Source organism: Halichoeres trimaculatus, unplaced genomic scaffold (genome assembly GCF_033239565.1).
Source record: "Halichoeres trimaculatus isolate MK-OKI-2021-1 unplaced genomic scaffold, fHalTri1.1 fHalTri1_scaffold_2, whole genome shotgun sequence".
Taxonomy (NCBI): Eukaryota; Metazoa; Chordata; class Actinopteri; order Labriformes; family Labridae; genus Halichoeres; species Halichoeres trimaculatus.
This window is the reverse complement of record NW_027437180.1, coordinates 15342251-15485108: the sequence shown is the minus strand read 5'-3', so window position 1 is coordinate 15485108 and position 142858 is coordinate 15342251. Positions and strand designations below refer to the sequence as shown.

At 41.9% G+C, this 142858-nt stretch overlaps 45 non-coding genes across 45 annotated transcripts; all 45 read right to left on the bottom strand.

Moving 5' to 3' along the window:
- Positions 1-73882: 73882 nt before the first annotated feature.
- Positions 73883-73956, bottom strand: trnai-aau (transfer RNA isoleucine (anticodon AAU)). Its single transcript has one exon. It is a non-coding gene; the product is annotated as a tRNA-Ile (tRNA).
- A 345-nt stretch (positions 73957-74301) lies between these two features.
- Positions 74302-74375, bottom strand: trnai-aau (transfer RNA isoleucine (anticodon AAU)). Its single transcript has one exon. It is a non-coding gene; the product is annotated as a tRNA-Ile (tRNA).
- A 353-nt stretch (positions 74376-74728) lies between these two features.
- Positions 74729-74802, bottom strand: trnai-aau (transfer RNA isoleucine (anticodon AAU)). Its single transcript has one exon. It is a non-coding gene; the product is annotated as a tRNA-Ile (tRNA).
- A 1191-nt stretch (positions 74803-75993) lies between these two features.
- On the bottom strand, positions 75994-76067 carry trnai-aau (transfer RNA isoleucine (anticodon AAU)). Its single transcript has one exon. It is a non-coding gene; the product is annotated as a tRNA-Ile (tRNA).
- Positions 76068-76419: 352 nt separating this feature from the next.
- On the bottom strand, positions 76420-76493 carry trnai-aau (transfer RNA isoleucine (anticodon AAU)). The gene has a single exon. It is a non-coding gene; the product is annotated as a tRNA-Ile (tRNA).
- A 773-nt stretch (positions 76494-77266) lies between these two features.
- Positions 77267-77340, bottom strand: trnai-aau (transfer RNA isoleucine (anticodon AAU)). The gene has a single exon. It is a non-coding gene; the product is annotated as a tRNA-Ile (tRNA).
- Positions 77341-77685: 345 nt separating this feature from the next.
- On the bottom strand, positions 77686-77759 carry trnai-aau (transfer RNA isoleucine (anticodon AAU)). Its single transcript has one exon. It is a non-coding gene; the product is annotated as a tRNA-Ile (tRNA).
- A 353-nt stretch (positions 77760-78112) lies between these two features.
- trnai-aau (transfer RNA isoleucine (anticodon AAU)) lies at positions 78113-78186 on the bottom strand. Its single transcript has one exon. It is a non-coding gene; the product is annotated as a tRNA-Ile (tRNA).
- Positions 78187-79377: 1191 nt separating this feature from the next.
- trnai-aau (transfer RNA isoleucine (anticodon AAU)) lies at positions 79378-79451 on the bottom strand. The gene has a single exon. It is a non-coding gene; the product is annotated as a tRNA-Ile (tRNA).
- A 352-nt stretch (positions 79452-79803) lies between these two features.
- Positions 79804-79877, bottom strand: trnai-aau (transfer RNA isoleucine (anticodon AAU)). Its single transcript has one exon. It is a non-coding gene; the product is annotated as a tRNA-Ile (tRNA).
- Positions 79878-81070: 1193 nt separating this feature from the next.
- Positions 81071-81144, bottom strand: trnai-aau (transfer RNA isoleucine (anticodon AAU)). Its single transcript has one exon. It is a non-coding gene; the product is annotated as a tRNA-Ile (tRNA).
- Positions 81145-82345: 1201 nt separating this feature from the next.
- On the bottom strand, positions 82346-82419 carry trnai-aau (transfer RNA isoleucine (anticodon AAU)). Its single transcript has one exon. It is a non-coding gene; the product is annotated as a tRNA-Ile (tRNA).
- Positions 82420-82774: 355 nt separating this feature from the next.
- trnai-aau (transfer RNA isoleucine (anticodon AAU)) lies at positions 82775-82848 on the bottom strand. Its single transcript has one exon. It is a non-coding gene; the product is annotated as a tRNA-Ile (tRNA).
- A 1200-nt stretch (positions 82849-84048) lies between these two features.
- Positions 84049-84122, bottom strand: trnai-aau (transfer RNA isoleucine (anticodon AAU)). Its single transcript has one exon. It is a non-coding gene; the product is annotated as a tRNA-Ile (tRNA).
- Positions 84123-85321: 1199 nt separating this feature from the next.
- Positions 85322-85395, bottom strand: trnai-aau (transfer RNA isoleucine (anticodon AAU)). Its single transcript has one exon. It is a non-coding gene; the product is annotated as a tRNA-Ile (tRNA).
- Positions 85396-86171: 776 nt separating this feature from the next.
- On the bottom strand, positions 86172-86245 carry trnai-aau (transfer RNA isoleucine (anticodon AAU)). Its single transcript has one exon. It is a non-coding gene; the product is annotated as a tRNA-Ile (tRNA).
- Positions 86246-91305: 5060 nt separating this feature from the next.
- trnai-aau (transfer RNA isoleucine (anticodon AAU)) lies at positions 91306-91379 on the bottom strand. The gene has a single exon. It is a non-coding gene; the product is annotated as a tRNA-Ile (tRNA).
- Positions 91380-93443: 2064 nt separating this feature from the next.
- Positions 93444-93517, bottom strand: trnai-aau (transfer RNA isoleucine (anticodon AAU)). Its single transcript has one exon. It is a non-coding gene; the product is annotated as a tRNA-Ile (tRNA).
- A 777-nt stretch (positions 93518-94294) lies between these two features.
- Positions 94295-94368, bottom strand: trnai-aau (transfer RNA isoleucine (anticodon AAU)). The gene has a single exon. It is a non-coding gene; the product is annotated as a tRNA-Ile (tRNA).
- A 353-nt stretch (positions 94369-94721) lies between these two features.
- Positions 94722-94795, bottom strand: trnai-aau (transfer RNA isoleucine (anticodon AAU)). The gene has a single exon. It is a non-coding gene; the product is annotated as a tRNA-Ile (tRNA).
- A 1649-nt stretch (positions 94796-96444) lies between these two features.
- trnai-aau (transfer RNA isoleucine (anticodon AAU)) lies at positions 96445-96518 on the bottom strand. Its single transcript has one exon. It is a non-coding gene; the product is annotated as a tRNA-Ile (tRNA).
- Positions 96519-97718: 1200 nt separating this feature from the next.
- Positions 97719-97792, bottom strand: trnai-aau (transfer RNA isoleucine (anticodon AAU)). The gene has a single exon. It is a non-coding gene; the product is annotated as a tRNA-Ile (tRNA).
- Positions 97793-100264: 2472 nt separating this feature from the next.
- On the bottom strand, positions 100265-100338 carry trnai-aau (transfer RNA isoleucine (anticodon AAU)). The gene has a single exon. It is a non-coding gene; the product is annotated as a tRNA-Ile (tRNA).
- Positions 100339-101107: 769 nt separating this feature from the next.
- On the bottom strand, positions 101108-101181 carry trnai-aau (transfer RNA isoleucine (anticodon AAU)). The gene has a single exon. It is a non-coding gene; the product is annotated as a tRNA-Ile (tRNA).
- A 4171-nt stretch (positions 101182-105352) lies between these two features.
- On the bottom strand, positions 105353-105426 carry trnai-aau (transfer RNA isoleucine (anticodon AAU)). Its single transcript has one exon. It is a non-coding gene; the product is annotated as a tRNA-Ile (tRNA).
- Positions 105427-106195: 769 nt separating this feature from the next.
- Positions 106196-106269, bottom strand: trnai-aau (transfer RNA isoleucine (anticodon AAU)). Its single transcript has one exon. It is a non-coding gene; the product is annotated as a tRNA-Ile (tRNA).
- Positions 106270-107045: 776 nt separating this feature from the next.
- Positions 107046-107119, bottom strand: trnai-aau (transfer RNA isoleucine (anticodon AAU)). The gene has a single exon. It is a non-coding gene; the product is annotated as a tRNA-Ile (tRNA).
- Positions 107120-107893: 774 nt separating this feature from the next.
- On the bottom strand, positions 107894-107967 carry trnai-aau (transfer RNA isoleucine (anticodon AAU)). The gene has a single exon. It is a non-coding gene; the product is annotated as a tRNA-Ile (tRNA).
- Positions 107968-109169: 1202 nt separating this feature from the next.
- Positions 109170-109243, bottom strand: trnai-aau (transfer RNA isoleucine (anticodon AAU)). Its single transcript has one exon. It is a non-coding gene; the product is annotated as a tRNA-Ile (tRNA).
- Positions 109244-109591: 348 nt separating this feature from the next.
- trnai-aau (transfer RNA isoleucine (anticodon AAU)) lies at positions 109592-109665 on the bottom strand. Its single transcript has one exon. It is a non-coding gene; the product is annotated as a tRNA-Ile (tRNA).
- A 1201-nt stretch (positions 109666-110866) lies between these two features.
- Positions 110867-110940, bottom strand: trnai-aau (transfer RNA isoleucine (anticodon AAU)). Its single transcript has one exon. It is a non-coding gene; the product is annotated as a tRNA-Ile (tRNA).
- A 776-nt stretch (positions 110941-111716) lies between these two features.
- trnai-gau (transfer RNA isoleucine (anticodon GAU)) lies at positions 111717-111790 on the bottom strand. The gene has a single exon. It is a non-coding gene; the product is annotated as a tRNA-Ile (tRNA).
- Positions 111791-113999: 2209 nt separating this feature from the next.
- Positions 114000-114073, bottom strand: trnai-aau (transfer RNA isoleucine (anticodon AAU)). Its single transcript has one exon. It is a non-coding gene; the product is annotated as a tRNA-Ile (tRNA).
- Positions 114074-114416: 343 nt separating this feature from the next.
- Positions 114417-114490, bottom strand: trnai-aau (transfer RNA isoleucine (anticodon AAU)). The gene has a single exon. It is a non-coding gene; the product is annotated as a tRNA-Ile (tRNA).
- A 797-nt stretch (positions 114491-115287) lies between these two features.
- On the bottom strand, positions 115288-115361 carry trnai-aau (transfer RNA isoleucine (anticodon AAU)). Its single transcript has one exon. It is a non-coding gene; the product is annotated as a tRNA-Ile (tRNA).
- A 349-nt stretch (positions 115362-115710) lies between these two features.
- On the bottom strand, positions 115711-115784 carry trnai-aau (transfer RNA isoleucine (anticodon AAU)). The gene has a single exon. It is a non-coding gene; the product is annotated as a tRNA-Ile (tRNA).
- Positions 115785-116127: 343 nt separating this feature from the next.
- On the bottom strand, positions 116128-116201 carry trnai-aau (transfer RNA isoleucine (anticodon AAU)). Its single transcript has one exon. It is a non-coding gene; the product is annotated as a tRNA-Ile (tRNA).
- Positions 116202-116998: 797 nt separating this feature from the next.
- On the bottom strand, positions 116999-117072 carry trnai-aau (transfer RNA isoleucine (anticodon AAU)). Its single transcript has one exon. It is a non-coding gene; the product is annotated as a tRNA-Ile (tRNA).
- A 349-nt stretch (positions 117073-117421) lies between these two features.
- Positions 117422-117495, bottom strand: trnai-aau (transfer RNA isoleucine (anticodon AAU)). Its single transcript has one exon. It is a non-coding gene; the product is annotated as a tRNA-Ile (tRNA).
- A 2486-nt stretch (positions 117496-119981) lies between these two features.
- trnai-aau (transfer RNA isoleucine (anticodon AAU)) lies at positions 119982-120055 on the bottom strand. The gene has a single exon. It is a non-coding gene; the product is annotated as a tRNA-Ile (tRNA).
- Positions 120056-122110: 2055 nt separating this feature from the next.
- Positions 122111-122184, bottom strand: trnai-aau (transfer RNA isoleucine (anticodon AAU)). The gene has a single exon. It is a non-coding gene; the product is annotated as a tRNA-Ile (tRNA).
- Positions 122185-122958: 774 nt separating this feature from the next.
- On the bottom strand, positions 122959-123032 carry trnai-aau (transfer RNA isoleucine (anticodon AAU)). Its single transcript has one exon. It is a non-coding gene; the product is annotated as a tRNA-Ile (tRNA).
- A 5509-nt stretch (positions 123033-128541) lies between these two features.
- Positions 128542-128615, bottom strand: trnai-aau (transfer RNA isoleucine (anticodon AAU)). Its single transcript has one exon. It is a non-coding gene; the product is annotated as a tRNA-Ile (tRNA).
- Positions 128616-140040: 11425 nt separating this feature from the next.
- Positions 140041-140114, bottom strand: trnat-agu (transfer RNA threonine (anticodon AGU)). The gene has a single exon. It is a non-coding gene; the product is annotated as a tRNA-Thr (tRNA).
- Positions 140115-140463: 349 nt separating this feature from the next.
- trnai-aau (transfer RNA isoleucine (anticodon AAU)) lies at positions 140464-140537 on the bottom strand. Its single transcript has one exon. It is a non-coding gene; the product is annotated as a tRNA-Ile (tRNA).
- Positions 140538-142858: the final 2321 nt, after the last annotated feature.

Genomic DNA, 142858 nt, shown 5'->3' with positions numbered 1-142858 from the left:
AAGGCTGCAGTAGCAAGCCCCTGAGAATCAAAGGTTGATTAATGCATCAAGCCACAATTTATTAGCAGCTGTTCAGGTGGCTTTTGATAGTGAGTGCGTGCGTGCATGGGCGTGTGTGTTAGCGAGAGAAAGAAGGAAAGCGAGAAACAGAGAGAGGGGGAGAATACAACTGAGACTCCGAATGTAAAGACCAGTGAGACAAAGTTTCCATACGTTTGTGAGGTTTGTGAATTCTCTTATCAAGATTACTTGAACTTGGTTTCTTAGACACGAGCATGGATGTGCATTGCCTTCTAAAATCATGAATTATTCACAATGCCATTTACAGTCCATATTTTATTGTAAAAAGATCGGCAAAAGTACAGAACCCTGCAAATAGTTAACATTTGATCTATTTTCCACATTTCTTTGCAGTCATGACTAAGCCAGGATGACAGTGCTATCAGTCAGTATGTTTACATGCATGCAGTGGTCCCACTAAGGTCATAGCTTGATCGTGAAGCCACAGCAGAGGCTCAAGTCTTGTCTGCATGCATGTGCAGCAAAGAGAATTGGACTTCTGGCTGAGAACATCTCACGTCGCTTTGATAGGCGGCGCTGTGTCCTGTTTTGATAAGTGAAGCTGCATGCTTATCAAACTACTTTGGGTTTACCCAAAGAAAAATTAACATTCTAACAACAATGGCTGAGATGAATACAGCTGCAGCTCTCCATATGTTTATGTAAGTATGTGCCATGGTGTTTTTTTGTTGCGTTGGAGCCTCACACTGTTTGAGTGCAGTTACCTTTTTATCACAGCCATCTACTTCCTCCTCTTGCTGAATGCCGAGGCATATTGACACCTGCCGAATACTGCCAAATCCAACCTTTATCTGACATCAACCACATCATCTATGTGAGTCAATCAAGCAATGCTTTGTCTGGTTTCAGTCCGACAGAGCTGTTTACATGCATTTCAATAGTCTTATCTTGAGCTGACTAGGGCCCATTTACACGACAACGCTTCATCTGAAAACTCTTAAGCACAGTGAAAACGCTGTGGAAAAAATCTACGTTTACACAGAAATGCAGAGGGACTAAAAACGCTGCAGTAAGCATGCCAGGCCTGTAGTTGGCGCTATAACTGTCATGTTCAGAAGCGGCTTTTGGCAGATCTCCACTGGAGTAGAGCTGAGCCAGTCATCTGGTGTATTGAGAAATGCTAAGAGCAAAAGTGGAGCAACAGGTGCAATTTTTTTTTTAAAAGACAGACAGCAGATTCAGCAGATTGAGCTGCACAAGCACAGCATGTTAGTTCGCGACGATCATAACAACGGTACTGTTGTTCTGTTAGATGCTCTCATGCAAAGCGGAGTGCAATGTCAGTGTTTCCACTGAAAACGCTTACTGTTCACATGGCAACGGTGTGGGCAGCATTTCTGAAAAATCCCACCCTGGAAGCTATTTTTCAAAAATGTGCGTTTTGGGTTGGCTGAAACGTTGTTTCCGTGTAAACCAAAGGCTGAAACACAACAAAACTTTTGTGTTTCACCCTAAAACCGTTGTCGTTTAAACGGCCCCTAAGCTCATAGTCTGATTCATGAAGCTGCATGTAAATGAATTGAGTGGCAGCGGATTCAGGGAACCTTTTATGTGCACAGAGATAGTCCAGTTTTCTACCCTTTAGCTAAAGCGTCTTGGGTGTTTTTTTTTTCTTCTCCTTTTTTGTCTCTTCTGGATAGCTATTACTGTATTCACATAGCAGAAGGTCGCTGGTGTCCACTATCTTTATTGGGTCATCACAATTTGCAATTTACAATTTCACTTAGCAAATGCTTTTGGACTGAGCAACTGCTGCCCCCTTTCCTTGTGCTGAAAAGTTTAAGAAGAGATGCCCCAAACCATTGCAGACTGTGTAAACGTCACACAGATACATGGATACCTGCGTAGTTGTGTCCTGGCGAGGCTCTTCTAATATTTCTGGATATGTATGTAGACATAGCAGTTGCTGTGCTTTTTTTATTTATTTATTTATTTTGCCTGTGGAACTGCCAGATTTCAGCTCAGGGGTTGCCAACCTGTGGCTTGCGAGCCACACGAGGCTCTTTGCCTTTCAGTGTGCGGCTCTTCGATCCATTCGTAAAAATATATATAAACCACTTGTAATGAGTAGTGGTGTGCCAGTCAATCTAAAATCAGTCTAAAATCTAAAAACATTGAGCGTGCATTGGGCAATGAGATTGATACTATCTATCTATCTATCTATCTATCTATCTATCTATCTATCTATCTATCTATCTATCTATCTATCTATCTATCTATCTATCTATTCTAGATGGATAGAAAATTGGAAATATATATATATATATATATATATATATATATATATATATATATATATATATATATATATATATATATATATATATATATATATATATATATATATATATATATATATATATTCATTTTATGTCATTACAAGACAGCATGTGTGTGAAGTGGCTCTTTGAAGTACCAATGTAATTTTTGTGGCTCTTGGTCTCTGGCTGGTTGGCCACCCCTGCTTTAGCTGCTGCATGTACTGCAGTCTCACAGTCATCATCAATGCTAAAACTCAATGCTCGTTTTAGAACTCCATTCCTCTGTCCAACACCAACAGTCCCAGCAGGTGTCTTTTTAACACGAGTCTTGTTTTGTCCAGGGTTTCTGCCTGTTAAGAGGAAGTTTTTTCCTTGTCACTGTAACATGCTAAATACTACAAAGGAATCTACTAATAGTGAGCTAAAATGATGTTTCTTGTTTTAGTGTTGGGACTTTGGTAATAATAAAACATTAGCAGGTCCAGACCTGCTGTTCTTGCATCAAATCTGGAGATCACCTTTGTTATTTGGCGTACAAAAATGAAGATTGATCGTTTAGTATTCTAATATTTTAAGGTCTGTTATATTTCTTTTCAAACTTCAGGACATGATTGTTGAAAAAAAAAATAGGAAGTAGTTTGGGAGATTTTGTTTTGAAAATATAATGAGTCTAAAGTAATTTATGGTGTCACTTTCTTGAATGACTGATGGGCAATATTAAACTTTTGCCCAGACGTTCTAAATAGATGAGATGCACCTCTCATATGAGAGTTCACTGATTGCAATTTTGCACACAAGCCTTTAGGGAAAATAAAAGCATTAATTTAAACTGACAAGACAGCACTGAAAAAAAAGAAAAAGAAAAAAGGCCTCAGGAAATGTTGAGTCTACCTATAACAAGACGAACCAGAACAACATGAATATGACACAACTGCCTTTATTTGAGTTTACTGGGAATCAGAGGGTCTGCAGAGATCAGACCAGAAACTCTGACTCTTCTTTCCTTGTTTCAGCACTTTGGAAACAAAGCTAATGAAGTTAAGGTAAAATAAAGTAAAGTAATGGGCTAGTGTTCAATCTATGTGTCTGCTTAATCTGATATGATCCTGTAGCATTCACACAGTTGTGTCATCAAATAACTGATGTAGTCTTGCCATATTTTCTTTGCTAAGACAGATCTTTGAGCTGAAATTATTGATCTAAATGCTTATATCTAAATGGATTTAAAATGCTATGTTACATTACGATAAAATTCACTGAAGCTGGAATGTCTTACTAAACTACATCTGGACTTTGCCTGGGCAGTCTAGCTTTATAAAAAGCTAAAGTCCAGTACATTCAGCAAAAACTCAAGAATTTGTTCAGCTGATGTGTCTAAACAAATTTGTTTATCATGATTTATAAATGTGCTTCATAAACATCCAGAGTTGAGAAAAAAACAAACAAAAAAAACAAACAAATTGTGCCCTTTCTTTTCAGGAGAAAAGAAACACACACACACACACACACACACACACACACACACACACACACACACACATATATATATATATATATATATATATATATATATATATATAAATAAGAGGCATTAAAACTATTAGGCTAAAATGTTGTTTGCTACAATCCTGATAAAATCCTGATCCTGGTCCTGCCATTAAGAACTCAGAACATTTTTCTTCAGAAGAAGCAGCGTTTGCTTATGTATATGCAGCAAGTAACACTGCAGAAAACTGACCATGGGAGAGGTGAGCGTTGATTTCATAAGTCTGTCTTGATGGCACGAGTATGTTTGATCTCACATGGTGACTGTTTTTACAGAAACCACCAAAACACATTGCAAACAAACAACTCATACATAATAAGTCAATTTAGAAATATTTGAGAAGCAAGAGCTGCTTATGGAGTGGTTCACTTTAGGATTTTAAGGGCATGGTCACACTTTCCCCCCCAAACTGCGCCGTGCTCAAGCACAATATCCCCCCCGCAGCGCTGTTTCCCCGCTGGAGCGTCCTGCCAGTGGTCACACTACTGCAATAGAAACCAGACGTTAGCGGGTATCACACATGCATTGCCTGCCTACGTCATTGTGAAGCATCTGTTTACATAAAGCGTGATCTCATCAGAGTCAGCACAATGAGACGCAGAGAGCACTGCTACTACTTTAGAAACTTCTTGACTTATGGTTAGTCATTTTGACACAGCCCTCTAACACCCCTGCTTTGTTTAAAATGATTGTCAAGAGGTGTGCTCATGGCAACCATGCATCGTGGATCACATGCGCTGTCTGCGTGCTTGTGCTAGTGCATGAAGTAAACTGTGCTGAAGCCCACCTGTCCGAAGCGTGCCAAAGCAGAGAAGAATACGTGCTCAAGCACGCTTGCGGTTGCGGTCACACTGGCTATTCAAAATGTAGGGCTGAAGCATGCTTAGGCATGGTACGGTTTGCCAGCAAAACCGTGTCCTAAGGGTTGTAATACGGAGAAATTGCAGGAGCAGGACAACAACTCAACAGCACCTTTTGTGGAAATCTTTTACATTTGAATATCTCTCTTCCCTCCCCATAGTGCTCTCACATTTTGCATCCCGCCTTTTCTTCCTTCCTTACCTAGACCCCCTATGAAGGTTTGCCTATCAAAGATTTCCAAATAATCTTCCCTAAACCAATAACAGTGAAGAGGTCAAATTCAAAATACAAACATTTATTCCAATTAAATAAAAAATTCAGTGCCAGATTGCATCTTTTTTAAGGTGATGAAAGAACGACAACATTTTAATGAGAATTAAAAAATTAAAAGCGAAGGATGGTGATTTCTTTTTACCGTTACAATTTTTCACAAACATGGTTGTGTATTGTAATAAATAAATTTGTGTTTTCATAAACTGGCTTGCACTTAGACAAAAAAAAGGAAATTTGTATTGAATGTAAACCATTTTTCAACCATATGATTTTCCTAAAATGTAGATAATGTAAAAAATAACAACAACAACAACGACAACGACAACAAAAAACATTGTAGTAATTACAGGGGATGTTAATTTCGCTGGCATAAATTGACATTCCGTTCATGTTCAGGCCATTGACAGTGGAGAATTTTTCAAACCTGAGCCTGACAAATGAAATTATTTTTTATAGTGTTATAGTGGCAGGGGAGATGCTGGGGCTGTTGGGCTGAACCATCTATCACACAATCTTTGACACAGAGGGTACATCAATCAAAACAATGACCCAGGGAGAAACAGTGTGCAGGTTGCACAGATTTACCTTCCTGCCAAATTTTAAACAACCTAGAAGTGTGAACATCCTGCATCGTGCAGAGAAAATGTGTACGTTCACCTGACGACTTAGACATGGAGAAAGAAGCATATAGTGACAGGGAAATAGAGGAGGGTACAGAGTGCAAAGGAAGAGAGGTGGGAGAGGAGGAGGGTGAAATGGAAACGTTGCCAAGGCACAATGGAACTATATAAATCTAAGCGAGTGCATTTGATCATAGGCTCCTGACAGAAACGAGGAAGCCAGAATACGGCTGAGGGAGTGGATGTGGAGGAGAAGTGTGACACCATAATGCGACTAGCCTCTGACGTTTTGTGATTTTGTGCACGTCCAGAACACTGCCACTTTGTCATGCCAAAGTACAGTGGTGGCAAGGGTAGAGCGCTGTGATATTTCCAGCCCGCTGCAGTAACACATGTAGTAGCTTCAGGCCATGCAGGTTTTGTTAGAGTCTGACTCATGGTCATGATGTAGTGTCTAATACTGTGATAGCTTTGAGACGTATGAGCTGGTACTTCCACTGCCAGACATGGGCTGCTTTCCCCCCGGCTGGATTAAAAACCATTCCTTGGGGAGGAATCTGGATTGATTGTGTTTTTAGGTTTGAGAGCTGCTCTGAACTACTGCCATCACACCAATTCTTCACATGCTCTGTGACAAAAACTCAGACTGGTAGAACATAGAGAATGAATCGCTGCCTTTATTGAGGGAGCTCTACCCTGGCTGTGAACTGTCAGGGTCAGAAATACAGCTAAAGCTGTGCTCAGACATGCTCTCTGGAAATGTTTTAGAAGATTTCAGGGGCCTAAAAAGGAGCTGAGTTGACTGTACACCCAAGTCCTTCACAGTGTGAAATCCTCCATGTCTGAAGAGGGATGGATGTCAGAAAGCTAAACATTATGTCATATGCTATATACGCTGCAGAAGTCATGGTGTAACTTTTTATAATTTTTCCATTAAACTGAACAACTGATCCCAAACTTTCACTTTTCCACATTTTATTTTCCTCTGTATTTCCTATAATATGTCAGTGTTTTGCTTTCATATTCTTCCAATATGACATTGGCATACTTGTTAGTCTGTGTAAAAAAAAAAAAAAAATGAAATTGAAAAAGAGACAAATAAAATAAAGCAGAGCCAGAATCCTTGGCTGTTGTCACCACCGCCGAGCATGTATATTTTGGAGGAAGGAGCCACTATTGTATTTCATTTTCTTAAGTTTAACAGATGCTCATGAATGACTGTATATACATTACATCAGTAAATACTGATGGTCTGTTAAAATACCCTCTACCATCAGTAAATTAATGTAGTGTGAATGGAGAAATGTGAGGAGTAGTCGAAAACAGCGCTGGGTATTTGTAGAGAGTAGAAAAACACTGGATAAGAAATGACATGATGCCTTGTGAGCTGCAGCTCGCTGTCCAAGGCCACACGTTTGTATTAAGTGCTGCTGTAGAAGCATGTATGGGTTGTGTTAATGACATTCACCCCATTGAAGTCAGTGCTTATATCTAGAGGCTCTATGATGCCTTTCAGTGGGTACTTCACCTTTATGACCAGGGACTTTGACTGATAGTAATGCTTACCCTGACTCCTCATCAGGCTTGTGTGGAAAAGTTTCCATGCACTCATGCCAACCTCTAGAGGCATCAACCTCGACAGGGTTAAGGCACAGCATTACAGAAAAACAAGTTATGCAACAATGGGAAAGTGATGTGATAAGCAGTGGGGTAAAAATGTTGCAGGAATCATGCAAAAATAAAAATAGGATGAGTTGTATAAACTTACCCTGTCACTGTTAGTTAAATCATTTTTTATTTGGTTACCTAATGTTTGAACCTCCTATGGTTTTTCAAACCTATCCATTCCTGATCTAAATCACACAGAAAGCACCTTAAGATCTTAGTTTGACGCATTTCACCCCTTATGATAAGAAATTAAACTGTTACTATATACCTATACACAAACACACACACACACACATACACACACACACACACACACACACACACACACACACACACACACACACACACACACACACGCACACACACACACACACACACACACACACACACACACACACACACACACACACACATTTGAAGTGATGCATGTCATAGACTGAAAAATCACTACATGAGCCCCTCTTTCTCATTATCAAAGGTCAAAGGTCACCATTATGCAAGGTCAAAAGCAACCATCACAGGTCGCCCTAAACTTTTTAAAAAAATGAATGTAACACAATGCAGATATGTATTGTTATCAATGTCAGCAGCAATAAACGTCTGTTGCCAGTTATTCCGTTATTTTGTCTTATATATAGAGCATACTTAATCTGTCTGTACTTTTTCCTGTTACTGTATTGGATCTGATGATTTCAATTGATCTTATTGTGCTAAATTACACTGGCTCTGCTCTGTTGTGTTTTTGCTACGTCTCACATCCAACAGGTTAGAGCTCCCCAAAATACAAAACTTTTGCTGGTTGCTGGAGCAACAACACGAAGGGCAAACTATATACGCGTTTCCACCAAGCATTCCGGGTCGGTTCAGTACAGTTTGGGACGGTTTGGTACAGTTAAGCCTGATCCCGTTTGCGTTTCCACAGCAAACCGTGCCCTCTTGTGGTAGGCCGTGTGTAAGCTGGATGCCGCAGAAAGCTGCAGCTGTTAAACAATAGCTCGAGGCTGTAGCAGCTTACCCCGCTATTAAATCCAACAAAGGAGAAAAACATGACACTGTAAACAAAGAGCACAGATAGAAGACATGCAGCATTTCGTCCTCTCTGTGATTGGCATGTAGCTCTTTGATACAAAGTGCAATCAAGTTTTGTTTCAGATAAGTCTGTGTGCCGCCAGGAGAAATGCAGCCACTGTGGGGGTAAGTGACGATTCTTAGAACGTAGACCGATCAACAGTCTGCAGTGTGTTGCTGCACCTTCCAAGAGTGGATCGGATCAGTCTGGCACCCATACAGCAGGGTCCCAAAAAGTAGACCGACTGGTCTCGGTTTTTGGGGATCTGTCCCGGGTTAAGTCAGTGGAAATACAAAATGCACGCCGTACTGAGATGAACCGAATCGGTCTGCTTGGTGGAAACGAGGGTGGGTCACAGGTGGCTGGAGCCCATCTGAGCTGTCATTGGGCAAGAAGGCGGGGTACACCCTTGACTGGTTGCCACAGGGCTATATATATATATATATATATATATATATATATATATATATATATATATATATATATATATATATATATATATATATATATATATTTAAGTGAAGGGTCCACCAGCTATGGGCTCAAGTCAAAAATTTAGATGGATATATTTGTGAAATAGGTCCAGTGTGACTTTTGATGGTTACCTTTGGCCTTGCATAATGGTGACCTTTGACCTTTGATAATATGAAAGAGTGGCTAATGAAGTGATTTTTTAGTCTATGACAAGCATCACTTCAAATGTGTGTGATCTGATGATCTGATGCCTACCATATGATGCGTAATGTTTCACACTCTGGCCATGAGTGAGGATGAGCTGCTGCCAAGCACAGGCCATAAGCCACTCACTTCAAGTGAAGGGTCCACCAGCCTACGGGCTCAAGTCAGAAATTCAGATAGGACACAATTAGCTGAATCTGTCAAGTTTCAGGTTCTGGAAACATGGACGTTCTGACTACAAAGCTCTGTTCAAGTAGCACTAGCTCCAGGTATGCAAGAGCAGCTGGAAATACTTCCTGTCCAGGTCCTCTGAGATGAGGAGAAATGTTCCCTCATCACTCTTCTACTATTCCCTTCATATCCTCATCATAAGTGCTGTCAGAGTCCACGTTAAACTCTCACTAACTTTACCGCCTAAACGACAAGTTAATTGTCTGGTCTTCTCTCCCCTATACCTTCTAGACGGAAACTGAATCATTGGCAGAACGACACCATTAAGTGGATGGTGTAGATGCAATATGACAAGGAATTATTGATTAAATTGGAAGAAGGATTCTGAATTTGACGCTGAACTCCTCACTGTAGTTGGTTTGCAGAAGCTCATTAGGAAAGCTGTAAGTCACAGCTCTCTGCCGTAGCTCTCAGGCACAATGAAGCCCTGCTGTAAGGCCCTATAGGTATAGAAGGCGAGCAAGGAATGGACAGAGATAGAAGTGCGCTGTAAAATATGAATTTAAGATGTCTTCTACACCAACAAGTGTGGAAAATGCATGAAGCTCAGTAAAAACTCTTTGTGAAGGACTCAGACAGCAAGAAAAAGAAAGATATTTTGAAAAATTACGCTGCAGACCCATACAAGGAGTTAGCATCCTTGTCCTCATCTACCCAAAGGTATGAACACATAGATATTAGTACTGTTATTTTCATGGAAAAGGGGATTCACAGAATAAATTATGTTCTTTTGGGAGAGGCTCATTTAAAAAAAAAAAAAAAAAAAAAAAAAAAAACTGTGTCAGAAACATGGGGGACATCACAGAGTATATGTCTACATATTACACAGTCAATGGTTAGCACACATACCTGGCAGGCTAACAAGTCATAAATTGAGTTTTGTGACCGATGCTAGTTCCTGAACATGATTTTAAAGGCTCTGTACAGCTGTTTGAGTTTGTTTCACAAGGGTGGCTTGCCCCAGACACAGCTAATGTTATCATGTTTGCACATAAGAGACACCACAGATCACTTTGACAGGTTAGGGTCTGTCTAATAAACATGAATAATAGGCCAAGATAACAAACATTTAAAGCCATAATTGGTGTCATAAACAAGCTAAAAAGGTGCTGCTCATTGAGTCACAGACAGGTCACTTGTCATTCCATCCCACATGACGACAGCAGCGACCTGTCAAAGATGAGCAGCAGGGAGCGGTGTAATAGACTGAAAGCTAATTGCACTTGCACTGACTGAAAGTGTGAAAGGTCAACATCCTTAGCATGAGGGACAGATTTAGGAATAGTAAACTGAAAATACATACTTTTGTAAAAAAAAAAAAAAAAAAAAAAAAAAAAAAAGAATCTTCCAACTGTTTTTTTCTGCTGTGATTTGTTCTTTTTTCAGTTTTCTTGACTTCCTGCTAATTTGCCAAGCTTTTCTGAACTTAATGAATGTTGGTACCTTGAAGGAATTGAAATGAAATGCAGCTCAGCTTATACCTCATGCTATATACACAGCATCAAGGGTAGCGTATGCATTCGAATAAGCATTCCTCGCAGACAAAGACCTCTTATCCTCGCAACGAATCATTCCTGGCTCCCTTTTGAGTCTTTGTGCTCTGGGACAGCTTGTAATGGGTGTTTAGGAAATCCTTTTCTGCTCTTAATTACCTTTTTCATTTCGTTGCATTCATTCCGACGATGCTTGAAGGACTGAGGGTGGAAAACAAAGAGGGAGCGAGAAAAAGAAGGGGGAAGGATGTCACTTTCTCAGGGAAGAACAGGTGGTGAAAACAAGGTGTGATGCTGGCATGGCTGTCTGACTAGAAGCTTGTCTGAAATTACCTTGTTTAAGTGCAACAAACAAAGACACATGCTTGTAGGCATTTAAAACACACACACACACACACATACACACACACGCACACACACACACACACACACACACACACCTTCGTGCATGCCAATTCAGATATAATGCACGGATGTCCTCTACGTTTCATCATCAAAGCCTTATCAGGCTGCGCAGGGTCTGAAGGGGAGAATATGAACCGGATAAAACAAATCGTTTGATGTGTGAAAGACAGACACTCCAGCTCCAAAGTACTTAAGCTTCTCCTCCCAATGGACTGACAAGGGATGAGGGTAGGAGCAAGGAATGAGTGCTCCTCTCTTTTATTCCCCTCCCTTTCTTTGCTCATCACGAGGAGTTTCCAAAGAGTTGCATCATTGTTTATGCAAGGTCCCGATGTCAGCATAAGCAATGTCAATTAAATAAATAAAGTCAATATTGACCGACATTTCAAAGGCGTGGTGGAGCAGTCAGAGACAGAGACAGGAGCAAAAGATAATGAGTCACTGAGAAAGGCAGCGAACATGAAACCTGATGAGTGTATGTTTGAATTTCTGTACGTGTGTTTTTGGGTCCATGTGTTGAACAGTGATAGAATAAGGAGCTAATCCTGCATGATAATTTTTCATGTCTGTCACTTCTTTGATATCAGCTCAAATTCACAAAATGCTTCCTTTTTTTTGTCTTTTTCATGTTACTTTTGCAAATCTGATGATACACTCAGCCATATTATCTGCGATGAAAATCACTCATTGGAACCAAAATCTTCCTCTTGTTGAAATATGGATTTTCATGGCCATTATTCACTATCTTGTAAAGTGAAACAGATGGCAGATCCAACTTCTTTGTAGATGATAAAATATTCACCAAGCTGCCATTAATTCTTTGATTGTCTGGCTTGACAAAGGCCTTTTAACTCTGGTTAATTTCCCTTCAAAGGAGTGGGAGCATCTCAATGAGTTATGGGCGTGATTATGGCTCTTTCTCTGACTCTTTAGAGATGAAAGGTACCCTTTGCTCCCATGTCAAACACCCAGCACACCTGACCCTTTTAAATAACAGAAAGGCCTTTCAATGTTGAATAAGTTCTGCAGAATGATAGTGGTTCAAAGCTGTAAAAGGCCACAAACGTTTTATTTGATGATTGCATAAATGTAAAAAATCTGATGAATTTTGTAATGCAAAGTAGCTGTAAGGATTTAAATGACTTGCTCCATGAAGAGTTTCTGCTTCCCATCTGCATAAAGTTGCACAGAAATTTGATTGTACACCATCAAAAATTCACATTCAAAATCACTCTATCTGCAAACACTCTCTAATGAAGAGCATAGGACTGGAAAGATAAAGCGATGAGATGAGCTTTGTTGGGGGTTATGAGCAAGTTGACCAGATGCCAAGCCACCTGCTACAAGCAGCAAGACTTCAGCGAGAAAACAACACAGAGCACACAACAACGGCAACAGACAGGAGGAAAAAATGCCAGAGCCTGCTCTCCTGAAGACAAACAGAAAACCGTATCAGATTCAACAAGAATCCAACCGTTTGAGAAGATTCTCTTATATTCTACCCACATTTTATGCATTTAATTTCAGCGGCGGAATTCCTGCTTCATGAATGTCTTATAGGAACTGGTAGGTGGATGAAAGATGGCGCCTTCTGAAGACATTTAAATGGGATTCAGGTGCTTAGTCTCTTCATAATTATAACCCACAAGATGCGTTATTGGTTTCCACATGAACAAAACACTACTCTATCTCTCATTCCCTATTTTTTTTGTCGACTTGCTGTGAATCAGTGAAAAAAGTAGGATGTCAGTTTTTGAGGAATGGCTGGGGCGCAGTGCCAACAATCAGTAAGTCAACCCTCAAAAACACGCAGTCACAGGGTGCCTACACTGTCTCTTTATTCTAACCATAGGCGCCGATTTATGTTTGCGCTGGTGGGCGCTCAAAATTTACATGACAGCCACTTTAATAAAGCTGAAAAATGAGTGTCAAAGCACAGACTAGCAGGCAGACAATACAACGGCAACCAGCATTAATGCACACATGCACACAGTTAAGTTCTCCCGCAAACTTCACACACAACACCAATATATCCATCTCTAGTGGACAGAGAGAATACAGTTTAGGCTATAAGAAATCTAAAAACCGCCCTCCCAGAGACTACATATCCAAACAATGCGCTGCACTTAAAGCCATGAAGAACGGAGTTGTCTGCAGTTCTTAAAGTTGATGCCATAACTCAAGACATGCCAATCTGCTAGTTATCAGCGTCTGCAACGGTTTACATGATCAATCAGTTCTGCTCTTACTGCTCATAATGGAGCTTTCAGGAGACAGATTATGAGAAAAGTTTACAGCGTCACACTCTAAAAAAGCAATGACTGCTGCATTTACACAATTGACACATGTTGGTGCTCAACACTCTCCATGGGTGCTCAGGCCCAGAAGCACCCACGGAATCAGCGCCTATGTTTCTAACCCCTTGCTGGCTCTCTGTGTGTGTGTGTGCGTGTGTGTGTGTGTGTGTGTGTGTGTGTGTGTGTGTGTGTGTGTGTGTGTGTGTGTGTGTGTGTGTGTGTCTGTCTGTCTGTCTGTCTGTCTGTCTGCAGTGTTGTAATGTAACAAAGTGCAAATACTTCGTTACTGTATGTTAAGTACATTTTTTACACATTTGTACTTCACTTCCTTATTTATTTGTCATACAACTTTTACTGTTACTCCACTACATTTCCTTAATAAAATGTGTACTTTTACTCAGATACATTTCCTCTGGTCATTTTCGTTACTTGTTACTACAAAATAAAATTAGAAGAAATTTGAGATAGTGACGTAATGCCTGTTTTTCATGTCGACCAAACTGCCAAGCCTGAAGAAGAAGTTCAGGCTGTCCGGGCATGTCACATTATTGATGCTATCATGGAAGCACCTGCGACAGGCACTGATGCTAACAGTGGAAAACTGTGAACTCTGTGGTGCTGCTGAAGATAACATCGCACACCTGTGGCCGTATTTGCATGACATGGTTTCTTACGTTGGGGTGAAAGTTTCTTCCTACCAGATAAAAAGCCCAGAGTCAGTGAAACAGCACTGTGCAAGCTTTTGTTGAAGAAGTTCAAGCCTTTTTCTCCTGTGCCTGGATATTGTCCTTTTACTGTAAGGAAGCCACAATACATTTTTAAACCAAAATTCTAACTGCTTACTTTTCAAAAATAGTTTTAAACTTTTAATACTTAAGTACATTTTATATCAGGAAATTACTTTTGATACTTAAGTACAATAAAAATCAGGTACTTCAAGACTTTTACTGAAGTAATATTCTAAAAGGTGTCTTCTACCAAAGTAGTTTTCTGGTAGGTTCAATTTTATCGTCATTACAAGAGTACAAGGTCATAACATGCAAATTGCTTCCAACCAGACTGCATAAGCAAGAAATGAGTAATTAGTTAACAGATATAGAATAAGAATCTCGTTTCCCCCAGCCAAACAAAGATGGTCAGATGTCTACTTGCAAGTTATTTAAGTTCTAACTTTGTATACTTTTGAAGATTGCAAACTTTGAATTACAAAGTCAGATGAACGCTACAACTCGTGAGCAGATGAAATTTTCAAGTCCACACCAGAGCAGGTGAACAATCACTACAAATGCACAAATATGTACGCTCTCTTCTGGTATGAAGGTAACACATACAAACAAGATTTCTATGGTCATCATCTGAATATCCCTGACATACTCATTACCCTGAAACACTGGAAGGACTAAAAGTACGCACACCATTGAAGAGTATAAGGCATGAATTTACAGTACATATGTCGAGTGCAAAAATGCACCGTTTGAATGTGGCCTCTTCATGGGAAGGAGGGTAAACAGTTTGTGTGCAGGGTGGCAGAGCAGTTACTACACCCCATACTGGACTGAACTCAAAAAAGAAGAAATCATGCAGATGTACAGTGCTTAACAAATTTATTACACCACCTGCCATCGATTTAGAAACCAACCAGCATCATTAAGGACTTTGACTCTTCAGTCTTTTTTTTTTTTTAGAGATTTTCTTTTGCTTCACAATTTTGATCAGGAGTGATCTTTCAAACTAATTTTATGTTGTTATCCCCATATTTAAACCCAAAAACTGAGAAGCCAGGAATTTATCAAAAATAACATACAACTACTGGAAACACAGTTTTCTGTCCAGGGAAATCAGCAAATAATTGTTTGCCAATCAATTGGCAAACTGTTCATATATGGCAGTAGTGGCAAAACAACACTGGATTCTGGTCTAATGAATTTGTTTATCCCTGTATATGTGCAAATGTGCAGAAATATATTTGTTTAAAAATTGTAATTTTCAAACACATCCAGGGACATATGAATTCAAAAAATGTAGAAATATCAATGTCAAGGCGTTCAGTGTTTGTGTCAGTGTGCATAAGTTAACTGTCATAGCTCCACATTGTGCTGTGTGGATAAAGTGCTTTAGTTTGACCTAAGGAGAGCAGAGTTTACAGTCCTGACAGCATGAGGGAAAAAGCTCTTTCAGACTCTCTCTGTGCTTGCCTTGATGTTCGGTAGGTGTCGACCAGAGGGTAGCCTCTCAAACAGTCTGTTTCTGGGGTGATGGGGATCATTTATGACCCTGTTAGCCCTGGCTGCGCTCCGTCTTGCGAAGATGTCCTGGAGGGGCTGAGCAGGGGTGAGCAGTGGGCTAAAGACCTGAGCTTGTTTCGAATGCCACCTCGTGCTCATGTCCTCTGTGCTTTTTCCTCCTCCGTGTTCGTGTCCTGTGGTGTGTCACGTCAGATCTCAGCAAGCAATTTCAACAATGAAATAAGCGGGAAACGTCTTTCTATGATTCAAAGTGAGCCGCAGTGAGAGGTCATGCTTGCTGGGAGAACTGATGTGAAAGAGTCCACAAAACAACATGACAAAACTAAACAACAACGACGAACATAAAGAGAAATAAATCCGGAATCATTTTGTGATATATATATATATATATATATATATATATATATATATATATATATATATATATATATATATATATGTACACACACACACACACACATAGGGAAGTTATGTCCAAATCCCCCTTATTTCTCCTGTTGCTTGTCACTTTGCTTTCTACAAAACAAAGAGATACGTGGATATTACAATGTGGTTTGATGGTATCAGAGCCTAAACCTTTACGTAATACATCTAAAATAACCTCCGCAGATGATCCAGAATGCAGCAACATGTCTGGTCTTTAACCAGCCTAAGACAGCACACGTCACCCAGCTGTTAATCTAGCTTCACTGGCTTCTAGTAGCAGCTCAAATCAAATTCAAAACTCTTCTTCTGGCTTACAAAACATTGAGAAGAATGGCTCCTGCTTACTTGGGGTCCCTCATCCAGGTCTACACTCCTTCTCGCCCACTACGCTCTACTTGTGAAAGACGCCTGGTGCTCCCAGCCCAGTGCGGCTCCAAATCACTAGCCAGACTCTTCTCCTCTGTTGTGCCAAAATAGTGGAATGAATTACCTAACTCTATATGATCCGCAGAGTCCCTTTCTACTTTTAAGAGGTGTCTGGAAACTCATCTGTTCAGAGAACACTTGTGCACTTATTCTAACCCTTCTCCTTTTTGTCCTCAGGGGTAGAATGAGTCAGTAGATCTCAGACTCAGCTCTTGTGATTTTTTAGCACTACTACTGAATGTTTTTGAAGTTTGAAGTGTACTGTTGCAGCAATTAATTTGATTATTGTATCCCCCCTTAATGGCAGCACCTGTAGCCGAATAACTTGTAGCACTGTTGTCGTTCTAACTAGGTTTCCCTTCTATCTAAATTCTTGCTTGTGTTATATGTCGCTTTGGACAAAAGTGACTGTTAAATGAAACTGTAGAACTGTAGAACTGTAAAATAAAACCACTGGTTGAGGTGTATTTCTGCCAATATCTTTTTAAAAATAAATCCTACATTGATCTAGTGATACCCTTCAGCTCTGACATATTTATTTTACTTAACCTCATAACTCTGAGCTCTGACCCATTTTGTTCGAGAATCTTTTTTCTATTTATTTATTTATTTTTGGCTGAGTTCTCTCAGATTTCCACATTAACCCATTTATGCCCAATTTCCTCTAGAGTTGTGAGTTGTCTACTAGCATATAAGTGGAAAAAGTTGCATTGATACCGTTGATATTTTTTATTGTGAGTAGAAAATGACAGTGATACACTTCGGCAACATTTGTTGATAGTGGGGCAAAAAGGAGGAGGAGGAAATTGACAAACTGTGAGACACAGGGGAGTGATAAAGTATATATCACTGTCAGTTGTCCTCAGAGGACGAAACAATCTCATTGAACATGTAATGCTGCAGAACACAAAGACCTGCTGCGGATCCTCTGCTGGTTTCTATTAGACATTTGTGGCACCAGAAAGTCTGGGATCTCCAGTTTTTCTCAGTCTAAAGCATGCTGATGGGTTAAAAAGATCAAAGAGTATCAAACATCTTAGCTGTACGCACAGTTACCTTAACAGCATGGTTTCCCAGTGACAGTGTTGAGGCCCCCCTTAAACTTGGTATGTATTTTTATAGGACAGTGGTGACAAACATGGCCTGCACAGTTTTAATGTACCCTAAAACAACCATTTTCCTTTACCCAGAATGATAGATCTTAAAAATCTGTTTTTGAATCCCAGGTCAATTTCGATCCAAAACAGTATGTAAGGGTTAAGCACAGTGGCAATTTTTTGTCCCTTTCGGTCTTTGCTGGTCGAATATGTTTTCACCTAATTTCTGGTTCAACAAGACACAATTCTGTATGTGTGTACTTTGAGGTTATACAGATTAGTCCAGATAAAACTTAATTACTGTGGATTAAACGTGCAATTTGTGCTCTTTTGTTGAAATTAGTTGTTGTCATTAATGATGCTCAAAATTTTGACCCAATTGTTGTTTTGCCTGTACATATGCTTATCTCGTCATTTGGAAGTCTTTTTTTTTTCATGTTTTCATGTTACTAATGGGCTTCATTAGGTACACCTGTTCATCAGCTCATTAACACAAACATCTAATCAAGCGATCACTAAATGGACTGAACAACATGAAAACGTGGATCCATGCCTTGTATCAACATCTCAGGGTGCTGCTGATGCTGGTGTGATGATGTAGAGGAGATTTTATGGCTCACTTTGGGCCCCTTAGTACCAACTGAGCATGGTTTAAAGTCCACAGCCTACCTGAGTACTGTTGCTGACTGTGTCCTTCCCTTTATGAGCACAGTGTACCCATCTTCTGATGGCTACTTCCAGCAGGATAACGCTCCATGTCATAAAGCTGGAATCATCTCAGACTGGTTTCTTGAACATGACAATTAGTTCACTGTAGTCAAATGGCCTCCACAGTCACCAGATCTCAATTCAATAGAGCTCCTTTGGGATGTGGTGGAACGGGAGATGTGGAGCAACTGTGTGATGCTGTCATGTCGATATGGACCAAAATCTCTGAGGAATGTTTCCAGCATCTGAATTGTTGGGAGTTTATGAGGCAAAAAGGGGTTCAACCCAGTTCTAGTCAGGTGAACCCATTGAAGTGCATTAAATTCAAGTATGATGGACTATAAAACTTTGTAATGCAAGTTACAGAAAAAATCAGAAGGCGGTGATTTGAGTTGTTTGGAATTAATCTTTATATTAAACATGTTTCGATATGAAACCTGCAGGTATTTTCAGATCCTCTGGTGGATTCCTCAGCACCCTCCTGAGGGACTGTTTTTTTTAAACAATGTAAACACTTTAATGAGATCATACTCACCTCTAAGTTTGCACCACCATGCTTAATTGGCTGTGTGCAATAATACAGGGAGAATTCCCTGGACAGTAGATACCCCCTTTCTACTCCATGGTGGGTAAATTGTAAATTTTACACTGTGGACCTACGAGACATCAAGTGACATCCTCTCCCGTAAATGCATTAGTCAGACTCTCTTAGTTTTCTTCCCCTGATTTTGTCTTCATGTGTTTCTGCTGGGGTCAAGAAGAGCTACTTCGGGGAAGACACCATCTGTTTGAACACTGTGAAACAATCACAAAACATATGTTTAAGCTGAATGATTCTCCAGTTTATCAAAGAAAGGACGGATGTACTCTTACAAAGACTTGCTCGATCTTTTGACTTGACAGTATTGAACTGCCCCTTTTAATTTAGCCTGTAGCTTTAGTTGATTACATTTGTCTGTTAGGGATTTTAGCCAATTTGAAAGATGTATTTATTAAAATTAAGAAGGCAGCGCTTGGTGGACTTGTTGATGTTCTTTCCTTTGCTCTTTCTATAATTCTATAATTCTATTATACTTTGTCTTAAGCGCACATGTTTGGATACTTAGCTTCTGAATGTTTACCTGTGCAAAATAAAGTACTTCATCTCCTCAAGTACAAGTAGTCATGCATATTTTAGTCATTTGGGTCCTGTTACCTTGTTCAGGCTATCACTCAGCATTTGAAGTGTAAATAAACAGTTGAGAGAACGGTTAAGTGTACTGAACAAGTCTGTTCTGCCACTTCACAAGAGAATCAAAAGGAGTATAATTGTTGTTGTTTTCAGCATCAGGGAGCATTGTCATAAAAATGAACCCTACTCAACTCAAAATGCTGTCAGTCTCAGGTCTTTGGTCCTTTTGTGCCTCTCAAAGATTCAAAAGAACGAGAGCAGGTAACACCTTGTTAAGGTCAGCAGGGGATATGAAGCGTTCACTCTCGTCTTTAGCATTTCAGCAGTTGAGTTCAACCTCCTGAAAAACACGTGTGGTGAATTCATCAATGTTATTTCCATGGCTTTCACTATTATTTGATGTATTCAGATTCTTTTTTTTCTCATGGCCAAGGCTTCTGGTGCCCTCAGTTGAGTCAATCAGGGTGAGCAGCTTTTATATCTCTTTGACACTCTGTATTGTATACACGGAGTGTCAGGAACCTTTTTATGGAAAAAAAAGAACGGAAAAAGTTGCCCTGTGTATTTCTTTATATCTGATTCTTTCACTTAGTTCCCCATGCCTCCTCATGAGGATACACAGAGTGAACTTCTCCTCCATTTGCTGATGACCCAGGTTAGCTCATTTATCCTATTCAGGAAGCAAGAGATTGATCGTGCCTGTGCCATCGCTGTAATTATACTGTCATCACTTAATCAACCTTATTGGATTCCTCAAGCGGTCGCAGTCCCTGAGGCTGGCGCGAGCAGAAAGATTGACTTTTTTGGACAGCAAGAGAATAAGAGAGAGAGTGAGAAAGAGAAGGATTGAGAGAAAGCCAAAGAAGAGGGGAGAGACCAAATTAAGCATGGACTCATTTGAGAGGCAAAGTAATGGGGTAATGAGTACAGGGAGACATCAAACAAGTGAACAAAGGTGGCAAAGAAGTGCTACAGCTGCAAGAGGGTGTCAGAGAGGAGTGTATGGGAGCTGGGAGTGGACACAAGAGAAACATTTAGGAATGATAGGAAATCATGTGGGAGGGTGCCGGCGTAGACTCTGAGTGATTGTTTCCTCAAGTCTGTGTCTGCCCCACCAGGGAGGAGGTAACAAATGGCTAGGGTGTCACCTGCAAAAGCAGTTTAATAATTCATTTGTCTAAGGGGCTGGGTAGGAAGAGCTGCTTTGAAGAGTGAGGCACAGATGGTCATCAGAGTGAAAGAGAGATGCACACACCTATACCCAAGCACCCCACATATGCCCACAAGAAAGACCTGTACTTCAGGCTGGCTTGTCACCTGGGTGCACACCATATGCCACTGTGGCTGACAACCTGCTCTCTAGGCCCATGCTAAGAAGTGCACACAAACACATATGCCTCTGCACACAAGTCTCTGCTATTTTATAACTGCTCGACTTTCCCACCGCAAACACTTTCTTGCATACTGATGTGACATGTGTTTATGTGGGCTGTGAAGATAGGAATTTACCAGCTGATAGAAATACCTGATGGAGTGTCTTCACCTACACACTGAGCCACATCAGCGCGCACATACCTAAAGTCAAATACAGGAAACAGTCACAGCAAGGTACCCACACACACTAGAGAGGGTGTGATGTGGAACATAAACTGTCAATCCATCATTGTGTGAAATTACCCATCATAACGACAGCATTCCCTCTTTTGCCATTTCACATCTGACTAAGCCCAGTCCAAACGGTGAATCAGCCCTTAAAATGTAATGATGCAACACCGACTGTAACAACCAAAAAAAGCCCTGCTTCCTGCCGTCTTTAAGGACACATACCTGCCCCCCAAGCCACTAAAACAGCAGCCTACCTTTCATTCAATTACTGTACTGACTTTAATGGTTATGAGTTCTCTTTTTGCGCCTGGCATGCTTTCTTCTTCTCTGTGTGTGGCTTGCAGGTGATTACTTCAAGGCAGTAAAGGTTTCGTGGGGGGCTCTGCAGTTTTCAAGCACTGACTACAGCAGGAGTCTTTGTTTGATAAGAACTAAAGGGATTTCAGCATTTCTGCTAAAAGAAGAGAGCACAAGGGATATCTTAAAGAAGATGTTTCACATTTATATGCTACATTTACAGCCATTTATTGTGGGTACATTAGTTATGGTATCAACTAGAAATAATCATTCTTATAAGGGGGGTGGAACAAACACCTTGCCTGAGCCCAAATCCCTGGGATGCCTAATCAAATGAGGTATCATTATTGGCCAGACATAGCATTAAGGTGAGCTTTACCGTAACATTTTCTCTCTATGGATCAATGTCTAATGTCCGATTTCCACAGGAAGCGTGGAAATTAGACTGGGGAATCTGATCTGTGCTCATCAATGCTTGTGTTTCCACTGGGAGTGCCACTGAGTGTCTCAGCTCTGTCTTGTAAGAGTCTCTTTGCCTGCTTGCTAAAAATATGTGCTGGGCAGTTGTGTGTACAGGCTTTTTGAAAGGCAAGGGCAAAGAGAAAAAAAAAAAGGGGGGGGGGGGGGCAGGTTTTTGCCACCCAAGAGGGCACTTTGATTGGCTCTCGTTGCTAGGCGCTGCCCAAGTAGCTGCCTGCTGCAACAGCTCTCTCGTCTTTGTCTGTTTCTTGTAATTTTTTTGATCTCTTTTTCGGAATCTTTGTTTTTGGAGTGGATCATCACTTTGTATGGTTCATTGTCGGTCATGGACACCAAACTTTTTGTGGCTTCGGCAATATTTTTACTACTTTTCACCTGTGTTTGTCTGGAGATCCTACATGTAACCATGGCTGCATTGTTTACATGTGAACTCAGCTGTTAGCAGCCTGTAGCATGTCAATGCTAACTAGTGTAGGGCTTGATGATTTCCCTCGAGCTGAGGAGGAGGAGGTGAGGATGATGTGCTGGTTCTCGGGTGTGAGCTGGGAGGTGACGACGTGGACCTGTCCTTCCATCCATCGTTAATGGGAACGTGGGATCTATCTCTGGTGGGATGGACGAGCTAGCCGTGCTTACCCAGCGGCATCGTGCTGTTCACAGACGTGGCTGATGGAGCTGACATCGGATGCCGGCCCCACATTGGAGGAGCTTCGCCTGCTGTGAGCAGACAGGATCCAGGAGACTGAACAGACTGCTGAAGAAGCTCAGTCCTGGACCCTGTGGAGGTGGAGACTGGCTGGGCTGGAGAGTGGTGGACGAGTGGTGGACGTGATGTCGTCATCTTATTTCTTATGGACCTTTTTGCACTTTCTATACTCTTTCTTACTTTTGTTTTCTTAAATGCTGCAGTGACTCCTGAATTTCCCCTCGGGGATAAAAAAAGTATTTTCTGTTCTATTCTATTCTATTCTATAGTACATTTTTTTAACAACCGACCATTTTTCAACACCGCCCCCACTTTGTGCACACTGTATGAAAAAGTTAAAAAGTTCACCCTCTGATTGATATATTGGGTCACAGTGCATTTGATATGACCCTTGGTATGTGTAGAAAATCATCTCAGCTGCAAATTAGACCTGACTTGGATCAAGGGGTTAAATCACTTTGAACATTGTCACAGACTTTGCCGGACAGCTTTAGTGAGACAGTATGTGAAACCAAGTGTCTGAACGTCAGGACATACGGTGGATAATGGAGATGACATAAATCTGTGTCCACCTTCTTCTCAGAACTTTAGGGTGCTCCCTTTCTTTGGGGTTATGTGTCCGTTCTTTTAAAGTTCAGAGATAGAGGTGCAGCCTCTCCTCTGCTCTAGTTCTGGGATGTTTTGATTGTGTTGAACGCCTTGTAAAATGACCATAGTGCATAAATGTATTCACATTTGGCTTTTGGACTGTTTTTACTTTCTAGGTCAATATAACTGTATATAACGATATACTTCCAAACTACTAGCATTTAAGCCATGGAGTTAAGCTAAGCTAACAGACTGTTCAGTCTGGTTGTGCTGGTTGTGCTCATGTGTGTTGTACTAAAGAGTGTGGCCGCTGTTTCAAATCAATGTATCACACCTTATTGTATTATTTTCTCATCAAGTTTATGAGGTTGAGTGAACCCACAGCGCTCAGTTATACTAACACATTAGTGTTCAGTGGCAAATTGTGCTCAATTACAGCTGAGTGATTGGATAAGAAATTGGCTAAAAAGCTGATCATCGATCCATTAGAAAATACCAAGTTTGGCCCTATCTGATGCTTGAGATGGGGATTTGGACATCCCTAGTGAAAGACATTTAAAGCTGGAGGGGGGAAATAAAGTGGGTGTTTCCCTGCCTCCTTATAAGGTTGAAATTCAAACTATAAGACCTCATTTTGTAGTTTTATAGCACCACATTAAGTTTGGCGTAGTCCTATTATTTATCCTCATAATACTATGAAAGACACAGCTGACTTAAAGGGACTGTGAGGACCTTCTCAGTGATCTTGAAAAAGTCTCCCTTATACGCCTCAATTTAGGATAAGATTTTCAGCCCCAAAATAGAATATTTTTTAGTTTCCCAATTGGGTTGGATAAGACCAGAGTGATTTTCAGCACATCAAAGTCTCTTTTACAACACCATAATGGCTGTCGAAGTTTTGTAGTGGAAAGAGAAATCTGTTTTTTTTCTTTGCTGAAAACAATTTCTAGAATTAATTTTGTTGTAATGGTGAACACTGGAGCTGGACTGGCAAACAGAAATAGGACAGAAGAGCGATAAATGACAGACTGATAGAGCACAATCTAATTGCTAAAAGGGCTAAGCTGTTTGTGATAATGTTCATTCCCACTCGCATGCAGCAGTTATTCTGCAGTGATCTGTTCAGACTTGAGAGTCTATCAATAAAGTGACGTTATGTTTGTTCTGCATAGTAGATGAGAACTGGTAGGACATACTGTTGATAAACACTTTACATTTCCGTGCTGTAGCCAGGAAAAAGTTGTCTTGAACAAAGAGATGCAGTATCAAAAAGAAGACACATCTTATCAAGAGTCATGTCATCATGACAGTGTGGATGCGTTTCCAGCCAAAGGTGTCGCTGCAGACCGATGGAAATGAACAGTCCTCTCTGCCTCTTTGCCTTGCAAGCTTTCTTTGCCATTTATGTCCAGATGTCAGTGGAAATAATGTAACATGTGTTCTTGGTACGACTGGACTAAATCTTTATTTGCATTTTTTTTAAGTTGCTATGACTGGAAATAGCAACTAAAAACTTTTAAAGAAAGGACTTATCATGACTTTTGTTCAACACCACTAACTTACAGTTTTAAGTCTTTTTAGACCTCACTTGACAATATGGAAACATTTCTTACATGGAATTGGAATTAAAAATTCAATGCCCCATTTCATTCCTAATTCATTCATTATTATTATTTTTTTGCATGTTTTTGTCATGGGGAGGAAACCTAACATGACAAACAGAGTGCCACTATACATGGTCATGGTGTTAATTAAACTTTTTTTTAGCAGCAGATACTTTGGGTTGGTGTTCAATGTCAGCCCAGAATATGGGAAAGCCGTGAAAAAGGTCTGGGGAGAGGGACAGGGATTTAGGAAGGTGGGGAGGGCAGGAGAGGAAAGGCCCTCCACCTCTGCGGCTGTTCTACCCGCAGGATGTCATTTGAGTTCTGTAAGAGGGACATTTGCCTCTGGTGAGCTGATTTATAAATCTCCATTTCTAGTTGGATTGTGTTGATCTTCTTCCTCTCCTCTAAAATGGCAGCTTTGAAATGCTCCTCACTGGTGCTGGTCCTGGCTTTAAGCTCCTCATAGTCTTTTTTTACTTTGTGCTGGGCCTTGAGCTAAGTATTTACCTTCTCCTTCTCTTGTGACAACATCTGCTCTCTGTGGGCCAACAACTGCTTCAGGGTGGACATTTCCTGGGTCGTCTTCTGGTAGGACGCACACTAAATTTGTTGAAAGTTGAAGGTTTTAATGGTTGATTTTAAATTTACATCCAGGCACAAAGTTCAAAATGGGCGATGATATTTCAAGATTTATGGACTTGTGTCCATAAATCTTGCTCTGCATATTGGAAACTGGTAAATAAGATCCACAAAATGAGACTAAAGACCTCTACTGGGATACTTCTACGGTTTATCTATGTTTGACTGATAAATCCAGGAACTCCACCAGTACCAAAGGGATTAAACTGCTTAGTAAAGGAATATTTTTATATTTGTAAATGTATTGCATGAAGAGATGAAATTGTATATCAATTCATTTGTGTGAAAAGACGTTCATTTCAAATAATGACACAGGAGCACAGGTAGCAAATTATGTGTTGGTTGATGTAGACATTTCCACATTATCACTTTCAATCACATTTGGAACTTAATATAAATCCCTGTGAGTTAAAAGCCAATGGAGATTACTTTTTTTTTTCATAAAGAATATATTATGATTAAAACAAAAAAATGCAGGTCTTTGGATAAGAGAGGAATCAGAGTAGAACAGGAAGCCAGGCTGACCAACTGGCCCAGATGGAGGGGCCGTATATTGATGGTACATATTCTAGTCGACAAGCACCATTACCCCGTGGATCGTAGCAGCTTAAGAGAGGGGGCAGAGGAGCAGCGAGGAGTGGAGGGGTTAGGATGAAGCTCTGAGAGTGAGAATGTGTTAAATTTAAGACCAACTGGGAAAGGAAGTGGCAGATATCACATTTGACTCATTGGAGCAAATTTTTTTTTAGCAAAGTAAAAATGTGTTTTTTAATGCAGAAAAAATGATTTTAAAGAAAGAACTGAAATGCTGATGCTACTTATTATCTTCTTAACAATGATTGTCATGGAAAAAAAAGAGTGTGTAGATGATTTCATGAGAGCAGCCATGAGAGAAGAGCCAAAATGAATTTAAATTAAAGTTAAACAAACACAAATTTAAATTAACAGGTTTTTGGAGGAACTATCATGTTAATGAGATTGAGCCTTTGAAATATATCTATCAATTAATGAGGTTTGGCGATATATAGGGTTAAAGACTAATATCAAACCAGTGGTATTGAGCACACCAAGGTAGCACTATCATGTTTAAGCTAAGCTAAGGACAATTTTGACTCAGTGACTGCCAGCCCTGATCAGAACTGAGAACCTCATACTACTTACTACTAGTTTGCAAGCCTGATATTGATGGACAAGCTCCACCAGACCTTCTCTCAGCGCCACCTTGTTGAAAAAACATTATTGACGTCTAAGGATGTCAATAACAGTCAAAGACTTCAGCATTACGCAAAAAAAAAAAATACTGGGGAGAAAAAGAAACTCTTTTGTTTTATGTCTATAACATGCTTGAAGTCTTGTCCACGTTCTGCTGCTACCCTCAAACTTGACTTGAATGTGGGACTAAAGAATTGACATAATCTTGCAAGAAGTGACTTGTGTCCATCTCTTCTTTTTGGCAGTTGTTCAGTGTATTTTTCACTCTATAATTTATTTTGTAGTGTTTGTTAAAATATGTGTTTACAATAATTTATAACTAAATGTCAGCACAGACAAACTCAAGCGCCTCAGCAGTCATGACACTATCAATCAATTGATTAATTTGTAAAAAAGAAAAAAAAGGAAAAAAAAAAAGAGATGCGACTTTTAGACCTAATGCAGTTCATTTGTTAGAGTTGAAAAAACGTATGAAATTAAATTTCATTATGTAAATGTTTTTATGATGCTTTTGGAGATGAAATAGTGAGTTCTAGCTGAGTCACTGTTCTCAGATTAAAGTAGAAACAACAGCTGGGATTCTGAAATGCCAAAAACAACTCCCACGTCAAGATCTCCCTCTCTTATTAAGTTACTTTAAAACAGATGGACAAGGCACTTATTCTCCCAAACTATCCTGTTTGGACAGGACTTGAACATGTGTTATAAAAGTGAATAGTTAACATGTAGTTAAAAGACTATGCTTCTCTGACTTGGGTCTATTGTGTCTTTCTCTTGCTCAAAGGCTGTGACATAAATTATCGTAAAAAATCACTTCCTCCAATGCTTAACTGCACTACCTGTTGCATGACTTGCACAGGAAGACAGGCTCTCCATGGCAACAAAGTAAAATTATAGGTGCTGGGACGGTGAGAGGAGAGCTGGGAGAAGAGTTTTACAATCAACGTTGACAAGCAATCACTTGGGGGTTTTATAAAAGCAGACCCTGAGTGTAGAGGAGACAAGACAGGGGAGTAATAGATGACTTGGCCGAAGTAAGGAGGATAAAGAGGATGCATTGATGACATGATTACAGAAAGATGCAGCAATGGACCTGATGAGTCTTAATGGGATAAAATACAATGGCAGGAGGAGAGGATGTGTTTGAACAGGACTGAAGAGGAGGCTGAGTGTGTGATAAACCAAAACAGAAGACGGCAGCTGGTGGTTAGAAGCAGACAGAGGGCTAGGTGAGTGTACAAGATTGATTGGTGATTGCTCTTGGATTTTGTGACACAGAGTGTAAAAGCAATAAAGAGAGAGGGGGAGAATTGTAAAGAAGAGGGAATATAAACTCCCAGATGCAGGGTATTTTTCCTACACGGAGGCGAGCTGACAGGAGTCTAATGAGTTCCCTCATAGCAGCACAGGTTCCATCGTATGAATCACACAAACTGTCCTAAGTACACACACACACACACACACACACACACACACACACACACACACACACACACACACACACACACACACACACACACACACACACACACACACACACACAGGAAAGCTCACAGAGTTGTAATGAGTTACAGAGCTCTCAGTCTAAAACCTTGGCCTCATACCTCATCACATGATTCTCGCATAGATCATGTTGCTTCAGGGATCGATCCCTCCTCTGCCATTTGACACAAATACACATGGAATCAAAGGCTACATGACATATTCCATCACCTGCTGTACCCTTGAATCCCTACCAACATCCTCCAGAGAATCATTCACACAATGGGCATCAATATATTGACGCAGTGCAAGCAAACCGTGAAGGTCTGCTCTGTCTTCTGAAATACAAATTTTGGTTTGAGAAATGAGATAAAGTCGTATTTTAACTAAATTATAGTATGAGTGTATTTTTCTTTTCCACTGCCTTCATTTGGTTTTGTGATTTGTGAACACTTGAAGGCTCCCAGAGTGGTGCTGAGAAGAGCTCAAGATTGCCTGCTGGATTATTTGTCTAAAGGAAGAAGCACCACACTATTGGTCACAAACACACTTAAACCTCTCTAATGAAAAAGAAAAAAAAAATCAGAATGCTCAAACACAGTCTCTGGCATGCAACGAGTACATAATCCATTCTTTTAGTTTAGCTTGCACATAAAATCAATACTAATGAGCAACAGCTCTGTAATTTGCAATTATAATCTAACCAACAAATGAGATGGTTGATGACTAAAACTTTAACCTCCTCAACCTGATTATCATCATGCAATTATGCTTGAGATCATAATTCCTGAGGTTTTAATCAGTTTTTTAAAACAACCAATCAGTCGGTCCCAGAAAAGATGTAACTTAAAAAATGAAGTTTGACAATTAATGTTGAAAAGTACACAAGCAAATCACTTCAGAGCCTGTACTCTCAAAATGGACTCAGGTGTCATTAATGGGAACAAGTTAGTAGAGCGTTTTGTGTTTGTTTGTTTTTTTAAGGGAAACAATGATTGCTCATTACAGAGTAAGAACATCAAGAAATTCTCATGGACACTGGGGGAGGTCATACATATGCACACACAAGGCTTAGTGTGTCATGAATTAAATGAAGACAATGGTTAAAACTGCGAGATAGGATGTATCTGTCTAAGTTTTTGAGAAACAGAGTCAGCAAAAAGCAGTTAAATGTAGTCATTTTACAGGGGGGTAGCAGTGGTGCTGGAGCCTACACCAGCAAGGTGGGGTTCTTCTTTAACAGGTTATCTGCCTGCTAGGTGAAATTGTAAGCTGAAAAGATGTGGTCAGCTCTGGAGCCTTCATGCTTTAAACAACAGCACTAGCCACTGCACTGGTGTGCAGCCCTCATTTTGGATATCTCAATGATATGTATGTTTTTAAATGTTAATGCTCACCTGACATTGGTATGCATGCATGCATGTTACATATTTACTACTCGAGAAATGACTCTTGGGCTCACAACACCCAACACCTTCATGACACCACCACTGCCTGTCCTAGCCTCGTTCCCTGTTTTTGACCTGCGGAGTAGCTAATTTCAGATCCACACAAAACCTGGTCATCCTGGGCAAGACTGACAAACAAGGCTTTTACAGTAAATTGTATTGTAAACTGTAAATCTCCATTGGATTTCTGTATTTGAGGAAACTCCTAATAATACATAGAAACGGACTGAGAGAGTGCAGACCTCTGCCAAGCATATTGTGATTGTCACACAACACTTTGGTCCTACTTTAATGTTATACTCCCTTTCAGCAGACTGTCTGCTACAATTTGGTGTTAGTTACAGGTTTGTAGGATAATTTGTTACCTGACAGTGTTGAAAATTATAATGACCCAGTACACATTTCTTTTTCCAGAACTTAGTATCCAGAATATTTCCAGGATCTAGACCATACTTTTACACCTGTCAGTAATCATAGTGACTTTGTCTTGTATTGTTTTTCAAAGCAATCCAACCATTTATCGTGGAGTTATATACACATATGGTGAAAACGGCCCTATCTCACGATGATAAAGAATCCTTCAAAACAGTCCTGGATCCTGACAGTGATCCAGATCACCCCCAAAATTTAATCACTTCTTCTTATCCCATTTTGAACATTTCCTCGAAATTTGGATAAGATTTGTTCGTTAATTTTTGAGTAATGTTGTTCACACACAAACTCTCTCAACAACATAACCTCCTTAGCGGAGGTAACAATTTTGATTTTTTGATGTCAGATCTCTTGGCTGAAGCCCCACCTTCAGAGAATTCCTTCCAGATTTTTAGGTTGTACCTTAGAACACTGGCATGCTTTTTGCTGAGTACACTAAATTTCAGGCACCAAAAACCCACACCTACTTATGGTCAGGAGGAGGGCCTCCTTACTTGTTGTGCCTCCCATAGCACTTTGCAGCTCCACATCCAGGCACTGTGGCACAGACTGTAAGACGATGCTTACATTTTCCTGTGATTCCTTGTGATTGTGTAATAGGCAACATACTCTATGAACGTCACACAATATATTTTTCACATAATGTGTTTGTTACGTGACTGGTAAATATTCACTTTATATGATTTTAGACACCCATAACACATAAATACTATAAAATCCATAGCACACAATATATGGCTTTTACTGTTGAAGCCAAAACTTAATGAGTTTCCTGTAATTTATAAATCTATGCTGAGTGATTACTGTGCTGGCAAAACGCTACACCTTCTAAATGAGTGAGCAAACATTCAACAGGGAATTCAAGCTCTCACCAGAATCAGAAAGATCACATTTTATGGTCAGTTGTTAGAATTTAGTTTCTAACGTTGGTTAGCCTTGAGTTCTGCAGAATCCCACCAGGCTTACAAATGTTGTGCAACTGTCCTCACAAGTTTCTATCATGACCACAGATAATGTAGCCACAAGCACAGAGTGAGTTCATGCTCTGATATTTCCTCCAGTGTACATGTTGGGTTTATTCAGCATATCTGTTTGTGTATCTGGCCTCTGAACATTTTTGCTGATGTGTCCCTTATCCACTCACTAATCTCACACAGATCTGGAAGTTGTTTCATATTCGTCAGAGTTGATTTGTTTAGGTAGCATTTGCCATCTTTGGTGGTTAATCCTCACTGCAAAGCTTGAAAAGCTATTGTGCAGTATCGCAATCCCATCACAGCAGTGTGTGCACATCAATGTTGGCATTGTTTACAAACAGTGAAGAGGTATATAGAATGCATAAATCTGTGAAAATGTGAGAGATTTGTGTGAAAAACAGCAGCAGGCTTGGATATCAACTAGCAGATGAAACTATTGATTTCACAGAAATTTGAGGCAGGGCTGGAGTCAGTGGTAATCCACTGAAAAGTGTTTGAAATGAAGAATGATTACGGAGAAGAAGAAACTTGATGCCAGGTGCAAAGTGATGTTCCTAGTTTCTGTCAATATGGACTCTCAGGAAGTGTCACAGAATTTAGAACTGAAAAAAAAAAAAAAAACGGTATACACAAAAGACCTCGACTATACCTGAACTTGCACACATTTATTAAATTCCCACGTAGACTGTGTGAAATGAAAACTTCCATTTCCAAGGTAACAGAGGAGTTAAGTGTCGCAGTGAAGAGGATAAAAGGCTGCATTGAAGACAGTCGCTGCAGGCACTTAAGTCACCCAGCGCTGTTCGAGACTTAGAGAATGTCTTTCTAAGTGAGAGTTACTTACATTATCTCCTTCAACCTTAACTAGTTCTTTACAATGTGGTTAGCTGCATTCTAAAAACATCTGTTGAAATGATGTAAGTGTAAACATGCAGTTACTTAAAGGGGCTGTGGAGTTTCTAAGTGACCTTGAAAAAGTCTTCCTTTCTAGATATATGCCTGATCATAATCCACACTTCAAAATGAGATTATCAGAGCCATTATTGCTGGTTACAGGTTTTTTTAAATTGCTACTTCTTAGCTTCCCAATCCCGAGGACTGTATCGATTTACAGCACGTCTAGGTCTCTATGACAACACCACTCCGGCTGACGAAGTTTAGTAGAGAGAAAAGATGAAACACAGGGATATGTGTTTTTCTTAGGTAAAAATGATTTATATGACTTATTTTGAAATGATAGTGGACACAGGAGCCTAACTGTTAGACAGAAAAAGGACAAAAAGCAGCAGAAAGCTAGACGGGAGAGTGAAACAGCCCGAGCTAAAGGCTAAATAGCCTTTAGCTTGGTCTGTATCACTCTATATCACTAGGGTTTAACTGTTTGTGATAATGTCCATTCCAACCCACAGTCAGCAGTTATTCTGCAGTGGTCTGTTCAAACTTGAGAGTCTATCAATAGAATGAAGAGTGAGGTGCGCTAAATAAAACGGCCACTAAACCACTTAAAAACTGACAGTGTTTACTTGTTGTCACGTTAGCCTACAGACACGTCAGAGCACCGGGACTGATGATGCCACTATAGCCAGCTGCTATGTCTGCTCGATGTCAAGTTTCAAACCTTAGCACTACTTAACTTAACTGATAAATACCTTACCTTAGCGCATTGTATCCAGGAAAAAGTTGTCCTGAACAAAGAACATTTGTTTCAATCCAATCTTTATTTAATTCCAAAATGAACACACGCCTCAATAAAAGTAATTTACAACTGTGTGCAGAGACTTCAGGCCACATGTTGGTGAGGGAGTGCAATTAAAACAGATCCTCTTCACATCATCTTTAACAATGTACAATGTTTTCCTCTGTGAGCTTACACTGCAAAAAACTGAAATCTTATCAAGTGTTTTTGTCTCATTTACAGTAGGAAATGGCTTTTTAGACTTAATTTGAGCCACAGTCTTCTTATCAGTTCAGACAAATATCTTATTTCAAGTTATTTAAAGACAAAAATGAGATCTGAATTGCTTGTAACAAGTAAAGAAAAAGTCTGCTGTTGGAACAAGAGAAAGGTCACTTGTATTAAGATATTATTTGAGTTTCAAGAAAATTTTCCTGCAAATTTATCTTATTCCATCTGCATTTTTTTAACTGGTTACGAGCAATTCAGACCTCATTTTTTTCTTTGAATAACTTGAAAAAAGACATTTTTCTTGACTGACCAGTTAAATGTGGCTCGTATCAAGTGTAATAAGATACTTATTGCTGAAAAAAAAGAGAAAAGTACTTGATAAGATTTCAGTTTTTTGCAGTGTGTGTGTGGGGGGGGGGTCACTTCCAGTTTTTCTTAGCCCCATCTGTCTTAAAGGTTATCAAAACATCATTAGCACACAATCAAGAGCTGACACCATTTATCTAGCAGCAGTTGATAGCAATCCTTGCTCTTAAACCAAACCTTTTCCAACCACAAGTGCCAATTATCATTAAGACCCTGTCTGCAGCTCTCGGTTGTTGTCAAACACATGCATCACAGTACTTAGCAGACATTAAGCTTACCTCTGTTAATTAGTACATTGACAACAGACTGAGTAATTATAGAATGAGAAAAAGGAACAGCTAATATTAAGACATCCCATGAAAGACTCTTTTAAAAACCCAGTGGCACACGTGCTGCCTGCATGGTTGAGCTGTAGATATACAGTCAGAACTGTAAATGCTGCCTGTGTAGTTTTACTTCTGCCTTTAGGCTGTTTATGTGCGCAATACTGTCCCACCTCCTTGTCACTTCATCAGATTGACCGTGGCCTACTAATAAAATAAAGAGAGATGCCTCTTCAGTGATGCGAGCTCTAAATCAATGTGGGCCCTCGCACCATGCTGACAACCACAGCCTCCTCTCTCTTTACTATGACACCACGAATATTAAATTATGTCACCGCAGGGGCCACAAGCACACAGCGAGACAGAGAGGCGGACAAGGGACCTGAATTGGAGTCTGTATCTTAGACTGGTCTGTAAGGAAATGGAACTGCAGTTTGTTCAGCTGAAAGAAGAAAGAAAAAAAATCTTACATAGGGAAGAAGGTCCAAGAAAGGAGGGCACAAAAAGCATGATCAGTAATGTGTAGCCGGAGGGGAAAGATCAAGTGAAAATGGTGCTTATGGGATCAGGTGAAATGGTCAGTATGAAGGAGAGATTAACAGATCGGCAGAGCACAGCTAGATCTGATTAACATAAAAGAGGGAAAGGGGAAAAAGGGAGAAAAAAAAGAAAACAAAAAGGATTGAAGCTTCAAATGTGGAGAGACAGCTGACAAGGAGGAAATGGCCAGTGATGAATGTATGGCAGGTGTGAGGTAGAATAGAGAGTGCTCAGAGTTATGACAGGCTGGTGACCTTCAGTCAGAGATCACACACACTCCCTCTTACACCTGAATTACAGATATTTGTCTTTTGAAGAGAATGTCTGTGGCATGTCTTTCGTTATCTCTATTCATGGAGACATGCTGTGATATGGCTTGGTTACAGGAAGCAAAGGAGATCCTATATATCAGAGTACTCTGATGGCACATGTGTACACTTACATTGAGAACATCTATCTCTGTGAACACTTTCACATGGATGACAGTTATCAAAATGGTCCTGCAAAATAGACCCTGATATGATTTGATAAAAGATACAAGGAATGGTATTTCAAATGCTAAGCTAAGCTTAGCTTAGCCACAACCTTTCAAAGACTGTGCATTGTTCCTATATAAAATCTGTTTACAGGGGTCTGCAATTTGCCTCAGCTTACCTGGATTAAAGTCAGTCAAGAGCCACAAAAACTGTTTTGTCTTCACAATAAAGACAAAAACATATAAAATACTAACCATAGTTAAAATCTAGTAAATTATCTTAATAAGAAGTTTTTTTGTTTTTATAAAATTGAACATGTGATGTCTCAGTTTCTTTCTTTTTTTTTAAGTATTTGCAAACATTAAAAAGTGAAACATTTGTATTGTCACATATTTCTTGAATTTACAATTTAAATTTCATTAAGTTGTGAAATTATCAGGCAGATATATAAATGATAAAAATGTTGATATTTCAAAATGAAAATTTAAATGACAAAGATTCAAATATTTTTTAAATGTTAAAAAATGCCAAAATTTCATAAATTTTCAAAAAAAAAAAAAAAAGTTATTCCAGAAATTGGCTTAATTTTCAAAAAATTTCAATTCTTTTTGAAAAAAAAAAAGAATTTCAATAACTTCCAAAAATTTGCAGAAATTCAAAAGTATACCCTTTGTAAGAACAATAACAATCATTTATATCAATAATATTTTTTATAAGCAGCAAGGAGCCTCTGCAAAGGAGTCAAAGAGCCACATGAGGCTCCAGAGCTGCAGGTTGCGGGCCCTTGATCTGGAAGAACTAAATCTGCACCTGTGGCCCTGGGTTCTGGAAAAAGACAATACAATACAATTTATAGGCTTTATCAGCCAAAGCTAAGGCCTCACCACCACTCTACTCTGTCATTTACCTGTATTCTATCTGCACTTGACTACAGTTTTTCTGCTAAACAGCATGGTCAGCACAGGCTGGCACTTTAACCTCCCTGCTCTTTCTGCTTCCCCTGCAAACGGCTTTACAGTCAACCTCGACTCCAGCACCTTGTTTCATGCTAAGACTGATTTCACCAGTGTCGTTTATACTATCACTGGTGCTCACTCTGTTCTTTTCTGTATCCAGAGTCTTTGCCATTGCAGTTTTTCCATGTATGTGCATGCTGTGCTCTCCAATCATTGGTGTTTCACATCAGCATGTTGAAGGGCAGGGAGCTTAGAGAACAGAGCCAAATATAACTTAGTGCATTCAGAAATGTAATCCTTTTGACAAGAGTTGGCCCGACTGAAATATAAATCAATTATTAAATAGTGAAGATAATGAGTTTTAGTCAATATGAAAAAAGCTCAGACTGTTCTGCAGCATGTGGAGTTAATAAGTGTTACTGTTCAAGATGTATTGCCTTTCTTAAGTTATTCAAAACAACAGACATTTTTGTAAACAATGCTACCTGGGAACCTCCTGTCTACTGCTTTTCAGCTGAATGTAAGACCTTTATCTGGACTACAAGACGGTGTTGAGATCAGTGACAGGGAGGAAAGCTTTGTGACTGTCAGAGGGAGAGATGAATCCTGATATATCCTTTGTTGATGGTTAGCACTGTTAGTGAGCTAATGCTACAGCTACATAGGTCTGTGCTACTACAAGGAATTTTAATCCTGTGAATGTCCTGGGACAAATGAACTTCTGCCTTCAAAATAAGAGACTGTCCCATTTTTTTTCCTCTTATGTTGTTTTCTGTACTTTTTTTTTAAAGTAAGAATATAATTTATGATATTTTTTCTAATAAACATGGCGACTTGAGTTAAGGAAAGTAGGCTCTTAAAACTGACCCTTAGTGGTTTATTAGGGTTTAAATACAACTCCATACAGGTATACAGATGACAAGAATCAAACTTTTGTATAACTACCGGCTTTATATTTGGTGTTTCCATGCAAACAGAAGCATTTAGATGACTCTTTATTAAACTGATAGATTATGCAATGTTCCTCACCTTCTGTTCTTGTATTTTATTTTTAACTAGTTCTGTGACAGTCCTGATGTAGCTTTTAGCTACCTGTTGCTCACTTTGAACCAAATGAAAGAATGACTTTTGTTTCAGCTTGTACTGTGTAGAAATAAGAAAAACTTTGCAGTTTGCTTTGTTATGATTAGTCAAGAACTCTGATATTGAGCTGTCTCTATCCAAACTGTAATTTCCTGTTTTTTTAAAGATTCTTTATCAGATTCAGTGTGTTTCTTTGCATCACTCTTAGCTTTGCAACACATCCAAGGAGACAGAAACTTGTTCGGAAATAACCAGTGACTCCAAAACAAACATCTGTCTGCAGCCGTCTCCTGTGTTTTTTTCTAGTGTACCATCATAACCAATCAGTTTGCACTCTGCCACCTCTGAATCACTCTTCGCATCTGTCAGTCACACACTTGAACTGTGCACACCAGCAGCAGCATTTTGGAACCAATTAGTAAAGCCACCGGCATCATGGAAAAGTGCTGCGATGCAATTAAACTACATAGAAACTTTAAAACTTAAAAAAAATAATAGTGTGCTGTCTCACCTTTAACTGACGGATACTTTGGGCATTTTTCCTGACCTTTATTTTTTTTGACCACAATATCATAATTCTCCACAAGTTCTGCCAAGTCTATCTATGTCACACACAAACGCTGAAAACTGCTGCTTTCCTAGAAAGGTTCAGTGAACTTAGGAGTAGCAGCTGTGGGTTAATTAGCTTGGTTTTGATGGAGGAGCTGTCAGAGTAACTAGAGACTCTAAATTACTCTACTTTTATGGCATCAAAAAATTAAAGTTATCATAACTATGATAAAACTTATGTTGCTTCTATGCTCCAGTATAATAAGTTGAACATAATGCTGTCTCATTGGTTGAATTAAGAAGCCCCACCCTCGGGAGTTTGCTACCAATCAATTTATGGCTTACTACCTGCAGGACAACAACCAAAAGCACAGACAGACAAATGCACCGTATCATAATCTCAAATGTAGAGGGAGGGGTGCTTATTTTTTAGGACATATCAAACCTGACTGGAACAAGCCATTTTCCATTTGTGACAGCCACAGACACATGCCTCTGTGTGTTAATAACCATCTTGAGAGGACAGCAAGACACTCTTTTGCTCTGTGCCGCAACACAAAGTACCAAAGCAGTTTAAGTTATGTTTATGAAAATTATGATGATAAATTGTTGGCAACAACCCATTTTCCATGATGGTGACAAGACAAGGACAAGCAAAAATTATACACTGATGATAAAAACTGTGATGAAAGTATGTCTTGTTTTTGTTAATGATATTAACCCAGAGACATTATACACACTGTATTTCCCCCACCATGTGTCAGATCCTTTTAAAATATGAGCATTTCTGTGACAGGTTAAGTTTAATTTGAGAAGCACAGAGTCAGTTTGGTCACTGACCATCAAAAGATGTGCTGTGGGTACAGGTTCTTAACCCACATCTCATTTTGATTGATCATATGATTTATTTTTCTAGCACTGGAACCACCATAGTATGTTATTATTTTGCTTTGATTTTTTGTTTGTTTTTGTTTTTTTTTTTTGTTTTTTTTTTGCCATCACATTCAAAAATAAAAAAAAATACAACACTGAGTATCCCTGACTTTTCCTTAAAATATCCACATGTATAATTTAATTTTATAGATTGCACTTATGGTGCATCAAAAATCACTCAGCGTACCCATCTTGACCATGAGTGGTCATATTTTGGTAACTAAGCAACTAACTGCAGAAACTGTCAGAGTTAGCAGTATTCTAGTTCAAATCTATTTTGCACAGTAGGACCACTTTGAACAGTAAAATTTACGGGAGAAAGTTTGAGTAAAATGTCTGCAAAGGATCAGGTGACAAAATAATGGCTGCTCAGGCCTTGAAGATGTGTCAAGCTTGAGACGGTGGTGAATCGAATGCCGATTCAATGTTGGAGATAAATGTGTAATTGAACCTGTACAGCTGCAGCTCATGAGAGAAATGCTCACAAAGGGGATGTGCTATTTCCTTACTTAGGTGCGTAGATAGCCAGATCAGGACGTTTTGAATCTAGTGTTTAAAATGACCCCTCATGGTGGCTCTAGTAATGATAGAATTCTGGTGCTTCTGGAGTAAGCCCTCGATGTGCTTTCACGACAGAACCACAAACAGTCAGTGGGTGATGTCTATTTGATATTCAACATTTGCCTTTTTTTATTTTTACTTTTGCTATTACTGTTAACAGCTCGGTGTCTTCAGTTAGATTCATCTTAGTCTGGCATTCTTCTAAAACACCATTTTTTTAATCTGTGCAGTGACCTTTCCTTACTCTAGTAGATCGGCAGAAACAGCACAACACAGCAGCTTTACATTGGCAGGAGAGTCCAGAATAAATTATTATCAGCTAAAGTGTTAAGATTTAAACATTTGATAAAACCTAAATACTAATCTCTGAACTCAATTCTGAAATTAACACTGTGCCAAAGCATCTCAGAAGGTGAAGAGAAACATGTCGGCTTCATGAGCCAATAAACAAGTCTGTTTTGGCATCCATTAATGACAGAGGAAATATTGCACTTTTGAGCTGCATATTATACAGTGTTTACCAGCCAGATACTTGTTGTGCTTGTGTCTTTTGTTGCTTGGCAGGTGTTGAGCAGTGTTAATTCTGACAAGTTTTTAGGAAGTAGCTGCCTACTGTGGCTGAAAAACGCTTGATGAATGCTGAATTTACAGACTGTAAACTCAATGAGATGAATAATGCTGAAACTCCTCTTTCAGTGTGAGTGTTATTCAAAGCTTTATGTTAAAGCTCTTCAAATGTGAAGTGTTTTTTTCCCCACTGTGTTCACTATTTGGATGCACAGGCAGACATAAAAGTATGTATATTCATATTGAAAAATCTCCCTGAACATCCATCAAATACTGGACAATTCAGACGTTCTTTACTATGAATTCTTTGCCATTTGATGCCGATACAAAGCTATAAAACACACACACCATTCACACCTGTTGACCTTGTCTTGTTCAGTTCTTTTCTATTTGAGATCAGTCATCTGAAACCCGAGGCAGCCCTCAATATAAGGAGGCCACTGAGAGGTTTGAAAATATGATGCACTGTAAAATCCTTTCTTGCAGAGCATAAACATTGATGCTGCCTGGATGGCTTTCTAGGATGAGCAGCTCTGAAACAATAGCCTCATAAGAAAGTTGATGTTCTGTATATCTGCCATGTACGTCAGCGTGTTTTTGTGTGTGTGTTGGTGGATGTGTGTGGAAGAAAGCTTTAAGGCATCAAATCTCTGAGGCATCACAAGTATTACCAGGGAGTGTGCAGACATTTGGGTGCAAAAAAAGAGAAATTGAAAACGTGTGTGCAAAAATAAGGTTTGCCTTCAGTGTGTTGAAACAAACGCTCTCTGTCTCCTTACATTTTCGATGCTATCATTTACACACCCTCATCTTCCTCTTATACAGGTTCCTCACGTGTTTGTTGTCACAATCTTCCTAAAGCTGCCATTCATCCTCCAGATCTCCTTCCTGCTAATGTGCCTGCAAATGACAAAAGGCAGATTTGTGTGATGACTTAAAAACATTTGTCATAAATAAATTTCAGCTTGATTGCAGGCCAGCCGATATGTCAGCAGGGATTGGCTCCTGATGTACACGGATCATTGGCGTGGACATTGTCTCACTGCTTTGCCACAGACACTGACCCAGCTATGCTCTATGTGTGTGTGTGTGGGTGTGGGTGTGCATTCTGTCCATTTGCCACTGAAGGGGGGTCCCAAGGGTCTGCCTCTCCAAGTAAGAAATGACAGAGACGACAGCTGAATCTCTGCTCTGTCTCTCCCTTTCTCCGTCCCGCATCCCTCACTCCCTCCTCATCCGCCTATTGACAGGTCTGCGGCTACAGCACTATGCACACAATGAATCTCAATGATCCGGCATGTATCAGGAACTATTACCAGCATGGCACAAATGTACACTGTGAATATGAATCATCTGCAGTGGGTGTCACTGACCAGCTGAAACACATACACACATTAGAAGTGTGAATGTTAAATATCTCCAAGCTGCAGCCCGGTGCTCCTCTCTCCTGTCAGTCTTCAGGAGAATAGGGAGATCCATGCACAATGAAGCTCATGAATTATCAGCTGAGCATGAATGTCAACTACTGGGCCCACATGTGTATCCATCATCCTCATACGATGATATGTCAAAAGATCAGGCCTCACTGCTCGGGCCATGTGCGATGAGTGATATGTGTGCCGTGCATCTGTCATTTACTATGCAATCAATTATCCAAATAACAAAAAATAAAAAAATAGAGAGAAATTCCAGAGGGCTTGGCATATTCTCTAGGCGAGATGAGCTGAGTATCGATTTATCATGCCAAAAGTAAGCACATAATTTCATCACCTTTTAGTATTACATTTGATTGGATGCATCCAGCCCCATAAATTTTGTTTAAATGTCAGGGCGTTCTAAAAGACAAACACAGCCAACATCATTCATCCCTGCATGGTTATCCACTTGCATGCCTCAACATTCCTGTGGGCTTATGTTTTAGATGCAAGGGTATTTGTTCACTACCTCCCACCATGCATATCACTGTAATGCCCATAAGCAAGGGAGCAATATCCCATAATACATGTCTGGAGACAGTAAAGGAGCAAAGTCGACTTCAATAAGATGCCAGCAAAGGATTCCTTCTACCTGTGTTCACCTTATGCCGACATATGCAACTCCTCAGTGGATCTAAATCAATCTGGCGATGAAATCAATGAATTATTGAAGAGATAAAACTCCACAGATCTTGTTATTCTTTTGTGCGCCATTCCCTCTCAAGCCAAAGAGAAAACATAACGTGATACAGGAAAAGGCTGTCAGCAGCTGCAGCGAGTACAAAAGTGTGTTTTCGAATGAATTTTCAGATGTAGATGTGGTGTTGAACCGTAACAGATTTATAACGTTATATATGCATAGCATGGTGCATGGAGTGGAAAAGGGGTGTGAGGGGGGGATTGGGAGGCAGAGTTTAGAATAACAGCGAGCAGATATGGATCAGGGTTTTTTGGATACATATTCATACGGGGGATGGGATTGGGGTCGGCTTGTTCTTTGGATTGTTTTTGGTGCGTGTGTTGACACTTGTGTGCAGACTTCTAAATATGCATGCAGACAAAACACAAAAGGGGCAGTGCACACACTTCTGTGGAAAGGGAGTGAGAGGACACAGAGGTTGCATTTTCACATCAACAAAGTTACTTGATTGTGTGTTTAGACTTCACTATAACCCGAATGCAACATCCCTCTTTATTTATTTATTTTTTTTATCAGCATAATCTGCACTGGCATCACGTGTTGAGCTTATTGCTAATCCTTCCTCATGTGAAATCTCACTTTTTCCTCTTTCTCTCTTCCTCACATTTTCTCCCTTCACCCCCGACACCAACTTCACCTACCGTTAGCCCTCCTTCAACCTCCAAGAGCCCATCACCTCCTGTTACGAGCCGGTGTAAATTGAATGCTGTGAATCAGGGCCGGCTGTTACTGCGTGACTGGAGGGGAGTGAGGAGGAGAAAGGAGAGAAGGGGACTGCATGTCCCTGCAGTTTTATGGGCTGGCGTCTCACTAAGATATATCACCGCCCGGCCAGATAATACCATCATGTACATAACTACCCTGCATGTGTGTGTGCGTGTGTGCACGGGTCGGTGTGTGTTATGTACTTAACTACTAGGTGACCTGCCGCTCAGCTCCTAATAAGGGGCATCTGGTGCTGTTTTACGGGAGCTGCGAGGAATGAAATGGGCAAGGAGCTGTGAAAAAAGGTGCTTTTCTCTTTGACACGGTTTTTAGGGGAGGGAGGAAAATGGTAACGTCGGAGACATTTCCAAAGAAAGGGAATGGGTAAAAGGAATGTACATGGGGAGGGAAGAGTTTGAGAAAGAGTGAGCGTGACAGAGAATGAGAGCTTGGAGGGCGCATTAGAAGAGAAAATGAGATATAGAGAGCGATGCCGAGAGATGAGCCCACAAACAGAGGGAGAGAGCGATGGCGAGCCAGAGAGAGCCCAGATGAGGGAGTTGAGATGATGGGCTGGCAGTTTCCAAGCACCAGGCTGTTTTTCAGGGCTGTCAAGCACATTGTGAGGCATTGTTTGAAATGCCCAGGCTGATGGCTGACATATTTCCCATGAATCTAGCATGCCAGGCCGCTGTCCAATACACTACACTCAGACACACTCAAGCGGATGTGTCACGCGCTTCATGGGTGTGTGTGTGCGCATGCTGGTCAGTGAAGGGTAATTGGCCGACCTTGGCCCATCAGGGTGGCTGGAATGAGGAAGGGGGAGTGAAGAGTGAGGAGGTGGAGGAGAGGAGTTGTAAATTTTGTCCCACATCAATGTATTTCTGTCAGTGGCCCTCCACTCGGGCAGTTAACCATTACCTCTTGAAATGCTGGGAGCGCACACACATACACACATGTACACATGTACACACACATGCGCACGCAGGGTGAGTTGGTGTTCAATCTTCCCAACACAACTGATCAGAAGAGTTTCAAACAAAGTCACATCAAATCAACAGATTTAGACGTGTTGAAGGAGAAAATCTCTGGTCATTTCTTCCTTCCGCTTCCTCTCCTGATTTTTTTCCCTGTCTCCCTCAATCTAGTCTTGCCTCTTGCATCTCTGTTTCACTGTATTTCTCTTTGTTGGCTCATGTTCTTTAATCTGCCCCCTAACTCTCCTCCCCCCCCACATAATCTTTCCTTTTTCCTCTCCTCTCCGGTCCTCTCTTTACTGTACCGCGAGCTATCCCTCCTGCTTGCCTCAATCATCCATCTCACCCTTTCCTTGCAGACTTTCATCTCATTTCCTCCATACCATGCCTTCCCTGCTCTATCTGTTTGTTTGTACACCCCTTCCTTTCCACTCCAATTTTCCATCTATTCTCTAGGAATGTCCCTCTGCTGATTTCTTTCCCTTTGATTCCTTCCTATCTTCAGCCTCCTCTTCCTTTTCACGCCACCAGGAGACAGCTGGGAGAGGGACCTGCAGAAATAACTGTGTAACTCCTCTAATCGATACAGCCAGGCACCAGTTGCTACCGCCAAGTCCTGTGTTGGGTGTGTGTGTGTGTGTGTGTGTGTGTGTGTGTGTGTGTGTCTGTGTGTGTATTTCTATGTGTCTGTGTGTGCTTCTGCTTGAGGCAGAAATGGCAGATAACCAAAGACATATCTGCTCCCACCATCAGTGGAGAAGGACAGGATTTAATACAGGTATATCCCTTCCCAGCACTATCCATCCACCCTTCTCTCTTCACCCTCTCTGTTTGTCGTCACCAGATTCCCTCTCTAATCTTTGTAAAACAGCGAGCAAGGGGACAAGAGTAAGATTGGAAAAGCAGAGTTCATAAAGTGTGATTTTCAAATAAACAGAGCCGGCTGAGAATAGACGTTTGATAATGAAATACTGCCTTCTCTGTTTATCTTAGACTCATGCCGTCATACAGCTCTACAAAGAAGTATAGGCACACAGATACAAACACACACACACACTTGCACTTACTCATGGAAATGTGCATAATAATGCAATGTGACTGTTTTTTTGTTTTGTTTTGTTTTGTTTTGTTTTGTTTTTGTACTCTTAACAGTATTTTACCATAACATCTTGGAAACTCAATAACTCAAAAGGTCTTTTTGGTATATTACTGTAAACAGCATTGGATCGTGAGGGAAAAATCACAGTAATGACAGTGTTCAAGAAGATAGCCACCAAATACTTTTTCAAAACAGAAAATCATTGCATGTTGCTGCCAGTGATTTATTGTAAAATTCACAGCAACCTTTTCACAGTGCGTGTTTTATATTTCAGCCATGTTTTTGTTGATCTTGTGTGCTCCGTATGAGCCTGCTTTCAACGTGCTAACAAACAACACTCTAAATATACAGCCGTCTGCGGCACCAGGGGCACCGCAAGACTTAAAGTGACAAATACTCATTTTCTCTGCTTTCCACGACCCATTTAACTCAATGACAAAGAGTTAGTCCATCTGTATTTAACTCCCCTTAAGATGCTTCTCCTTTCTCCACTTCTCTCCTTCGTCCATTTCTCTTCTCTGGCTAATGAGGATGTTGTCTACCGGGAGCCATGTTTCTCCTCTCAGCTTCTTCCAACAGCGCTGGCTGAAATTTACTATTTTCCAAAGTACTGCTTAATGGTGGGTGCAGTTTATAGGCAGTAGGGGGGGCGAGGCGATGACTGGCAAAAGCTGGTTGGTTGAGATTTGACCTGTTGAGTTTGTATTAGGAGCAGAGAATCACTGAAGTATAAACTTTTGAATGTAGGGAAATACATTTGTGCATATCAGCGGAGTGATACAGTTGACTGTGAGGTTATGAGACCAACAGGGTTTGGTATGCTGGATAAGTAAAACAAAGAAAGAGGCAGACAGAAAGTGAGAGTGGATTATAGAGCAAAGTATTACAGAAACAAGTGGAGACTAAGAAGGCACTTTGGGCTAATGGCCCCCTGCCTTGACTGGCAAAGAATATTCAGTAATCTGTTGGTTTTATGGGATTAACTGTTCAATAGCACTTCTTTGGCTTTTACAGCTCTACACAGGTTCTATTTATAAAGCAGCTTTAGCAGAGAGGCGTAAGTGATCACGGCTCACATCAGCGTTTCTAATCATTTTAAAAGACTGGAAAGCGCTTTAAGTGACGAGGACACAAGGTCCCACATATACAGTCAACAGGCCATGTTTATCAAAAACTATGAGAATAAAATTTAGTTGTGTTATAGACAAACTCCAGGGGATGTTTGACTGTATGGAAACATCCGGATTTAACCGATCCACCTTTTCCCTGTGCAAACAAAACAACAGGCAGTCAAACTTTAAGTATAGAGATGATGCTTCTTCTCCTTTTTCAGGTTTTCTGTAAAGTGTTATCAAACCACCACCCTCACCTCCACCTGTGTATCTAATTCATTAGCTGACAGCAGTGGTGTTGAAATGTGTTCACAGCGTCTGTTAACACACAGCATCTCTGCCTGATGAATCACAGACACATAAGCAGAAATAAACATCGCGATCGCATACGCCTTCCATAAACATGTTTGTCTGCATCCGTGCATGTAAACATACACATAAGAAATGTGTTTAAAACATTCACACATTCAAGAATCTGACATGATTCTTCCAATTTATGGCTCTACGTTTCAGACTAATTTGACTTTTCAGAAGCTGCATGCATCCAGAAGTGTGTTTGTCTGTATGTGTGTATGTGTGTGCGTGTGTGTGAGTGGGAGCAAATTTGGTGTGTGTGATTGCTCTTCCCTACTGTGAGCTGTTGCTATGGTGACAGTTTTAAACACGTGCTGTTTGTCTACCCCAGAATTACATTTTGCTCAACCCCAAAGTCTTGTTTTCCAACCTTTTTTCAATCAAACATGAGAAGATTATCATTCCCACTCATGTGTTCTGTGTTTTTTTCCCCTGACCTGTGAAATTCACACATTTTTCCCACACTCAATCAACTTAACACATACAAATTGAACTGACACATATAGGACGGATAATGAAGCAATTTGTTTCATAAGTATATAATCACAGGACATGTGTATTTTATTATGAAGATTTTTACCTCTTGTTATTTAGGATGTTTTGAGTCTCCAACAGACGTCAAAGGAAGGTTAGGATGTAAAAAGAGTGAAAGTGATGACATGATAGAAGAGTAAAAAGCAGCCAAAATGTAATTTGAGGAAAACACCTTGTGCCTCTGTGGCCATGTTGTAAAGGAGCTTCTATTTTGATGCCACCATCCTCTGAAAACAGATCCACACAGCCGCCTCTGTGAGGAAAGGCTTGACTGCCATCTGCTGGGGACAAGAGGAACAAGTTATTGAGAATGCAACACATAACTCAGGGATAATCAAATACAAATGAGGTATGTATTGACCTATTGGAGAGCATGAGCACACACATGTCGCCACAGAGAGGCTGACAGACGCAAATACACATCCACTGCCTCCCTATGGGGGTCATTAGGGATGTAGTTTTAACCCTTAAAGTGTGGTTAATCTCTCTCTGTTTTATATGAAGTGACAGGAAAAGGAATCATTTTAACAGAGAACAGATTTCTCATTTTTAACAGTAGTCATTCTGCATGGTTCTTTGTAATGGTTGGTGGACGTTAGCTACCACTCACACACACATACACTCACTATCACTGCAAACTGTCAGCATGCAAAAATCAATTTTTAATTTTGTTAGGAAAAAAGTAAAGGAAGTGACCTGAAAAAATCCCTGTCTGTAATAAGGTGGGTGAACAGAAAAAAGAAAAGAAAAACAACAGTAAGAGAAAAGCATGCCCCCTGTAACAAATCCCAGGCTGTTTATTGATCATGTCCTATTTGGTATTCATTATTGGCACCTTTTACTGACCTGACCACCTCACTCTCAGTCCATTGCCTGTTTGTAATCTGTTATAGGCTATTATTTCCTCCCAGCTCCCAGGATGACCAGCAACACTGTTCATTACAGCCAAGACGCTATTAGACTTGCAAATGTCTGCCTCATCTCATTGCCTGTTTCTCCTCGTCTCCTGCCCGGTCTCCCTTTTAAAAAAGTGCATCTGTTAATTGAGCCCTCTTTAACCCAGCATTTTTGCTTTCTTATTCCTGCCAAATTGCACCAAAGGGTGGATGAGTTCTGTCCTGAAGCAGCTCTCAGTGTTTCTGGCATGCTGTGGTTAACACTCTTTTTCAGCATCACATGTGTTTTATATTCAGTGTTGCAGTTGGAACAGACCGAGCTGCTGTACCAGCATGGGAAGGCTGATGTCAGCATCCAAACTCAGCACCTAATTGTCCGTCCGCTGAATTTCCAGACTCATTTTATCAGCACACTAAGAGGTGAGGTGAGTGCAGAGCAGAGCATTTAAATTAAAGCTGATTTTTCTGACTATGAAACAACTTTCAGGGTTCTTACTGTAGACTTGACCAACAGTAACTAATTTTCACTTCTAAATAAATCCAAAATTTGCAGTCAAGATGTCAACTCTTCAATAAGGAAACATACAAACATAGAAAATCCAACTAAAAATACTGTCACGCACATCTTGGTCAGAGTTTTGAATGGACATGAATACTTATATATTCAAACAGTAGGGTATTTAGTCAGTATCTTACAAACCCCTTCACTGTTCATTAATAGTGGACAGGGGGTGAGTCGACTGTGATTGGACAGGTATTCAGCAGACACATGTTTCAATGGAGAAACCAGTGTGTACACAAGAGACAGGCTTAAGCACAAAAGTCTCTTGTTGTTTATGACAGGATTATCTGTGGACATGTACTGACCATCAAATATCAGGACATTAACTTGTGTCAAGCAAGAAGAAATCCTCCTAAGCCAAAGATGAGTCCACAAGACTGATAGCATAGTTAATCAATTAATAATGTAGTGTAGTTTTACTGTGAACATGAAATCTGTTTACTTTCACCAGTTATTCAGTCTTGAGTCTCAGTTGTCTTATTTGTTGTAAAACCTCTGCTCTAATCCAAAACTTCTTCATTGACTATACACAGTGATAACTAGGTTAAATATAGTTAGATGTGTTTATTTATTTTACAGCCTTAAATCTCAAAGCAACAAACATCTCATGTACTTTAGGGTGAAGTGTGACCCTTGATAAATGGTGTCTGTCAGCTGGGTTCATCTCATTAAAATGCCTTTAGTTTGAGGTACAGACCTGGGGGGTATTCCATAAATCTGGCTTAGCTCAAAACCTGTCTTACTATGGTTAGCCTCGCTAACTTTAGTTAGAGTTTGGTTCCACAAACCAGGCTTAGAGCTAGCGTGGTTTGGTAACAATGGTAAATCAGCCAGCACGGCAAGCTTACCTTTGCTGCATCTCTGAGAAGGTCTGACTGGCTTCAGAAAGGCACCTTGAGAACTGTATGTCTTACATTAAATTCATGTTGACTCGTAATGAACAATGTTCTTGTTCGGAAACAACACCTTCTTTAAAGAACACCAGAGTTACCATGAATCAAGACATGTACCATGACCTTGGCGTTATTAGCACCACGCTCTGATCATCTGATCTAACCTGACAGACACAGCTTGTGAGACCAACCACTTAAGGGGCCACCAAGTTCATATGGCAGCACAAATAAAGGGTACGCTGGGGTACTGATGCTTTTTAACCAGCTTTAATCAACCACAAAGGTACTCGAACCCTCAATCTTCTGATCCAAAGTCAGACACCTTGTCCATTAGGCCACGTGGTCATTGAAATCTGCTGCCCTTACCAAATGTAGGCTATTTATTTTGTTCTGTCGAGGAAAACGTCTCCGCTCTTGGTTTTGACATGATTTTGTCATCAGCTTGGATCAGCCTGGGGGGTATTGCACAAAACCAGGATAAGGGATTAAGCTGGCAAACATTGGTTATCCTGGATGAAGTTAGCCTCAAGTCGGTTGAACAAAAGCTGGTCAAGTTTATCCCAGACTAGTTACCATAGCGATTTATTCTCTGCAGCTAGCCTGCTCCAGACCAGACTAACTACCAGGAGAAGATTAATCCTGCACTGGCTCTGCTCTCTGTAATGTAAGACATGAGCGTGGTTTACAGCATTTCCATGCTTTTTCTACACATTACATCATTTAATCATCATGCACCCAAATCTAAAAACTGTGGTCATTGCATTTGCTGGTTGACTTTAGTATTGTTTATTTGCACAGATTATATGAAAATAAAAATAACTTTTAACACAGACAGTTGAGAATCCTTTCTTTATTAATACAAGTCCTACAATAAAAAGGTTTAAAATTATTGTAAAGAAAATGAAAAAAACAGGCCTTACTGAAATTGGTACTAAACCAAACTTACAGAATGAGTACTAGGAGAAACAAAGGAAAAAATCAATATATCACACCACTGAAATGGACTACAATATAACAGACAGAATATAATTTTGTCTTTACTGTCTCCTGAAAATAGGAAAATCATCCTATTTTAGGACTCCACCTTTAGGAGTGAAAGGGTCCCACATCTTTCTGACTCCACTTTTTAACTTAAACAATCTTTCTGACTCCATTTTTTAACTTAAACAATCTTTCTGACTCCACTTTTTAACTTAAACAATCTTTCTGACTCCACTTTTTGACTTAAACAATCTTTCTGTTCATTCATTCGGTCTCATTGTCAGTCCTACTGTTATATTGCAATACTAATAAAGACAGCTTGTCAAATTGCTGTCAGAGATTTCATTAATATGTAGCCTATATCAGTATCTGCAGTCCCCCCTGGATCCCCTCCATCATTGGCTTCTCTTTATTTAAGCCGAGTGCCAGCTCCTCTGCTGGGGTCAGGTCGTGGCTTGGTGGGCCACCCCCTGTACTGGTTTGATGTGTCTTTTTTTCACGGCTAAAATCGTACAGAAATTCATTCTCAGCAGACAACAAATTTATCACTTCATTTGATAATTGCTCTTTGGGCTACGCATAGGTAACTTACCAGACTGCAGAATATTTTTATATTTGGTTTTCACCTGCTGCCTGCCAGGTTTGTTCTTCATGACAGATGAGGGATGAAACAGAACACAACATAAGAACATTGGATTCAATAGATAACACAGACACAGAGTTGAAATTTTCTTTGAACTTAATTATACTTCAAATAACCTGAGTAACAGGCACTTCTATGGGCCACATTAAAGAAAAACATAAGTATTGATTAACAGACTTGAAAAGTCATCAGCTCCGCATCCTTAAACTGTAGGAATTATGACGGTGTGGAGTACAGTTTCTTAATTGTACATGTTTGCGCTACTTACGCATTAAGCCGGTCATTTATTAACTGCCAGGCTTTTTCACTCTCCTTTTTTTTTTTTTTTTTTTTTTTTTTTTTTTTTTTTACCACACTCGTGTTGCCTCTCTTGGGCATTATATGTTTTACGTCTTCATATAGTTGAAGAAGTATTGCCTGTTTGTCCTGCGTGAAGAAAGATGCACGTCCTTGTTCCATTTTCAATCTGTGATTCTGTGATCAATCTCGTGGTCTTCTGAAGAAGGCTGTGAACGTGCATTATCCAAGTGATCCACACCTGGCTTGACTAAGCTGCGTCTTTTCATCCTGGCTCGGCATACGTGCAACCAATTAATCCGAGAAAGCGCCGACTAGGCTTATTCAAGCTGCGCCTGCCCATTTATGCTGGATGTCTTTATCCTACTTTTGTGCAATACCCCTCTGGCTTGAATAAGTGTCTCTGAAAAACAGTTGAGCCCCGTTAGCCGAATGAGTTGCAGCTGAGATTAAAGTGGCCGCTTATTTAAGCCACGCTAACCAGCGATAGCCTAGCCTTTTTTAGCCAGCTTTGTGAATTATCCCCCAAGGACTTTTTGTTTAGTTAGCATGGTCAACCAAAGCACTAGTTGCTCTGTGAGGGTTGTAATCCTGTCTGGTAGAAAGTGTCATGGAGTATTGTTTCTAATAACAGCCCATTATGCGATGAGACTTTTTTTTTTTGTGCTTAAAGTTTAGATTCAGTGAATGAAACTCATCTCAATTAAGAAAGCCAAATTGTGCTTCTTCTGTTGCTAAAATGTGGATGCATCTTTACACTTAAACTGCCACAATAATATTAGATTTTAATAGTTTATGTTTGCGTCTCAAGATTGGAACAATCAGTGAATCTACATCTGTGTCATGTATAAAAGAGTACTGCACTTCTCTCCATGAGGTCCAGTTAACTCAACAATACAAACATCTTGGACCCAGTGATTGAGTCTCTTTCATTGTTGGCATACAGTTAGCATGCTAATACAAGAACTTAACCAACACTCTCAGTAATTTTAGCATCTAACTTACCCCTTTTCAATCAAGCTGGTGCTAGTTCCAGACCATACCTACCAAGTTTTGGATTTGAAAATAAGGGAAATTTTCCAGGGCTTGCTGTGAGCTGTCCCACCACCCCAACCAAGCTCCAAAATCCCTTACATTTTAAGACAGGAGTGCAAGATATCTTAAAAACAACTTAACAACAGGTTACTAATTAGTTAGACGATCAGAATCTGATAGGCCTATTTTTTGTTGACATTGGAATGCTGTGAATATTCCTACTTAAAATAAAGCCCAAATGAAAACACAAAAGAGTATATGAATTTTATTTTACACATTTTCAGTTCATTAACAAGTCAACACAGTACAGGTCGCAGTTACAAATCTTACAGAACACACGACTGTGCCCCATCCTGCTCCTCTTTAGGAAAGAAAATTTGCTGTCCCATTTTTCAAGATATTTACCGGACTTCTTTGTTTTTTTGACAGGGTTGTCATCTCCCTCCCCCTGACATTCATCCATCTCTCTCCTCTGTTTCCCTGGGTTTGTTGTTCCTGCTGTCGTCACTAACCTCGCGACAACTGCCAACCAGGCTACTGCAGGTGGCATTTCTTGTGAGGCTAGTGACAGGAGCCGAGGCTTTTTTTTTTAATAAGGGAGAATTACAGGAAAATAGAAATACGGGAGGACTGCGGGAAAGAGGGGAAACATACGGTAGTTTCCCGACCAAAAAGAGACACTTGACAGCTAAGTTCCAGATCAGTGCCTGACTTAGCAATGGTTCTTTGTTTTTCCACTGACAAAGACCAGTTGCTCAGAACTGGTGCTAAGCAAGCATCAACTCTTTGCTGGGCCAGAGAGAAGCACTGACTGTGTCAGGGGCCAGGGATACAGCTCAGTTGCAGCAGCTCTCTCTTCTTTGTCCATTTCTTGTCATTTTTTTTGTCTCTTTTTTGTCATTTTTGTATTTGTAGTGGATCATTACTTTGTATGGTTCATGGTCATGGACACCAAACTTTTTGTGGCTTCAGTGATATTTTTATTACTTTTCTCCTGTGTTTGTCTGGAGATCCTACATGTAACCATGGCTGCATTGTTTACATGTGAACTCAGCTGTTAGCAGCCTGTAGCATGTCAATGCTAACTCGTGTAAGGCTTGATGATTTCCCTCAAGGTGAGGAGGAGGAGGTGAGGACGACGTGCTGGTTCTCAGATGTGAGCTGGGAGGTGACGGCGTGGACCTGTCCTTCCATCCATAATTGTTGGAGAAAGTGGGATCTATCCCCGGTGGGATGGAATAGCTAGCCGTGCTAGCCCAGCAGCAGAAGGGCTGCTGGAGGGCAGAGTGGCATCGTGCTGCTCACGGACGTGGCTGACGGAGCTGACATCGGACACCGGCGCCACATTGGAGGAGCTTCGCCTGCTGTGGGCAGACAGGATCCAGGGGACAGAGACTGAACAGACTGCTGGGGAGGCTCAGTCCTGGACCCTGTGGAGGTGGAGAGTGGTGGCCGGGCTGTTGTCATCTATTTTCTTGTGGACCTTATTGCACTTTCTATACACTTTCTTACTTTTGTTTTCTGGATTGCTGCTGTGATTCCTGAATTTCCCCTCGGGGATAAATCAAGTATTTTCTATTCTATTCTATTCTATTCTATTCTATTCTGTTCTATTCTATTCTATACTGTGACCAGTGATCAGCCTTGAAAAATAGTCACTCTTAAAAAGGAAAGCTGCAAAGCTAGTTGTATGTTGTTTTGTTGGCATTTCCTCATTCAAAACGCGAAATAGAGGGGAAATTGAATGAACACGAACGCACATGAACACGTACACACAGACAGGCACACACCGTGTAGCAGAAAGTCATGAAAGGTAATGTCACATCCACCACACGAAAAAAGAAAAAGATCTAAAAAATAGGAAAAGATCTTTGCCTATTTTCAAGCGCTCACAGTGCTTTCTTTGTTGCTATCCAGTGCCCAAGCATCCACAGGCGATGCAGCCTTCAAACCTGTTCATAGGAAGAACCAACTGAGCACCAACACTGAACAAGCACTGGTGGAAAAAGGTGTGTTAAAGTTTGAGCTTGTTTCTGTTTTCCTCTTGCTGGCTCATCCAACTGTTGCTTCAGTAGTTTATCTTTTATTTAAATTCATTTTTATTTGTTTCATATAAATTATTTAAAAAATGTAAACATTCCTTTCAACTAACTTTATCCTGGGCCTGATAAAAGCTTTCTTTTTTCCGATAACTGTGAAGCACAAACTGCTTCAGCTTTGTGTATTGTTAATGGCTGATAAATGTAGTGTCTTCTTTTCTTTGTGCCTCTGTAGAGTTGGCACACATCGGTTAAAAAGTCAAGATCTGCTGCATTTATTTTTTTCCTGTTGTTTTCTGCTTTTATTTGTTAACGCCTCTAATTTTTTTGTGTATTTGTGTTGCACTTGCATGTAATGTTATCCTTTTATGCTAGGTACGTTTCAGCTTTTGCATTTGTTTTTTACTTTGTGTTTTGAATCCGCATCATCAGCATCACAAATAAAGAGCTATCCAATCATCTGCCTCCTTTGTAGCCAGTATATCAGCTAGCTGGTGCTGATAAATAAAGAGCTCATCCAGAGGCAACTCTTCCTGTCAAACTTCACTTGTGCTCAGAGTGACTGAAAGTATAAGAACAAAGAGTCTCTTTCAGTGATGCTCCTCTGCAGGCTGCTGGCACAATCTCTGCAGGAGGGAAAACTGCTCAGAAATCCAAGAGAACCTAGTCTACTCACTTCTCAGCACTAACTGAGGGGAACAAGTGGACCTGGCACCTAGCATCTCCCTATGGTGGTAAAACAGGTAAGGCTTTCTGGTGGGACACCCAGAGGAAAGGCTCAGGGACCACTGAAAGGACTACATCTTTCAGATGGCCTAAGAGTGATTTGTGTCTTTTCTGAAGCTTCAGCTGGAGCTGCCAGAAAGATGACATTTGACTTGTTTTCCTCGCTCTTTTCCCAGCACAACCCTTACTCGGATGAGTGGTGGGAAAATGGATAGATGCATGGGTGGATAGTCAAAAGCTCTTACCCTTGTGATGGTTAAGAGAAGGGATGTGGGTTCATGTCCACTTGCCCACAACAAGCTACCCCTGCTGGAGTGTCCTTGAGAATGACAGAAAGAGGATGTATTTTTACTTTTTTTCCTGTTACTTGCATCATGAAAGCTCCATGGTAACATTTTAGAGTGTACGACACCACAATCAGCAGCAAAAGGGAGAAAAAAAAGCATCCCGTCATTTAGGCATGATTTCACATGTACCCTAAGTGCTGGCTTAAAAGTCTGTGGTTCTACATTTATATAGTGCGCTCTCTATTATTAAAGTCCGAAGTGCCTCAGCATTACGTGTCATATTCATGCATTCACACCTCAGTCTTACAGAGGCGGAGGCTGCTCTGGAAAGTGCCCATCAGAAGGAACTAATACCATGCACACAGTGCTGGCACAGCCACCAGCTTAGGGTTAAGTGTCTGCGAACGCTGCTCTGATAACCTGTATTGAATTACCTGCTGGCAGATGATTTCATTAACGATACCATTAAAGATACGATGATATAGCCATTTCTCTTTACCCACCAATCCTGCACCCTGTCTGGCACTAAACTGCACGCAGACAAAGTGAGCTGACATCAAGTTGCCGATGACTGTGGACCTTTTATTTGCCTCCAGACGATGTGTATGTTTTCTGAAACTGGCAGACTCAAGAACACAGAGACAGAAAAAAAGAATCGTCCCCAAATCCGGCTTTAAAGTGAAAAGGAAAAAAAAGACAAATGTAAAAGGAAAGCTCTGAGTGTTCAATGAAAAGCAAAATCATTACACAGTGTGTGGGAGGGTGATCATGTTTTGATCTACAAAAAATGCACCCTGGATTCATAAGCTCATCAAGATTTTCTTCTTTAAATTGACTTATTTGCATGAAAAAGCACATCATTAACTGTGCACTGTTTAATGTAAAGGATGATAAAATAAACATCAAGCACAAAAGAACAAAATTTAATCACTCCAAAGTTTAACTTGCAGTAACATTTTATGATTATCTGTGTATGTTTTTCAGCATGTAAGAGACCATCCAGCCAAGCAGGATTTGCACACTGTTGACACAGAAAATTAACAAATGCACCAAAACAATCATTATGCCAAGGAAGCATGAACACAATGCAATTACATGAATACACACAATGGGCTTTTATACCAAATCTGAAGCTCGTACACACAGCATGCCATGGTTCTTTATCCTTTACATGTCATTTGAATACACTGTGTGCTCATTCTGTAAATACATAGTTATTGTAACATACAACAGTTATTGAGACCATCTGAGCTCAAGGCCACAATTAAGACTATAGTGGCTCTTGTAATCATTCCTGTAAAGCTGGCATCTGATTGGAGCAGACATATCCAACCCTGCGGTCAGCTTCTTTTCATAAAGAGGGCCAAGACCTCTGCCAGTTATTATCTCAAAAGCACCTACAGTAGTCTGTGTGTGTGTGTGTGTGTGTGTGTGTGTGTGTGTGTGTGTGTGTGTGTGTGTGTGTGTGTGTGTGTGCGTGTGTGTGTGTGTGTGTGTGTGTGTGTGTGTGTGTGTGTGTGTGTGTGTGTGTGTGAGAGAGAGAGAGAGAGAGAGAGTCTGAGTCGTCTGAATGATACAGAGGGGCGTAGGGAAACTCAGAATGTCACACAATAACCTGGGGATGTGCAACCTTCCAGAACAAATTATAGCTGAACTGAAAGCTTGCATCAAAACAGAGGACATTTCACTAAGTGAAGATCTACTGTGTATGTTAGCTTGTGTGCCTGTGTGTGCAAACTCAGATCAGCACTAGCATAATCACCAAATCTGAATAACTAACCTTAGAGTATCTTGAAAATATACATATAAAGTTAGAAATTAGAAAATTACCAATGATAAAAGCCTGAAAACAACAACAAAAAAGGGTATTGATTTTTTTTCTAAAGGTTCCATCCTCTGCAATCCATAACCACAGCTAAGTAGCAGTGTAATTTCCTAACAAGCAGATGCTATTAGATAAAATTACAGAGGATTTCAAAGATCCCCCCAACCCTCCCCTTACGCACACACACACACAACACACACACACACACACACACACACACACACACACACACACACACACACACACACACACACACACACACACACACACACACACACAAGCTTCCCCAATAAAAGTGCTGCCTGGTCATTTTGGCTGCATTACCTGTCTGCTCTCGTATAATAATGTAATTATCCAGTGACCAGTGTAATAATCTTCCTGAATTACATCGTGACCTCTGTGTGTGAGGCTTGTTCTCACAGCTCGTCACTCTGTGGGGTAATGGGGAAGACTGACTCTAAATGATGTGTGTATGATGAACCAGTGCGTGCAAGCATGCACATAATGGACAAACATGCTCAAGGACAAACAAGGACGTAAAAACACAAACATGCAGTAGGTTAGTTACGTGTGTGTCTAAGAGTGTGTGGGAGTGTGTTTGTGTGTGTGTATTACTCAGGAGACAGAATGTACTGGGAATCTCTTTCTGAGCTTTCAGTTATATTGTGTACTCCCTTTTCTTTCTCTTAGCAGCTTTATTTCACATTTTAATCTTTTTTTTCTCTCTTTCAACTGCGACACTGTGATCTGAAACCCTGTGGTTCCTCAGAGGTACTGAGTAATATGTTGTTTAAGAGAGTTAGACAAAAGAAAAAAAGGATATGTCACCAGGGAATCATGAAACAGAATAAAAAAACCTGCTTTAATCGACCATATAGTACATCTGAAACCAACAACTGGACTCTGTAACTCTAAACCATGCTCCTTATGTCAGCATGAAGCGTGGTCAGGAACATTTGTTGCTTGGAAGACCTCAGCGGGAGGTTAGGGGGTCAGCATCACCCTTTGATATTTATGATCTGTTTTGTTACTTTGATCTTTCAGCTCTGCACTTTGCTGTAATTTATTATGAAGAAAGGTGTCAGATAAATGCCAGACATCTAAATTGGTTTGTAGAGTAAATGAGTGTCTGACACTGAGTGATGGGTCTGTTTAAATCTGACATGCTTTGTGCATTGTGTTCTTAAAAAGGTTATTCAAACAGTGTGACACAGGGTAACAGAGGGGGATGACAAGAAACTGCTCTCCAGTGTTCATTTTGGCAGCTATTAAGATTTGGTCTGATTTTTTTGTCAAATTTGATTCATCTTTTGTTCTTCTTTAACTTTCAATAAAACCTGTTTTGTCTTTACTTAGAGTCAACATGCATCTTCAAAGGTAGAGTCTGCAGGGTTATCCTAAAAAATATAATGTCAACTTTTACAGGAATAATCCTGCACATTTGTCTTATTTGGGCCTCTATATGTGCGTGTCAGTGTCTGTGTTTGCTTTGACTCCTCTCCTCTGCCTATAACTTGATGTTTTGGTTGTTTGGGGATGTTTCTGGGGGGAGAGTAAGTGTGGTTACCTCAGCCAATCACAGCGTTCATATTCAGATTCTTCATTTTAGTCTTTGTTTATAAACTGGATTGTAAAATAGTTACCACAAATGTTCCTTTCTGTCTCGTGTGATGTGCATTTTATGGGAAAATATGGCTTTTGATTTAGGCCCCGTTTCCACAACATTTCATCTAAAAATGCTAAAACCCTGTAAAAATAAATTGCATCTACACAGAAATGCTGATGGACTGAAAACGCTGTAGTCAGCATGCCAGGCCTGTAGTTGGTGCTGTAACTGTCTACTGTGTATTGGGGAATACTAACTTAAAAATTGGAGCAACAGATGCACATTTTGTTGCAAGACAGTCAGCAGATACAGCAGATTGAGCTGCACAAGCACAACACAATAGTTCGCGATGATCATAACAACAGTCCTGTTGTCCTGTTGTATGGGCGCGTGTAGGCAGCATTTCAGAAAAATCCTTCTCTGGAGGCTGTTTTCAAGAGTTTGCATCTTAGGTCGGCTGAAACGCCGTTTCCCTGTAAACGCGAGGCTGAAATGCAACAAAACTTTTGCATTTCACCCTAGAACCATTGGCCCCTTAGTCTGTAGACATCATCATCATCATTTAACTTTTTCCCATGGTCTGGTGTTAAAAAAAAAAAAAAAAAAAAAAACTAAAAATCATACATATCAAATAATGACAATTTAAATGGAATCAGCACCCCAAAAATCATTGAAGAATCAAAATTGCGAGAAAAGCATGTCGTCCCAGCCCTAGAGCCCAGTGCACAAGTGACTTTGCATATTGATTAGGAACACACTATCCCAAGTGGCTTTGATAGTGGACGTAGCACAGGGGAAGGGAAAAAAAAACAAAATGAATTGAAACACTAAACAGATTAAGCTGTTTCTTAAATGAGGATGAAGCTTTGCTCAACTTTCACTTGCGTTTGGGAACATGGGGAGCAGCTCAGGATAAAGAGCAATGTGAGCTGGCTTTCTACTAACCAGGTATGTGTCAAATACCTGTGATTAGCTTGTGCTAACATGCCAAGTCCGGTGCACGGCTCTCAAGTCTCGCCCATGTAGAAACGTGGTGCTGCAGGTAGTTGCTGGGCTAGTGAATGTGTTCCTGTAGTCCTGATCGGAGGCTGTGGGTGTGCACTGCCGCTGGCACTGCACCAAGGGGGAGGAGCTTGGTTTGAACTTTTGTTTACAAAAAAGTTGCAAAATTCAAATGCACCTGCAGTGAAGCCTCATGTTGGAGACTCTAACTAAATGTGTTTAACAGACAATAAACCAAGTTAAATAGATAGAACTATCACTTCATTTCAGCAAAGGAAGGTAAATCCTAAGCAGATGTTAGCCCAGTGGCTGGTTGTGACTTCGTCACTAATGCACGGAAAGAGTTAAAATTATCAGTGGAAATGAGTAAGATGCATTGAACAGGCAGAACTTGTCCAAAAAGCACACCTGCCACAGGTAAGTGAACAGGATTACACTGAGCTCCTCAGCTAACCAAGACAGCCTTATACAGGAGTGACCCTCCTGTCAGCTAAGAACAGGAATCTCAGGCTACAATTCACACAGGCTCACCCAAAATGGACCATAAAAAAGTAAAACGCGACTGGTCTGATGAGTTTGGATTTCTGCTTCACATTCAGATGGTCAACTCAGAATTTTGAGTAAACAACATAAAAGCATGGATCCATCCTGTCTTGTATCAACTCTCCAGGCTGCTGCTGGTGTAATGGTGTGGGGGAGATTTTCTTGAGTTTGAGTTGCTGTGTGAAGTTGTGAGAAACTGATCAACAAGATGGCAGAGATAAAAAAAAACGTACCCAGAGGGAATACTGTTTGATTTTAAGAGGCTAGCAGCTATAAATGTTGTGAATCACTTCTACCGAACTCCCTTGCTGTCCAAATACAATTACAAAATTTCATTTAACCAATACATCCTTTTTTTTTATTTCAATGAACAAAAGTACTACAGTTTATAATTAAAGTAGTTTACAAAGTGGTGCCCCCAATGTCTATTGATCTGCAACTGAAGTTAATCCCAGACAAATACAACTTCCTTTTGTTGGAGTATTATTTATGAGAAAAGACAGGGTTTCAGGCCTTTTTTTAACTTTTGATTTTTTTTTAAAGAGTCTCTTGTTTTTCATTAAACCATTTAAAAATAGCAGAGCAATTTGGTTGGCACACTCAAAACATGCTTTGTTTACTAGATTCCTCAAATCAGGAGAATATTTCTAGGATCACATCACATAAGATTTGACAGAAAAAATAACACAAATCAAGTGTACAACATTATGGCAGTTGCTTTCAAATGGATGCCACTCCTCTTTGCTCGGCTTTAAGAGTAACAGGACAAGAATAATGTATCAATCTCATGTTCAGCTGGATTACTCTGTAAGAGGGAGGAAGTCAGCCAAGAAACATGCCTATGTTAAGAGACAGCTTACAAAAACGCCATCCACCACTAGTATGGTACAAAAAGGTAAGCAACATGTTTGGACATCATGTGAGAGAAATATTTATCAGAGCAGACAGGACATAGAAGAAGATTGGGGGGGGGGGAAATCACAGAGACAGCAGGTTGAAATGAGAAGTCGAGAGAAGAAGACAAAAAGATTCAGAATCCTGAGTTGCTAGTAGCCCTCCAGTTCCCCTGTTGAGAGAGATGGAGAAAAAAGACAGAGGGAGAGAAGGGCAGATTGAAAGAGACAGAACGAGTCAGAGAAAAGGGGAGCGCGAGAAAACGGGAGAGAAAAGATGACAAGACAACCAAACAACAGCTTCAAAGCAGGTCAGAGGAAACGAGGCTTGGAAACAATATCAAAGCTCCCTACAAGGGGCACCAGAGGAGAAGACAAGAGCTGGAGTGGCAATAAAGACACAGAAATGTGTGTGTGGGTGTGTGCGTGTCTGTGTTTGTGTGTCAGCTTTTAGTGAGAATGCACAGGCAACACAAGTCTGTGCATGTTTAATAACTGTGACTCTTTGTGACTCTTTCTGCAGAAGCAGCTCCTTGTATGTGTACATTTGTTTGTATAAATATGTGCGTGTGTGTGTGCGTGTGTGAGTGTGTGCGTGTGTGTGTGTGTGTGTGTGTGTAGAGCAAAAAATCTGGAGTGCTGACAGAGCAAACACACCACTGCTCTCCTCTCTGTTCAGTGTGCAGATGAGCCCTTGGCAACCCAACTTGTCCAAGCATCAGAAAGCGAGGCTACCAACACAGATGGTCAAAAGTAGAGATGCTGGAAAACAAAACGGTTTGCAGCGCACAAGTGGCAGCACGCCAAAATGCCAACAAAGCTGAGTCTAAGAGGTCCCACCAACAATATGTTTAGTTAGATACGAGGATGCTAAATAGCTTGGCTGCAAGATTTCCTCACAGCGACCGGAAAATGTTTTGTGTTTCATTTTTTCTCAGCAGCGTAGCATGATTGAGACATATGGCTCAGACTGCAAGGAAGATTTGATCCCACAAAGTGATGAGTGGTATGCACCTTACCCTTTTGTGCTTCTCTAAAGCAGCAGAACAAATTTGTTTGGCATTTCTGGGCTTTGATGAGCCGGAAGAGTTGGCTTTCAAAAATGTTTTTTAGCCACGGTTAGGATGCTGGAGATCGATAAAAGCACTGGAGCTACAACAAAACAAGAGTGTGCTTTAACTTTTAAGATGTTTTCTGTGCTGAATTCACAGTTGTGCGACCACTGTGTTTAGGTCACAATGAGCAGATCAGGTGGATTTTGCATACAAGAACGGATGTGTCCTCTGTGTACGTCTTATGCAACACTTTGAACAGAAAAAAGTATCAGTGGAAGTTGCTGTGCAAAAAGAGAAGTGTTTTCTCTTTGCAGTGTCGAGCTTCAGTCGTAAATAACGAAATGTCTGGTGGATGTAAAGATTGGTACTGTAATCCTCCCTCACTGTTTTAATCTCTCAGACAGTTTCCTGCACATACCTTGACATAGATTAAATTGCTTCACCTCCCCTGTAAATAGTTGAACCAACCCAGAACCTATATATGAAACTGTGATGAGCACCCCTCTACACACACACACACACACACACACACACACACACACACACACACACACACACACACACACACACACACACACATCACTTACTGTCTCTTAGCTGTGTTTATCTCATATGCAGTATCGGATTGTGTAAACCACAGGCCTTCATTGTAAGGCTTAGCATTTCATACTGGAGCAGTTTTTAAAGCTCTACATAAATCAATACATTAGTGCATTATGCGTTGTTAATTTAAATTTGCATGTCAATACCAAAAGCCTTCAAATACAGTTTTACTCTTTTTGTCAATTGGATATTTTATAAACTAAGTCCTGGACATGAAAATGATGCTGCGTCTTAAGTGTTTGTCTTGACTCTTGGAACTAAATGTAAGACCAGCTTGGTAAAGAAGAGAGTGGCTGTCTGATCATTTTAAAATTATTTATGGAGTAACAAATTAAAAGAGTACTTCAGCAGCAATGTAGTTAAAGCTTATGTTATAATGTCTCAGTGTAAGGATCATTTTATTTTGTTTTCCATTTGTCCCTTATACTGAGCAGCTGCCATTTCAGCATATTCAATGAGAAAATGAATGAAAATGAAGTCAGTCCCTTCTTTTTCTTTGTATCTGGTGTCACAGAATCCAAGTGTCTTGAAACCCAGAGTTGCCTATAAAATAGCCTATAATAATGCGTGCAAAAGGAGCTCCAACCAAGTATATGGTACATAAATAGAACATAAAGAAAGAAAGCCAATTATTTTTATTTATTTATTTATTTATTTATTTATTTTTAACCTTACCTTATTTTGAGTTTTCATTAACTGTAAGCTATAATCATCAAAATTAAGGTAAAAAAAAAATAAAATGAAATATTTCACCTTGTGTACTTGATCTTTATATGAGATTCACATTTTTTGATTTGAAGTACTAAATAAGCAAAAATCCCCACAATACTCTAATTTATCGAGATGCACCTGATTATTAAAATAACATCAGATACTGACCCTGGTATTGGAGAGGTAGTAATTGGCACTGAATTATACATACATCTGCAGTGGACTCAAAGCAAGTAACTGCCATCATCCGAGGTGCTCAACGGAATAACTAATAACCACTTATCTATTCGTATTGTCATAACTGAGGAAGCCTGGCAGGGCTAATTAGCTTTGAATGTTGAAGTAATGCTGTGCTAGCAGAATGAAAAGCATTAAACTGGCTGGAGAATCATCCAACCATGAAACCAATGAAAATACACGTGACTTAAACTTGACTCCAATAACCGACAATTCTGTGGACACGAAAGACGAACAAGTAGTGAAGATGCCCATGAACCTGAACATCACCATGAAGGTCCAATCTGAAAGGTTCCTAATGAGCTGGGTTGTATATACATATTTTATACCCAAGGACTGATTAACAATGCCTTAACACATTTATGGCCTAACCATGGCAACTGTTCTATTTCTTTATTGTTATATTTAGAGGAGTGTATACAGCAGCAAAGCCAAACTCAATGCAATAATAAATTCCCCAATGCTATTGGGGGGAAAACAACACTGTTTAAAACACAAGAAGTTATCCAGATACTTCATTGAACTCATAATTTTCAGAGTAATTTGAAATCTAAGATGGAAAACCTATTTCCTTTTTTGTTATCGTCTAAATACATATCTTTAAAGAGGAGACGTTCCGCTTTCCCATGTTTTGAATCAGCAACAATGCTGGATGTTCATACTTAACATGTTCATATTATCAAACATCAGAATCTGGCTGCAAGATCTTCACAAGATCTTCAAGAGACTATCGAGCTGAAATGATGAGGTCAACGCCCAGGGATCTCCTGACTGTTCATGACATAGTCTCAAACATCAAGGACTGCTCATAGCACTGCCCCTGACAGGGCCTCGGGGTTGTCCAATCAGAAGGAAGGGGGTTTGTGGAGGAGAGAGCCTTAGGCATAAACTAAAACGAAGCATTTCAGACAGGGGCTGAAATAGAATAGAATAGAATAGAAAATACTTTATTTATCCCCGAGGGGAAATTCAGGAGTCACAGCAGCAATCAAGAAGACAAAAGTAAAAAAATGTATTGAAAGCGCAAAAAAGGTCCACAAGAAAATAGATGATGACATCCCGTCCACCACTCTCCAGCCCAGCCAGTCTCCACCTCCACAGGGTCCAGGACTGAGCCTCCCCAGCAGTCTGTTCAGTCTCTGTCTCCTGGATCCTGTGTGACCACAGCAGGTGAAGCTCCTCCAATGTGGCGCCGGCGTCCGATGTCAGCTCTGTCAGCACTGTCCGTGAACAGAACGATGCCACTCTGCCCTCCGGCAGTCCCTCTGGGCCTAGCTCGTCCATTCCACCGGAGCTAGATCCCACGTTCCCAACAACGATGGATGGAAGGACAGGTCCACGTCGTCACCTCCCAGCTCACATCTGAGAACCAGCACGTCGTCCTCACCTCCTCCTCCTCACCTTGAGGGAAATCATCAACCCTTACACTAGCTAGCATTGACATGCTACAGGCTGCTAACAGCTAATTTCACATGTAAACAATGCAGCCATGGTTACATGTGGGATCTCCAGACAAACACAGGAGTTAGAGTAGTAAAAAATATCACTGAAGCCACAAAAAGTTTGGTGTCCATGACCAACAATGAACCATACAAAGTAATGATCCACTCCAAATACAAAGACGACGAAAAAAAGACAAAAAAAATTACAAGAAACGGACAAAGACAAGAGAGCTGCTACACAGGCAGCTACTTGGGCAGCGCCTCGCAACGTGTTAATAAATAATGTAATAAATAAAATAAATAATGAATAAAAAATAAATATTAAAATAAATAATAAATAAAAGAAACAATGTTGTTTTCAAACACCATAGAAATAAGGATAACTGCTAATCATGTAAAGCTACAGCAGGGGTACCAGAAAGACGGTATAAAGCCTAAAAAAGCACAATAATCCCTTCTTTAACGGCTGGAGGTGCTGGCTTTTGCCTGGGACTTAAGCTTTGCACCATGTATCCAGCCATCACTTTTTGTTTTTTTTTTTCCTTACAAGCCTTTTTTTGGAAAAAAAGAAAACAAAAGTCAGCAGGAGAGATCAAACTCTTTGGGAAACAGTATTTCAAAACATGTCGTAGAGACATTATTAGCTCAGTGAACAAATAACCTTGATGAAGTAATCGTTCATTTATTCCTGCCATTATTCAAAAATTAAGCTTACTTTGTATTTGCCTTTCCCATTCCACGTCTCAATCGTTTTATGATTTTCATTTTTCATTCCACAATCCTTTTAATTTATATGCTCACAAAACTCCTTTAACCAACCTCATGCTAAATTTAATCATCTTGTGTCAGGGTATTAAGATGTTTAATATGTATCATCGTTCCACCTAAATGAATAAGTAGGTAGTTAAAATAATTCAACGCTAAAAAAAAGGGTTTTATTCAGGCAGCACATACAAAAAAGACAAGGTAAGTGAGATAGAGAGAACAAATTGAATGGTTGGAAGAAAAAGGGGAAGAGATACTGGAAGAGACAGATGGGATAGCAGTAAAGACAGAGCCACTTAAGGATGGGGGCGAAAAGAGAGGAGGACAGACAGTGAAAAGGGAGAGTAAATTGACTGCCGGGTGTCACATGGAAACAGTCCCTAATTGGCCAATCAGCCGACCCCAGATTGAGCCTGCAGTTCTCCCTGACACTGCAAGAGCACCTGTACCTCACTGACAGGCGCGCATGCACACACACACACACACACACATACACACACACACACACACACACACACACACACACACACACACACACACACACACACACATCCTCAGATATATAACACCTGCCACCATTACCACCTCTTCATCTTCTCCCTCCATTTCTGACACATACTTTTAAGAAAGATCTCTGACAGCAGGGAGCTGACAAAAGGGGGGAAGGAAAAAGAAATGTAGAGACAGCGAAAGAGAGATGGAGGATGTTTCCTTCTCTTTTTTTGTTTCTACACCATACAGAAGTAAGTCATCAGCCTCACTCTTCAGCTGCTCCCACCAGAGAGGTAACCTTTACGTGAAATATTAGGGGATAAATTGAGAACATATGACATTTAAGATAAACATTTCCTGTCTGAACATGATAGGTTCCGTGATTGATTTTTCAATAACGTATTGTAGGAAGAAACGTTTTATTTTAACATAGCTGACATTATTTGAACTTGAGTAAATTTGTTGAACTTGCAGAATATACATGTATATGTGCAGTGGTTTAAAACTTATCAGACCACCTGTCATAAAATCTAGAAAAGCATGCAGCATCATGAAGTGCTTTAACTTGTACTCTTCCTTTCACAGTGAATTCTCTTTACCATTTGAACAGGAGTGGGGAGTTTCAGACTGAAATCATATCCTTTTTTTTTTTTTTTTTTTTTTTTTTTTTTTCCTTCAAATTTGAGCCAGAAAATTGATCTCTGAGCAAAAAAAAAAACTAATAACCAAGTAAAACAGACAACCATTAGAGCGAAATTCTTCTGCAATCTGACAAACAAAAAGTAATACTGTGCTTTACTACTCTGATTATAGAGCTTACACATACTGGTATATTAAGCATTACAGAAACACAGTACAGGATTTCAGTATTCAGCAAAAACTGTGAATCTAGAGCAGCAGGGCAAACACCTCACACTAGGATGGGATCTAACTAATCTTGAGCAAACCAGAAAAGACATTAAAGGGCAGATTATCTCCTGATAAAGGTTTTGGTATCAAGAGAACAACTAACAGTTTCCTGTATCATTAAACAGACTCAGTGATTAGGAATGTCGTATTTTAGAAATGAACTGTAACAACGCACACACATCGGTGTCCATTCTGTCTCTCTGTTGCATTTGACTCCATGCTCTCCGTCTCATCCGTCAAATCGCACCCGCTTGGCAAGGACCGCCAGACAGCTGTAATTGCGAGACTGAAGAGTTCCCACCCTTCCCACACAATGATGAATCTCTTCTCAAACCAGTTGACTCCTGGCCAAGCTTCACTCATTATGTCAGTTCATTGTTAGCATTGTAGAGTAAAATACGATCTGGCGTTGACACAGTTCATTTCATTTTGAAATTCAAGGAATGTCTCAATGTGGTTTCACCATCAACTTGAATTGAAACTTATCAGACCACAGATAGTTCTGTTGGTTGGCTTTAACAGCTGAAATGCACCAGATGTACCTGCAGTCCGGCTGGGCGTGGTGACTGCGTTCATCAACCCAGTGCACGTTCATCCCTGCAAGCCACATGACTGACAAATTGATAAACCTCTCTGAAGTCATGCTGGGCTATAAAACCTCAAACCTGTTGACTCCTGGCCTGGCTCTGCTCATTATGTTTGTTTGTTGTTTTAGTCAAGTTAATACGATATGGTTTTGACCCGGTTTGTTTTTATTTTAAAAGTTATTGTATTTTAAAAGTCACTGGCTCTTTTAAGGTAGCTTCCATGCACCACTTCCTGTCTTGCTTGATCTTCCCTACAGAGAACTTATAGGATGGTTGCATGGTAGCTGCAACCTGCTGGACCAGACCTGCAGCCGAACCGCAATGGATCTGATCCAGTGTGAGTTAACACACTGACATAAATGGAAACCTACCTGATCTGGAGCTAAGCCAAAACCACAGGCCGAGCTGGTGTACTGTTTCCACAACTTTTACATTATTTTACAAAATTATTTAAATTAATGGCTTCAAAATTTGACTGCCTACTATGACTCATGCTTGTCACAAACAGTTTTTTTCAGGCTTTTTGTTTTGGATTCAGCTCAGCATTAACACACACTGGTATCTTTTAGATGAAAGCCCTGGGAACATCTGACACGATCAGAATGCAGAGCTATTTCAATTTAAAGGACATCAAAACATTAATCTGGAGGAGGACATCTAAATGAGATGCATTGGGGGATAAATTATTCAAAAGTTTTAAGCTGCTTTGTTTGACAAGCAGGAAGTTAAAACAGAATGCTCATTTCAAATGCAGTACTCCAGCTGATCCTATTTAATTACCATTAACTTATCATTACCAACAAATCCAGTGACGTTGCTGTTTTATTTAGTGGTAGTTTAATTATTGTTTAATTTATAGACACTATCTGCCTCTCTAATACCTCCATGTTACACCCTTTTTGTTGTCGTTATTGTTCTTATTATTAATTTTCTTTTTATTTAGAGTGCAATATTTGGGATCGGAACAGATCACAAAATTTTTACACAGGTTTAAATAATGCAACAGTCTCAAAAAAAGCATATTTGACATGCGCTGTAACTGGCCAAAACAACCCAGACAAGCTGTCTTTGTGCTTCTCAAAAACATGTCGACAATAGCTCCATTTGTTTACTTGAGAAAGACATGACACCATGCTCGAGCTCTGGTAGAAAATGGAGGATCCTCAACAAGACAAGACAGTTGCATTGTTGTGAGCTTGTTTGATTCTTTGCTTTTGGGAACACACATACACCCACACAGAGCTGCACACACACACACACACACACACACACACACACACACACACACACACACACACACACACACACACACACACACACACACACACACACACACACACACACACACACACACACACACACACACAAAAATGTGTGCACACATCTAAACATGCACATTGGATCTCCAAAGTGATACAAAGGTTGAAAAATAATTCTAGAATAAAAGGCATGAGCATGCATGCTCCCCTTTGCCTCCTCCCTACACACACACACACACACACACACACACACACACACACACACACACACACACACAAAAAGGGAGATGAATTACTGAGTGGATGGGATCTGACGCAACCCGTAGTGGAAGTAGGTCACATGGGGGGAGACAGGTCATCAGGGAAATAACGCTGCAGTTGCACTACCTTTCTCTCCGTCTGCAACCCACTCTCAGCAGCATTGTCTTTGTCTCTTTACTTATTGTGCATTGCCTTCTTATCTGCACCTGTTTTCAACTGTTTTACCAGAAGATCCCTATAGTGGTAATAGTTTTATAAAATGTTATTTAAAATGTTCAAACCCAACACAGATAGATGGATTTGACTTAATGCTTTAATCATGACAAGAGCTCTTTACTTTTACCCCACCCCAAGGTAAATGACAGGCAGCTACGACTGGCAAACAAAAACCTTTGAAATTAAATAAAAGATCCTAATTCAATAAAGAGCAAATACATTACATTTACAGAAATTTCCATTCCAAGTTCTGCAGAAAAATACCATTTTTTAACAGATTTTTCCTTAATTAATATAATCAAACACCTCCAATGTAGTGACAATGCAAAGGGTTTAGCAGAAAAAATAACATTATAACACAATGCTTTTGTTTTAACAGTGTTCTGTAACCATGAGTAGGGAGGGTACACAGTGAATATAAGACCCATTGTACATGTAGGTATTGCGCTGGTGGAACAGGCTACCTGTGCAACACTGCATAGAGCAGATGTTTAATCTTTATTACATTGCAAAAATAAAAAGTGACAACATAGCATGGCCCATCAACACATCTCAGTTATTAACACAAAACACACTGTAAAAATCAATGGAAACATGGACAACGCCATGTGGAGCACAGACAGCCGGTCAGCGCCATGGAGCACAGATGTGCTGTGCCTCCTGTACAACAGGGTCTCATATCCACACCATTCCCTCCTCACTCACACACACTGTTTTGAAGTTACTTTGGTTTTAAAAATCTCTTATTGATCAAAAAGCAGTTCTTTGTCAAAGCGTAACCATTACTGCAACCATGAGTGAAGAGGGAATGGGGTGCAGCTCATATGCTACATAAAACTAAGAAGATTGACCTGCAAATTCTGGCTAAAAAATGTTAGATTGTTAGTATGGACATAAACCCTTAAAAAAATGGGGCTACAAATTTAGTGACAGATCATTTTTATAATTTTAAATCAATTTGACTATGACTTAAGCGCACACAAAAGATAAAATGGTATTTTTTACATTATTAATGAGAAATTAACATAGTATTTCATTATTGGTAAAACACTTAAGAAAAAAAACAAAAAACATCCAGGTTGTTATTTTACAGATTTCCACCTGAAAATTTTTTTTTGATTGAATCTGAAGGAAACACGCGAAAGGTTTTGTGGTTACGCCTTGTTCATGATGCTCTGGTGCTTTTGCTTTTTGACAAGCAATCATCAAGAACAAGGGGACAGAAACCCTCAACCTTCTGATCCGAAGTCAGACACCTTTTCTATTAGTCCATGTAGTCATGGACTCAAACTGCCCATTCAAAAATAACTTGTTCTACCTCCAAAAGAGAATTATGAAGGGATGTGAAAGGAGCACACAGAGGGTTTTGAGGACAAAAACTGATAGCTCTTTAAAGGCTTCATGGGCTCATCTGTGTGCATGGACCTTTCTAGAATTTAGTCTTTTTCCTTGGTCAACTTGTCCAGTACGGGGACTGAACCTATGACCTTGGCGTTATTAGCAACACAGTCTAACCATGTGAGCTAATCCGACACACATCGCGTCAGACCAACTACTTAAGGGGCCACCAGGTTTCTTATGGTCATACACAAAAAGGGTGAGCTGGGCTGGTTTTGCATTTTGACCACCATTAATTAAACACAAAGGAACACAAACCCTCAATCTTCTGATCCAAAGTTGGACACCTTGTCCATTACGCCACGTGGTCATGGAATCGAACTGCCCATTCAAAAATAACTTGTACTATCTCCAAAAGAGAATTATGAAGAGATGTAAGAGGAGCACACAGAGGGTTTTGTGGACAAATACTGACATCTCTTTGAAGGCATCAAGGGGTCATCTGTGTGCTTAGAGCTTTCCAGAACATTCAGTCTTTGTCCTTGGGCAACTTGTCCAGTATGGGGATTGAACCTATGACCTTGGCGTTATTAGCAACACAGTCTAACCATGTGAGCTAATCAGACACACAGCAACCAACTACTTAAGGGGCCACAAGGTTTACTTATGGTCATATATAGGGTGAGCTGGGCTGGTTTTGCCTTTTGACCACCATTAATAAACCACAAAGGGACAAAAAACCCTCAATTTTTGGATCCAAAGTTAGACAACTTGTCCACCAGGCCACGTGGTCATGGAAATCTGCTGCCCATTCACAAGAAACTTGTACTTCCTTCAAAGGATAATTATGAAGGGATGTAAAAGGTGCACACAGAGGGTTGTGAGGACAAAAATTCATTGCACTTTGAAGGCTTCATGGGCTCATATACTTGCATGGATCTTTCCAGAATATAGTCCTTTTTCTTTGGTAAATTGTTCAGTATGGGAATGAACCCCTGACCTTGGCGTTATTAGCACCACGCTCTGACCATGTGAGCTAATCAGACACACAGCTGCTGCCTACAACTTAAGGGGCCACAAGGTTTCTTATGGTTATATAAAGGGTGAGCTGGGCTGGTTTTGCCTTTTGACCACCATTTATGAAACACAAAGGGATGAAAACCCTCAATTTTGGGATCCAAAGTTAGAAACCTTGTCCACCAGGCCACTTGGTCATGGAAATCTGCTGCCCATTCAAAAGAAACTTGTACTACCTCCAAAACAGAATTATGAAGGGATGTGAAAGTAACACACAGAGAGTTTTGAGGAAAAAAACTCATAGCTCTTTGAAGGCTTCGTGGGCTCACCTGTGTGCATGGATGTTTCTTGAATTAAGTCTTTTTCCTTGGGCAACTTGTCCAGTATGGGGATTGAACCCACGACCTTGGCGTTATTAGCACCACGTTCTGACCATTTGAGCTAATCAGACACACAGCTCCTGCATAAAACTTAAGGGGCCACAAGGTTTCTTATGGTCATACATATAAAGGGTGAGCTGGGCTGGTTTTGCCCTCTTGACCACCATTAATTAAACACAAAGGGCACACAAACACTCAATTTTTTGATCCAAAGTTAGACACCTTGTCCACCAGGCCACTTGGTCATGGAAATATGCTGCCCATTCAAAAGAAACTTGTACTACCTCCAAAACAGAATTATGAAGGGATGTGAAAGAAACACACAGAGAGTTTTGAGGACAAAAACCTCATTGCTCTTTGAAGGCTTCTTGGGCTCACATGTGTGCATGGTTGTCCCTAGAATTTAGTCTATTTCCTTGGGCAACTTCTCCAGTATGGGGATTGATCCCATGACCTTGGCATTATTAGCACCACGCTCTGACCATTTGAGCTAATCAGACACACAGTTCCTGCATAAAACTTAAGGGGCCACAAGGTTCCTTATGGTCATACATAGATAGGGTGAGCTGGGCTGGTTTTGCCCTCTTGACCACCATTAATTAAACACAAAGGGCACACAAACCCTCAATTTTTGGATCCAAAGTTAGACACCTTGTCCACCAGGCCACTTGGTCATGGAAATATGCTGCCCATTCAAAAGAAACTTGTACTATCTCCAAAAGAGAATCATGAAAGGATGTAAAAGAAGCACACAGAGGGTTTTGAGGACAAAAACTCATAGCTCTTTGAAGGCTTCATGGGCTCATCTGTGTTCATGGATGTTTCTAGAAGACAGTCATTTTCCTAAGGGCAACTTGTCCACTATGGGGATTGAACACATGACCTTGGCATTATTAGCACCACGCTCTGACCATTTGAGCTAATCAGACACACAGCTCCTGCTTAAAACTTAAGGGGCCACAAGGTTTCTTATGGTCATACATATAAAGGGTCAGCTGGGCTGGTTTTGCCTTTTGACCACCATTAATTAACCACAAAGGGCACACAAACCCTCAATTTTTGGATCCAAAGTTAGACACCTTGTCCATTACACCACTTGGTCATGGAAATATGCTGCCCATTCAAAAAAAAATTGTACTACCTCCAAAACAAATTATGAAGGGATGTGAAAGTAACGCACAGAGAGTTTTGAGGACAAAAACTCATTGCTCTTTGAAGCTTCGTGGGCTCACCTGTGTGCATGGATGTTTCTAGAATTAAGTCTTTTTCCTTGGGCAACTTGTCCACTATGGGGATTGAACCCATGACCTTGGCGTTATTAGCACCACTCTCTGACCATGTGAGCTAATCAGACACACAGCTCCTGCATAAAACGTAAGGGGCCACAAGGTTTCTTATGGTCATACATAGACAGGATGAGCTGGGCTGGTTTCTCCTTTTGACCACCATTTATTAAACACAAAGGGCACACAAACCCTCAATTTTTGGATCCAAAGTTAGACACCTTGTCCATTATGCAACTTGGTCATGGAAATATGCTGCCCATTCAAAAGAAACTTGTACTACCTCCAAAACAGAATTATGAAGGGATGTGAAAGTAACACACAGAGAGTTTTGAGGACAAAAAGTCATTGCTGTTTGCTGGCTTCATGGGCTCACCTGTGTGCATGGATGTTTCTAGAATTAAGTCTTTTTCCTTGGGCAACTTGTCCAGTATGAGGATTGAACCCATGACCTTGGCATTATTAGCACCACGTTCTTACCATTTGAGCTAATCAGAAACACAGCTCCTGCATAAAACTTAAGGGGCCACAAGGTTTCTTATGGTCATACATATAAAGGGTCAGCTGGGCTGGTTTTGCCTTTTGACCACCATTTATTAAACACAAAGGGATGAAAACCCTCAATTTTTTGATCCAAAGATAGACACCTTGTCCAGTAAGCCACGTGGTCATGGAAATATGCTGCCCATTTAAAAGAAACTTGTACTACCTCCAAAACAGAATTATGAAGGGATGTGAAAGTAACACACAGAGAGTTTCGACGACATAAACTCATTGCTCTTTGAAGGCTTCATGGGCTCATCTGTGTGCATAGATGTTTCCAGAATTCAGTCTTATTCCTTGGGCAACTTGTCCAGTATGGGGATTGAACCCATGACCTTGGCGTTATTAGCACCACGCTCTGACCATGTGAGCTAATCAGACACACAGCTGTCTACAACTTAAGGGGCTACAAGGTTTCTTATGGTTATGTAAAGGGTGAGCTTGGCTGGTTTTGCCTTTTGACCACCATTTATTAAACACAAAAGGACAGAAAACCCTCAATTTTTGGATCCAAAGTGAGACACCTTGTCCATTACACCACTTGGTCATGGAAACAGCTGCCCATTCAAAAGAAACTTGTTCTACCTCCAAAACAGAATTATGAAAGGATGTGAAAGTAACACACAGAGAGTTTTGAGGACAAAAACTCATTGCTCTTTGAAGGCTTCGTGGGCTCACCTGTGTGCATGGATGTTTCTAGAAGACAGTCTTTTTCCTTGGGCAACTTGTCCAGTATGGGGATTGAACCCATGACCTTGGCGTTATTAGCACCACGCTCTGACCATGTGAGCTAATCAGACACACAGCTCCAGCCTACAACTTAAGGGGCCACAAGGTTTCTTTTGGTGATACATAGAAAGGGTGAGCTGGGCTGGTTTTGCCTTTTGACCACCATTTATTAAACACAAAGGGCACACAAACCCTCAATTTTTGGATCCAAAGTTAGACACCTTGTCCACTACGCCACGTGGTCATGGAAATATGCTGCCCATTCAAAAGAAACTTGTACTACCTCCAAAACAGATTTATGAAGGGATGTGAAAGTAACACACAGAGAGTTTTGAGGACAAAAACTCATTGCTCTTTGGAGGCTTCTTGGGCTCACCTGTGTGCATGGATGTTTCTAGAAGACAGTGTCTTTCCTTGGGCAACTTGTCCAGTATGGGGATTGATCCCATGACCTTGGCGTTATTAGCACCACGCTCTGACCATGTGAGCTAATCAGACACACAGCTCCTGCCTACAACTTAAGGGGCCACAAGGTTTCTTATGGTCATATAAAGGGTCAGCTGGGCTGGTTTTGCCTTTTGACCACCATTAATTAACCACAAAGGGCACACAAACCCTCAATTTTTGGATCCAAAGTTAGACACCTTGTCCACCAGGCCACTTGGTCATGGAAACAGCTGCCCATTCAAAAGAAACTTGTACGACCTCCAAAACAGAATTATGAAGGGATGTGAAAGTAACACACAGAGGGTTTTGAGGACAAATACTCATTGCTTTTTGAAGGCTTCGTGGGGTCACCTGTGTGCATGGATGTTTGCTAGAATTAATTGTTTTTCCTTGGGCAACTTGTCCAGTATGGGGATTGAACCCATGACCTTGGAGTTATTAGCACCACGCTCAGACCATGTGAGCTAATCAGACACACAGCTCCTGCATAAAACTTAAGGGGCTACAAGGTTTCTTATGGTCATACATAGAAAGGGTGAGCTGGGTATGTTTTGCCTTTTGACCACCATTAATTAACCACAAAGGGCACACAAACCCTCAATTTTTGGATCCAAAGTTAGACACCTTGTCCACCAGGCCACTTGGTCATGGAAATATGCTGCCCATTCAAAAGAAACTTGTACTACCTCCAAAACAGAATAATGAAGGGGAACTAACACACAGAGAGTTTTGAGGACAAAAACTCATTGCTCTTTGGAGGCTTCATGGGCTCATCTGTGTGCATGGATGTTTCCCGAAGAATGTTTTTCCTTGGGCATCTTGTCCAGTATGGGGATTGATGCCATGACCTTTACGTTACTAGCACCACGCTCTGATCATGTGAGCTAATCAGACACACAGCTCCTGCCTACAACTTAAGGGGCTACAAGGTTTCTTATGGTTATATAAAGGGAGAGCTGGGCTGGTTTTGCCTTTTGACCACCATTTATTAAACACAAAGGGCACACAAACCCTCAATTTTTTGATCCAAAGTTAGACACCTTGTCCATTACGCCACGTGGTTATGGAAAAATGCTGCCCATTCAAAAGAAACTTGTACTACCTCCAAAACAGAATTATGAAGGGATGTGAAAGTAACACAGAGAGAGTGTTGAGGACAGAACTCATTGCTCTTTGAAGGCTTCTTGGGCTCACCTGTGTGCATGGATGTTTCTAGAATTAAGTCTTTTTCCTTGGGCAACTTGTCCAGTATGGGGATTGAACCCATGACCTTGGCGTTATTAGCACCACGCTCTGACCATGTGAGCTAATCAGACACAGAGCTCCTGCATAAAACTTAAGGGGCCACAAGGTTTCTTTTGGTCATACATAGAAAGGGTGAGCTGGGCTGGTTTTGCCTTTTGACCACCATTTATTAAACACAAAGGGCACACAAACCCTCAATTTTTTGATCCAAAGTTAGACACCTTGTCCATTACGCCACGTGGTTATGGAAAAATGCTGCCCATTCAAAAGAAACTTGTACTACCTCCAAAACAGAATTATGAAGGGATGTGAAAGTAACACAGAGAGAGTGTTGAGGACAGAACTCATTGCTCTTTGAAGGCTTCTTGGGCTCACCTGTGTGCATGGATGTTTCTAGAATTAAGTCTTTTTCCTTGGGCAACTTGTCCAGTATGGGGATTGAACCCATGACCTTGGCGTTATTAGCACCACGCTCTGACCATGTGAGCTAATCAGGCACACAGCTCCTGCATAAAACTTAAGGGGCCACAAGGTTTCTTATGGTCATACATAGAAAGGGTCAGCTCGGCTGGTTTTGCCTTTTGACCACCATTTATTAAACAAAAAGGGACAAAAAAAACCCCTCAATTTTTGGATCCAAAGTTAGACACCTTGTCCACCAGGCCACTTGGTCATGGAAATATGCTGCCCATTCAAAAGAAACTTGTACTACCTCCAAAACAGATTTATGAAGGGAAAGTAACACACAGAGAGTTTTGAGGACAAAAACTCATAGCTCTTTGAGGGCTTCATGGGCTCATCTGTGTGCATAGATGTTTCCAGAGTTAAGTCTTTTTCCTTGGGCAACTTGTCCAGTATGGTATTGATCCCATGACCTTGGCGATATGAGCACCATGCTCTGACCATGTGAGCTAATCAGACACACAGCTCCTGCATGAAACTTAAGGGGCCACAAGGTTTCTTATGGTTATATAAAGGGAGAGCTGGGCTGGTTTTGCCTTTTGACCACCATTTTTTAAACACAAAGGGCACACAAAACCTCAATTTTTGGATCCAAAGTTAGACACCTTGTCAACTACACAACTTGGTCATAGAAATCTGCTGCCCATTCAAAAGAAACTTGTACTACCTCCAAAACAGAATTATGAAGGGATGTGAAAGTAACACACAGAGAGTTTTGAGGACAAAAACTCATTGCTCTTTGAAGGTTTCGTGGGCTCACCTGTGTGCATGGATGCTTCTTGATTTAAGTCTTTTTATTTGGGCAACTTGTCCAGTATGGGGATTGAACCCATGACCTTGGCGTTATTAGCACCACGCTCTGACCATGTGAGCTAATCAGACACACAGCTGTCTACAACTTAAGGGGCTACAAGGTTTCTTATGGTTATGTAAAGGGTGAGCTTGGCTGGTTTTGCCTTTTGACCACCATTTATTAAACACAAAAGGACAGAAAACCCTCAATTTTTGGATCCAAAGTGAGACACCTTGTCCATTACACCACTTGGTCATGGAAACAGCTGCCCATTCAAAAGAAACTTGTTCTACCTCCAAAACAGAATTATGAAAGGATGTGAAAGTAACACACAGAGAGTTTTGAGGACAAAAACTCATTGCTCTTTGAAGGCTTCGTGGGCTCACCTGTGTGCATGGATGTTTCTAGAAGACAGTCTTTTTCCTTGGGCAACTTGTCCAGTATGGGGATTGAACCCATGACCTTGGCGTTATTAGCACCACGCTCTGACCATGTGAGCTAATCAGACACACAGCTCCAGCCTACAACTTAAGGGGCCACAAGGTTTCTTTTGGTGATACATAGAAAGGGTGAGCTGGGCTGGTTTTGCCTTTTGACCACCATTTATTAAACACAAAGGGCACACAAACCCTCAATTTTTGGATCCAAAGTTAGACACCTTGTCCACTACGCCACGTGGTCATGGAAATATGCTGCCCATTCAAAAGAAACTTGTACTACCTCCAAAACAGATTTATGAAGGGATGTGAAAGTAACACACAGAGAGTTTTGAGGACAAAAACTCATTGCTCTTTGGAGGCTTCTTGGGCTCACCTGTGTGCATGGATGTTTCTAGAAGACAGTGTCTTTCCTTGGGCAACTTGTCCAGTATGGGGATTGATCCCATGACCTTGGCGTTATTAGCACCACGCTCTGACCATGTGAGCTAATCAGACACACAGCTCCTGCCTACAACTTAAGGGGCCACAAGGTTTCTTATGGTCATATAAAGGGTCAGCTGGGCTGGTTTTGCCTTTTGACCACCATTAATTAACCACAAAGGGCACACAAACCCTCAATTTTTGGATCCAAAGTTAGACACCTTGTCCACCAGGCCACTTGGTCATGGAAACAGCTGCCCATTCAAAAGAAACTTGTACGACCTCCAAAACAGAATTATGAAGGGATGTGAAAGTAACACACAGAGGGTTTTGAGGACAAATACTCATTGCTTTTTGAAGGCTTCGTGGGGTCACCTGTGTGCATGGATGTTTGCTAGAATTAATTGTTTTTCCTTGGGCAACTTGTCCAGTATGGGGATTGAACCCATGACCTTGGAGTTATTAGCACCACGCTCAGACCATGTGAGCTAATCAGACACACAGCTCCTGCATAAAACTTAAGGGGCTACAAGGTTTCTTATGGTCATACATAGAAAGGGTGAGCTGGGTATGTTTTGCCTTTTGACCACCATTAATTAACCACAAAGGGCACACAAACCCTCAATTTTTGGATCCAAAGTTAGACACCTTGTCCACCAGGCCACTTGGTCATGGAAATATGCTGCCCATTCAAAAGAAACTTGTACTACCTCCAAAACAGAATAATGAAGGGGAACTAACACACAGAGAGTTTTGAGGACAAAAACTCATTGCTCTTTGGAGGCTTCATGGGCTCATCTGTGTGCATGGATGTTTCCCGAAGAATGTTTTTCCTTGGGCATCTTGTCCAGTATGGGGATTGATGCCATGACCTTTACGTTACTAGCACCACGCTCTGATCATGTGAGCTAATCAGACACACAGCTCCTGCCTACAACTTAAGGGGCTACAAGGTTTCTTATGGTTATATAAAGGGAGAGCTGGGCTGGTTTTGCCTTTTGACCACCATTTATTAAACACAAAGGGCACACAAACCCTCAATTTTTTGATCCAAAGTTAGACACCTTGTCCATTACGCCACGTGGTTATGGAAAAATGCTGCCCATTCAAAAGAAACTTGTACTACCTCCAAAACAGAATTATGAAGGGATGTGAAAGTAACACAGAGAGAGTGTTGAGGACAGAACTCATTGCTCTTTGAAGGCTTCTTGGGCTCACCTGTGTGCATGGATGTTTCTAGAATTAAGTCTTTTTCCTTGGGCAACTTGTCCAGTATGGGGATTGAACCCATGACCTTGGCGTTATTAGCACCACGCTCTGACCATGTGAGCTAATCAGACACAGAGCTCCTGCATAAAACTTAAGGGGCCACAAGGTTTCTTTTGGTCATACATAGAAAGGGTGAGCTGGGCTGGTTTTGCCTTTTGACCACCATTTATTAAACACAAAGGGCACACAAACCCTCAATTTTTTGATCCAAAGTTAGACACCTTGTCCATTACGCCACGTGGTTATGGAAAAATGCTGCCCATTCAAAAGAAACTTGTACTACCTCCAAAACAGAATTATGAAGGGATGTGAAAGTAACACAGAGAGAGTGTTGAGGACAGAACTCATTGCTCTTTGAAGGCTTCTTGGGCTCATCTGTGTGCATGGATGTTTCTAGAATTAAGTCTTTTTCCTTGGGCAACTTGTCCAGTATGGGGATTGAACCCATGACCTTGGCGTTATTAGCACCACGCTCTGACCATGTGAGCTAATCAGGCACACAGCTCCTGCATAAAACTTAAGGGGCCACAAGGTTTCTTATGGTCATACATAGAAAGGGTCAGCTCGGCTGGTTTTGCCTTTTGACCACCATTTATTAAACAAAAAGGGACAAAAAAAACCCCTCAATTTTTGGATCCAAAGTTAGACACCTTGTCCACCAGGCCACTTGGTCATGGAAATATGCTGCCCATTCAAAAGAAACTTGTACTACCTCCAAAACAGATTTATGAAGGGAAAGTAACACACAGAGAGTTTTGAGGACAAAAACTCATAGCTCTTTGAGGGCTTCATGGGCTCATCTGTGTGCATAGATGTTTCCAGAGTTAAGTCTTTTTCCTTGGGCAACTTGTCCAGTATGGTATTGATCCCATGACCTTGGCGATATGAGCACCATGCTCTGACCATGTGAGCTAATCAGACACACAGCTCCTGCATGAAACTTAAGGGGCCACAAGGTTTCTTATGGTTATATAAAGGGAGAGCTGGGCTGGTTTTGCCTTTTGACCACCATTTTTTAAACACAAAGGGCACACAAAACCTCAATTTTTGGATCCAAAGTTAGACACCTTGTCAACTACACAACTTGGTCATAGAAATCTGCTGCCCATTCAAAAGAAACTTGTACTACCTCCAAAACAGAATTATGAAGGGATGTGAAAGTAACACACAGAGAGTTTTGAGGACAAAAACTCATTGCTCTTTGAAGGTTTCGTGGGCTCACCTGTGTGCATGGATGCTTCTTGATTTAAGTCTTTTTATTTGGGCAACTTGTCCAGTATGGGGATTGATCCCATGACCTTGGCGTTATTAGCACCACGCTCTGACCATGTGAGGTAATCAGACACACAGCTCCTGCCTGCAACTCAAGGGGCTACAAGGTTTCTTATGGTTATATAAAGGGAGAGCTGGGCTGGTTTTGCCTTTTGACCACCATTTATTAAACACAAAGGGATGAAAACCCTCAATTTTTTGATCCAAAGTGAGACACCTTGTCCATTAAACCACTTGGTCATGGAAATATGCTGCCCATTCAAAAGAAACTTGTACTACCACCAAAACAGAATTATGAAGGGATGTGAAAGTAACACACAGAGAGTTTTGAGGACAAAAACTCATTGCTCTTTGAAGGCTTCATGGGCTCATCTGTGTGCATGGATGTTTCCCGGAGAATGTTTTTCCTTGGGCATCTTGTCCAGTATGGGGATTGAACCCATGACCTTGGCGTTATTAGCACCACGCTCTGACCATGTGAGCTAATCAGACACACAGCTCCTGCATCAAACTTAAGGGGCCACAAGGTTTCTTATGGTCATACATAGAAACGGTCAGCTCAGCTGGTTTTGCCTTTTGACCACCATTAATTAACCACAAAGGGCACACAAACCCTCAATTTTTGGATCCAAAGTGAGACACCTTGTCCACCAGGCCACTTGGTCATGGAAATATGCTGCCCATTCAAAAGAAACTTGTACTACCACCAAAAAAGAAATTATGAAGGGATGTGAAAAAAAAAACACACAGAGTTTTGAGGACAAAAACTCATTGCTCTTTGAAGGCTTCTTGGGCTCATCTGTGTGCATGGATGTTTCCAGAAGATAGTCTTTTTCCTTGGGCAACTTGTCCAGTATGGGGATTGATCCCATGACCGTGGCGTTATTAGCACCACGCTCTGACCATGTGAGCTAATCAGACACACAGCTCCAGCATAAAACTTAAGGGGCCACAAGGTTTCTTATGGTCATACATAGAAACGGTCAGCTCGGCTGGTTTTGCCTTTTGACCACCATTTATTAAACAAAAAGGGCACACAAACCCTCAATTTTTTGATCCAAAGTTAGACACCTTGTCCATTACGCCACGTGGTTATGGAAATATGCTGCCCATTCAAAAGAAACTTGTACTACCTCCAAAACAAATTATGAAGGGATTTGAAAGTAACACACAGAGAGTTTTGAGGACAAAAACTCTTTGCTCTTTGAAGGCTTCGTGGGCTCATCTGTGTGCATGGATGTTTCTAGAATTAAGTCTTTTTCCCTGGGCAACTTGTCCAGTATGGGGATTGATCCCATGACCTTGGCGTTATTAGGACCACGCTCTGACCATGTGAGCTAATCAGACACAGAGCTCCTGCCTACAACTTAAGGGGCCACAAGGTTTCTTATGGTCATATAAAGGGTGAGCTGGGCTGGTTTTGCCTTTTGACCACCATTTATAAAACATAAGGGCACACAAACCCTCAATTTTTGGATCCAAAGTTAGACACCATGTCCACCAGGCCACTTGGTCATGGAAATATGCTGCCCATTCAAAAGAAACTTGTACTACCTCCAAAACAGAATTATGAAGGGATGTGAAAGTAACACAGAGAGTTTTGAGGACAAAAACTCATAGCTCTTTGAAGGCTTCATGGGCTCATCTGTGGGCATGGATGTTTCCAGAAGACAGTCTTTTTCCTTGGGCAACTTGTCCAGTATGGGGATTGATCCCATGACCTTGGCGTTATTAGCACCACGCTCTGACCATGTGAGCTAATCAGACACACAGCTCCTGCATAAAACTTAAGGGGCCACAAGTTTCTTATGGTCATACATAGAAAGGGTCAGCTGGGCTGGTTTTGCCCTCTTGACCACCATTTATTAAACACAAAGGGGCAAAAAACAACCTCAATTTTTGGATCCAAAGTTAGACACCTTGTCCACCAGGCCACTTGGTCATGGAAATATGCTGCCCATTAAAAAGAAACTTGTACTACCTCCAAAACAGAATTATGAAGGGATGTGAAAGTAACACAGAGAGCGTTTTGAGGACAAAAACTCATAGCTCTTTGAAGGCTTCATGGGCTCACCTGTGGGCAAAGATGTTTCCAGAAGACAGTGTTTTTCCTTGGGCATCTTGTCCAGTATGGGGATTGAACCCATGACCTTGGTGTTATTAGCACCACGCTCTGACCATGTGAGCTAATCAGACACACAGCTCCTGCATAAAACTTAAGGGGCCACAAGGTTTCTTATGGTCATATAAAGGGTGAGCTGGGCTTGTTTTGCCCTCTTGACCACCATTAATTAACCACAAAGGGCACACAAACCCTCAATTTTTGGATCCAAAGTTAGACACCATGTCCACCAGGCCATTTGGTCATGGAAATATGCTGCCCATTCAAAAGAAACTTGTACTACCTCCAAAACAAATTATGAAGGGATGTGAAAGTAACACACAGAGAGTTTTGAGGACAAAAACTCAATGCTCTTTGAAGGCTTCATGGGCTCACCTGTGTGCATGTATGTTTCCAGAAGACAGTCTTTTTCCTTGGGCAACTTGTCCAGTATGGAGATTGATCCCATGACCTTGGCGTTATTAGCACCACGCTCTGACCATGTGAGCTAATCAGACACACAGCTCCTGCCTACAACTTAAGGGGCCACAAGGTTTCCAATGGTCATACATAGAAAGGGTCAGCTGGGCTGGTTTTGCCTTTTGACCACCATTTATAAAACACAAAGGGCACACAAACCCACAATTTTTGGATCCAAAGTTAGACACCTTGTCCACCAGGCCACTCGGTCATGGAAATATGCTGCCCATTCAAAAGAAACTTGTACTACCTCCAAAACAGAATTATGAAGGGATGTAAAAGTAACACACAGAGAGTTTTGAGGACAAAAACTCATTGCTCTTTGAAGGCTTCGTGGGGTCACCTGTGTGCATGGATGTTTCCAGAAGACAGTCTTTTTCCTTGGGCATCTTGTCCAGAATGGGGATTGATCACATGACCTTGGCGTTATTAGCAACCTGGTCTGACCATGTGAGCTAATTAGACACACAGCTCCTGCCTGCAACTTAAGGGGCTACAAGGTTTCTTATGGTCATATAAAGGGTGAGCTGGGCTGGTTTTGCCATTTGACCACCATCAATTTAACACAAAGGGACGAAAAAACCCTCAATTTTTGGATCCAATGTGAGACACCTTGTCCATTAAGCCACGTGGTCATGGAAATATGCTGCCCATTCAAAAGAAACTTGTACTACCTCCAAAACAGAATTATGAAGGGATGTGAAAGTAACACACAGAGGGTTTTGAGGACAAAAACTCATTGCTTTTTGAAGGCTTCGTGGGCTCACCTGTGTGCATGGATGTTTCTTGAATTAAGTCTTTTTCCTTGGGCAACTTGTCCAGTATGGGGATTGATCCCATGACCTTGGCGTTATTAGCACCACGCTCTGACCATGTGAGCTAATCAGACACAAAGCTTCTGCCTACAACTTAAGGGGCTACAAGATTTCTTATGGTCATATAAAGGGTGAGCTGGGCTGGTTTTGCCTTTTGACCACCATTTATAAAACACAAAGGGCACACAAACCCTCAATTTTTGGATCCAAAATTAGACACCTTGTCCACCAGGCCACTTGGTCATGAAAATATGCTGCCCATTCAAAAGAAACTTGTACTACCTCCAAAACAGAATTATGAAGAGATGTAAAAGAAGCACACAGAGGGTTTTGAGGACAAAAACTCATAGCTCTTTGAAAGCATCATGGGCTCATCTGTGTGCATGGATGTTTCCAGAAGACAGTCTTTTTCCTTGGGCAACTTGTCCAGTATGGGGATTGATCCCATGACCTTGGCGTTATTAGCCCCACGCTCTGACTGAGCTAATCAGACACACAGCTCCTGCATAAAACTTAAGGGGCCACAAGGTTTCTTATGGTCATACATAGAAAGGGTGAGCTGGGCTGGTTTTGCCTTTTGACCACCATTTATTAAACACAAAGGGCACACAAACCCTCAATTTTTGGATCCAAAATTAGACACCTTGTCCACCAGGCCACTTGGTCATGGAAATATGCTGCCCATTCAAAAGAAACTTGTACTACCTCCAAAACAGAATTATGAAGGGATGTGAAAGTAACACAGAGAGCGTTTTGAGGACAAAAACTCATAGCTCTTTGAAGGCTTCATGGGCTCACCTGTGGGCATAGATGTTTCCAGAAGACAGTGTTTTTCCTTGGGCATCTTGTCCAGTATGGGGATTGAACACATGACCTTGGCGTTATTAGCACCACGCTCTGACCGTGTGAGCTAATCAGACACACAGCTCCTGCATAAAACTTAAGGGGCCACAAGGTTTCTTATGGTCATACATAGAAAGGGTCAGCTTGGCTGGTTTTGCCTTTTGACCACCATTTATTTAAAACAAAGGGCACAGAAACCCTCAATTTTTGGATCCAAAGTTAGACACCTTGTCCACCAGGCCACCTGGTCATGGAAATATGCTGCCCATTCAAAAGAAACTTGTACTACCTCCAAAACAGAATTATGATGGGATGTGAAAGTAACACACAGAGAGTTTTGAGGACAAAAACTCATTGCTCTTTGAAGGCTTCGTGGGCTCACCTGTGTGCATGGCTGTTTCTAGAATTAAGTCTTTTTCCTTGGGCAACTTGTCCAGTATGGGGATTGATCCCATGACCTTGGCGTTATTAGCACCACGCTCTGACCATGTGAGCTAATCAGACACACAGCTCCTGCCTACAACTTAAGGGGCCACAAGGTTTCTTATGGTCATATAAAGGGTGAGCTGGGCTTGTTTTGCCCTCTTGACCACCATTAATTAACCACAAAGGGCACACAAACCCTCAATTTTTGGATCCAAAGTTAGACACCATGTCCACCAGGCCACTCGGTCATGGAAATATGCTGCCCATTCAAAAGAAACTTGTACTACCTCCAAAACAAATTATGAAGGGATGTGAAAGTAACACACAGAGAGTTTTGAGGACAACAAGTCATTGCTCTTTGAAGGCTTCGTGGGCTCATCTGTGTGCATAGATTTTTCCAGAAGACAGTCTTTTTCCTTGGGCAACTTGTCCAGTATGGGGATTGATCCCATGACCTTGGCGTTATTAGCCCCATGCTCTGACCATGTGAGCTAATCAGACACACAGCTCCTGCATAAAACTTAAGGGGCCACAAGGTTTCTTATGGTCATACATAGAAAGGGTGAGCTGGGCTGGTTTTGCCTTTTGACCACCATTTATTAAACACAAAGGGCACACAAACCCTCAATTCTTGGATCCAAAGTTAGACACCTTGTCCAACAGGCCACTTGGTCATGGAAATATGCTGCCCATTCAAAAGAAACTTGTACTACCTCCAAAACAGAATTATGAAGGGCTGTGAAAGTAACACAGAGAGAGTTTTGAGGACAAAAACTCATTGCTCTTCGAAGGCTTCATGGGCTCACCTGTGTGCATGGATGTTTCCAGAAGACAGTCTTTTTCCTTGGGCAACTTGTCCAGTATGGGGATTGATCCCATGACCTTGGCGTTATTAGCACCACGCTCTGACCATGTGAGCTAATCAGACACAGAGCTCCTGCATAAAACTTAAGGGGCCACAAGGTTTCTTATGGTCATATAAAGGGTGAGCTGGGCTGGTTTTGCCTTTTGACCACCATTTATAAAACACAAAGGGCACACAAACCCTCAATTTTTGGATCCAAAGTTAGACACCTTGTCCACCAGGCCACTTGGTCATGGAAATATGCTGCCCATTCAAAAGAAACTTGTACTACCTCCAAAACAGAATTATGAAGGGATGTGAAAGTAACACACAGAGAGTTTTGAGGACAACAAGTCATTGCTCTTTGAAGGCTTCGTGGGCTCACCTGTGGGCATAGATGTTTCTAGAATGAAGTCTTTTTCCTTGGGCAACTTGTCCAGTATGGGGATTGATCCCATGACCTTGGCGTTACTAGCCCCACGCTCTGACCATGTGAGCTAATCAGACACACAACTCCTGCATAAAACTTAAGGGGCCACAAGGTTTCTTATGGTCATATAAAGGGTGAGCTGGGCTTGTTTTGCCCTCTTTACCACCATTAATTAACCACAAAGGGCACACAAACCCTCAATTTTTGGATCCAAAGTTAGACACCATGTCCAACAGGCCACTCGGTCATGGAAATATGCTGCCCATTCAAAAGAAACTTGTACTACCTCCAAAACAGAATTATGAAGGGATGTGAAAGTAACACACAGAGAGTTTTGAGGACAAAAACTCATTGCTCTTTGAAGGCTTCTTGGGCTCACCTGTGTGCATGGATGTTTCTAGAATTAAGTCTTTTTATTTGAGCAACTTGTCCAGTATGGGGATTGATCCCATGACCTTGGCGTTATTTGCACCACGCTCTGACCATGTGAGCTAATTAGACACAGAGCTCCTGCCTACAACTTAAGGGGCCACAAGGTTTCTTATGGTCATATAAAGGGTGAGCTGGGCTGGTTTTGCCTTTTGACCACCATTTATTAAACACAAAGGGCACACAAACCCTCAATTTTTGGATCCAAAGTTAGACACCTTGTCCATTACGGCACTTGGTCATGGAAATATGCTGCCCATTCAAAAGAAACTTGTACTACCTCCAAAACAGAATTATGAAGGGATGTGAAAGTAACACACAGAGAGTTTTGAGGACAAAAACTCATTGCTCTTTGAAGGCTACATGGGCTCATCTGTGTGCATGGATGTTTCCAGAAGACAGTCTTTTTCCTTGGGCATCTTGTCCAGTATGGGGATTGAACCCATGACCTTGGCATTATTAGCACCCCGCTCTGACCATGTGAGCTAATTAGACACACAGCTCCTGCATAAAACTTAAGGGGCCACAAGGTTTCTTATGGTCATACATAGAAAGGGTGAGCTGGGCTGGTTTTGCCCTCTTGACCACCATTAATTAACCACAAAGGGCACACAAACCCTCAATATTTGGATCCAAAATTAGACACCTTGTCCACCAGGCCACTTGGTCATGGAAATCTGCTTCCCTTTCAAAAGAAACTTGTACTATCTCCAAAAGAGAATCATGAAAGGATGTAAAAAAAGCACACAGAGGGTTTTGAGGACAAGAACTCATTGCTCTTTGAAGGCTTCGTGGGCTCACCTGTGTGCATGGATGTTTCTTGAATTAAGTCTTTTTCCTTGGGCAACTTGTCCAGTATGGTATTGATCCCATGACTTTGGCGTTATTAGCACCCCGCTCTGACCATGTGACCTAATCAGACACACAGCTCCTGCCTACAACTTCAGGGGCTACAAGGTTTCTTATGGTCATATAAAAGGTGAGCTGGGCTGGTTTTGCCTTTTGACCACCATTTATTAACCACAAAGGGACGAAAAAACCCTCAATTTTTAGATCCAAAGTGAGACACCTTGTCAATAACGCGACGTGGTCATGGAAATATGCTGCCCATTCAAAAGAAACTTGTACTACCTCCAAAACAGAATTATGAAGACATGTAAAAGAAGCACACAGAGGGTTTTGTGGACAAAAACCTGTAGCTCTTTGAAAGCTACATGGGCTCACCTGTGTGCATGTATGTTTCCAGAAGACAGTCTTTTTCCTTGGGCAACTTGTCCAGTATGGGGATTGATCCCATGACCTTGGCGTTATTAGCCCCACGCTCTGACCATGTGAGCTAATCAGACACACAGCTCCTGCCTACAATTTAAGGGGCCAAAAGGTTTCTTATGGTCATATAAAGGGTCATATAAAGGGTCAACTGGGCTGGTTTTGCCTTTTGACCACCATTTATCAAAGACAAAGGGACAAAAAAAACCCTCAATTTTTGGATCCAAAGTTAGACACCTTGTCCATTACGGCCACTTGGTCATGGTAATATGCTGCCCATTCAAAAGAAACTTGTACTACCTCCAAAACAGAATTATGAAGGTATGTGAAAGTAACACACAGAGAGTTTTGAGGACAAAAACTCAATGCTCTTTGAAGGCTTCTTGGGCTCACCTGTGTGCATGGATGTTTCTAGAATTATGTCTTTTTCCTTGGGCAACTTGTCCAGTATGGGGATTGATCACATGACCTTGGCGTTATTAGCACCACGCTCTGACCATGTGAGCTAATCAGACACACAGCTCCTGCATAAAACTTAAGGGGCCACAAGGTTTCTTATGGTCATACATAGACAGGGTGAGCTGGGCTTGTTTTGCCTTTTGACCACCATTAATTAACCACAAAGGGAACACAAACCCTCAATTTTTGGATCCAAAGTTAGACACCTTGTCCACCAGGCCACTTGGTCATGGAAATATGCTGCCCATTCAAAAGAAACTTGTACTACCTCCAAAACAGAATTATGAAGGGATGTGAAAGTAACACAGAGAGCGTTTTGAGGAGAAAAACTCATAGCTCTTTGAAGGCTTCATGGGCTCACCTGTGGGCATAGATGTTTCCAGAATTAAGTCTTTATCCTTGGGCAACTTGTCCAGTATGGGGATTGATCACATGACCTTGGCGTTATTAGCACCACGCTCTGACCATGTGAGCTAATCAGACACACAGCTCCTGCATAAAACTTAAGGGGCCACAAGGTTTCTTATGGTCATACATAGACAGGGTGAGCTGGGCTTGTTTTGCCTTTTGACCACCATTAATTAACCACAAAGGGAACACAAACCCTCAATTTTTGGATCCAAAGTTAGACACCTTGTCCACCAGGCCACTTGGTCATGGAAATATGCTGCCCATTCAAAAGAAACTTGTACTACCTCCAAAACAGAATTATGAAGGGATGTGAAAGTAACACACAAAGAGTTTTGAGGACAAAAACTCATAGCTCTTTGAAAGCTTCATAGGCTCATATGTGTGCATGGATGTTTCCAGAAGACAGTCTTTTTCTGGGGCAACTTGTCCAGTATGGGTATTGAACCCATGACCTTGGCATTATAAGCACCCTGCTCTGACGGTGTGAGCTAATCAGACACACAGCTCCTGCCTACAACTTAAGGGGCCACAAGGTTTCTTATGGTCATACATAGAAAGGGTGAGCTGGGCTGGTTTTGCCCTCTTGACCACCATTAATTAACCACAAAGGGCACACAAACCCTCAATTTTTTGATCCAAAGTTAGACACCTTGTCCACCAGGCCACTTGGTCATGGAAATCTGCTTCCCATTCTAAATAAACTTGTACTATCTCCAAAAGAGAATCATGAAAGGATGTAAAAAAAGCACACAGAGGGTTTTGAGGACAAGAACTCATTGCTCTTTGAAGGCTTCGTGGGCTCACCTCTGTGCATGGATGTTTCTTGAATTAAGTCTTTTTCCTTGGGCAACTTGTCCAGTATGGGGATTGATCCCATGACTTTGGCGTTATAAGCACCCCGCTCTGACCATGTGAGCTAATCAGACACACAGCTCCTGCCTACAACTTAAGGGGCCACAAGGTTTCTTATGGTCATATAAAGGGTGAGCTGGGCTGGTTTTGCCTTTTGACTACCATTTATAAAACACAAAGGGCACACAAACCCTCAATTTTTGGATCCAAAGTTAGACACCTTGTCCATTACGCCACTTGGTCATGGAAATATGCTGCCCATTCAAAAGAAACTTGTACTACCTCCAAAACAGAATTATGAAGGGATGTGAAAGTAACACAGAGAGCGTTTTGAGGACAAAAACTTATAGCTCTTTGAAGGCTTCGTGGGCTCACCTCTGTGCATGGATGTTTCCAGAAGACAGTCTCTTTCCTTGGGCAACCTTTCCAGTATGGGGATTGAACCCATGACCTTGGCGTTATTAGCACCACGCTCTGACCATGTGAGCTAATCAGACACAAAGCTTCTGCCTACAACTTAAGGGGCTACAAGGTTTCTTATGGTCATATAAAGGGTCATATAAAGGGTGAGCTGGGCTGGTTTTGCATTTTGACCACCATTTATTAAACACAAAGGGACAAAAAAACCCCTCAATTTTTGGATCCAAAGTTAGACACCTTGTCCATTACGCCACTAAGTCATGGAAACAGCTGCCCATTCAAAAGAAACTTGTACTACCTCCAAAACAGAATTATGAAGGGATGTGAAAGTAAAACACAGAGAGTTTTTAGGACAAAAACTCATTGCTCTTTGAAGGCTTTGTGGGCTCACCTGTGTGCATGGATGTTTCCAGAAGACAGTCTTTTTCCCTGGACAACTTGTCCAGTATGGGGACTGATCCCATGACCTTGGCGTTATTTGCACCACGCTCCGACCATGTGAGCTAATTAGACACACAGCTCCTGCCTGCAACAAAAGGGGCCAAAAGGTTTCTTATGGTCATATAAAGGGTCATATAAAGGGTGAGCTGGGCTGGTTTTGCCTTTTGACCACCATTTATTAAACACAAAGGGACGAAAAAACCCTCAATTTTTTGATCCAAAGTGAGACACCTTGTCCATAACGCCACGCGGTCATGGTAATATGCTGCCCATTCAAAAGAAACTTGTACTACCTCAAAACAGAATTATGAAGGGATGTGAAAGTAACACACAGAGAGTTTTGAGGACAAAAACTCAATGCTCTTTGAAGGCATCATGGGCTCACCTGTGTGCATGGATGTTTCCAGAAGACAGTCTTTTTCCTTGGGCAACTTGTCCAGTATGGGGATTGAACCCATGACCTTGGCGTTATTGGCACCACGCTCTGACCATGTGAGCTAATCAGACAAACAGCTCCTGCATGCAACTTAAGGGGCCACAAGGTTTCTTATGGTCATACATAGAAAGGGTGAGCTGGGCTGGTTTTGCCCTCTTGACCACCATTAATTAACCACAAAGGGCACACAAACCCTCAATTTTTTTATCCAAAGTTAGACACCTTGTCCACCAGGCCACTTGGTCATGGAAATCTGCTTCCCATTCAAAATAAACTTGTACTATCTCCAAAAGAGAATCATGAAAGGATGTAAAAAAAGCACACAGAGGGTTTTGAGGACAAGAACTCATTGCTCTTTGAAGGCCTCGTGGGCTCACCTGTGTGCATGGATGTTTCTTGAATAAAGTCTTTTTCCTTGGGCAACTTGTCCAGTATGGGGATTGATCCCATGACTTTGGCGTTATTGGCACCCCGCTCTGACCATGTGAGCTAATCAGACACACAGCTCCTGCCTACAACTTCAGGGGCTACAAGGTTTCTTATGGTCATATAAAAGGTGAGCTGGGCTGGTTTTGCCTTTTGACCACCATTTATAAAACACAAAGGGCACACAAACCCTCAATTTTTGGATCCAAAGTTAGACACCTTGTCCACCAGGCCACTTGGTCATGGAAATATGCTGCCCATTCAAAAGAAACTTGTACTACCTCCAAAACAGAATTATGAAGGGATGTGAAAGTAACACACAGAGAGTTTTGAGGACAACAAGTCATTGCTCTTTGAAGGCTTCGTGGGCTCACCTGTGGGCATAGATGTTTCTAGAATGAAGTCTTTTTCCTTGGGCAACTTGTCCAGTATGGGGATTGATCCCATGACCTTGGCGTTACTAGCCCCACGCTCTGACCATGTGAGCTAATCATACACACAACTCCTGCATAAAACTTAAGGGGCCACAAGGTTTCTTATGGTCATATAAAGGGTGAGCTGGGCTTGTTTTGCCCTCTTTACCACCATTAATTAACCACAAAGGGCACACAAACCCTCAATTTTTGGATCCAAAGTTAGACACCATGTCCAACAGGCCACTCGGTCATGGAAATATGCTGCCCATTCAAAAGAAACTTGTACTACCTCCAACACAAATTTTGAAGGAATGTGAAAGTAACACACAGAGAGTTTTGAGGACAGCAAGTCATTGCTCTTTGAAGGCTTCGTGGGCTCATCTGTGTGCATAGATGTTTCTAGAAGACAGTCTTTTTCCTTGGGCAACTTGTCCAGCATGGGGATTGAACCCATGACCTTGGCGTTATTGGCACCACGCTCTGACCATGTGAGCTAATCAGACAAACAGCTCCTGCCTGCAACTTAAGGGGCCACAAGGTTTCTTATGGTCATACATAGAAAGGGTCAGCTGGGCTGGTTTTGCCTTTTGACCACCATTTATTAAACACAAAGGGAACACAAACCCACAATTTTTGGATCCAAAGTTAGACACCTTGTCCACCAGGCCACTTGGTCATGGAAATATGCTGCCCATTCAAAAGAAACTTGTACTACCTCCAAAACAGAATTATGAAGGGATGTGAAAGTAACACAGAGAGCGTTTTGAGGAGAAAAACTCATTGCTCTTTGAAGGCTTCATGGGCTCACCTGTGGGCATAGATGTTTCCAGAATTAAGTCTTTATCCTTGGGCAACTTGTCCAGTATGGGGATTGATCCCATGACCTTGGTATTATTAGCACCACGCTCTGACCATGTGAGCTAATCAGACACACAGCTCCTGCCTACAACTTAAGGGGCCAAAAGGTTTCTAATTGTCATATAAAGGGTCATATAAAGGGTGAGCTGGGCTGGTTTTGCCTTTTGACCACCATTTATTAAACACAAAGGGACCAAAAAAACCCTCAATTTTTTGATCCAAAGTGAGACACCTTGTCCATTAAGCCACGTGGTCATGGTAATATGCTGCCCATTCAAAAGAAACTTGTACTACCTCCAAAACAGAATTATGAAGGGATGTGAAAGTAACACACAGAGAGTTTTGAGGACAAAAAATCATTGCTCTTTGAAGGCTTCATAGGCTCACCTGTGTGCATGAATGTTTCTTGAATAAAGTCTTTTTCCTTGGGCAACTTGTCCAGTATGGGGATTGAACCCATGACCTTGGCGTTATTAGCACCACGCTCTGACCATGTGAGCTAATCAGACACACAGCTCCTGCATAAAACTTAAGGGGCCACAAGGTTTCTTATGTTCAAACATAGGGTCAGCTCGTCTGGTTTGCCTTTTGACCACCATTTATTAAACACAAAGGGCACACAAACCCTCAATTTTTTGATCATAAGTTAGACACCTTGTCCACCAGGCCACTTGGTCATGGTAATATGCTGCCCATTCAAAAGAAACTTGTACTACCTCCAAAACAGAATTATGAAGGGATGTGAAAGTAACACACAGAGAGTTTTGAGGACAAAAACTCAATGCTCTTTGAAGGCTTCATGGGCTCACCTGTGTGCATGGATGTTTCCAGAAGACAGTCTTTTTCCTTGGGCAACTTGTCCAGTATGGGGATTGATCCCATGACCTGGCGTTATTAGCACCACGCTCTGACCATGTGAGCTAATCAGACACACAGCTCCTGCCTACAACTTAAGGGGCCACAAGGTTTCTTATGGTCATACATAGAAAGGGTCAGCTGGGCTGGTTTTGCCTTTTGACCACCATTTATTAAACACAAAGGGACAAAAAAAACCCTCAATTTTTGGATCCAAAGTTAGACACCTTGTCCACCAGGCCGCTTGGTCATGGAAATATGCTGCCCATTCAAAAGAAACTTGTACTACCTCCAAAACAGAATTATGAAGGGATGTGAAAGTAACACACAGAGGGTTTTGAGGACAAAAACTCATTGCTCTTTGAAGGCTTCATGGGCTCACCTGTGTGCATGGATGTTTCTTGAATAAAGTCTTTTTTCCTTGGGCAACTTGTCCAGTATGGGGATTGATCCCATGACCTTGGCGTTATTAGCACCACGCTCTGACCATGTGAGCTAATCAGACACACAGCTCCTGCCTACAACTTAAGGGGCCACAAGGTTTCTTATGGTCATACATAGAAAGGGTCAGCTGGGCTGGTTTTGCCTTTTGACCACCATTTATTAAACACAAAGGGCACACAAACCCACAATTTTTGGATCCAAAGTTAGACACCTTGTCCACCAGGCCACTTGGTCATGGAAATATGCTGCCCATTCAAAAGAAACTTGTACTACCTCCAAAACAGAATTATGAAGGGATGTGAAAGTAACACACAGAGAGTTTTGAGGACAAAAACTCAATGCTCTTTGAAGGCTTCATGGCCTCACCTGTGTGCATGTATGTTTCCAGAAGACAGTCTTTTTCCTTGGGCAACTTGTCCAGTATGGGGATTGATCCCATGTCCTTGGCGTTATTAGCACCACGCTCTGACCATGTGAGCTAATCAGACACACAGCTCCTGCCTACAACTTAAGGGGCCAAAAGGTTTCTAATGTTCATATAAAGGGTCATATAAAGGGTGAGCTGGGCTGGTTTTGCCTTTTGACCACCATTTATTAAACACAAAGGGACAAAAAAAACCCTCAATTTTTGGATCCAAAGTTAGACACCTTGTCCATTACGCCACGTGGTCATGGAAACAGCTGCCCATTCAAAAGAAACTTGTACTACCTCCAAAACAGAATTATGAAGGGATGTGAAAGTAAAACACAGAGAGTTTTTAGGACAAAAACTCATGCTCTTTGAAGGCTTTGTGGGCTCACCTGTGTGCATGGATGTTTCCAGAAGACAGTCTTTTTCCCTGGACAACTTGTCCAGTATGGGGACTGATCCCATGACCTTGGCGTTATTTGCACCACGCTCCGACCATGTGAGCTAATTAGACACACAGCTCCTGCCTGCAACAAAAGGGGCCAAAAGGTTTCTTATGGTCATATAAAGGGTCATATAAAGGGTGAGCTGGGCTGGTTTTGCCTTTTGACCACCATTTATTAAACACAAAGGGACGAAAAAACCCTCAATTTTTTGATCCAAAGTTAGACACCTTGTCCACCAGGCCACTTGGTCATGGAAATATGCTGCCCATTCAAAAGAAACTTGTACTACCTCCAAAACAGAATTATGAAGGGATGTGAAAGTAACACACAGAGAGTTTTGAGGACAAAAAATCATTGCTCTTTGAAGGCTTCATGGGCTCACCTGTGTGCATGGATGTTTCCAGAAGACAGTCTTTTTCCTTGGGCATCTTGTCCAGTATGGGGATTGATCCCATGACCTTGGCGTTATTGGCACCACGCTCTGACCATGTGAGCTAATCAGACACACAGCTCCTGCATAAAACTTAAGGGGCCACAAGGTTTCTTATGGTCATACATAGAAAGGGTGAGCTGGGCTGGTTTTGCCCTCTTGACCACCATTAATTAACCACAAAGGGCACACAAACCCTCAATTTTTGGATCCAAAGTTAGACACCTTGTCCACCAGGCCACTTGGTCATGGAAATCTGCTTCCCATGCAAAATAAACTTGTACTATCTCCAAAAGAGAATCATGAAAGGATGTAAAAAAACCACACAGAGGGTTTTGAGGACAAGAACTCATTGCTCTTTGAAGGCTTTGTGGGCTCACCTGTGTGCATGGATGTTTCTTGAATAAAGTCTTTTTCCTTGGGCAACTTGTCCAGTATGGGGATTGATCCCATGACCTTGGCGTTACTAGCACCCCGCTCTGACCATGTGAGCTAATCAGACACAAAGCTTCTGCATAAAACTTAAGGGGCTACAAGGTTTCTTATGGTCATATAAAAGGTGAGCTGGGCTGGTTTTGCCTTTTGACCACCATTTATTAACCACAAAGGGACGAAAAAACCCTCAATTTTTAGATCCAAAGTGAGACACCTTGTCCATTACGCCACGTGGTCATGGAAATATGCTGCCCATTCAAAAGAAACTTGTACTACCTCCAAAACAGAATTATGAAGAGATGTAAAAGAAGCACACAGAGGGTTTTGAGGACAAAAACTCATTGCTCTTTGAAGGCTTCATGGGCTCACCTGTGTGCATGGATGTTTCTTGAATAAAGTCTTTTTCCTTGGGCAACTTGTCCAGTATGGGGATTGAACCCATGACCTTGGCGTTATTGGCACCACGCTCTGACCATGTGAGCTAATCAGACACACAGCTCCTGCATAAAACTTAAGGGGCCACAAGGTTTCTTATGGTCATACATAGAAAGGGTCAGGTGGGCTGGTTTTGCCCTCTTGACCACCATTAATTAACCACAAAGGGCACACAAACCCTCAATTTTTGGATCCAAAGTTAGACACCTTGTCCACCAGGCCACTTGGTCATGGAAATATGCTGCCCATTCAAAAGAAACTTGTACTACCTCCAAAACAGATTTATGAAGGGAAAGTAACACACAGAGAGTTTTGAGGACAGAACTCACTGCTCTTTGAAAGGCTTCTTGGGCTCATCTGTGTGCATGGATGTTTCCAGAAGACAGTCTTTTTCCTTGGGCAACTTGTCCAGTATGGGGATTGATCCCATGACCTTGGCGTTATTAGCACCCTGCTCTGACCATGTGAGCTAATTAGACACACAGCTCCTGCCTACAACTTAAGGGGCTACAAGGTTTCTTATGGTCATACATAGAAAAGGTCAGCTGGGCTGGTTTTGCCTTTTGACCACCATTAATTAACCACAAAGGGCACACAAACCCTCAATTTTTGGATCCAAAGTTAGACACCTTGTCCACCAGGCCACTCGGTCATGGAAATATGCTGCCCATTCAAAAGAAACTTGTACTACCTCCAAAACAGAATTATGAAGGGATGTGAAGGTAACACACAGAGAGTTTTGAGGACAAAAACTCATTGCTCTTTGAAGGCTTTGTGGGCTCACCTGTGTGCATGGATGTTTCCAGAAGACAGTGTTTTTCCTTGGGCATCTTGTCCAGTATGGGGATTGATCCCATGACCTTGGAGTTATTAGCACCCCGCTCTGACCATGTGAGCTTATTAGACACACAGCTCCTGCATAAAACTTAAGGGGCCACAAGGTTTCTTATGGTCATATAAAGGGTGAGCTGGGCTGGTTTTGCCTTTTGACCACCATTTATTAAACACAAAGGGACGAAAAAACCCTCAATTTTTTGATCCAAAGTTAGACACCTTGTCCATTACGCCACGTGGTCATGGTAATATGCTGCCCATTCAAAAGAAACTTGTACTACCTCCAAAACAGAATTATGAAGGGATGTGAAAGTAACACACAGAGGGTTTTGAGGACAAAGACTCATTGCTCTTTGAAGGCTTCTTGGGCTCACCTGTGTGCATGGATGTTTCTAGAATTAAGTCTTTATCCTTGGGCAACTTGTCCAGTATGGGGATTGAACCCATGACCTTGGCGTTATTGGCACCACGCTCTGACCATGTGAGCTAATCAGACACACAGCTCCTGCATAAAACTTAAGGGGCCACAAGGTTTCTTATGGTCATATAAAGGGTGAGCTGGGCTGGTTTTGCCCTCTTGACCACCATTAATTAACCACAAAGGGCACACAAACCCTCAATTTTTGGATCCAAAGTTAGACACCTTGTCCACCAGGCCACTTGGTCATGGAAATATGCTGCCCATTCAAAAGAAACTTGTACTACCTCCAAAACAGAATAATGAAGGAAAAGTAACACACAGAGAGTTTTGAGGACAAAAACTCATTGCTCTTTGAAGGCTTTGTGGGCTCACCTGTGTGCATGGATGTTTCTTGAATGAAGTCTTTTTTCTTGGGCAAGGTTTCCAGTATGGGGACTGATCCCATGACCTTGGCGTTATTAGCAACTGGCTCTGACCATGTGAGCTAATCAGACACACAGCTCCTGCCTACAACTTTAGGGGCCATAAGGTTTATTATGGTCATATAAAGGGTCAGCTGGGCTGGTTTTGCCTTTTGACCACCATTTATAAAACACAAAGGGCACACAAACCCTCAATTTTTGGATCCAAAGTTAGACACCTTGTCCATTACACCACTTGGTCTTGGAAATATGCTGCCCATTCAAAAGAAACTTGTACTACCTCCAAAACAAATTATGAAGGGATGTGAAAGTAACACACAGAGAGTTTTGAGGACAAAAACTCATTGCTCTTTGAAGGCTTCTTGGGCTCACCTGTGTGCATGGATGTTTCTAAAATTAAGTCTTTTTCCTTAGGCAACTTGTCCAGTATGGGGATTGATCCCATGACCTTGGCGTTATTAGCCCCCCGCTCTGACCATGTGAGCTAATCAGACACACAGCTTCTGCCTACAACTTAAGGGGCCACAAGGTTTCTTATGGTCATACATCGAAAGGGTGAGCTGGGCTGGTTTTGCCTTTTGACCACCATTTATTAAACACAAAGGGATGAAAACCCTCAATTTTTGAATCCAAAGTTAGACACCTTGTCCATTACGCCACTTGGTCATGGAAAAATGCTGCCCATTCAAAAGAAACTTGTACTACATCAAGAAACAAAATTATGAAGGGATGTGAAAGTAACACACAGAGAGTTTTGAGGACAAGAAGTCATTGCTCTTTGAAGGCTTCGTGGGCTCACCTGTGTGCATGGATGTTTCCAGAAGACAGTCTTTTTCCTTGGGCATCTTGTCCAGTATGGGGATTGATCCCATAACCTTGGCGTTATTAGCACCCCGCTCTGAACATGTTAGCTAATCAGACACACAGCTCCTGCATAAAACTTAAGGGGCCACAAGGTTTCTTATGGTCATATAAAGGGTGAGCTGGGCTGGTTTTGCCTTTTGACCACCATTTATTTAACACAAAGGGACGAAAAAACCCTCAATTTTTTGATCCAAAGTGAGACACCTTGTCCATTACGCCACGTGGTCATGGTAATATGCTGCCTATTCAAAAGAAACTTGTACTACCTCCAAAACAGAATTATGAAGGGATGTGAAAGTAACACACAGAGAGTTTTGAGGACAAAAACTCAATGCTCTTTGAAGGCTTCATGGGCTCACCTGTGTGCATGGATGTTTCCAGAAGACAGTCTTTTTCCTTGGGCAACTTGTCCAGTATGGGGATTGAACCAATGACCTTGGCGTTATTGGCACCACGCTCTGACCATGTGAGCTAATCAGACACACAGCTCCTGCCTGCAACTTAAGGGGCCACAAGGTTTCTTATGGTCATACATAGAAAGGGTGAGCTGGGCTGGTTTTGCCCTCTTGACCACCATTTATTAACCACAAAGGGCACACAAACCCTCAATTTTTGGATCCAAAGTTAGACACCTTGTCCACCAGGCCACTTGGTCATGGAAATCTGCTTCCCATTCAAAATAAACTTGTACTATATCCAAAAGAGAATCATGAAAGGATGTAAAAAAAAGCACACAGAGGGTTTTGAGGACAAGAACTCATTGCTCTTTGAAGGCTTTGTGGGCTCACCTGTGTGCATGGATGTTTCTTGAATGAAGTCTTTTTTCTTGGGCAAGGTTTCCAGTATGGGGATTGATCCCATGACCTTGGCGTTATTAACACCCTGCTCTGACCATGTGAGCTAATCAGACACACAGCTCCTGCCTACAACTTCATGGGGCTACAAGGTTTCTTATGGTCATATAAAAGGTGAGCTGGGCTGGTTTTGCCTTTTGACCACCATTTATTAACCACAAAGGGACGAAAAAACCCTCAATTTTTTGATCCAAAGTTAGACACCTTGTCCATTACGCGACGTGGTCATGGAAATATGCTGCCCATTCAAAATAAACTTGTACTACCTCCAAAACAGAATTATGAAGAGATGTAAAAGAAGCACACAGAGGGTTTTGAGGACAAAAACTCATTGCTCTTTGAAGGCTTCGTGGGCTCACCTGTGTGCATGGATGTTCCTTGAATAATGTCTTTTTCCTTGGGCATCTTGTCCAGTATGGGGATTGAACCCATGACCTTGGCGTTATTAGCACCACGCTCTGACCATGTGAGCTAATCAGACACACAGCTCCTGCATAAAACTTAAGGGGCCACAAGGTTTCTTATGTTCAAACATAGGGTCAGCTCGTCTGGTTTGCCTTTTGACCACCATTAATTAACCACAAAGGGCACACAAACCCTCAATTTTTGGATCCAAAGTTAGACACCTTGTCCACCAGGCCACATGGTCATGGAAATATGCTGCCCATTCAAAAGAAACTTGTACTACCTCCAAAACAAATTATGAAGGGAAAGTAACACACAGAGTGTTTTGAGGACAAAAACTCATTGCTCTTTGAAGGCTTCTTGGGCTCACCTGTGTGCATGGATGTTTCTAGAATTAAGTCTTTTTCCTTGGGCAACTTGTCCAGTATGGGGATTGATCACATGACCTTGGCGTTATTAGCACCACGCTCTGACCATGTGAGCTAATCAGACACACAGCTCCTGCATAAAACTTAAGGGGCTACAAGGTTTCTCATGGTCATACAAAGACAGGGTGAGCTGGGCTTGTTTTGCCTTTTGACCACCATTAAATAACCACAAAGGGCACACAAACCCTCAATTTTTGGATCCAAAGTTAGACACCTTGTCCACCAGGCCACTTGGTCATGGAAATATGCTGCCCATTCAAAAGAAACTTGTACTACCTCCAAAACAGAATTATGATGGGATGTGAAAGTAACACACAGAGAGTTTTGAGGACAAAAACTCATTGCTCTTTGAAGGCTTCGTGGGCTCACCTGTGTGCATGGCTGTTTCTAGAATTAAGTCTTTTTCCTTGGGCAACTTGTCCAGTATGGGGATTGATCCCATGACCTTGGCGTTATTAGCACCACGCTCTGACCATGTGAGCTAATCAGACACACAGCTCCTGCCTACAACTTAAGGGGCCACAAGGTTTCTTATGGTCATATAAAGGGTGAGCTGGGCTTGTTTTGCCCTCTTGACCACCATTAATTAACCACAAAGGGCACACAAACCCTCAATTTTTGGATCCAAAGTTAGACACCATGTCCACCAGGCCACTCGGTCATGGAAATATGCTGCCCATTCAAAAGAAACTTGTACTACCTCCAAAACAAATTATGAAGGGATGTGAAAGTAACACACAGAGAGTTTTGAGGACAACAAGTCATTGCTCTTTGAAGGCTTCGTGGGCTCATCTGTGTGCATAGATTTTTCCAGAAGACAGTCTTTTTCCTTGGGCAACTTGTCCAGTATGGGGATTGATCCCATGACCTTGGCGTTATTAGCCCCATGCTCTGACCATGTGAGCTAATCAGACACACAGCTCCTGCATAAAACTTAAGGGGCCACAAGGTTTCTTATGGTCATACATAGAAAGGGTGAGCTGGGCTGGTTTTGCCTTTTGACCACCATTTATTAAACACAAAGGGCACACAAACCCTAAATTCTTGGATCCAAAGTTAGACACCTTGTCCACCAGGCCACTTGGTCATGGAAATATGCTGCTCATTCAAAAGAAACTTGTACTACCTCCAAAACAGAATTATGAAGGGCTGTGAAAGTAACACAGAGAGAGTTTTGAGGACAAAAAGTCATTGCTCTTCGAAGGCTTCATGGGCTCACCTGTGTGCATGGATGTTTCTAGAATAAATTGTTTTTCCTTAGGCAACTTGTCCAGTATGGGGATTGAACCCATGACCTTGGCGTTATTAGCACCACGCTCTGACCATGTGAGCTTATCAGACACAGAGCTCCTGCATAAAACTTAAGGGGCCACAAGGTTTCTTATGGTCATATAAAGGGTGAGCTGGGCTGGTTTTGCCTTTTGACCACCATGTATAAAACACAAAGGGCACACAAACCCTCAATTTTTGGATCCAAAGTTAGACACCTTGTCCACCAGGCCACTTGGTCATGGAAATATGCTGCCCATTCAAAAGAAACTTGTACTACCTCCAAAACAGAATTATGAAGGGATGTGAAAGTAACACACAGAGAGTTTTGAGGACAACAAGTCATTGCTCTTTGAAGGCTTCGTGGGCTCACCTGTGGGCATAGATGTTTCTAGAATGAAGTCTTTTTCCTTGGGCAACTTGTCCAGTATGGGGATTGATCCCATGACCTTGGCGTTACTAGCCCCACGCTCTGACCATGTGAGCTAATCAGACACACAACTCCTGCATAAAACTTAAGGGGCCACAAGGTTTCTTATGGTCATATAAAGGGTGAGCTGGGCTTGTTTTGCCCTCTTTACCACCATTAATTAACCACAAAGGGCACACAAACCCTCAATTTTTGGATCCAAAGTTAGACACCATGTCCAACAGGCCACTCGGTCATGGAAATATGCTGCCCATTCAAAAGAAACTTGTACTACCTCCAACACAAATTATGAAGGAATGTGAAAGTAACACACAGAGAGTTTTGAGGACAGCAAGTCATTGCTCTTTGAAGGCTTCGTGGGCTCATCTGTGTGCATAGATGTTTCCAGAAGACAGTCTTTTTCCTTGGGCAACTTGTCCAGTATGGGGATTGATCCCATGACCTTGGCGTTATTAGCCCCACGCTCTGACCATGTGAGCTAATCAGACACACAGCTCCTGCATAAAACTTAAGGGGCCACAAGGTTTCTTATGGTCATACATAGAAAGGGTGAGCTGGGCTGGTTTTGCCCTCTTGACCACCATTAATTAACCACAAAGGGCACACAAACCCTCAATTTTTGGATCCAAAGTTAGACACCTTGTCCACCAGGCCACTTGGTCATGGAAATATGCTGCCCATTCAAAAGAAACTTGTACTACCTCCAAAACAGAATTATGAAGGAAAAGTAACACACAGAGAGTTTTGAGGACAAAAACTCATTGCTCTTTGAAGGCTTCGTGGGCTCACCTGTGTGCATGGATGTTTCCAGAAGACAGTCTTTTTCCTTAGGCAACTTGTCCAGTATGGGGATTGATCCCATGACCTTGGCGTTATTAGCAACTGGCTCTGACCATGTGAGCTAATCAGACACACAGCTCCTGCCTACAACTTAAGGGGCCATAAGGTTTATTATGGTCATATAAAGGGTCAGCTGGGCTGGTTTTGCCTTTTGACCACCATTTATAAAACACAAAGGGCACACAAACCCTCAATTTTTGGATCCAAAGTTAGACACCTTGTCCATTACACCACTTGGTCTTGGAAATATGCTGCCCATTCAAAAGAAACTTGTACTACCTCCAAAACAAATTATGAAGGGATGTGAAAGTAACACACAGAGAGTTTTGAGGACAAAAACTCATTGCTCTTTGAAGGCTTCTTGGGCTCACCTGTGTGCATGGATGTTTCTAGAATTAAGTCTTTTTCCTTAGGCAACTTGTCCAGTATGGGGATTGATCCCATGACCTTGGCGTTATTAGCCCCCCGCTCTGACCATGTGAGCTAATCAGACACACAGCTTCTGCCTACAACTTAAGGGGCCACAAGGTTTCTTATGGTCATACATCGAAAGGGTGAGCTGGGCTGGTTTTGCCTTTTGACCACCATTTATTAAACACAAAGGGATGAAAACCGTCAATTTTTGGATCCAAAGTTAGACACCTTGTCCATTACGCCACTTGGTCATGGAAATATGCTGCCCATTCAAAAGAAACTTGTACTACCTCCAAAACAGAATTATGATGGGATGTGAAAGTAACACACAGAGAGTTTTGAGGACAAAAACTCATTGCTCTTTGAAGGCTTCGTGGGCTCACCTGTGTGCATGGATGTTTCCAGAAGACAGTCTTTTTCCTTGGGCATCTTGTCCAGTATGGGGATTGATCCCATAACCTTGGCGTTATTAGCACCCCGCTCTGACCATGTTAGCTAATCAGACACACAGCTCCTGCATAAAACTTAAGGGGCCACAAGGTTTCTTATGGTCATATAAAGGGTGAGCTGGGCTGGTTTTGCCTTTTGACCACCATTTATTTAACACAAAGGGACGAAAAAACCCTCAATTTTTTGATCCAAAGTGAGACACCTTGTCCATTACGCCACGTGGTCATGGTAATATGCTGCCTATTCAAAAGAAACTTGTACTACCTCCAAAACAGAATTATGAAGGGATGTGAAAGTAACACACAGAGAGTTTTGAGGACAAAAACTCAATGCTCTTTGAAGGCTTCATGGGCTCACCTGTGTGCATGGATGTTTCCAGAAGACAGTCTTTTTCCTTGGGCAACTTGTCCAGTATGGGGATTGAACCAATGACCTTGGCGTTATTGGCACCACGCTCTGACCATGTGAGCTAATCAGACACACAGCTCCTGCCTGCAACTTAAGGGGCCACAAGGTTTCTTATGGTCATACATAGAAAGGGTGAGCTGGGCTGGTTTTGCCCTCTTGACCACCATTTATTAACCACAAAGGGCACACAAACCCTCAATTTTTGGATCCAAAGTTAGACACCTTGTCCACCAGGCCACTTGGTCATGGAAATCTGCTTCCCATTCAAAATAAACTTGTACTATATCCAAAAGAGAATCATGAAAGGATGTAAAAAAAAGCACACAGAGGGTTTTGAGGACAAGAACTCATTGCTCTTTGAAGGCTTTGTGGGCTCACCTTTGTGCATGGATGTTTCTTGAATGAAGTCTTTTTTCTTGGGCAAGGTTTCCAGTATGGGGATTGATCCCATGACCTTGGCGTTATTAACACCCTGCTCTGACCATGTGAGCTAATCAGACACACAGCTCCTGCCTACAACTTCATGGGGCTACAAGGTTTCTTATGGTCATATAAAAGGTGAGCTGGGCTGGTTTTGCCTTTTGACCACCATTTATTAACCACAAAGGGACGAAAAAACCCTCAATTTTTTGATCCAAAGTTAGACACCTTGTCCATTACGCGACGTGGTCATGGAAATATGCTGCCCATTCAAAATAAACTTGTACTACCTCCAAAACAGAATTATGAAGAGATGTAAAAGAAGCACACAGAGGGTTTTGAGGACAAAAACTCATTGCTCTTTGAAGGCTTCGTGGGCTCACCTGTGTGCATGGATGTTCCTTGAATAAAGTCTTTTTCCTTGGGCAACTTGTCCAGTATGGGGATTGAACCCATGACCTTGGCGTTATTAGCACCACGCTCTGACCATGTGAGCTAATCAGACACACAGCTCCTGCATAAAACTTAAGGGGCCACAAGGTTTCTTATGTTCAAACATAGGGTCAGCTCGTCTGGTTTGCCTTTTGACCACCATTAATTAACCACAAAGGGCACACAAACCCTCAATTTTTGGATCCAAAGTTAGACACCTTGTCCACCAGGCCACTTGGTCATGGAAATATGCTGCCCATTCAAAAGAAACTTGTACTACCTCCAAAACAAATTATGAAGGGAAAGTAACACACAGAGTGTTTTGAGGACAAAAACTCATTGCTCTTTGAAGGCTTCTTGGGCTCACCTGTGTGCATGGATGTTTCTAGAATTAAGTCTTTTTCCTTGGGCAACTTGTCCAGTATGGGGATTGATCACATGACCTTGGCGTTATTAGCACCACGCTCTGACCATGTGAGCTAATCAGACACACAGCTCCTGCATAAAACTTAAGGGGCTACAAGGTTTCTCATGGTCATACAAAGACAGGGTGAGCTGGGCTTGTTTTGCCTTTTGACCACCATTAATTAACCACAAAGGGCACACAAACCCTCAATTTTTGGATCCAAAGTTAGACACCATGTCCACCAGGCCACTTGGTCATGGAAATATGCTGCCCATTCAAAAGAAACTTGTACTACCTCCAAAACAGAATTATGATGGGATGTGAAAGTAACACACAGAGAGTTTTGAGGACAAAAACTCATTGCTCTTTGAAGGCTTCGTGGGCTCACCTGTGTGCATGGATGTTTCTAGAATTAAGTCTTTTTCCTTGGGCAACTTGTCCAGTATGGGGATTGATCCCATGACCTTGGCGTTATTAGCACCACGCTCTGACCATGTGAGCTAATCAGACACACAGCTCCTGCATAAAACTTAAGGGGCCACAAGGTTTCTTATGGTCATATAAAGGGTGAGCTGGGCTTGTTTTGCCCTCTTGACCACCATTAATTAACCACAAAGGGCACACAAACCCTCAATTTTTGGATCCAAAGTTAGACACCATGTCCACCAGGCCACTCGGTCATGGAAATATGCTGCCCATTCAAAAGAAACTTGTACTACCTCCAAAACAAATTATGAAGGGATGTGAAAGTAACACACAGAGAGTTTTGAGGACAACAAGTCATTGCTCTTTGAAGGCTTCTTGGGCTCACCTGTGTGCATGGATGTTTCTAGAATTAAGTCTTTTTCCTTGGGCAACTTGTCCAGTATGGGGATTGATCACATGACCTTGGCGTTATTAGCACCACGCTCTGACCATGTGAGCTAATCAGACACACAGCTCCTGCATAAAACTTAAGGGGCTACAAGGTTTCTCATGGTCATACAAAGACAGGGTGAGCTGGGCTTGTTTTGCCTTTTGACCACCATTAAATAACCACAAAGGGCACACAAACCCTCAATTTTTGGATCCAAAGTTAGACACCTTGTCCACCAGGCCACTTGGTCATGGAAATATGCTGCCCATTCAAAAGAAACTTGTACTACCTCCAAAACAGAATTATGAAGGGCTGTGAAAGTAACACAGAGAGAGTTTTGAGGACAAAAACTCATTGCTCTTCGAAGGCTTCATGGGCTCACCTGTGTGCATGGATGTTTCTAGAATAAATTGTTTTTCCTTAGGCAACTTGTCCAGTATGGGGATTGAACCCATGACCTTGGCGTTATTAGCACCACGCTCTGACCATGTGAGCTAATCAGACACACAGCTCCTGCCTACAACTTAAGGGGCCACAAGGTTTCTTATGGTCATATAAAGGGTGAGCTGGGCTGGTTTTGCCTTTTGACCACCATGTATAAAACACAAAGGGCACACAAACCCTCAATTTTTGGATCCAAAGTTAGACACCTTGTCCACCAGGCCACTTGGTCATGGAAATATGCTGCCCATTCAAAAGAAACTTGTACTACCTCCAAAACAAATTATGAAGGGATGTGAAAGTAACACACAGAGAGTTTTGAGGACAACAAGTCATTGCTCTTTGAAGGCTTCTTGGGCTCACCTGTGTGCATGGATATTCCAAAATTAAGTCTTTTTCCTTGGGCAACTTGTCCAGTATGGGGATTGATCACATGACCTTGGCGTTATTAGCACCACGCTCTGACCATGTGAGCTAATCAGACACACAGCTCCTGCATAAAACTTAAGGGGCTACAAGGTTTCTCATGGTCATACAAAGACAGGGTGAGCTGGGCTTGTTTTGCCTTTTGACCACCATTAATTAACCACAAAGGGCACACAAACCCTCAATTTTTGGATCCAAAGTTAGACACCTTGTCCACCAGGCCACTTGGTCATGGAAATATGCTGCCCATTCAAAAGAAACTTGTACTACCTCCAAAACAGAATTATGATGGGATGTGAAAGTAACACACAGAGAGTTTTGAGGACAAAAACTCATTGCTCTTTGAAGGCTTCGTGGGCTCACCTGTGTGCATGGCTGTTTCTAGAATTAAGTCTTTTTCCTTGGGCAACTTGTCCAGTATGGGGATTGATCCCATGACCTTGGCGTTATTAGCACCACGCTCTGACCATGTGAGCTAATCAGACACACAGCTCCTGCCTACAACTTAAGGGGCCACAAGGTTTCTTATGGTCATATAAAGGGTGAGCTGGGCTTGTTTTGCCCTCTTGACCACCATTAATTAACCACAAAGGGCACACAAACCCTCAATTTTTGGATCCAAAGTTAGACACCATGTCCACCAGGCCACTCGGTCATGGAAATATGCTGCCCATTCAAAAGAAACTTGTACTACCTCCAAAACAAATTATGAAGGGATGTGAAAGTAACACACAGAGAGTTTTGAGGACAACAAGTCATTGCTCTTTGAAGGCTTCGTGGGCTCATCTGTGTGCATAGATTTTTCCAGAAGACAGTCTTTTTCCTTGGGCAACTTGTCCAGTATGGGGATTGATCCCATGACCTTGGCGTTATTAGCCCCATGCTCTGACCATGTGAGCTAATCAGACACACAGCTCCTGCATAAAACTTAAGGGGCCACAAGGTTTCTTATGGTCATACATAGAAAGGGTGAGCTGGGCTGGTTTTGCCTTTTGACCACCATTTATTAAACACAAAGGGCACACAAACCCTCAATTCTTGGATCCAAAGTTAGACACCTTGTCCACCAGGCCACTTGGTCATGGAAATATGCTGCCCATTCAAAAGAAACTTGTACTATCTCCAAAAGAGAATCATGAAAGGATGTAAAAAAAAGCACACAGAGGGTTTTGAGGACAAGAACTCATTGCTCTTTGAAGGCTTTGTGGGCTCACCTTTGTGCATGGATGTTTCTTGAATGAAGTCTTTTTTCTTGGGCAAGGTTTCCAGTATGGGGATTGATCCCATGACCTTGGCGTTATTAACACCCCGCTCTGACCATGTGAGCTAATCAGACACACAGCTCCTGCCTACAACTTCATGGGGCTACAAGGTTTCTTATGGTCATATAAAAGGTGAGCTGGGCTGGTTTTGCCTTTTGACCACCATTTATTAACCACAAAGGGACGAAAAAACCCTCAATTTTTTGATCCAAAGTTAGACACCTTGTCCATTACGCGACGTGGTCATGGAAATATGCTGCCCATTCAAAATAAACTTGTACTACCTCCAAAACAGAATTATGAAGAGATGTAAAAGAAGCACACAGAGGGTTTTGAGGAAAAAAACTCATTGCTCTTTGAAGGCTTCGTGGGCTCACCTGTTAACATGGATGTTCCTTGAATAAAGTCTTTTTCCTTGGGCAACTTGTCCAGTATGGGGATTGAACCCATGACCTTGGCGTTATTAGCACCACGCTCTGACCATGTGAGCTAATCAGACACAGAGCTCCTGCATAAAACTTAAGGGGCCACAAGGTTTCTTATGTTCAAACATAGGGTCAGCTCGTCTGGTTTGCCTTTTGACCACCATTAATTAACCACAAAGGGCACACAAACCCTCAATTTTTTGATCCAAAGTTAGACACCTTGTCCACCAGGCCACTTGGTCATGGAAATATGCTGCCCATTCAAAAGAAACTTGTACTACCTCCAAAACAGAATTATGAAGGGATGTGAAAGTAACACACAGAGAGTTTTGAGGACAAAAACTCATTGCTCTTTGAAGGCTTCTTGGGCTCACCTGTGTGCATGGATGTTTCTAGAATAAAGTCTTTTTCCTTGGGCAGCTTGTCCAGTATGGGGATTGATCCCATGACCTTGGCGTTATTAGCACCACGCTCTGACCATGTGAGCTAATCAGACACAGAGCTCCTGCCTACAACTTCATGGGGCTACAAGGTTTCTTATGGTCATATAAAAGGTGAGCTGGGCTGGTTTTGCCTTTTGACCACCATTTATTAACCACAAAGGGACGAAAAACCCTCAATTTTTTGATCCAAAGTTAGACACCTTGTCCATTACGCGACGTGGTCATGGAAATATGCTGCCCATTCAAAATAAACTTGTACTACCTCCAAAACAGAATTATGAAGAGATGTAAAAGAAACACACAGAGGGTTTTGAGGACAAAACCTCATTGCTCTTGAAGGCTTCGTGGGCTCACCTGTGTGCATGGATGTTTCTTGAATTAAGTGTTTTTATTTGGGAAACTTTTCCAGTATGGGGATTGATCCCATGACCTTGGCGTTATTAGCCCCACGCTCTGACCATGTGAGCTAATCAGACACACAGCTCCTGCATAAAACTTAAGGGGCCACAAGGTTTCTTATGGTCATACATAGAAAGGGTCAGCTTGGCTGGTTTTGCCTTTTGACCACCATTTATTTAAAACAAAGGGCACACAAACCCTCAATTTTTGGATCCAAAGTTAGACACCTTGTCCACCAGGCCACTTGGTCATGGAAATATGCTGCCCATTCAAAAGAAACTTGTACTACCTCCAAAACAAATTATGAAGGGATGTGAAAGTAACACACAGAGAGTTTTGAGGACAACAAGTCATTGCTCTTTGAAGGCTTCTTGGGCTCACCTGTGTGCATGGATATTCCAAAATTAAGTCTTTTTCCTTGGGCAACTTGTCCAGTATGGGGATTGATCACATGACCTTGGCGTTATTAGCACCACGCTCTGACCATGTGAGCTAATCAGACACACAGCTCCTGCATAAAACTTAAGGGGCTACAAGGTTTCTCATGGTCATACAAAGACAGGGTGAGCTGGGCTTGTTTTGCCTTTTGACCACCATTAATTAACCACAAAGGGCACACAAACCCTCAATTTTTGGATCCAAAGTTAGACACCTTGTCCACCAGGCCACTTGGTCATGGAAATATGCTGCCCATTCAAAAGAAACTTGTACTACCTCCAAAACAGAATTATGATGGGATGTGAAAGTAACACACAGAGAGTTTTGAGGACAAAAACTCATTGCTCTTTGAAGGCTTCGTGGGCTCACCTGTGTGCATGGCTGTTTCTAGAATTAAGTCTTTTTCCTTGGGCAACTTGTCCAGTATGGGGATTGATCCCATGACCTTGGCGTTATTAGCACCACGCTCTGACCATGTGAGCTAATCAGACACACAGCTCCTGCCTACAACTTAAGGGGCCACAAGGTTTCTTATGGTCATATAAAGGGTGAGCTGGGCTTGTTTTGCCCTCTTGACCACCATTAATTAACCACAAAGGGCACACAAACCCTCAATTTTTGGATCCAAAGTTAGACACCATGTCCACCAGGCCACTCGGTCATGGAAATATGCTGCCCATTCAAAAGAAACTTGTACTACCTCCAAAACAAATTATGAAGGGATGTGAAAGTAACACACAGAGAGTTTTGAGGACAACAAGTCATTGCTCTTTGAAGGCTTCGTGGGCTCATCTGTGTGCATAGATTTTTCCAGAAGACAGTCTTTTTCCTTGGGCAACTTGTCCAGTATGGGGATTGATCCCATGACCTTGGCGTTATTAGCCCCATGCTCTGACCATGTGAGCTAATCAGACACACAGCTCCTGCATAAAACTTAAGGGGCCACAAGGTTTCTTATGGTCATACATAGAAAGGGTGAGCTGGGCTGGTTTTGCCTTTTGACCACCATTTATTAAACACAAAGGGCACACAAACCCTCAATTCTTGGATCCAAAGTTAGACACCTTGTCCACCAGGCCACTTGGTCATGGAAATATGCTGCCCATTCAAAAGAAACTTGTACTACCTCCAAAACAGAATTATGAAGGGCTGTGAAAGTAACACAGAGAGAGTTTTGAGGACAAAAACTCATTGCTCTTTGAAGGCTTCATGGGCTCACCTGTGTGCATGGATGTTTCTAGAATAAAGTCTTTTTCCTTAGGCAACTTGTCCAGTATGGGGATTGAACCCATGACCTTGGCGTTATCAGCACCACGCTCTGACCATGTGAGCTAATCAGACACAGAGCTCCTGCATAAAACTTAAGGGGCCACAAGGTTTCTTATGGTCATATAAAGGGTGAGCTGGGCTGGTTTTGCCTTTTGACCACCATTTATAAAACACAAAGGGCACACAAACCCTCAATTTTTGGATCCAAAGTTAGACACCTTGTCCACCAGGCCACTTGGTCATGGAAATATGCTGCCCATTCAAAAGAAACTTGTACTACCTCCAAAACAGAATTATGAAGGGATGTGAAAGTAACACACATAGAGTTTTGAGGACAAAAACTCATTGCTCTTTGAAGGCTTCTTGGGCTCACCTGTGTGCATGGATGTTTCTAGAATTAAGTCTTTTTATTTGAGCAACTTGTCCAGTATGGGGATTGATCCCATGACCTTGGCGTTATTTGCCCCACGCTCTGACCATGTGAGCTAATTAGACACAGAGCTCCTGCCTACAACTTAAGGGGCCACAAGGTTTCTTATGGTCATATAAAGGGTGAGCTGGGCTGGTTTTGCCTTTTGACCACCATTTATTAAACACAAAGGGCACACAAACCCTCAATTTTTGGATCCAAAGTTAGACACCTTGTCCACCAGGCCACTTGGTCATGGAAATATGCTGCCCATTCAAAAGAAACTTGTACTACCTCCAAAACAGAATTATGAAGGGATGTGAAAGTAACACACAGAGAGTTTTGAGGACAAAAACTCATTGCTCTTTGAAGGCTACATGGGCTCATCTGTGTGCATGGATGTTTCCAGAAGACAGTCTTTTTCCTTGGGCATCTTGTCCAGTATGGGGATTGAACCCATGACCTTGGCATTATTAGCACCCCGCTCTGACCATGTGAGCTAATCAGACACACAGCTCCTGCATAAAACTTAAGGGGCCACAAGGTTTCTTATGGTCATACATAGAAAGGGTGAGCTGGGCTGGTTTTGCCCTCTTGACCACCATTAATTAACCACAAAGGGCACACAAACCCTCAATATTTGGATCCAAAATTAGACACCTTGTCCACCAGGCCACTTGGTCATGGAAATCTGCTTCCCTTTCAAAAGAAACTTGTACTATCTCCAAAAGAAAATCATGAAAGGATGTAAAAAAAGCACACAGAGGGTTTTGAGGACAAGAACTCATTGCTCTTTGAAGGCTTCGTGGGCTCACCTGTGTGCATGGATGTTTCTTGAATTAAGTCTTTTTCCTTGGGCAACTTGTCCAGTATGGTATTGATCCCATGACTTTGGCGTTATTAGCACCCCGCTCTGACCATGTGACCTAATCAGACACACAGCTCCTGCCTACAACTTCAGGGGCTACAAGGTTTCTTATGGTCATATAAAAGGTGAGCTGGGCTGGTTTTGCCTTTTGACCACCATTTATTAACCACAAAGGGACGAAAAAACCCTCAATTTTTAGATCCAAAGTGAGACACCTTGTCAATAACGCGACGTGGTCATGGAAATATGCTGCCCATTCAAAAGAAACTTGTACTACCTCCAAAACAGAATTATGAAGACATGTAAAAGAAGCACACAGAGGGTTTTGTGGACAAAAACCAATAGCTCTTTGAAAGCTACATGGGCTCACCTGTGTGCATGGATGTTTCCAGAAGACAGTCTTTTTCCTTGGGCAACTTGTCCAGTATGGGGATTGATCCCATGACCTTGGCGTTATTAGCCCCACGCTCTGACCATGTGAGCTAATCAGACACACAGCTCCTGCCTACAATTTAAGGGGCCAAAAGGTTTCTTATGGTCATATAAAGGGTCATATAAAGGGTCAACTGGGCTGGTTTTGCCTTTTGACCACCATTTATCAAAGACAAAGGGACAAAAAGGTGTCTAACTTTGGATCAAAAAATTGAGGGTTTGTGTGCCGTTTTTGGTTAATTAATGGTGGTCAAGAGGGCAAAACCAGCCCAGCTCACCCTTTCTATGTATGACCATAAGAAACCTTGTGGCCCCTAAAGTTGTAGGCAGGAGCTGTGTGTCTGATTTTTTTGATCCAAAGTGAGACACCTTGTCCATTACGCCACGTGGTCATGGTAATATGCTGCCCATTCAAAAGAAACTTGTACTACCTCCAAAACAGAATTATGAAGGGATGTGAAAGTAACACACAGAGAGTTTTGAGGACAAAAAATCATTGCTCTTTGAAGGCTTCATGGGCTCACCTGTGTGCATGAATGTTTCTTGAATAAAGTCTTTTTCCTTGGGCAACTTGTCCAGTATGGGGATTGAACCCATGACCTTGGCGTTATTAGCACCACGCTCTGACCGTGTGAGCTAATCAGACACACAGCTCCTGCATAAAACTTAAGGGGCCACAAGGTTTCTTATGTTCAAACATAGGGTCAGCTCGTCTGGTTTGCCTTTTGACCACCATTTATTAAACACAAAGGGCACACAAACCCTCAATTTTTTGATCATAAGTTAGACACCTTGTCCACCAGGCCACTTGGTCATGGAAATATGCTGCCCATTCAAAAGAAACTTGTACTACCTCCAAAACAGAATAATGAAGGGAAAGTAACACACAGAGAGTTTTGAGGACAAAAACTCATTGCTCTTTGAAGGCTTCGTGGGCTCACCTGTGTGCATGGATGTTTCCAGAAGACAGTCTTTTACCTTAGGCAACTTGTCCAGTATGGGGATTGAACCCATGACCTTGGCGTTATTAGCACCACGCTCTGACCGTGTGAGCTAATCAGACACACAGCTCCTGCCTACAACTTAAGGGGCCAAAAGGTTTCTAATGGTCATATAAAGGGTCATATAAAGGGTCAACTGGGCTGGTTTTGCCTTTTGACCACCATTTATCAAAGACAAAGGGACAAAAAAAACCCTCAATTTTTGGATCCAAAGTTAGACACCTTGTCCATTACGCCACGTGGTCATGGAAACAGCTGCCCATTCAAAAGAAACTTGTACTACCTCCAAAACAGAATTATGAAGGGATGTGAAAGTAAAACACAGAGAGTTTTTAGGATAAAAACTCATGCTCTTTGAAGGCTTTGTGGGCTCACCTGTGTGCATGGATGTTTCCAGAAGACAGTCTTTTTCCCTGGACAACTTGTCCAGTATGGGGACTGATCCCATGACCTTGGCGTTATTTGCACCACGCTCCGAACATGTGAGCTAATTAGACACACAGCTCCTGCCTGCAACAAAAGGGGCCAAAAGGTTTCTTATGGTCATATAAAGGGTCATATAAAGGGTGAGCTGGGCTGGTTTTGCCTTTTGACCACCATTTATTAACCACAAAGGGACGAAAAAACCCTCAATTTTTAGATCCAAAGTGAGACATCTTGTCCATTACGCGACGTGGTCATGGTAATATGCTGCCCATTCAAAAGAAACTTGTACTACCTCCAAAACAGAATTATGAAGAGATGTAAAAGAAGCACACAGAAGGTTTTGAGGACAAAAAATCATTGCTCTTTGAAGGCTTTGTGGGCTCACCTGTGTGCATGGATGTTTCCAGAAGACAGTCTTTTTCCTTGGGCAACTTGTCCAGTATGGGGATTGAACCCATGACCTTGGCGTTATTGGCACCACGCTCTGACCATGTGAGCTAATCAGACACACAGCTCCTGCCCACAACTAAAGGGGCCACAAGGTTTCTTATGGTCATACATAGAAAGGGTCAGCTGGGCTGGTTTTGCCCTCTTGACCACCATTAATTAACCACAAAGGGCACACAAACCCTCAATTTTTGGATCCAAAGTTAGACACCTTGTCCACCAGGCCACTTGGTCATGGAAATATGCTGCCCATTCAAAAGAAACTTGTACTATCTCCAAAAGAGATTTATGAAGGGAAAGTAACACACAGAGAGTTTTGAGGACAAAAAATCATTGCTCTTTGAAGGCTTCATGGGCTCACCTGTGTGCATGAATGTTTCTTGAATAAAGTCTTTTTCCTTGGGCAACTTGTCCAGTATGGGGATTGAACCCATGACCTTGGCGTTATTAGCACCACGCTCTGACCGTGTGAGCTAATCAGACACACAGCTCCTGCATAAAACTTAAGGGGCCACAAGGTTTCTTATGTTCAAACATAGGGTCAGCTCGTCTGGTTTGCCTTTTGACCACCATTTATTAAACACAAAGGGCACACAAACCCTCAATTTTTTGATCATAAGTTAGACACCTTGTCCACCAGGCCACTTGGTCATGGAAATATGCTGCCCATTCAAAAGAAACTTGTACTACCTCCAAAACAGAAAAATGAAGGGAAAGTAACACACAGAGAGTTTTGAGGACAAAAACTCATTGCTCTTTGAAGGCTTCGTGGGCTCACCTGTGTGCATGGATGTTTCCAGAAGACAGTCTTTTACCTTAGGCAACTTGTCCAGTATGGGGATTGAACCCATGACCTTGGCGTTATTAGCACCACGCTCTGACCGTGTGAGCTAATCAGACACACAGCTCCTGCCTACAACTTAAGGGGCCAAAAGGTTTCTAATGGTCATATAAAGGGTCATATAAAGGGTCAACTGGGCTGGTTTTGCCTTTTGACCACCATTTATCAAAGACAAAGGGACAAAAAAAACCCTCAATTTTTGGATCCAAAGTTAGACACCTTGTCCATTACGCCACGTGGTCATGGAAACAGCTGCCCATTCAAAAGAAACTTGTACTACCTCCAAAACAGAATTATGAAGGGATGTGAAAGTAAAACACAGAGAGTTTTTAGGATAAAAACTCATGCTCTTTGAAGGCTTTGTGGGCTCACCTGTGTGCATGGATGTTTCCAGAAGACAGTCTTTTTCCCTGGACAACTTGTCCAGTATGGGGACTGATCCCATGACCTTGGCGTTATTTGCACCACGCTCCGAACATGTGAGCTAATTAGACACACAGCTCCTGCCTGCAACAAAAGGGGCCAAAAGGTTTCTTATGGTCATATAAAGGGTCATATAAAGGGTGAGCTGGGCTGGTTTTGCCTTTTGACCACCATTTATTAACCACAAAGGGACGAAAAAACCCTCAATTTTTAGATCCAAAGTGAGACATCTTGTCCATTACGCGACGTGGTCATGGTAATATGCTGCCCATTCAAAAGAAACTTGTACTACCTCCAAAACAGAATTATGAAGAGATGTAAAAGAAGCACACAGAAGGTTTTGAGGACAAAAAATCATTGCTCTTTGAAGGCTTTGTGGGCTCACCTGTGTGCATGGATGTTTCCAGAAGACAGTCTTTTTCCTTGGGCAACTTGTCCAGTATGGGGATTGAACCCATGACCTTGGCGTTATTGGCACCACGCTCTGACCATGTGAGCTAATCAGACACACAGCTCCTGCCCACAACTAAAGGGGCCACAAGGTTTCTTATGGTCATACATAGAAAGGGTCAGCTGGGCTGGTTTTGCCCTCTTGACCACCATTAATTAACCACAAAGGGCACACAAACCCTCAATTTTTGGATCCAAAGTTAGACACCTTGTCCACCAGGCCACTTGGTCATGGAAATATGCTGCCCATTCAAAAGAAACTTGTACTATCTCCAAAAGAGATTTATGAAGGGAAAGTAACACACAGAGAGTTTTGAGGACAAAAAATCATTGCTCTTTGAAGGCTTCATGGGCTCACCTGTGTGCATGAATGTTTCTTGAATAAAGTCTTTTTCCTTGGGCAACTTGTCCAGTATGGGGATTGAACCCATGACCTTGGCGTTATTAGCACCACGCTCTGACCGTGTGAGCTAATCAGACACACAGCTCCTGCATAAAACTTAAGGGGCCACAAGGTTTCTTATGTTCAAACATAGGGTCAGCTCGTCTGGTTTGCCTTTTGACCACCATTTATTAAACACAAAGGGCACACAAACCCTCAATTTTTGGATCCAAAGTTAGACACCTTGTCCACCAGGCCACTCGGTCATGGAAATATGCTGCCCATTCAAAAGAAACTTGTACTACCTCCAAAACAGAATTATGAAGGGATGTGAAAGTAACACACAGAGAGTTTTGAGGACAAAAACTCATTGCTCTTTGAAGGCTTCGTGGGCTCACCTGTGTGCATGGATGTTTCCAGAAGAAAGTGTTTTTCCTTGGGCATCTTGTCCAGTATGGGGATTGATCCCATGACCTTGGCGTTATTAGCACCCCGCTCTGACCATGTGAGCTTATTAGACACACAGCTCCTGCATAAAACTTAAGTGGCCACAAGGTTTCTTATGGTCATATAAAGGGTGAGCTGGGCTGGTTTTGCCTTTTGACCACCATTTATTAAACACAAAGGGACGAAAAAACCCTCAATTTTTAGATCCAAAGTGAGACACCTTGTCCATTACGCCACGTGGTCATGGTAATATGCTGCCCATTCAAAAGAAACTTGTACTACCTCCAAAACAGAATTATGAAGGGATGTGAAAGTAACACACAGAGAGTTTTGAGGACAAAAACTCAATGCTCTTTGAAGGCTTCATGGGCTCACCTGTGTGCATGGATGTTTCCAGAAGACAGTCTTTTTCCTTGGGCAACTTGTCCAGTATGGGGATTGATCCCATGACCTGGCGTTATTAGCACCACGCTCTGACCATGTGAGCTAATCAGACACACAGCTCCTGCCTACAACTTAAGGGGCCACAAGGTTTCTTATGGTCATACATAGAAAGGGTCAGCTGGGCTGGTTTTGCCTTTTGACCACCATTTATTAAACACAAAGGGACAAAAAAAACCCTCAATTTTTGGATCCAAAGTTAGACACCTTGTCCACCAGGCCGCTTGGTCATGGAAATATGCTGCCCATTCAAAAGAAACTTGTACTACCTCCAAAACAGAATTATGAAGGGCTGTGAAAGTAACACAGAGAGAGTTTTGAGGACAAAAACTCATTGCTCTTTGAAGGCTTCATGGGCTCACCTGTGTGCATGGATGTTTCTTGAATAAAGTCTTTTTCCTTGGGCAACTTGTCCAGTATGGGGACTGATCCCATGACCTTGGCGTTATTAGCACCACGCTCTGACCATGTGAGCTAATCAGACACACAGCTCCTGCCTACAACTTAAGGGGCCACAAGGTTTCTTATGGTCATACATAGAAAGGGTCAGCTGGGCTGGTTTTGCCTTTTGACCACCATTTATTAAACACAAAGGGCACACAAACCCACAATTTTTGGATCCAAAGTTAGACACCTTGTCCACCAGGCCACTTGGTCATGGAAATATGCTGCCCATTCAAAAGAAACTTGTACTACCTCCAAAACAGAATTATGAAGGGATGTGAAAGTAACACAGAGAGGGTTTTGAGGAGAAAAACTCATAGCTCTTTGAAGGCTTCATGGGCTCACCTGTGGGCATAGATGTTTCCAGAAGACAGTGTTTTTCCTTGGGCTTCTTGTCCAGTATGGGGATTGAACCCATGACCTTGGTATTATTAGCACCACGCTCTGAACATGTGAGCTAATCAGACACACAGCTCCTGCATAAAACTTAAGGGGCCACAAGGTTTCTTATGGTCATATAAAGGGTGAGCTGGGCTGGTTTTGCCCTCTTGACCACCATTAATTAACCACAAAGGGCACACAAACCCCAATTTTTGGATCCAAAGTTAGACACCATGTCCACCAGGCCACTCGGTCATGGAAATATGCTGCCCATTCAAAAGAAACTTGTACTACCTCCAAAACAGAATTATGAAGAGATGTAAAAGAAGCACACAGAAGGTTTTGAGGACAAAAATTCATTGCTCTTTGAAGGCTTCATGGGGTCATCTGTGTGCATGTATGTTTCCAGAAGACAGTCTTTTTCCTTGGGCAACTTGTCCAGTATGGGGATTGATCCCATGTCCTTGGCGTGATTAGCACCACGCTCTGACCAAGTGAGCTAATCAGACACACAGCTCCTGCCTACAACTTAAGGGGCCAAAAGGTTTCTAATGTTCATATAAAGGGTCATATAAAGGGTGAGCTGGGCTGGTTTTGCCTTTTGACCACCATTTATTAAACACAAAGGGACAAAAAAAACCCTCAATTTTTGGATCCAAAGTTAGACACCTTGTCCATTACGCCACGTGGTCATGGAAACAGCTGCCCATTCAAAAGAAACTTGTACTACCTCCAAAACAGAATTATGAAGAGATGTAAAAGAAGCACACAGAAGGTTTTGAGGACAAAAAATCATTGCTCTTTGAAGGCTTTGTGGGCTCACCTGTGTGCATGGATGTTTCCAGAAGACAGTGTTTTTCCTTGGGCTTCTTGTCCAGTATGGGGATTGAACCCATGACCTTGGCGTTATTGGCACCACGCTCTGACCATGTGAGCTAATCAGACACACAGCTCCTGCTCACAACTAAAGGGGCCACAAGGTTTCTTATGGTCATACATAGAAAGGGTCAGCTGGGCTGGTTTTGCCCTCTTGACCACCATTAATTAACCACAAAGGGCACACAAACCCTCAATTTTTGGATCCAAAGTTAGACACCTTGTCCACCAGGCCACTTGGTCATGGAAATATGCTGCCCATTCAAAAGAAACTTGTACTACCTCCAAAACAGATTTATGAAGGGAAAGTAACACACAGAGAGTTTTGAGGACAGAACTCACTGCTCTTTGAAAGGCTTCTTGGGCTCATCTGTGTGCATGGATGTTTCCAGAAGACAGTCTTTTTCCTTGGGCAACTTGTCCAGTATGGGGATTGATCCCATGACCTTGGCGTTATTAGCACCACGCTCTGAACATGTGAGCTAATTAGACACAGAGCTCCTGCCTACAACTAAAGGGGCTACAAGGTTTCTTATGGTCATACATAGAAAGGGTCAGCTGGGCTGGTTTTGCCTTTTGACCACCATTTATTAAACACAAAGGGCACACAAACCCTCAATTCTTGGATCCAAAGTTAGACACCTTGTCCACCAGGCCACTCGGTCATGGAAATATGCTGCCCATTCAAAAGAAACTTGTACTACCTCCAAAACAGAATTATGAAGGGATGTGAAAGTAACACACAGAGAGTTTTGAGGACAAAAACTCATTGCTCTTTGAAGGCTTCATGGGCTCACCTGTGTGCATGGATGTTTCCAGAAGACAGTCTTTTTCCTTGGGCATCTTGTCCAGTATGGGGATTGATCCCATGACCTTGGCGTTATTAGCCCCACGCTCTGACCATGTGAGCTAATCAGACACACAGCTCCTGCATAAAACTTAAGGGGCCACAAGGTTTCTTATGGTCATACATAGAAAGGGTCAGCTGGGCTGGTTTTGCCTTTTGACCACCATTTATTAAACACAAAGGGCACACAAACCCTCAATTTTTGGATCCAAAGTTAGACACCTTGTCCACCAGGCCACTTAGTCATGGAAATATGCTGCCCATTCAAAAGAAACTTGTACTACCTCCAAAACAGAATTATGAAGGGATGTGAAGGTAACATACAGAGAGTTTTGAGGACAAAAACTCATTGCTCTTTGAAGGCTTCGTGGGCTCACCTGTGTGCATTGTTGTTTCCAGAAGAAAGTGTTTTTCCTTGGGCATCTTGTCCAGTATGGGGATTGATCCCATGACCTTGGCGTTATAAGCACCCCGCTCTGACCATGTGAGCTTATTAGACACACAGCTCCTGCATAAAACTTAAGGGGCCACAAGGTTTCTTATGGTCATATAAAGGGTGAGCTGGGCTGGTTTTGCCTTTTGACCACCATTTATTAAACACAAAGGGACGAAAAAACCCTCAATTTTTAGATCCAAAGTGAGACACCTTGTCCATTACGCCACGTGGTCATGGTAATATGCTGCCCATTCAAAAGAAACTTGTACTACCTCCAAAACAGAATTATGAAGGGATGTGAAAGTAACACACAGAGAGTTTTGAGGACAAAAACTCAATGCTCTTTGAAGGCTTCATGGGCTCACCTGTGTGCATGGATGTTTCCAGAAGACAGTCTTTTTCCTTGGGCAACTTGTCCAGTATGGGGATTGATCCCATGACCTGGCGTTATTAGCACCACGCTCTGACCATGTGAGCTAATCAGACACACAGCTCCTGCCTACAACTTAAGGGGCCACAAGGTTTCTTATGGTCATACATAGAAAGGGTCAGCTGGGCTGGTTTTGCCTTTTGACCACCATTTATTAAACACAAAGGGACAAAAAAACCCCTCAATTTTTGGATCCAAAGTTAGACACCTTGTCCACCAGGCCGCTTGGTCATGGAAATATGCTGCCCATTCAAAAGAAACTTGTACTACCTCCAAAACAGAATTATGAAGGGATGTGAAAGTAACACACAGAGGGTTTTGAGGACAAAAACTCATTGCTCTTTGAAGGCTTCATGGGCTCAACTGTGTGCATGGATGTTTCTTGAATAAAGTCTTTTTCCTTGGGCAACTTGTCCAGTATGGGGATTGATCCCATGACCTTGGCGTTATTAGCACCACGCTCTGACCATGTGAGCTAATCAGACACACAGCTCCTGCCTACAACTTAAGGGGCCACAAGGTTTCTTATGGTCATACATAGAAAGGGTCAGCTGGGCTGGTTTTGCCTTTTGACCACCATTTATTAAACACAAAGGGCACACAAACCCACAATTTTTGGATCCAAAGTTAGACACCTTGTCCACCAGGCCACTTGGTCATGGAAATATGCTGCCCATTCAAAAGAAACTTGTACTACCTCCAAAACAGAATTATGAAGGGATGTGAAAGTAACACAGAGAGGGTTTTGAGGAGAAAAACTCATAGCTCTTTGAAGGCTTCATGGCTCACCTGTGGGCATAGATGTTTCCAGAAGACAGTGTTTTTCCTTGGGCTTCTTGTCCAGTATGGGGATTGAACCCATGACCTTGGTATTATTAGCACCACGCTCTGAACATGTGAGCTAATCAGACACACAGCTCCTGCATAAAACTTAAGGGGCCACAAGGTTTCTTATGGTCATATAAAGGGTGAGCTGGGCTGGTTTTGCCCTCTTGACCACCATTAATTAACCACAAAGGGCACACAAACCCCAATTTTTGGATCCAAAGTTAGACACCATGTCCACCAGGCCACTCGGTCATGGAAATATGCTGCCCATTCAAAAGAAACTTGTACTACCTCCAAAACAAATTATGAAGGGATGTGAAAGTAACACACAGAGAGTTTTGAGGACAAAAACTCAATGCTCTATGAAGGCTTCATGGCCTCACCTGTGTGCATGTATGTTTACAGAAGACAGTCTTTTTCCTTGGGCAACTTGTCCAGTATGGGGATTGATCCCATGTCCTTGGCGTTATTAGCACCACGCTCTGACCATGTGAGCTAATCAGACACACAGCTCCTGCCTACAACTTAAGGGGCCAAAAGGTTTCTAATGTTCATATAAAGGGTCATATAAAGGGTGAGCTGGGCTGGTTTTGCCTTTTGACCACCATTTATTAAACACAAAGGGACAAAAAAAACCCTCAATTTTTTGATCCAAAGTTAGACACCTTGTCCACCAGGCCACTTGGTCATGGAAATATGCTGCCCATTCAAAAGAAACTTGTACTACCTCCAAAACAGAATTATGAAGGGATGTGAAAGTAAAACACAGAGAGTTTTTAGGACAAAAACTCATGCTCTTTGAAGGCTTTGTGGGCTCACCTGTGTGCATGGATGTTTCCAGAAGACAGTCTTTTTCCCTGGACAACTTGTCCAGTATGGGGACTGATCCCATGACCTTGGCGTTATTTGCACCACGCTCCGACCATGTGAGCTAATTAGACACACAGCTCCTGCCTGCAACAAAAGGGGCCAAAAGGTTTCTTATGGTTATATAAAGGGTCATATAAAGGGTGAGCTGGGCTGGTTTTGCCTTTTGACCACCATTTATTAAACACAAAGGGACGAAAAAACCCTCAATTTTTTGATCCAAAGTTAGACACCTTGTCCACCAGGCCACTTGGTCATGGAAATATGCTGCCCATTCAAAAGAAACTTGTACTACCTCCAAAACAGAATTATGAAGGGATGTGAAAGTAACACACAGAGAGTTTTGAGGACAAAAACTCATTGCTCTTTGAAGGCTTCATGGGCTCACCTGTGTGCATGGATGTTTCCAGAAGACAGTCTTTTTCCTTGGGCATCTTGTCCAGTATGGGGATTGATCCCATGACCTTGGCGTTATTAGCCCCACGCTCTGACCATGTGAGCTAATCAGACACACAGCTCCTGCATAAAACTTAAGGGGCCACAAGGTTTCTTATGGTCATACATAGAAAGGGTCAGCTGGGCTCGTTTTGCCTTTTGACCACCATTTATTAAACACAAAGGGCACACAAACCCTCAATTTTTGGATCCAAAGTTAGACACCTTGTCCACCAGGCCACTTGGTCATGGAAATATGCTGCCCATTCAAAAGAAACTTGTACTACCTCCAAAACAGAATTATGAAGGGATGTGAAGGTAACACACAGAGAGTTTTGAGGACAAAAACTCATTGCTCTTTGAAGGCTTTGTGGGCTCACCTGTGTGCATGGATGTTTCCAGAAGACAGTGTTTTTCCTTGGGCATCTTGTCCAGTATGGGGATTGATCCCATGACCTTGGCGTTATTAGCACCCCGCTCTGACCATGTGAACTTATTAGACACACAGCTCCTGCATAAAACTTAAGGGGCCACAAGGTTTCTTATGGTCATATAAAGGGTGAGCTGGGCTGGTTTTGCCTTTTGACCACCATTTATTAAACACAAAGGGACGAAAAAACCCTCAATTATTTTATCCAAAGTTAGACACCTTGTCCACCAGGCCACTTGGTCATGGAAATATGCTGCCCATTCAAAAGAAACTTGTACTACCTCCAAAACAGAATTATGAAGGGATGTGAAAGTAACACACAGAGAGTTTTGAGGACAAAAACTCATTGCTCTTTGAAGGCTTCATGGGGTCACCTGTGTGCATGGATGTTTCCAGAAGACAGTCTTTTTCCTTGGGCATCTTGTCCAGTATGGGGATTGATCCCATGACCTTGGCGTTATTAGCCCCACGCTCTGACCATGTGAGCTAATCAGACACACAGCTCCTGCATAAAACTTAAGGGGCCACAAGGTTTCTTATGGTCATACATAGAAAGGGTCAGCTGGGCTCGTTTTGCCTTTTGACCACCATTTATTAAACACAAAGGGCACACAAACCCTCAATTTTTGGATCCAAAGTTAGACACCTTGTCCACCAGGCCACTTGGTCATGGAAATATGCTGCCCATTCAAAAGAAACTTGTACTACCTCCAAAACAGAATTATGAAGGGATGTGAAGGTAACACACAGAGAGTTTTGAGGACAAAAACTCATTGCTCTTTGAAGGCTTCATGGGCTCACCTGTGTGCATGGATGTTTCCAGAAGACAGTGTTTTTCCTTGGGCATCTTGTCCAGTATGGGGATTGATCCCATGACCTTGGCGTTATTAGCACCCCGCTCTGACCATGTGAGCTTATTAGACACACAGCTCCTGCATAAAACTTAAGGGGCCACAAGGTTTCTTATGGTCATATAAAGGGTGAGCTGGGCTGGTTTTGCCTTTTGACCACCATTTATTAAACACAAAGGGACGAAAAAACCCTCAATTTTTTGATCCAAAGTTAGACACCTTGTCCACCAGGCCACTCGGTCATGGAAATATGCTGCCCATTCAAAAGAAACTTGTACTACCTCCAAAACAAATTATGAAGGGATGTGAAAGTAACACACAGAGAGTTTTGAGGACAAAAACTCAATGCTCTATGAAGGCTTCATGGCCTCACCTGTGTGCATGTATGTTTACAGAAGACAGTCTTTTTCCTTGGGCAACTTGTCCAGTATGGGGATTGATCCCATGTCCTTGGCGTTATTAGCACCACGCTCTGACCATGTGAGCTAATCAGACACACAGCTCCTGCCTACAACTTAAGGGGCCAAAAGGTTTCTAATGTTCATATAAAGGGTCATATAAAGGGTGAGCTGGGCTGGTTTTGCCTTTTGACCACCATTTATTAAACACAAAGGGACAAAAAAAACCCTCAATTTTTTGATCCAAAGTTAGACACCTTGTCCACCAGGCCACTTGGTCATGGAAATATGCTGCCCATTCAAAAGAAACTTGTACTACCTCCAAAACAGAATTATGAAGGGATGTGAAAGTAAAACACAGAGAGTTTTTAGGACAAAAACTCATGCTCTTTGAAGGCTTTGTGGGCTCACCTGTGTGCATGGATGTTTCCAGAAGACAGTCTTTTTCCTTGGGCATCTTGTCCAGTATGGGGATTGATCCCATGTCCTTGGCGTTATTAGCACCACGCTCTGACCATGTGAGCTAATCAGACACACAGCTCCTGCCTACAACTTAAGGGGCCAAAAGGTTTCTAATGTTCATATAAAGGGTCATATAAAGGGTGAGCTGGGCTGGTTTTGCCTTTTGACCACCATTTATTAAACACAAAGGGACAAAAAAAACCCTCAATTTTTTGATCCAAAGTTAGACACCTTGTCCACCAGGCCACTTGGTCATGGAAATATGCTGCCCATTCAAAAGAAACTTGTACTACCTCCAAAACAGAATTATGAAGGGATGTGAAAGTAAAACACAGAGAGTTTTTAGGACAAAAACTCATGCTCTTTGAAGGCTTTGTGGGCTCACCTGTGTGCATGGATGTTTCCAGAAGACAGTCTTTTTCCCTGGACAACTTGTCCAGTATGGGGACTGATCCCATGACCTTGGCGTTATTTGCACCACGCTCCGACCATGTGAGCTAATTAGACACACAGCTCCTGCCTGCAACAAAAGGGGCCAAAAGGTTTCTTATGGTTATATAAAGGGTCATATAAAGGGTGAGCTGGGCTGGTTTTGCCTTTTGACCACCATTTATTAAACACAAAGGGACGAAAAAACCCTCAATTTTTTGATCCAAAGTTAGACACCTTGTCCACCAGGCCACTTGGTCATGGAAATATGCTGCCCATTCAAAAGAAACTTGTACTACCTCCAAAACAGAATTATGAAGGGATGTGAAAGTAACACACAGAGAGTTTTGAGGACAAAAACTCATTGCTCTTTGAAGGCTTCATGGGCTCACCTGTGTGCATGGATGTTTCCAGAAGACAGTCTTTTTCCTTGGGCATCTTGTCCAGTATGGGGATTGATCCCATGACCTTGGCGTTATTAGCCCCACGCTCTGACCATGTGAGCTAATCAGACACACAGCTCCTGCATAAAACTTAAGGGGCCACAAGGTTTCTTATGGTCATACATAGAAAGGGTCAGCTGGGCTCGTTTTGCCTTTTGACCACCATTTATTAAACACAAAGGGCACACAAACCCTCAATTTTTGGATCCAAAGTTAGACACCTTGTCCACCAGGCCACTTGGTCATGGAAATATGCTGCCCATTCAAAAGAAACTTGTACTACCTCCAAAACAGAATTATGAAGGGATGTGAAGGTAACACACAGAGAGTTTTGAGGACAAAAACTCATTGCTCTTTGAAGGCTTTGTGGGCTCACCTGTGTGCATGGATGTTTCCAGAAGACAGTGTTTTTCCTTGGGCATCTTGTCCAGTATGGGGATTGATCCCATGACCTTGGCGTTATTAGCACCCCGCTCTGACCATGTGAACTTATTAGACACACAGCTCCTGCATAAAACTTAAGGGGCCACAAGGTTTCTTATGGTCATATAAAGGGTGAGCTGGGCTGGTTTTGCCTTTTGACCACCATTTATTAAACACAAAGGGACGAAAAAACCCTCAATTATTTTATCCAAAGTTAGACACCTTGTCCACCAGGCCACTTGGTCATGGAAATATGCTGCCCATTCAAAAGAAACTTGTACTACCTCCAAAACAGAATTATGAAGGGATGTGAAAGTAACACACAGAGAGTTTTGAGGACAAAAACTCATTGCTCTTTGAAGGCTTCATGGGGTCACCTGTGTGCATGGATGTTTCCAGAAGACAGTCTTTTTCCTTGGGCATCTTGTCCAGTATGGGGATTGATCCCATGACCTTGGCGTTATTAGCCCCACGCTCTGACCATGTGAGCTAATCAGACACACAGCTCCTGCATAAAACTTAAGGGGCCACAAGGTTTCTTATGGTCATACATAGAAAGGGTCAGCTGGGCTCGTTTTGCCTTTTGACCACCATTTATTAAACACAAAGGGCACACAAACCCTCAATTTTTGGATCCAAAGTTAGACACCTTGTCCACCAGGCCACTTGGTCATGGAAATATGCTGCCCATTCAAAAGAAACTTGTACTACCTCCAAAACAGAATTATGAAGGGATGTGAAGGTAACACACAGAGAGTTTTGAGGACAAAAACTCATTGCTCTTTGAAGGCTTCATGGGCTCACCTGTGTGCATGGATGTTTCCAGAAGACAGTGTTTTTCCTTGGGCATCTTGTCCAGTATGGGGATTGATCCCATGACCTTGGCGTTATTAGCACCCCGCTCTGACCATGTGAGCTTATTAGACACACAGCTCCTGCATAAAACTTAAGGGGCCACAAGGTTTCTTATGGTCATATAAAGGGTGAGCTGGGCTGGTTTTGCCTTTTGTCCACCATTTATTAAACACAAAGGGACGAAAAAACCCTCAATTTTTTGATCCAAAGTTAGACACCTTGTCCACCAGGCCACTTGGTCATGGAAATATGCTGCCCATTCAAAAGAAACTTGTACTACCTCCAAAACAGAATTATGAAGGGATGTGAAAGTAACACACAGAGAGTTTTGAGGACAAAAACTCAATGCTCTTTGAAGGCTTCATGGGCTCACCTGTGTGCATGGATGTTTCCAGAAGACAGTCTTTTTCCTTGGGCAACTTGTCCAGTATGGGGATTGAACCCATGACCTTGGCGTTATTGGCACCACGCTCTGACCATGTGAGCTAATCAGACACACAGCTCCTGCATAAAACTTAAGGGGCCACAAGGTTTCTTATGGTCATATAAAGGGTCAGCTGGGCTGGTTTTGCCCTCTTGACCACCATTAATTAACCACAAAGGGCACACAAACCCTCAATTTTTGGATCCAAAGTTAGACACCTTGTCCACCAGGCCACTTGGTCATGGAAATCTGCTTCCCATTCAAAATAAACTTGTACTATCTCCAAAAGAGAATCATGAAAGGATGTAAAAAAAGCACACAGATGGTTTTGAGGACAAGAACTCATTGCTCTTTGAAGGCCTCGTGGGCTCACCTGTGTGCATGGATGTTTCTTGAATAAAGACTTTTTCCTTGGGCAACTTGTCCAGTATGGGGATTGATCCCATGACTTTGGCGTTATTGGCACCCCGCTCTGACCATGTGAGCTAATCAGACACACAGCTCCTGCCTACAACTTCAGGAGCTACAAGGTTTCTTATGGTCATATAAAGGGTCAGCTGGGCTGGTTTTGCCTTTTGACCACCATTTATTAACCACAAAGGGCACACAAACCCTCAATTTTTGGATCCAAAGTTAGACACCTTGTCCATTACGCGACGTGGTCATGGAAATATGCTGCCCATTCAAAAGAAACTTGTACTACCTCCAAAAGAGAATCATGAAAGGATGTAAAAAAAGCACACAGATGGTTTTGAGGACAAGAACTCATTGCTCTTTGAAGGCCTCGTGGGCTCACCTGTGTGCATGGATGTTTCTTGAATAAAGACTTTTTCCTTGGGCAACTTGTCCAGTATGGGGATTGATCCCATGACTTTGGCGTTATTGGCACCCCGCTCTGACCATGTGAGCTAATCAGACACACAGCTCCTGCCTACAACTTCAGGAGCTACAAGGTTTCTTATGGTCATATCAAAGGTGAGCTGGGCTGGTTTTGCCTTTTGACCACCATTTATTAACCACAAAGGGACGAAAAAACCCTCAATTTTTAGATCCAAAGTGAGACACCTTGTCCATTACGCGACGTGGTCATGGAAATATGCTGCCCATTCAAAAGAAACTTGTACTACCTCCAAAACAGAATTATGAAGAGATGTAAAAGAAGCACACAGAGGGTTTTGAGGACAAAAACTCATTGCTCTTTGAAGGCTTCGTGGGCTCACCTGTGTGCATGGATGTTTCTTGAATAAAGTCTTTTTCCCTGGACAACTTGTCCAGTATGGGGACTGATCCCATGACCTTGGCGTTATTTGCACCACGCTCCGACCATGTGAGCTAATCAGACACACAGCTCCTGCCTGCAACAAAAGGGGCCAAAAGGTTTCTTATGGTCATATAAAGGGTCATATAAAGGGTGAGCTGGGCTGGTTTTGCCTTTTGACCACCATTTATTAAACACAAAGGGACGAAAAAACCCTCAATTTTTTGATCCAAAGTTAGACACCTTGTCCACCAGGCCACTTGGTCATGGAAATATGCTGCCCATTCAAAAGAAACTTGTACTACCTCCAAAACAGAATTATGAAGGGATGTGAAAGTAACACACAGAGAGTTTTGAGGACAAAAACTCATTGCTCTTTGAAGGCTTCATGGGCTCACCTGTGTGCATGGATGTTTCCAGAAGACAGTCTTTTTCCTTGGGCATCTTGTCCAGTATGGGGATTGATCCCATGACCTTGGCGTTATTAGCCCCACGCTCTGACCATGTGAGCTAATCAGACACACAGCTCCTGCATAAAACTTAAGGGGCCACAAGGTTTCTTATGGTCATACATAGAAAGGGTCAGCTGGGCTCGTTTTGCCTTTTGACCACCATTTATTAAACACAAAGGGCACACAAACCCTCAATTTTTGGATCCAAAGTTAGACACCTTGTCCACCAGGCCACTTGGTCATGGAAATATGCTGCCCATTCAAAAGAAACTTGTACTACCTCCAAAACAGAATTATGAAGGGATGTGAAGGTAACACACAGAGAGTTTTGAGGACAAAAACTCATTGCTCTTTGAAGGCTTCATGGGCTCACCTGTGTGCATGGATGTTTCCAGAAGACAGTGTTTTTCCTTGGGCATCTTGTCCAGTATGGGGATTGATCCCATGACCTTGGCGTTATTAGCACCCCGCTCTGACCATGTGAGCTTATTAGACACACAGCTCCTGCATAAAACTTAAGGGGCCACAAGGTTTCTTATGGTCATATAAAGGGTGAGCTGGGCTGGTTTTGCCTTTTGACCACCATTTATTAAACACAAAGGGACGAAAAAACCCTCAATTTTTTGATCCAAAGTTAGACACCTTGTCCATTACGCCACGTGGTCATGGTAATATGCTGCCCATTCAAAAGAAACTTGTACTACCTCCAAAACAGAATTATGAAGGGATGTGAAAGTAACACACAGAGAGTTTTGAGGACAAAAACTCAATGCTCTTTGAAGGCTTCATGGGCTCACCTGTGTGCATGGATGTTTCCAGAAGACAGTCTTTTTCCTTGGGCAACTTGTCCAGTATGGGGATTGAACCCATGACCTTGGCGTTATTTGCCCCACGCTCTGACCATGTGAGCTAATCAGACACACAGCTCCTGCCTACAACTTAAGGGGCCACAAGGTTTATTATGGTCATATAAAGGGTCAGCTGGGCTGGTTTTGCCTTTTGACCACCATTTATAAAACACAAAGGGCACACAAACCCTCAATTTTTGGATCCAAAGTTAGACACCTTGTCCATTACACCACTTGGTCTTGGAAATATGCTGCCCATTCAAAAGAAACTTGTACTACCTCCAAAACAAATTATGAAGGGATGTGAAAGTAACACACAGAGAGTTTTGAGGACAAAAACTCATTGCTCTTTGAAGGCTTCTTGGGCTCACCTGTGTGCATGGATGTTTCTAGAATTAAGTCTTTTTCCTTGGGCAACTTGTCCAGTATGGGGATTGATCCCATGACCTTGGCGTTATTAGCCCCACGCTCTGACCATGTGAGCTAATCAGACACACAGCTCCTGCATAAAACTTAAGGGGCCACAAGGTTTCTTATGGTCATACATAGGGTCAGCTCGTTTGGTTTGCCTTTTGACCACCATTAATTAACCACCAAGGGCACACAAACCCACAATTTTTGGATCCAAAGTTAGACACCTTGTCCACCAGGCCACTTGGTCATGGAAATATGCTGCCCATTCAAAAGAAACCTGCTCTACCTCCAAAACAGAATTATGAAGGGATGTGAAAGTAACACACAGAGGGCTTTGAGGACAAAAACTCATTGCTCTTTGAAGGCTTCGTGGGCTCACCTGTGTGCATGGATGTTTCTTAAATTAAGTCTTTTTATTTGGGCAACTTGTCCAGTATTGGGATTGAACCCATGACCTTGGCGTTATTAGCACCACGCTCTGACCATGTTAGCTAATCAGACACACAGCTCCTGCCTACAACTTAAGGGGCTACAAGGTTTCTTATGGTCATATAAAGGGTGAGCTGGGCTGGTTTTGCCTTTTGACCACCATTAATTAACCACAAAGGGACACAAACCCTCAATTTTTGGATCCAAAGTTAGACACCTTGTCCACCAGGCCACTTGGTCATGGAAATCTTCTGCCCATTCAAAAGAAACTTGTACTATCTCCAAAAGAGAATCATGAAAGGATGTAAAAGGAGCACACAGAGGGTTTTGAGGACAAGAACTCATTGCTCTTTGAAGGTTTCATGGGCTCATCTGTGTGCATGGATGTTTCCAGAAGACAGTCTTTTTCCCTGGGCATCTTGTCCAGTATGGGGACTGATCCCATGACCTTGGCGTTATTAGCACCCTACTCTGACCATGTGAGCTAATCAGACACAGAGCTTCTGCCAGCAACTTAAGGGGCTACAAGGTTTCTTATGGTTATATAAAGGGTGAGCTGGGCTGGTTTTGCCTTTTGACCACCATTAATTAACCACAAAGGGCACACAAACCCTCAATTTTTGGATCCAAAGTTAGACACCTTGTCCACCAGGCCACTTGGTCATGGAAACAGCTGCCCATTCAAAAGAAACTTGTACTACCTCCAAAACAGAATTATGAAGGGATGTGAAAGTAAAACACAGAGAGTTTTGAGGACAAAAATTCATTGCTCTTTGAAGGCTTCATGGGGTCATCTGTGTGCATGGATGTTTCCAGAAGACAGTCTGTTTCCTTGGGCAACTTGTCCAGTATGGGGATTGAACCCATGACTTTGGCGTTATTAGCCCCACGCTCTGACCATGTGAGCTAATCAGACACACAGCTCCTGCCTACAACTTAAGGGGCCACAAGGTTTCTTATGGTCATACATAGAAAAGGTGAGCTGGGCTGGTTTTGCCTTTTGACCACCATTTATTAACCACAAAGGGACGAAAAAACCCTCAATTTTTAGATCCAAAGTGAGACACCTTGTCCATTACGCGACGTGGTCATGGAAATATGCTGCCCATTCAAAAGAAACTTGTACTACCTCCAAAACAGAATAATGAAGGGAAAGTAACACACACAGAGAGTTTTGAGGACAAAAACTCATAGCTCTTTGAAGGCTTCGTGGGCTCACCTGTGTGCATGGATGTTTCTTAAATTAAGTCTTTTTATTTGGGCAACTTGTCCAGTATTGGGATTGAACCCATGACCTTGGCGTGATTAGCACCGCGCTCTGATCATGTGAGCTTATCAGACACACAGCTCCTGCCTGCAACTTAAGGGGCCAAAAGGTTTCTTATGGTCATATAAAGGGTGAGCTGGGCTGGTTTTGCCTTTTGACCACCATTTATTAAACACAAAAGGACGAAAAAACCCTCAATTTTTGGATCCAAAGTAAACACCTTGTCCATTACGCCACGTGGTCATGGAAATATGCTGCCCATTCAAAAGAAACTTGTACTACCTCCAAAACAAATTATGAAGGGATGTGAAAGTAACACACAGAGAGTTTTGAGGACAACAAGTCATTGCTCTTTGAAGGCTTCATGGGCTCACCTGTGTGCATGGATGTTTCTAGAAGACAGTCTTTTTCCTTGGGCAACTTGTCCAGTATGGGGATTGATCCCATGACCTTGGCGTTATTAGCACCACACTCTGACCATGTGAGCTAATCAGACACACAGCTCCTGCCTACAACTTAAGGGTGCACAAGGTTTCTTATGGTCATATAAAGGGTCAGCTGGGCTGGTTTTGCCTTTTGACCACCATTTATTAAACACAAAGGGCACACAAACCCTCAATTTTTGGATCCAAAGTTAGACACCTTGTCCATTACGCCACTTGGTCATGGAAACAGCTGCCCATTCAAAAGAAACTTGTACTACCTCCAAAACAGAATTATGAAGGGATGTGAAAGTAAAACACAGAGAGTTTTGAGGACAAAAAGTCATTGCTCTTTGAAGGCTTCATGGGGTCATCTGTGTGCATGGATGTTTCCAGAAGACAGTCTGTTTCCTTGGGCAACTTGTCCAGTATGGGGATTGATCCCATGACCTTGGCGTCATTGGCACCACGCTCTGACCATGTGAGCTAATCAGACACACAGCTCCAACCTACAACTTAAGGGGCCACAAGGTTTCTTATGGTCATTCATATAAAGGGTCAGCTGGGCTGGTTTTGCCTTTTGACCACCATTTATAAAACACAAAGGGCACACAAACCCTCAATTTTTGGATCCAAAGTGAGACACCTTGTCCATTACGCGACGTGGTCATGGAAATATGCTGCCCATTCAAAAGAAACTTGTACTACCTCCAAAACAGAATTATGACGGGATGTGAAAGTAACACACAGAGTGTTTTAAGGACAAAAACTCATTGCTCTTTGAAGGCTTCTTGGGCTCACCTGTGTGCATGGATGTTTCCAGAAGACAGTCTTTTTCCTTGGGCAACTTGTCCAGTATGGGGATTGAACCCATGACCTTGGCGTTATTTGCCCCACGCTCTGACCATGTGAGCTAATCAGACACACAGCTCCTGCCTGCAACTTAAGGGGCCAAAAGGTTTCTTATGGTCATATAAAGGGTCATATAAAGGGTGAGCTGGGCTGGTTTTGCCTTTTGACCACCATTTATTTAACATAAAGGGACGAAAAAAACCCTTTTTTTTTGATCCAAAGTGAGACACCTTGTCCATTACGCCACGTGGTCATGGTAATATGCTGCCCATTCAAAAGAAACTTGTACTACCTCCAAAACAGAATTATGAAGGGATGTGAAAGCAAAACACAGAGAGTTTTGAGGACAAAAAGTCATTGCTCTTTGAAGGCTTCATGGGCTCACCTGTGTGCATGGATGTTTCTAGAATTTAGTCTATTTCCTTAGGCATCTTGTCCAGTATGGGGATTGAACCCACGACCTTGGCGTTATTGGCACCACGCTCTGACCATGTGAGCTAATCAGACACCGAGCCCCTGCATAAAACTTAAGGGGCTACAAGGTTTCTTATGGTCATACATAGAAAGGGTGAGCTGGGCTTGTTTTGCCCCCTTGACCACCATTAATTAACCACAAAGGGCACACAAACCCTCAATTTTTGGATCCAAAGTTAGACACCATGTCCACCAGGCCACTCGGTCATGGAAATATGCTGCCCATTCAAAAGAAACTTGTACTACCTTCAAAACAGAATTATGAAGGGATGTGAAAGTAACACAGAGAGAGTTTTGAGGACAACAAGTCATTGCTCTTTGAAGGCTTCATGGGCTCACCTGTGTGCATGGATGTGTCTTGAATTAAGTCTTTTTATTTGGGCAACTTGTCCAGTATGGGGATTGATCCCATGACCTTGGTGTTATTAGCACCCTACTCTGACCATGTGAGCTAATCAGACACACAGCTCCTGCCTACAACTTAAGGGGGCACAAGGTTTCTTATGGTCATATAAAGGGTGAGCTGGGCTGGTTTTGCCTTTTGACCACCATTTATTAAAAACAAAGGGCACACAAACCCTCAATTTTTGGATCCAAAGTTAGACACCTTGTCCATTACGCCACTTAGTCATGGAAATATGCTGCCCATTCAAAAGAAACTTGTACTACCTCCAAAACAAATTATTAAGGGATGTGAAAGTAACACACAGAGGGTTTTGAGGACAAAAACTCATTGCTCTTTGAAGGCTTCTTGGGCTCACCTGTGTGCATGGATGTTTCTAGAATTAAGTCTTTTTCCTTGGGCAACTTGTCCAGTATGGGGATTGATCCCATGACCTTGGCGTCATTGGCACCACGCTCTGACCATGTGAGCTAATCAGACACACAGCTCCAACCTACAACTTAAGGGGCCACAAGGTTTCTTATGGTCATTCATATAAAGGGTCAGCTGGGCTGGTTTTGCCTTTTGACCACCATTTATTAAACACAAAGGGATGAAAACCCTCAATTTTTGGATCCAAAGTTAGACACCTTGTCCACCAGGCCACTTGGTCATGGAAATTTGCTTCCCATTCAAAATAAACTTGTACTATCTGCAAAAGAGAATCATGAAAGGATGTAAAAAAAGCACACAGAGGGTTTTGAGGACAAGAACTCATTGCTCTTTGAAGGCTTCGTGGGCTCACCTGTGTGCATGGATGTTTCTTGAATAAAGTCTTTTTCCTTGGGCAACTTGTCCAGTATGGGGATTGATCCCATGACTTTGGCATTATTAGCACCCCGCTCTGATCATGTGAGCTAATCAGACACACAGCTCCTGCCTACAACTTTAGGGGCAACAAGGTTTCTTATGGTCATATAAAAGGTGAGCTGGGCTGGTTTTTCCTTTTGACCACCATTTATTAAGCACAAAGGGACGAAAAAACCCTCAATTTTTAGATCCAAAGTGAGACACCTTGTCCATTACGCGACGTGGTCATGGAAATATGCTGCCCATTCAAAAGAAACTTGTACTACCTCCAAAACAGAATTATGAAGAGATGTAAAAGAAGCACACAGAGGGTTTTGAGGACAAAAACTCATTGCTCTTTGAAGGCTTCGTGGGCTCACCTGTGTGCATGGATGTTTCCAGAAGACAGTCTTTTTCCTTGGGCAACTTGTCCAGTATGGGGATTGAACCCATGACTTTGGCGTTATTGGCACCACGCTCTGACCATGTGAGCTAATCAGACACACAGCTCCTGCCTACAACTTAAGGGGCCACAAGGTTTCTTATGGTCATACATAGAAAGGGTTAGCTGGGCTGGTTTTGCCCTCTTGACCACCATTAATTAACCACAAAGGGAACACAAACCCTCAATTTTTGGATCCAAAGTTAGACACCTTGTCCACCAGGCCACTTGGTCATGGAAATCTGCTTCCCATTCAAAATAAACTTGTACTATCTCCAAAAGAGAATCATGAAAGGATGTAAAAAAAGCACACAGAGGGTTTTGAGGACAAGAACTCATTGCTCTTTGAAGGCTTCGTGGGCTCACCTCTGTGCATGGATGTTTCTTGAATTAAGTCTTTTTCCTTGGGCAACTTGTCCAGTAGGGGGATTGATCCCATGACTTTTGCGTTATTAGCACCACGCTCTGATCATGTGAGCTAATCAGACACACAGCTCCTGCATAAAACTTAAGGGGCCACAAGGTTTCTTATGGTCATATAAAGGGTGAGCTGGGCTGGTTTTGCCTTTTGACTACCATTTATGAAACACAAAGGGCACACAAACCCTCAATTTTTGGATCCAAAGTTAGACACCTTGTCCATTACGCCACGTGGTCATGGAAACAGCTGCCCATTCAAAAGAAACTTGTACTACCTCCAAAACAGAATTATGAAGGGATGTGAAAGTAACCCAGAGAGCGTTTTGAGGACAAAAACTCATTGCTCTTTGAAGGCTTCGTGGGCTCACCTGTGTGCATGGATGTTTCCAGAAGACAGTCTTTTTCCCTGGGCAACTTGTCCAGTATGGGGACTGATCCCATGACCTTGGCGTTATTAGCACCACGCTCTGACCATGTGAGCTAATCAGACACACAGCTCCAACCTGCAACTTTAGGGGCCAAAAGGTTTCTTATGGTCATATAAAGGGTCATATAAAGGGTGAGCTGGGCTGGTTTTGCCTTTTGACCACCATTTATTAAAAACAAAGGGCACACAAACCCTCAATTTTTGGATCCAAAGTTAGACACCTTGTCCATTACGCCACTTGGTCATGGAAATATGCTGCCCATTCAAAAGAAACTTGTACTACCTCCAAAACAAATTATTAAGGGATGTGAAAGTAACACACAGAGGGTTTTGAGGACAAAAACTCATTGCTCTTTGAAGGCTTCTTGGGCTCACCTGTGTGCATGGATGTTTCTAGAATTAAGTCTTTTTCCTTGGGCAACTTGTCCAGTATGGGGATTGATCCCATGACCTTGGCGTCATTGGCACCACGCTCTGACCATGTGAGCTAATCAGACACACAGCTCCAACCTACAACTTAAGGGGCCACAAGGTTTCTTATGGTCATTCATATAAAGGGTCAGCTGGGCTGGTTTTGCCTTTTGACCACCATTTATTAAAAACAAAGGGATGAAAACCCTCAATTTTTGGATCCAAAGTTAGACACCTTGTCCACCAGGCCACTTCGTCATGGAAATTTGCTTCCCATTCAAAATAAATTTGTACTATCTCCAAAAGAGAATCATGAAAGGATGTAAAAAAAGCACACAGAGGGTTTTGAGGACAAGAACTCATTGCTCTTTGAAGGCTTCGTGGGCTCACCTGTGTGCATGGATGTTTCTTGAATAAAGTCTTTTTCCTTGGGCAACTTGTCCAGTATGGGGATTGATCCCATGACTTTGGCATTATTAGCAGCCCGCTCTGACCATGTGAGCTAATCAGACACACAGCTCCTGCCTACAACTTCAGGGGCTACAAGGTTTCTTATGGTCATATAAAAGGTGAGCTGGGCTGGTTTTGCCTTTTGACCACCATTTATTAACCACAAAGGGACGAAAAAACCCTTAATTTTTAGATCCAAAGTGAGACACCTTGTCCATTACGCGACGTGGTCATGGAAATATGCTTCCCATTCAAAATAAATTTGTACTACCTCCAAAACAGAATTATGAAGAGATGTAAAAGAAGCACACAGAGGGTTTTGAGGACAAAAACTCATTGCTCTTTGAAGGCTTCGTGGGCTCACCTGTGTGCATGGATGTTTCCAGAAGACAGTCTTTTTCCTTGGGCAACTTGTCCAGTATGGGGACTGATCCCATGACCTTGGCGTTATTAGCACCACGCTCTGACCATGTGAGCTAATTAGACGCACAGCTCCTGCCTGCAACTTTAGGGGCCACAAGGTTTCTTATGGTCATATAAAGGGTCACATAAAGGGTGAGCTGGGCTGGTTTTGCCTTTTGACCACCATTTTTTAAACACAAAGGGACAAAAAAAACCCTCAATTTTTGGATCCAAAGTTAGACACCTTGTCCATTACGCCACGTGGTCATGGAAACAGCTGCCCATTCAAAAGAAACTTGTACTACCTCCAAAACAAATTATGAAGGGATGTGAAAGTAACACACAGTGGGTTTTGAGGACAAAAACTCATTGCTCTTTGAAGGCTTCATGGGCTCACCTGTGTGCATGGATGTTTTCAGAAGACAGTCTTTTTCCCTGGGCAACTTGTCCAGTATGGGGATTGATCCCATGACCTTGGCGTTATTAGCCCCACGCTCTGACCATGTGAGCTAATTAAACACACAGCTCCTGCCTACAACTTAAGGGGCCACAATGTTTCTTATGGTCATACATAGAAAGGGTGAGCTGGGCTGGTTTTGCCCTCTTGACCACCATTAATTAACCACAAAGGGCACACAAACCCTCAATTTTTGGATCCAAAGTTAGACACCTTGTCCACCAGGCCACTTGGTCATGGAAATCTGCTTCCCATTCAAAAGAAACTTGTACTATCTCCAAAAGAGAATCATGAAAGGATGTGAAAAAAAGCACACAGAGGGTTTTGAGGACAAGAACTCATTGCTCTTTGAAGGCTTCGTGGGCTCACCTGTGTGCATGGATGTTTCTTGAATTAAGTCTTTTTCCTTGGGCAACTTGTCCAGTATGGGGATTGATCCCATGACTTTGGCGTTATTAGCACCACGCTCTGACCATGTGAGCTAATCAGACACACAGCTCCTGCCTACAACTTAAGGGGCCACAAGGTTTCTTATGGTCATATAAAGGGTGAGCTGGGCTGGTTTTGCCTTTTGACTACCATTTATTAAACACAAAGGGCACACAAACCCTCAATTTTTGGATCCAAAGTTAGACACCTTGTCCATTACGCCACATGGTCATGGAAATATGCTGCCCATTCAAAAGAAACTTGTACTACCTCCAAAACAGAATTATGAAGGGATGTGAAAGTAACCCAGAGAGCGTTTTGAGGACAAAAACTCAATGCTCTTTGAAGGCTTCGTGGGCTCACCTGTGTGCATAGATGTTTCCAGAAGACAGTCTCTTTCCTTGGGCAACTTGTCCAGTATGGGGATTGAACCCATGACCTTGGCGTTACTAGCACCACGCTCTGACCATGTGAGCTAATCAGACACACAGCTCTTGCATAAAACTTAAGGGGCCACAAGGTTTCTTATGGTCATATAAAGGGTGAGCTGGGCTTGTTTTGCCCTCTAGACCACCATTAATTAACCACAAAGGGCACACAAACCCTCAATTTTTGGATCCAAAGTTGGACACCAGGTCCACCAGGCCACTCGGTCATGGAAATATGCTGCCCATTCAAAAGAAACTTGTACTACCTTCAAAACAAATTATGAAGGGATGTGAAAGTAACACACAGAGGGTTTTGAGGACAACAAGTCATTGCTCTTTGAAGGCTTCATGGGCTCATCTGTGTGCATAGATGTTTCCAGAAGACTGTCTTTTTCCTTGGGCAACTTGTCCAGTATGGGGATTGAACCCATGACCTTGGCGTTATTAGCCCCACGCTCTGACCATGTGAGCTAATCAGACACACAGCTCCTGCATAAAACTTAAGGGGCCACAAGGTTTCTTATGGTCATACATAGAAAGGGTGAGCTGGGCTGGTTTTGCCTTTTGACCACCATTTATTAAACACAAAGGGCACACAAACCCTCAATTTTTAGATCCAAAGTGAGACACCTTGTACATTACGCGACGTGGTCATGGAAATATGCTGCCCATTCAAAAGAAACTTGTACTACCTCCAAAACAGAATTATGAAGGGATGTGAAAGTAAAACACAGAGAGTTTTGAGGACAAAAACTCATTGCTCTTTGAAGGCTTCGTGGGCTCACCTGTGTGCATGGATGTTTCCAGAAGACAGTCTTTTTCCCTGGGCAACTTGTCCAGTATGGGGACTGATCCCATGACCTTGGCGTTATTAGCACCACGCTCTGACCATGTGAGCTAATCAGACACACAGCTCCAACCTGCAACTTTAGGGGCCAAAAGGTTTCTTATGGTCATATAAAGGGTCATATAAAGGGTGAGCAGGGCTGGTTTTTCCTTTTGACCACCATTTATTAAACACAAAGGGACAAAAAAAACCCTCAATTTTTGGATCCAAAGTTAGACACCTTGTCCATTACGCCACTTGGTCATGGAAATATGCTGCCCATTCAAAAGAAACTTGTACCCACTCCAAAACAAATTATGAAGGGATGTGAAAGTAACACACAGAGGGTTTTGAGGACAAAAACTCATTGCTCTTTGAAGGCTTCGTTGGCTCATCTGTGTGCATGGATGTTTTCAGAAGACAGTCTTTTTCCCTGGGCAACTTGTCCAGTATGGGGATTGATCCCATGACCTTGGCGTCATTGGCACGCTCTGACCATGTGAGCTAATCAGACACACAGCTCCAACCTACAACTTAAGGGGCCACAAGGTTTCTTATGGTCATTCATATAAAGGGTCAGCTGGGCTGGTTTTGCCTTTTGACCACCATTTATTAAACACAAAGGGATGAAAACCCTCAATTTTTGGATCCAAAGTTAGACACCTTGTCCACCAGGCCACTTGGTCATGGAAATTTGCTTCCCATTCAAAATAAACTTGTACTATCTCCAAAAGAGAATCATGAAAGGATGTAAAAAAAGCACACAGAGGGTTTTGAGGACAAGAACTCATTGCTCTTTGAAGGCTTCATGGGCTCACCTGTGTGCATGGATGTTTCTTGAATAAAGTCTTTTTCCTTGGGCAACTTGTCCAGTATGGGGATTGATCCCATGACTTTGGCATTATTAGCACCCCGCTCTGATCATGTGAGCTAATCAGACACACAGCTCCTGCCTACAACTTTAGGGGCAACAAGGTTTCTTATGGTCATATAAAAGGTGAGCTGGGCTGGTTTTGCCTTTTGACCACCATTTATTAAGCACAAAGGGACGAAAAAACCCTCAATTTTTAGATCCAAAGTGAGACACCTTGTCCATTACGCGACGTGGTCATGGAAATATGCTGCCCATTCAAAAGAAACTTGTACTACCTCCAAAACAGAATTATGAAGAGATGTAAAAGAAGCACACAGAGGGTTTTGAGGACAAAAACTCATTGCTCTTTGAAGGCTTCGTGGGCTCACCTGTGTGCATGGATGTTTCCAGAAGACAGTCTTTTTCCTTGGGCAACTTGTCCAGTATGGGGATTGAACCCATGACCTTGGCATTATTGGCACCACGCTCTGACCATGTGAGCTAATCAGACACACAGCTCCTGCCTACAACTTAAGGGGCCACAAGGTTTCTTATGGTCATACATAGAAAGGGTGAGCTGGGCTGGTTTTGCCCTTTTGACCACCATTAATTAACCACAAAGGGCACACAAACCCTCAATTTTTGGATCCAAAGTTAGACACCTTGTCCACCAGGCCACTTGGTCATGGAAATCTGCTTCCCATTCAAAATAAACTTGTACTATCTCCAAAAGAGAATCATGAAAGGATGTAAAAAAAGCACACAGAGGGTTTTGAGGACAAGAACTCATTGCTCTTTGAAGGCTTCATGGGCTCACCTGTGTGCATGGATGTTTCTTGAATAAAGTCTTTTTCCTTGGGCAACTTGTCCAGTATGGGGATTGATCCCATGACTTTGGCATTATTAGCACCCCGCTCTGATCATTTGAGCTAATCAGACACACAGCTCCTGCCTACAACTTCAGGGGCTACAAGGTTTCTTATGGTCATATAAAGGGTGAGCTGGGCTGGTTTTGCCTTTTGACCACCATTTATTAAGCACAAAGGGACGAAAAAACCCTCAATTTTTAGATCCAAAGTGAGACACCTTGTACATTACGCGACGTGGTCATGGAAATATGCT